Source organism: Geotrypetes seraphini, chromosome 5 (assembly GCF_902459505.1).
Source record: "Geotrypetes seraphini chromosome 5, aGeoSer1.1, whole genome shotgun sequence".
Lineage (NCBI taxonomy): Eukaryota > Metazoa > Chordata > Amphibia > Gymnophiona > Dermophiidae > Geotrypetes > Geotrypetes seraphini.
The window spans coordinates 182250841-182395019 of NC_047088.1; the positions used below are offsets into that span (position 1 = coordinate 182250841).

Here is a 144179-nt window from a genome sequence, read left to right on the forward strand (position 1 = left end):
TGGATTCCTAAGAGTGTAAGAGAAAATGAATATGAATTGTCGTTCTTCTGTGGATTTGCTAGAACTGCTGCCTGATTCAATTGGAAACCTTGTGTGGAAAAGGAAAAGACTGGTAGTTGCTAATATGGACACTATGATGAGTGTTTTTGTGTTTACTTTTGATTTTTGCCAGACTGTGCTGGTAGTCAGCACAGAAAGATATTCCAGGTCAAGTTTGACAGGAAATTAGTTTAAACTAAGCCAGAAGAATGATAATTGAGATTTCTTTTAAAGTTTTTGTTTTACTTAAAGGAAGCTTTGTTTTTAACCTGCCTGACGAGAGCTTGCTACCTGTGGGAAGTTTGGAAACTGCCACAGCTTGAAGAAGCTGCTAGAGCTCAGTTTCACCTGCAGTGCAGGTAGCTGATATGATAAGCACTTAAAGAGTGGGGCTTGTTTTTCTTTTTTGCTGTTTCTTTCTTTTTCCTAGGTGGAAAGTTTGTGGACTTTTGAATGAAAAATTGCCTATGATAAACCCTATATGTCATGTCTGTCTGTCCAAGATAGATTGTAAGCTCTTCCAAGCAGGAACCATCTATAAATGTCAAAATGTACAGCGCTGTGTATGCTTTCAGCACTATATAAATGAAAAGTAGTAGTACTCTCCGCCAACCTCATTTGCATGCACGTTTTTTGGACGACTCACTTGTTTGAAATCGCTAAAATAATGACTGCAACAGCAGCCCATCGGTTTTACTGCAAAGTTTTGAGAATCTAGCCCTTAGCCACACAAAGTACCATAGTAACCTAGGGAACGTAGTGCTTTGAAAATATACCTCTGTCTTCATAGGTCACCACTTGCAAGTCATTTTGAAATCTGCCAGGTTCATATTTTAACCCCCAAGCAAATTATCTAACCCTATTTTTTCATTTCAGCTCCTGCTCTTATGGATATTCTCTGCCTTCCTTCTTGCAGAACTGAATTTTCCATCTTAGTCTCATGATCAAGCTAAACATAGTCTCTGCCCCTTTCTCTTTTTTTTTTTTTTTTTTTAACCAAAGCGAGCGACATCCTTTTCACAAATCCCAAACATCCTTTCTGCAATGAACCTTGCATCTATCTAGTGAACAGACATCCTTCTTTCTATTAAAGTTTAACCTCTATCTCTGCACTAATTCAAATTCCATATTTCCAGTTAAAAACCACTCCATTCTGGCAGTCTTGTCTCAGCAACAAGCTTCAAGGACTCATGCTGCTAGGCTAAATTCTTGCTTTCAACTATCTGCATGTAGTAAAGTTATCTGTTTCACTTATTTGCAATAAACAGTTGGAAATGAAGAAAGTGAGTCTTCCTTTGGATATTAGTTTGGTTCAATTGGCTGTTTAAATAATCCATGGATACATGTTATGAGATCAGTATCACACTCTTCCCTGAGCTCATGATCATCTGGGGATTTCTGGCTTGCTTACAGATGTCAAAAGGATTATGATACTTTGCCTCTTAGAATCAGAAGATAGAGAACCTCTGTCTTTTGACATTTCACTTTTTTCTTTAATGCCATCTTAGTATACATCTGTTATTGTACATTAGAAATAGAGCAAAATTAAATGATAAGCACATCTGAATGAATTAGTGTGTGTAAAAAAAAAATGCATGCAACAGTACAGAAATCAAACCATGAAATTATTTTTACATTTAATAAATAAGTGCATTGGCCCAAATGTAAAACGCCCTCTTACCTCCTCCACTTCTGAGGGAATCAAATTAGAAAATTGTAAATACCACTGCTGAGTCAAGCCCAGTATGAGCTTCCAGAGCTAGTGTGGGAGTGCCAAGTTAGGAATTGGCAATTATTAGCTAAAAGACATTTAACATTATTTTTTATGCTAATTTTCTCCTCCATTATTCTATGTTCCTTTCCCACCTTCTTTTTTCATTCACCCTCCTTTTATCTGCATCCTTTTCTCCTCTTCCATTGTTTTAAGACTCTCCCTTCACCTTGTTATTGTCTCTCTCACACACACAAAGCTGCTGCTGCTGCTTTTTGTACTAGTCACATACTAGTCAGTGCTGCCTCCTCTTCCAGCTCTGCATAGGTTATTGCCATTAGCGCTCCCGGAAGAGGTGGTGGAGACAGAGTCTGTGTCTGAATTCAAGAGGACCTGGGATAGGCACGTGGGATCTCTCAGAGAAAGAGATAATGGTTACTGCGGATGGACAGACTAGATGGGCCATTTGGCCTTTATCTGCTGTCATATTTCTATCAATCTTATATGGGTTGTCACCACCACTAATTGCTTTATTACTGGGCCTAAACAGGCTGATACCACCAGTGCTGGCTCTTTCACTGGCCCTACATGGGCTATTTATGCCTTTACTGCTGGCAGGACCTGCTACCGGCTATCCCATTTAGGCCAATGATAGTTCTAATGCTAGCCCTACACGGATGACTACTACCATTACTGTTTGTCCTATGTGAATCAATGACAGCTGTCTTACTGGTCTCACAAGGGACTCTTTTCCATAAACCACCAGCAGAACCCCTAAGCTGTAATATTTAAGAGGCTCCCCTTGACTAAGTAGGAAATAAATTATAGGTTTAATAGTTTTCCAAGCTAGTAAAGCATAAGGCTTTGTAATGTAGAGTGCCACTGCCAAGTGCAGTCTTGTTTTTCTTAAGGAATTAAGTTTGGAAAGCAGGGGGGTAAAACTTGGATTAGATTAACCCTACCAGGTGAATCTGGAGCCAGTTGACAAACCTATTTTGAGTCCCTGTGTTGTAGCTTGTCTGGTTTATATGTAAATCTGGCCCTAGCCACGAGACTTCAACTTTCTTCTGCCTCATCTAGGCTAACGAATTATCAGGCCTTTGACTACAATTGAAAGACAAAACTTTTTTTACATAATTTCAAAATAGTCCTCATAATCAGTCCCCCATGTGTTTAGAAAGCAGTGTGCAAACTGCATTAGGGCAAAACGCTGGTGGCAGGAGGACTGTTTTTACAAATGGGGTTGTGCATAGCACTTTTTTCCCTCTCATCAATATTTAGATTAGGTCTTTCCTATTGATAAGGGCATTCTTTTCTTGTTTTAACTGATTTTATTGTGTTTTGTATGTTGCATTGATCTCTTGTAAATTGTGGGATACCAAATTTTAATAAACAAAGACATTTGTTTGGATCATCTTTGATTCAGTTAACTATTTGGCTCATGGAACCGTGTGAAACTAAAACAGGGGCAAAGGCAGGGAGACTCTGAGCTATTGTCAGAGTCAAATGGAACAAAGAATGGAATGAAGGCCCAAAGCACGGAAAGAGGAACAAAGCTAGGTTACCAGACTTCTGGATTTACCTGGACATGTCCTCGTTTCAGAGGACTGTCTGGGTGTCTGGACAGATTCTTGAAAAGAAGCAGTTCATCTAGGTTTTCAAGCTGAGGGCTGCTTCTGGAGGGCCTTTGAGCATGTGCAGATGTGATGCAATGATGTCACATGCATGTGTGTGACATCATTGCATCACATCTGCACATGCTCGAAGGCCCCTTCAGAAGCGGCCTTGAGCTGGAAGAAAGAGAAGAGGTTGAAGGGGGGGTGGGGAGAGGGGCTGGGGTATAACAGGGCAAGAGTTGGCCAGAATGGGGTGAGACTGGGGGCATGGCCACGTGTTTGGGTTTTATCAGAACAAAATCTGGTAACCATAGGCGTAGCAGCACCAGCATTAGTTTGAAGACCCAAAGCACTGGGAAAAGGATAAAGTAACATCATCATTGGTATGGAGACCCAAACACACAAGAATAGAGGTAAAGTAGAACTGACTTTAGCATGAAGATCCCAAATCCTCTGGGCTTGGGGCAAAGAAACACCAAGATCTTTAGGTCAGAGTCTTGTGAGAAAATGATTATTCCATTGTTTCCATAGACAGATGTGGCTAGAATAATTTAAAGCAAGAGCTTACTTACTGTCGCAGTGTTAGAAGGATGAAAGGACATAGGTTCCCTTCTATGAAATGAAGATTGGAATGCAACCTAAATGTTCACCTGCTGATCTCAAACCCAGCTAGTGGAATAACAGAATTGTAATATATGGAGAAATAGTAGCATGAAGAGCTTTAGGGCTTTGGAAGAAAGGTAAAGCAGCATCAGCAATGGTATGGAGGCCCTAAGGCACCAACAGAATAGTCAAATCAGCACCAACACTGGCTGGAAAACCCAAGGCAATGAGAAAGAAAAGTTTTGATGTTAGTCTTCAATAAGAAGGAAGAATTATTCGTAAAAGCTTTGTTCATTGAGGGTTTAATGAAGTGATATTGATATCAAAGGCCTCCTAAGATATTCGAGTGCATGAAAATTGTAGCCTAGAAGGAAATTATATCCTGGAAAATATTTGTTAATTAGGGACTAGGAAATACAACAATCATTTTCTCTTTGTACTGTGGAAAGTAGGCCCCAAGGACCTGCACAAAGAGAAAAGCAGCATCAGCAACAAAGGAATAGAAACTCAAGGCTCTATTAAAGGTATGAAGTAGACAAGAGGAGGAACACTGGCATCTATGTACAAAGATATCAATCATAGAGGATGTAAACTGACAGCATGGCTGGCAGGATTACAATAGTGGATCATAGGGACATAGCTAACAATTACCAATCCAGGCAAAATAATACCCAGGAATGCCCAATGGTAGGAGGTTGCCTGTTTCTAAGGCTAAGGCCTAATTAGTTACCCCCATTTTCTAATAGTCCTCTACCACCTTCCTCTTTCCCTGCTATCTGGCATCTCTTTCTCTCAACCTTCCTGCAGCCTGCCCCAGATTCTGTCCTTTGATGTGTTCCACCCACACATCAGAGGGGGCAGGACATGTTGAAAAAAGACTCCAATGAAAGTTCCAGGCAGCAGCTGTGAAGTCTTGTCACTGCCAGTGACCTTTAGCAAGTTTAAGTTAGATGTGGGGGGGAAGAGGGGTTGAGAGAAAGAGATGATGGATTACAGGCTGGAAAAGAGGGAAATGGAGAACTATTGGACTGATGGGGCAAGGTATGAGATAAATTGATGCTGTATCAAGGGCAGGGAAGGAGAGAAATGGAGAGAGAGATGCCAGCAATGGGGAGGGAAGGAAGAAATACTGGGCCTAGGGCAGAGGATAGAAAGAGATGCTACACAATCCGAGAGAAGGAAGCAAGATGGAGAGTGTTTGATCCAGGGATGGAAAGGAAGAAGAGAGAGATGCTGGACAAAGTGAAGTGAGAGAGAGAGAGAGAAATACGTGACAATAAAAAGGGGGATTGCAGGAGGAAAGAGAGAGGGAAAGATGGTGGACCACTATGCCAGGGAACTTCAAACTCTTGCCCTACAAATGATCCTGGGGCTAGAGGCTGAAAATGAGGCTAGGGGAGAAGAGGGATGTAGCCTGACATGAGGGCTGTGGCAAAAAGGTGCTGATTTTGGCAGATAGTAGGATGGACATGACGTGGGGGCTGGGGATGAGAAAAAAGGCAGAAGTTAAGGGTTATGTAGGAAAAGGGTTTTAGTGCTGAAGGGGGCTGAAAAGCAGATGAAAGGAGGTTGGGGCTTGGAGATGGGTCTGATGCTGGGAATGGACAATGGGAGAAGGCAGAAAGTGAGAAGGGGCTTAGAAGAGTGTAGGTAGGGTGGAAGAAGTGAGAGGAAAATGGATTGGAGAGAAGGGGTCAGAAGGAAAAGAAAAGAGGGTAAGAAGGAAAATGTGTGTTGGGATGGGATGCAAAAGGGGAAGATTGGAGGGAAAGGGAAAGAGATGGAGTAGGAGGGGAAAGAAGAGGTTAAGGAATTTAAAAAATTTAAATTGAATCAGTTTGGGCCATTCGGGTCTTTATCTGCCATCATCTACTATGTTAGGAGTGAAGGAGCTAAGGAGAAAGGGTTGCGATCTGAGAAGGGAATGAAGAAATTGGATAGCAAGTAAGAGAAAGAATGGGTTGATGCTAGGAGGGGTTGAATGAGCTGGGGTTGCTGAATTAATGATAAATGAAGGCTGGGGAGAGGCAGCAGTAGAAGATAGCTAATAGGTGAGATATGTAAAGAGGGACACTAAAAACTAGAGGGGGAGAGAAAACAAGAATGAAGGGTAAAATCTAGTTTCTGATGAAGACACACAAAATAGAGAAAAACAATTAAGGGAAATGATCAATGTCAAAAACAGAATTAAAGAAGAAAGGAGGGAATAAATATAAAAAAGAAGATGGCACAAGAAAAGTTGAAACAAAAGGATGGGGACCAAGATGATCAGTAAAATACAATGCTCACAACAAATCACTTGAGCACTGTGTATTGATGCATCTTTTTATCCAGCTTATCTGTTTTGACTAGACTGTAAGCTCTTTTGATCAGGGTCTGTCTCTTCTGTGTTTTGATGTACAGCACTGTGTATATCTAGTAGTGCTACAGAAATGATTAGTAGTAGTAGAAGAATTATATTCCAGTTAACTGAAAACAAAACATCTTGAAATGAGCAACCCTGATAACTTTATATTGTTACATAATACAGAAGTGAATTCATTTTTGTTTCTCTAGTGTTGATAGTAGTATAGCTACATTGCTTTCTCCAAAACTAATTTGCATATTTTTGACAGGAGGTCATGCCTACTTCTGGTCAAGCAAGCCAATCAGAAGTGAGGATCCAATTGGGAGAAATTTTGGAATATAACATTTTCATTGTTAAGGTCAACAGATATCACACAATGTTTTATTTAGCTCATAAATCATGCTGGACCCATTAAATCACACTACATTAATCCACTTTCTCATTCTTGTTGGTCTTGTAAAACTACTTTTGATACAATAAAACATATGTTATTTGAATGTATGTTCATATATACCGGGGGAAAGTATGAGATATTATCAGTTCAATATTTAATTTGACACACAAATTAATGTACAAACATATTATTTTACAATCTATTTGCTTTCAACATATTTTAAAACAACAAAAATGTTTATTGTTAGATTCATTATCATCTATTGTTTTAAAAATTATTCTTAATTCATGAAAAGACCTAAGATTCATTATATACAGTGGAGGAATCTTAATGTTTAACATATTGTTATGAAACTTATTTAGCCAAAAATCTCTACTACATTCCAAAAATATTTATAAATGGTCTGTTTTATCCAAATACATTAACTCAGATGATACATTTTCCACATTATCTTAGGTTTAAGCATGTTTGTATTAGAACTTTTTCACATTATTGTTATTGTAAGGATAACATTTATTATTTTTGTTACGATTAAATATACCCTCTGTAAAAAAATTCTTTCAATAACCCATCCCTTTTGGTGACATCACAAGATATGATATCATAACCACCCAGGCCACACCCCTTTTCAAGATGGTGACATGCACTGGACTTCCTTATGTCACGTCCTGTTTCACACTGATCACTCAAACAGAAAGAGAGAGCCTTGCCTTATAATAGCAACAGTACAGGATAAAAAGGCAAGGGAGATGACCTTCCTTTTTACGACACCATTGTTTTACTGGATTCCCCTACCCATGGGCCTTTTTTTATCCAGCACGTTTGACCACTTGTTTGCTTGTGTCACAACAGCCATACTGGCTGCACTTGCCTTCCTGCAATAAGATCTCTTATGCTAGAACTCTAGAATATTACGGCAAGCATAAGGTGGTGAAACAAATAGCCGTGCTGCGTACTCTCACAGACATGTCTTCCTCATCTGCCATGACTAAATATACAAAGTTCTTCCTCTAGCTCAGGCCCCGTGAAGCATTTTGTGCGGCCTCGGTCGAGGGTGATGCAGTGTTTTCCTCTGCTGCCCCTGGGTGTTTACCATCTTGCCGGCTCCCTCCTCTGTCTTGCTGCAGCGTTTGCGCATTTGTGCGGCCCCAGAAACATTTTTTTCGGCCAATGCAGCCCAGGGAAGCCAAAAGGTTGGACACCCCTGCTCTAGCTGTAACCCAATAATGAAGACTACAGCAGTCCAACTTCAGGTTCAATCAGCCCTCGTACATTTGTAACAGAAGTTTATATTCTGAAGCTGAGCAGATCTGGAGAAAGATTTCAAATCTTTTATTAATTTACTGATTCTTCCTAATATTCTCCCCATCCCATCTAAATCCCTAGTCTACTTTTCCAGCAAGAAATTCACTATTCTAGGCTGCGGTGGTACTTTAACCTACCTTTTGATAAAATAATGAAGCCCTCTTTTCAATGAACAGAAGACCCTCCTTTAGATTGTTTCACTTTTTTATTTATTTATATACTCCTCTATCAAATGTCTAAGCGGTTTACATTCAGGTACTTAGTCATTTGTCCCTATCTGTCCCTGTGGGCTCACAATCTATCTAACATACCTGGGGCAATGGAAGATTGAGGGACTTGCCTATGATTACAAGGAGCAGAATGCTGAGGCTGTAGCTCTAAGCATTAGGCCATTCCTTCCTCATTTAATTTCAAATTACGTAATTGCAGACTTGTAGGTAAGCTTGAACTTTCTCTTGTCCAATCTACTTTCCATGTGCACAGTTACAAATGATTTAAACTAAACTAAACTAAACCTTAGGTTTGTATACCGCGCCATCTCCGCAAGCCCAGAGCTCGGCACGGTTTACAGAGTTAAGAGGAAAGGAACTACAATGAAAGGATATAGGAGAGGGACTGAGAAGATAGAGAGGGACAGGATACTAGAGAATGGGAGGTGATTAGATTTTTGAAAAGAGCCAAGTTTTCAAGTGTTTGCGGAAGGATTGGAAGGAGCTTGAATTTCTGAGCGGGGATGAGAGGTTATATTTATATTTCCTCTCCTCATCCACCAGGTCTAACATCTTCCCCTCCTCCCAATCTTTTTAAACCTTTTCTTGACAACCCAGGCTGTAAGTCTAAGTTTACAATTAATAGAAGAGGGTTCACTTGGCATCCACTTTCAATAACCTTTACCCATGTCCACCCCGTTCTCAATAGTACTGTAGTAATCAATACATTCTCTGTGATGTTTGAATAGTTTCCCTACCTAAGCACGTAAAATATAAGTTCATTCATTATATCCATATATAGTGAATAATCATGAGGAAATTGCCTGCTTGGTACGTAAATCTCTCCTCTGCATATTTGTTGCGCTGAAAACATGACTGGGTTTTGTGCCCCAAGGACTGGGTTGAAAATCACTTTTCTGTTGGATTATGAGAGCCATTTTGAAGCTGTTAGAAAATTGTTTTGTTTATAAGTGCAGCCTAGCTAAAGGCAGTGCTGCTCATCACTGGTCTGGGTGAAGCAGACGAGATTGCTATGGCTTATGAAAAACAGTACCTCTGATTTGACAGCCCTTGTGCAGCCAGTAAGACAGCAGTAATATATGCAGGGCTAGCATGAGGGCTAGTGTTGGTCTATAAGGGACAGACAACAGCACTGGTAGAAGTATCCTGAGTGGCGCCAGCAACAAAGCCATAAAAAGCACATGTAGAGTTAATGAAAGAGCCAGCAATGGTGGCCTCAGCCAGCACAGGGCCAGACGTCACGCAATCAGTCGTGGTAACAACCACATAAGACTGATGGAAAAAGAACACGAATGGCAGTAACCTATGCAGAGCTAGAAGATGCATGTGACCAATATAAAAGGCACCAGCAGTTTGTGAGAGAATGAATCATGAGAGTTTTAGAAAGAAAGCAAGGTAACAGGAGAAAAGGGAGCAGAGAAAAGGAGGGTGAATGATAAAAGAATGTGGGAACGGAAGGGAGCAAAGGGAATATGGAAGGGGGAAATGAGCATGAAACCCCCCCCCCCAACATTAGATGTCTTTCAGTTAATAATTGCCAATTCCTATCTCAGCTCTCCCACACTAGCTCTGGAAGCTCATACTGAGCTTGACTCAGCATTGGTATTTACGGTTTTCTAATTTGATTCCCTCAGAAGTGGAGGAGGTGAGGGGGAGTTTTACATTTAGGCCAATGCATTTATTTATTAAATGAAAAAATGATTTCATGGTTTATTTCTGTAGTGTTGCATGCATTTTATTTTGCACACATGGGTTCCTTCCTTCAGATATGCTGATCATTTCATTTCAAATGTACAATATTTACTTAAATTCATTTGGTTTATTAGTTGCAATTTATAATGCATTTTACTTCCCCTCCCACTCAGCTTTCCTTCATTATTTTTTAAGCACCCCAAACATAGACAACTCAAGCACCTTTGATAGCCCAAAGATTAAAAAGATATCTCCTCAAAACTATTCATCAATGCCACTCAGTTGTCATAGCACCAGGTGTTTCCCTCCCTTCCCTGAGCACAAATGTGTTACACTCAAACTACCAGTCCTATGGGACATAGGAATTAAAACAAGTCTGTACCACAGCTATAGAACCCAACTTAAACCATATTTCTTTTAAAGGCAACATTTAAATTTTAGACAAAACTATGAACCAATAAAGTGCAAAACCCCAGGCCCTAATAAATCATACAGTAATAACCTTTTGCCTGTGACACTGGAACCAAACAGAGGCAAGCTTTCTACAAAATAAAGTGGTACAACAGCAAAGCGGGAGTTAGCGTGAGAAGAAAGGAAGTGTTGATGCCACTGTAAAAGTTGTTGGTGAGGCTCACTTGGAGGATTGTGTTCAGTTCTGAAGTTCATAAGAAAGGGGAAATTTGTGCAAAAACCAAGTCGATCCATATAAACAGCATAACAGGCCTCAAGAAGAACATAAAGCGCTTCTATTGGCCCGACAGCCCGTGTTACTGCTGAAATATGGGCTGTCGGGCCAATAGAAGCGCTTTATGTTCTTCTTGAGGCCTGTTATGCTGTTTATATGGATCGACTTGGTTTTTGCACAAATTTCCCCTTTCTTATGAACTTCAAAACTGAACACAATCCTCCAAGTGAGCCTCACCAACAACTTTTACAGTGGCATCAACACTTCCTTTCTTCTCACGCTAACTCCCGCTTTGCTGTTGTACCACTTTATTTTGTAGAAAGCTTGCCTCTGTTTGGTTCCAGTGTCACAGGCAAAAGGTTATTACTGTATGATTTATTCAACTGCCAGTTTTATCAGTTAGTCCTGTCAGATACAGATATTTTACTGATATTCTACTGGCTTTCATTGTACTTCATTACATCATGTTAATAAGAACCACTACCCCTAGAAATCAAGTTAAAAGTCCTCACAGCACAAAACTTCAAGCTATTCAGCACTATAATATTCATCAACAGAAACAAAGCCTTATACCGGCAATCAGATGAAGAATGATGATGACTGTTAGCTATGGTACTTTACAATTCAAGGCATATGGCTTAACTCTGGTTATACTGTCTTTTATTAATTTCTTTTGTATTTATATTTTTTCAAATTTTGAAGATATACATTCAGCAATTAACAGCATAAATGAAAGAAATACATCAGTGTTATTAGGGAATAAACTAAGCATCAAGAAATAATAAAAACAACATCTTTAACCCACAATATATAGGAGAAGTCATCTGAGAAATATGATAGAAAAAAGAAATTACTTCAAATCTTAGAAGGTGTCCAATTCTCTGCAACTAGCTGGTTAAAGTATCTCTGTGGGATGGTTAACTATTAAATGATTTTCCCTTGCCATTATAAAACTCTAGCATTTGTTTGGAATCTATAAACAAAACGTTTTTACCCTCTAGAGCAGTGGTCTCAAACTCGCAGCCCAGGGGCCACATGTGGCCCGCCAGGTACTATTTTGAGGCCCTCGGTATGTTTATCATAATCACAAAAGTAAAATAAAACAGTTTCTTGATCTTATGTCTCTCCAGCTATAAATTATAATATTATTATTAAAACTTAGCCAAAAGGAAAGATTTATAAACTATAAAGAGTTTTATCTCATGCAAAATTGTCATTTCTTTAATAAGACATTAACTATTTTTTCTGAGGCCTTCCAAGTACCTACAAATCCTAAATGTGGCCCTGCAAAGGGTTTGAGTTTGAGACCACTGCTCTAGAGTATTACAACATCTACAAGGCCAGGCCAAGAACTCTAGATTTATACTCCAAAAATTATCTTCTTCTAGCCTGGGCTGTTCTAGATAAATCAGGAAATATACACACCGATGAGCCCAAAAATTGCAAAGAACAGAGGCACATACCGGATGACATGATTTAGATTCTTAACTACTGTGATAGAACTCTAGGCTCAAATTACATTTAGCCCAGCAATGATTCAGCAGACAGTGAACACTCAAATAGCTGATCTCGCAATCTGCAATGCTGATATATTCTGTGATGGGTCTATTAAGCTATTTATACAGGAATCTTCCATTATTGGCATTATTTTTGAAAAAAATCCTCAAATTATTGTCCCATGGCATTTTACTGAGAGCACTGTAGTCAATCTGATATTGTAGATGGTTGGAAGTTTTGAAAAATATAATTAAAAACTTTTTTTAAAAGTCTATCCAATTGATTAAATTTTTAGCAACCACTGATACATTAATAAGATTCTTATACACATATCCCTTTTGATTTGTAAAAATTAGTTAGGGTTCAAGATCGCCTCCACATAACAATTGTTACTGTCCTACCTGGGGGATCGGCACTTTAAAAAAAATTATCAGATACTTATTTAAACAGAAAGATATATATATGGTTTTGAATGTTCAAGAACTTGATTGGCTGTTGAGGTAAAAAATCATAGCATTTGTTACAAATGAAAGCTTTGTAAATTAGAATTGTTCCTTCTTATCTTTAACCCTGGAATGTAAATTAGTTTTCTTCTTACAATGGCTTGCAAGCAAGAACACAAAAGTGTTTTGCCCAGATTTCCACTATAGTTTCATTAGAAGTAACTCCCATGACTTCTAGAAATCTGCAAGTAAAAGGAGGAAGAAACATAAGATAAAATTCTTGTCTCAAAAGATCAAAAACTCGTGCCACAACTGAAGCATAAACATTGTCAAGAGATGTTTCAGACAGCATGTCCCCTGGTAATGTGTGAAACTGTGCTGTTAAGATCTTCCTGTTAGAAAACTATCCTCAGCTCTGACAGCCTTCAGACTTTCAGAAAGATTTTAAAGATATGCTTCTGGGGAAGCATATTGCATTTACATTTTAAAATCTATGCATGCTGTTTACCTCTGATTTCAGTAAAGTATAGAAAGATTGGGTTCTGACCTCGATAATCTTCTTTTTTGTAGATGTATCTAGTGGTCCTGAATGCTAGGGTTTTGCATGTGTACCCACAAGTTACTTGCAGAATGCTGTCAATCATTTTTTGAACTCTGTCTCCTTCCCAGGGAGCTATTCCTGCCCCCTCACAGTTTGTACAAAAGCAATCAAGTAGCACTGTAATGACAGACATAACCTGAAGTAGGGAAACGGGGAAAAATCCCTGACAATACAATTCAGTCTGCTCTGTAACAAACATATCCATTAACATTATAACATTCAAATAACTGATCAAAAACAGGTATAAAACTGTGTGCAAACAGCACTAATCTTTGAGCTTGTAGCTACTCGCATGTCCTGCTATCAAGCCATGTGTTAATCATATATAGGCGCTATTAAGAGAATTGCAACTTATGCCTAACATAGGCACCAGTAATGTATGCCAGGGTTTTGCAAGCCTACATTACTGGTGCTTCTGATGAGAATCGCACCTATAGAGGCGCCTAAGATCATCTCCAGCATAAATCACGCCTACTTTGACCTTAGGAGCCATTAGGTGCCTCTGTAGACGCGATTACTGCATCCTTTTTTGAGGGCGCCTACAGGCACCTACATTTTTCTTTTCAATTGGTTTCAATTATTGCACCAATTAAAACAATTACCGTATTTTTCGCTCTATAAGATGCACCTGACCATAAGATGCACCTACCCGTAGAGGAGGGAAAACCAAGAAAAAAAATTCTGAACCAAATGGTGTACCCTGTCCCACCACCCTGCCCTGTACCCTGTCCCCCCTCTGGTGGTCTAGTGGTAGCCGGGACAGGGCACAGGACAGGTCTAGTGTCAGGCCAGGCAGGGACCCCCTCCCCACGGTACCTTTTTTAAATTCCAGCGCTGTATCGGCAGGTAGAACCTCCCCCCTGGTACTTTTTGTTTAATTCCAGTGCTGTATTGGCAGGAGATTTCTGCACTCCTGCCCTTCCCTCTGCTGGATGGCTGCCTCCTGATCTCTTGCAGCAGAGCGGCGCACAAGGCAGGCTTGAGCTTTTCGCACACCTACCTGGTCCTGTACCGCTCCCTGAATTGCTGCCGGGGGAGAAGAGGGGGGTATTCACTCCATAAGATGCACCCTTATTTCCACCCACTTTTTTGGGGAAAAAAGTGAATCTTATGCAGCAAAAAATACGGTAAGTTAGGTGGCGTTAGAGAACATATCGCTGTCTATCTTATGACGCTGTTACTATAATCTGGCCCTAAGTTCAGTTCCCCATCCAGCATACCCAATCCAGATTGCTTCAGCTATCAGTGTCTCATCCCTCCCCCCCCCCCCCATTTGAATCACATGCTCTCCATCTGTCTGTCTTTCTCTTTCCCCATCCAGATTGCACTCTTACTGCCTTCCTGGGTCCTAGTAACAGTCCCTTACAGGCAGTGATAGAAACTGCTGTTTTGCCATGAAGTTGTCTCTACTATCTGCTGGCAGGGAGGCATTAACCCATTCATCTGGACTGGTCTGGCAGAATAAAAAATGCATACGTAGAAAACAGAGCTGAGTACTTTGATCTCATGGTATGGTGTACAACCTTTCATTTTTCCCATCAGAGAAACCTGGTCACTGCAGGTACTTCAAAATGAACTAGTGAACTTGAACCACCCATAAGCACAGTATGAATATTAATTAGTAAGATTCCCCCAGTATCTCCAATGCAGTTCCATTTTAAAGAACAAAGTAGGGGTTATCAGACATTATGGTCTCACAGTAATGGCTGTGCTACCATAATCAGGAATGCTGTAGCAATCTAACCACTCTAGGATTATAGCAACCTTGACTTTATGTTATTAATTACCTTTGTTCAGTCTTTTGTAGGAGTTTCTTTGCTGCCTCGGGGTCAATTTGAAGAAAGGTTTGAAACATGGAGAAAGACTTGACGAGCCCTATCAGGTCTGCAACAGGCATCTGAAACTTATGAACCATCTGGGTAATTCTACAAAGAGAAAAAAGACATAAGCTGTGCTAAGTGTGCAAAAAGCACATTATACTATTTCTTTATTGCTCACAGAGCTAGAAAGCTATTTTAACATTACTAATTTGTTCATTTCAGCAGAGCTAGTTTCTCCTACTTTCAAAAATTCTGATACAAAGTTTCTAGAATAGTTTGTTTTTATATTCCTCAGAAATACACATTAAATCCCCTAACTCTTAAAAAGACTGAAGAGGCATCTCTTTAAGTAGCCAACATATGTCATATTGAACATGTAAAATCTAGCTCAGATTCTACTTAAGAGTTTGTTTTTCCCAGCCCTTAACAATTTAAAATGCATACAACCTGAGCTACTGAATCTTTAGAGACTCCATGTAGGAGTTTATAATATAGACTAAATTAAATAATTTAATAACTCCCTGGAGATGAGAGGTTCCACAGAATTGGAGAAGAGTGGATGTGGTCCCTCAACACAAAAGTTGTGACAAAGAAACTAGAAACTACAGGCTCATTTCGGTTATCGAAAAGTAATGGAAGCATTGCTGAAGGAAAGGATAGTGAATTTCCTAGAATCCAATAGGTTACAAGATCAAAGGCAACATGGTTTTACCAAAGATAAACGGGACCAAGCAAATCCAATTGAATTGACTGGGTGACCAGAGAATTGGATCAAGGACATGCACTAGATGTAATCTACTTAGATTACAGCAAAACCTTTTAACATGATTCCACATAGGAGGCTCTTGAATAAACCTGACAGGCTGGAGTTAGGACCCAAAGTGGTGAAATGGATTAGAAACTGGTTGACAGACAGATGACAGAGGGTGGAGGTTAATGGAATTCACTCAGAGGAAGGAAAGGTGAGTAGTGGAGTGCTACTGATTATCTGGGTAGACTGCTGCAGTCATGGAGTGGTCTAAGGGTGGAATTAGGGTGAGTTCTTAAACTATCCAATTCTAGCAATAATCAGAGCCAGATTCTTTCAAGGTTAGCTTCAAGTCTTTTTACGATATTTTTCATTTAGTGAATGAATTTTGAATCATGTACGTAAATTTGAATTATGTATGAGCTGTTAGGTTTAATATTATTACTCACGATGAACACCGGTTGGGAGAATTTGGCGGGATTAAAAAACCCAGCATAACATGTGTTTAAAGCAGGGGTGCCCATACTTTTTTGGCTTGCGAACTACTTTTAAAATGACCAAGTCAAAATGATCTACCAACAATAACATTTTAAAAAACCCCACAAAGCACACTGTACAAAGAGAAAATGTTAATTATAATTTATATTCAGGGGGTTTTTTCAAAGAGGTCAAGGCAGATGACTTTAAAATATGCAATGTCATCTCAGTAACAACTATACAAAAATAGACAAATATACTCCCTCCCCTTTTACTAAACCACAATAGCGTTTTTTAGTGCAGGGAGCTGTGCTGAATGTCCCATGCTGCTCTCGACGGTCATAGGTTCCCTAAAAAACAGTATTGCGGTTTAGTAAAAGGGGCCATAGTGCAAAATATAGACTCAGATATAAATTCTCATAAGGAACACATTTTGATCACTAAATTGAAAATATAATCATTTTTTCCACCTTTGTTGTCTGATGATTTCATGAGTCTCTGGTTGCATTTTCTTCTTCTGACTGCATCCAATCTTTCTTTCTTCCTCCTGCATGCTTCCTCTCCTCTAGACCTCATTCCAACCAACATCTCTCTCTGTCCCTCCACGAGTCCAACTTTTTCTTCCTCTCTCCCTGCCTGCCCCCTGCCATCCGACACACTCCATTCTCTCCCCTGACTTTTTCTTCCTCTCTTTCTACTGAGAAGGCAGCACTGTTAGTTGGCCAATGGAGGAACAGCAGCTTGTTTAATTCCAGGAAGCATGAAGCTCTGTGTCTTTCACTCTCCCTGCCCCCCCCTCCCCAAGCTACCACCACCACCGAATTCTCCCTGCTTCCCTGACGCATAAAAGCCAGGTCCAGGCAGTCATTACACAAGCCATTACACAAGCAATTCTGGTGTTGGAGAGGAAGTTCTGAGCCAGCCAGGCAGCAACTGGCTGGCCCGGAACTTCCTCTCCGTCAGAATTGACGTCGGGGAGGGGGGGAACGCTTGTGTAATGGCTGCACGGGCCTGGCTTTTGAGCGTTGGGGAAGCAGGGAGAATGCAAAGGCAACATGAGTCTATCGCGGAGCCCGGGATGGGCTCCACAATCGACTCACGTTGCCCTTGCACTCTACTGGTCGATCGTGATCGACCTTTTGGGCACCCCTGGTTTAAAACATGCAATTTCATACAAACCTATTTCTGCAGGTGAAGCACTCCTTAAAAATGATCCTATGACCACTTTTTATAATATCATTTAACTAGAACAAAATGCATTTTTACCGTTTTCTCACCTCTTCTTGTCTGTGTAAGGGATGGCATTAAATATTGCTTCATACTCAGAATAAACTATCTCAGTATTTTTACTTGTATATATAGCCAGGGAATTGTAGCACTGTAAAGACAAAATGCAAAAAACCCCCAATGTATTCAGATTGCTCTGTCACAGAATTCAACTTTATGCATTACTCTTCCATGCCTGCTGATAAAAGTTTAGTAGCATGGTAGCTATTTCACTGCTTTGGTTATATAATGGCTTTTGTAAGCTAATGAAATGGTTTCTCAGCACAACCTTATACCAAAAAAATTTCTTTTCCACATATTAGCATGCACCAAAACATCTTTGAAAAAGAAATTCGCTTCAGTGCATGTGCAACACTGAACGAAGCTTCCTTCCAAACCTCTGCATCCTTGAAACACAAACTGGGTACAAAAAGAAGCTGTAGTCTGGAGAGCCATCTGGGACTCCTCTTGGCAAAACTGCTGTTCCAGTGAATGCAAGAAAGGAAGCCGTCATTTATATGCCACCAGCCTTCCTCTGCAACCCAAGAGGAGTGTTATAGTAGGCATGGGACTGAGAGAAGTTCCTTTCTTGCATGTGAAACCATAGCAGTTTTACTGGGTACAGTTAGATCTTGAATATGGTCTTGCCCAGTTGAGAGGAGGCAATATTTTCTCCACATGTTAAGCTTTTAGGGATGGAGATCTGATAAGTTCTGATCCAGGGCATCAGAACACGGGCAGGGTCAGCACAGAGGCGGTTCTGAACACAGGCAGTTCTGAACACAGGCCAGGTCAGCACACTGTGCGAATCTAGGCCTGTGTGCGGATCTGAGGCCCTGTTTCTCATTCCCTCTCCCTCCTGCCACTATAAATTCTAAGCAAGGACAAGGTTTGCACCTTGTGACAGAATGCTGAGGCATTCCTCCTCCCTTCCTGTCACATATTAACCTGACACACATTTACCCTTATTCCTTATCTTGTTTATGCATCCCTTATATGGGCAACAATCAGACGTTGCCTGAGCAGGCACTGACTTAAGGCTAATCAAGAAAGCTTAAGGAGTATGCATTATAACCTTTGGACTGTCACATGCTATAGTAAGATTTGAGACATATCAGAAATGTATATATTGGGAATCACTTTATTATTAACCATTATATGTATTCAGATGTCATTTGAGATAGTAACTTTGAGAATCACATGAAATATGTAAACAATGTATTGCCTTGGTCTAATCCTCACTGTAAATGCATTATGACATTATAACCTTGTAGAGCATTAGCTAAGTAATTAATGGAACTATGATTCTCAATAAAAGGGGGAGAGACCATCCATTTAGGTCACCTCATCCCATTCTGAGCCTTGTGTGTGCAGCATCATTCCTACATAAGCTTGTTTTCCATGCAGCATAGTCCTTTTCTGCAATTAATGGCAATATACATGCATTTAAAAGTATGTCAGCCACATGCATAGGAGGCAGCTTTATGGGTATAGTGAGTGTTGAGCACCCCCAATATTGAGCAAACTCCATCACTGTGTTCAGATAGGGGTAGCCTAGTGGTTAGAGCTGCTGCCTCAGTACCCTGAGATTGTGGGATTGATCCCAGCACCACTCCTTGTGATCCTGCGAATCCTGCGTAAGTCACTTAACCCTCCACTGCCCCAGGTACATAGTTAGATTGTGAGCCACTAGGACAGATAGGGAAAATGCCTAGCGTACCTGATTACTATTCAATGTAAACTGGTTAGGATATAAGTGGTACATAAGTAAATAATTTGTGTTTGGCACCACTTATCATTTTGAAATTTTAGAGCTTATGGCTACATGCAGGTACTCTTGGGATCATATTTTAGGCAGAGTCAGGAAAGGAAGATGAGAGGGGTGGGAGAAAAAAGAAGGAATCAGATACAAAGGGATAAGGTTCAAGATTCAGCTTTATTTAATATATCTAATCTAATCTAATCTAAACCTTAAGTTTATATACCGCATCATCTCCATGAGAATGGAGCTCGACATGGTTTACAAGAACTTAAAATAGTGGGTAGAGAAGAAGAAAAAGGATTACATGAACTTATGTGTAGAAGGGGGGAGAGAAAGGGGGGAAGGATAGAGCTACAATTTGCTGAAAAGCCAGGTTTTCAGTTGTTTGCGGAATATATCACAAATAAAGCTATTAAAAATACAGAAGGAAAGTTAATAGAATCAGGGACTAAAGAGATACAAAAGGAGAGCTAGGTTACAATTTCAGCTTAACCTTAAAGACACAAAAGGAAGGAGGAAGAGACATTCAAATACAACACAAGTGTAGTGCATATCAGGGCTTTATGAAAGAGGGCAATCTAACAGTAACACGAACCTGTCAGGAATCCTTCAAGTGTTGTTAAATGCCTAATTGAAAAAGGACATTTTTAGGGCCACCAAAAAATTCTTAAATGAAAGTTCTAACTGAAAGTTGAGGGCCACGGAATTCCAAAGCCTAGGAGCAATAACGGAAAAGTGGATCTAGCTTGGTGGGAGTGAATTGGTTACCTCTCATACCCAACCCCCCTCCCCCATACCTTGTCATTCATCCTCTCCGTCTCATACATCATACCCCTGGGGGGGCTGGGAGCGGGAGGGGGGTATATTTTTTGTTTTGGTATTATTCCTGATGGTAATGATGGATGGGGGAGGGAATTTTTATCTTTTGTATAGATACTGATTGATTATAAGTGCTTGGTTGATTATCATTATTTGTATATAAATTGTATTGTACTTTTTGTTGGCATTAAAAACTAAATAAAGTTCAAACAGCATTGTGCACTCCAGGAGCTGGATCTGGAAGCCTATTTTTTAAAAAGACACATATATGTCTATGTTGCCTTTGTAAAATACTAAATAAACAACCTCTTGTATATATCACACTAGATAATAAAAGAGAAGAGACACTGAGCAAGAAATTACTAAATAAATATTTTTAAGTGAAAGATAGAACTTCAGTAATTTCAACAGTAGCCACTGCTTAAACAACCACATGTGGGAAAAATACTGTAATCAAGTGCTGCAATTACATCATAAATGTTCTCTCCCTATTTTATGCACTTATTTCTTGTGAAAATTATGTGTCATGTGTCAATAAAACAAAAATAGTGTCTCAATTTCTCTTTACTCCGTGTTCATTCTCTGTAAGAATAGCCCTGAAAGACCAATGTCCAACAAAAACTGGCTGTTCAAACAAGAACGTTAGTGCTCAGCATCTACTGGCATCCGTTATTTAAACCAAAGAACTTATCTGAATGCTGACTTGTAGTGAAAACACTATACATAAATATTCTTCAACAGTCAGCTTTATTATTTAGACAAGAGACAACTTCCTTCACAGGTTCTGATAGATTTTCTTATGGAGTTAGCTCAATTGACATTGGCAAACAATTATTTTGTATTTCAAGGTAAATGTTATCTCCAGACACACGATGTGGCCATGGGTACGGCTATGGTCCCAAGTGTAGCCAATCTGTACATCTCTGAATTTGAAGAACTATTTTTGTATCCTTCACGATAGATCTCCCATGTTAAAGCATGGCATTGATCCATAGATAGATACTCTCAAGCAAGAAAGGATGCCCAAAAATATATGCACACTTCAATTACATCCAAATGCTAACCCAGTACTCCAGATAATTATTCATTAAAACATGGAGAAAAGACCTCAGTGTCCAGAGGTGCTATACAATTGCTACCCAAATAGACAAACTGATCTCAAAATATCCACTTTGAGACGAGCAGACATATCACTGGTCAAAAACTCCAAGATAAGTGGAAAAAATTCAAAGAATATCATACACTGTTTTATAGTTTCACCAAAAAAAAAAATCACACTATCTTTAAAATGTAGAATTCTCAATGATCTTCAAAGTAGTACTGGGATGTAGAAGAGGGACCAAAACCGCACAGTGGAGCGTGATCCAACCACACAGCGGCTACAAACTCTTCACCGCTGGTAATAAACCCTACAGTTTCCAACAGGGTTCCCTGTTTCACAACAGAGCTTCATCAGGGAATTGAGCGTAAGTAAACGCACTTCACCTCTTATCTGTTCATCTCAAAGTGGATATTTTGAGATCAGTTTGTCTATTTGGGTAGCAATTGTATAGCACCCTTATTAGACACTGAGGTCTTTTCTCCATGTTTTAATGAATAATTATCTGAAGTACTGGGAAAGTATTTGGATGCAACTGAAGTATGCATATATTGATCCATAGATGACATCTTGTGGTATGGTCTGATTCTTTAGACAATTTCCAACATTTTTTGACTTGGCTAAACTCTTTGGATGTTAATCTTCAATTTACATTTCTTGTTGAGATCTCATTTTTAGATGTATTAGTTGTCAAACGGGACAACTCTTTACATATTACAGTAGGCACAAAAACTGTAGACAAGAATAATTATTTGCAGTGTGGGAGTTGTCATCCTCAACGCTTACAATAGGACAATCCTTGAGAATTAGAAAGATTTGTTCCGCAATGAGTTTAAAATTCAGGCTAACAAATAAACAAAAAATTTTAAGCTAAAAGGTATCCTTTACATGCTACCTACCAACAATGCTTATAATCGAGCCCTATATGCTAACAGAGATTTGCTACTTCAGTATAAAAATACTCATACAATGGATAAACAAGTTTGTGTATTAAATCACTCGATTTTATCCCATAAGGTGGCACAAATTATTAAATGACACTGGCACATTTTACAATTACATTCAGTGTTCCATAGAGGTCCTTGCATAGCTTTTACTCATTGAAGAAATAAACGAGATCATTACAACAGAAATGAATCACCCCAGAATTCAGGGCAGACATTCCTCATGTGGTCATTGCCAATTTTGTGCTACAATGAGTACTATGATAAAATGATCTCATCCTGGAAGTGGTCGCAGATACAAATTAAAGAATATCACATGCGACCCTAAATATGTTATTGTGTGTCCTTGTAATAAGTGTTATGTGGGGCGTACGTCTAGAACTATCAGAACATGACTTATTGAACATAGGAGCAAACTCAGTACTCAATCTTTGTCTGCCACTATGGTGCCTCATTTTTTGGAACATGGTCATACATTTTTAGATATCAAGTGGCATATTATTGAACGGGTTTCCCCTCCCATTAGAGGTGGGGATTACAACCGAAGTCTGGCATACAGAGAACAATTTTGGATACACACAATTCACACAGTCAGACCAGTTGGCTTGAATGAGTGGTATTTGATATTGTAAAGTAGTGGCGGGTTGGAGGGTTTTAATTAATTTATTACCCATTTAAAATGTTATTTTATTTATTACCCATTTAAAATGTTATTTGAATTAGGGCATATGTATCTGAAGTAATCATATAATTGTATATTTTCTAGTGCCCTTATCAACACAGATTCAAAAGAACAATTTATTTTTTTGTTCTTCATACATAAAGTTTTTGAGGGGAATGATGTCATCACATCCCTGACATTAGATCTCTGGCATTTTTTGCAGAGTTTCATTCGCATAAAGGAAGGGGATCAACTCTCACTGGGTAAGCCCTGTTTCATATTTGAGGATTTTGATCCCGATGCTTTACATGAGCTTTCAATCAGTTCCCAAAGCAGATTTTCAAAATGAGTTGCTTGTCAGACTTATTAACTACAAGTCAGCATTCAGATAGGTTCTTTGGTTTAAATGATGGATACCAGTAGACACTGAGCACAAACATTTTGTTTGAACAGCCAGTTTTGTTGGACATTGGTCTTTCAGGGCTACTCTTACAGAGAACGGACATGGAACAAAGAGAAATAGAGACACTATTTTTGTTTTATGGACACATAAGAGTGCACAAAATAGAGAGCGAGAACATTTATGATGTAATTGCAGCACTTGCTTATTGGGAATTTTTCCCACATGCAGTTGTTTGAACAGTGGGTACTGCTGAAATTACTGAAGTTCTCTCCACTTAAAAATATTTTTTTAGTGATTCCTTGCTCAGTGTCTCTTCTCTTTTAGTATCTACTACTACTCCTCTTACTAGTAATTACAGTCAAACCTCGTTTTGCGAATGTTTTGCGAGCACCCCCCCTCGAGAACCAGCATCGCTCCCCCCCTCAAACCAGAACCCCCCGCCCGCCCGAACAGAAGCTTTACCCCATCTGTCACCAGCACTCAGCCCACAGGACATGACGGAGAATGAAGATCCTGCCCCTTGCCTGGGCCTTGAGCATCTGCGCATGCTCAAGGCCTTCTGGCTCTCGCTGTCTCCGAGATTCTCGGAGATCTCCTAGAATCTCGGAGAGAGCGAGAGACAGAAGGCCTTGAGCATGCGCAGATGCTCAAGGCCCAGGCAAGAGGCAGGATCTTCGTTCACTGGCACATCCTGTGGGCTGCATGCCAGTGCCAGATGGGGTAAGGCTTCTGCTCGGTTCTCTTAATTCCCCTTACCCAGTTCAGCATCTCTCCTTCCTCCCTCCTCCACGTGCCTCTAGATTCTAGATTCTGAAAAAGTAGGCTCACCTCTTACAAATAACTATTTCATATATCATTTTTAATTAATTAAATTCTGTTGTGGTGATCTGCTTCTCTGTCAGGCCTGCCACTCTTTAATGCCCATGTCCTGCATCCTACCAATCATTGTAGCTCAACCTTGAGATGTAAAAACTCCAAACAAACAATAAGACCCAAACTCAAACAGCAGCCCCCCCCCCCAACCTAGATTTAAAAGGATGATTCTTTGTTTCCTGCCTCTTCCCTTGCTTTTTAGAGGGGGAACAAAAATTCTGTGATTCTCTTGTACTTTGGTGTGATGGGACATATACACCATTATGTGTGTTGTCTTAAAATTAATAATTACAGGGATTTGAGACAAAAACCCTCATAAGGGCATTATCCTATTTGCAAAAGACCAAGTGAAAAATGAATGGCAGAATGAAGACTGCAGCTAGCAGTGTTAATTCTGTGTCTCAAGATGATGTGTTTGCTTGCTCTCACCTCAGTAAAGATGGCCGTCAGCTTGCTAGCACAGTCCTTGTAATGCACTTCCATACATGCTTGATAGCAGTAGAGAGCCATACAGCCACTAGGCTTAAGAATTCGATCTACCTCCTTCAAAAACTTTTCAATGTTGAACCAATGGGCAGCTGCAGCAGCAGTAACAAGATCGACTGAGCTGTCTTCAAATGGAAGCTCCTCGGCAGGAGAGACACTAAAATAATGTAAGAGGATGGGCAAGAAGAACTTGATTATCGCTATGTTCCATACCGCAAGTTAAGATTTGTTTTCTTTTCATCAATTCTTCAAGACATAACATCCAGATTTCATATAAAAAAAAAAAAAAATGAACCTATTCCACAGCTTCTTTTAAATTCAATTTTAACTTGTTAAAGAACAAAAAAAGATAAATAAATTGGATTTGACACATAGTTTAAAAAAAATAAATACCCGTACAAACCATAAGGAAACATATTTCTTTAGTCACATCACAGGAAAAGATCAGGTTAGCTATAGCAGAAATAATACAAAACACTCAAAATTGCATTTAGGGGGTACAATTATCCTTTATACTCCATCTCGTCCTCTATGTTTGATTCTCCCCTAGACTTGCTCATTATGAGTCCACACATAATAGGCCCTATTTTTTCCTGTCTCCTTCATTGTGAAACAATCTTCACCCATAGCTTCGTGCTGGCTGCTGAGCTTGTGTTTCCAAAATTCAAATCATTACTGAAGGCTTACTTTTTTCAACTTGCTTTTAATACCCCACTCTCACTGTTGACCTGTTGATTATGGAGTGTGGGGCTGGGAATGAGAACGGCATATATGGCTCAGTTTCTGTGGATCCTTGTATAACTGGTTTTTACTTGAGTGTTTGATTTAACCTCTGTCTGGTTTTCACTTGAGTGTTTGATTTAACCTATGTCCTTTTATAAATGGTGTTCCTTTTCATATGATGATTTTATATTTTTTGTAAGCTGCTTTGACCATTTTGCATTTGTGGGATATCAAATATTCAATAAACAAATATAAATATACTATTCAGCTCATGGAGGTCAGTGGTTTTTAAGCTGCTGAAAACTGCGGGCTGAATTAAGTCCAGATAGTCAATGCCGGGCCATGTCCAGGCTCTGGCACTAAATATCCAGGCACATGTGGTTACATATAAGAATATAAGAATAGCCTTACTGGGTCAGACCAATGGTCCATCTAGCCCAATAGCCCATCCAGGTCCCTCATACCTGGCCAAAACCCAAAAAGAGTAGCAACATTCCTTGCTATCAATCCAGGGCAAATAGTGACTTCTCCCATATGTGTCTCAATAACAGACTATGGAATTTTCCTCCAGGAAATTGTCCAAACCGTTCTTAAAGCCAGCTACACTATCTGGCATTGCGTTCCAGAGCTTAACTATTCTCTGAGGGAAAAAATATTTCTTCCTATTGGTTTTAAAAGTATTTCCCTGTAACTTCATCGAGTGTCCCCCTAGTCTTTGTAATTTTTGATGGAGTGAAAAATCGATCCACTTGAACCCGCTCTACTCCACTCAGGATTTTGTAGACTTCAGTCATATCTCCCCTCAGCTATCTCTTTTCCAAGCAGAAGAGCCCTAAGTTTTTTAGTCTTTCCTCATATGAGGAGTTCCATCCCCTTTATCATCTTAGTCGCTCTTCTTCACCCAGAAGGTTAAATGGGCACCAGCTGACATTCAGACCAGTGTCCAGTTCGCTTAGTGGATAAGGTCAGGACAACCTTTTTGCTTTCCTAGCTTTACCCGCTTACTTAGTTAGTTAGCGGACTAATTATCACTGCTAAGTGGGTATGTGCCAGGTCCACCCCTTGAACTAAGTGGACAGTGCCATGGTAGTCAGAGGCTTAAAAGTGCTGCTGAATACTGGAGAATAGCCAACTCAATGGGGTTTAACCTGGCAGGAGCCTCTCCTAATAAGTTTTAAGTCTACATTAGTGTCTTAACAATGCCTGCCCATTAATTCCATCCCTACTTTTGCCCTACAAAAAAAAAAAAAATTCCCCAAATGACTTGGATCCACAAAATTGTTAAGAATTATTCTGACAATGAAATAAGCACTTACAAGGAAATTTAAGAAAGTAAATAGTAGACCTTATAGCCAGAACCCTAGCTTTAAGGGAATGGAAGGACTTGCACTGCATCTGGGTAACTCAGTAGATGCCAAGAAGACAGAAACTTTTTGATCACAAAAAAATACATAATTTTTCTGAATTGCTCCTTAGCTTTTTATTGTAAACTAGTATTTAAGCCCGTTACACTAACGGGTGCTGGATGTCTTTATGTCTGATTTTTTTTTTTTTTTTGTCTCTCTCTCTCCCTGGACGCTGTCTGTCTGTCATTCTTTGTGTCTGTGTCTCTCCCTGGTCCCCTGTCTGTGCGTCTTTCTTTCTGTCTGTCTCCCTGGCCCTCCTGCTTGCCAAAGCAGCCCCCTTTCCCTCTTCCCCTGTTGTGCAATGCCTGCCCTTCTATTCCTCCCCCTCATGATTGCTGTCTGCCCCCAGCACACCCCTCCCCCCAAAGCAGCCCCCTTTCCCTCTCCCTCTGGCCCCCTGTTGTGCCATGCCTGTCTGCTCCGTGGCCACCTTCTGTTTCCCCCACCCCCCATGATTGCTGTCTGCACTCAGCACAACCCTCCCACCAAAACAGCCCCCTTTCCTGCCTGCTCCATAGCTCTTCTTTTTTTGCTTCCCCTCCCGTTCTTCCCCTCCCTCCATCCATCCATGGTTCCTGCCGCCGCCGCCGCTCCTGTTCAAAGCGGCCTGCTTAGGTTCGTGGCCAGCTGTAGCAAACCTCGCAGGCCACTCTCCATATGGTAGCATGTTCCCTCTGATGCGATCGCGTCAGACGGAACGTGCTCCATGTGGAGAGTGGCGTGCGAGGTTCGCTACAGCCGGCTGCGAACCTCAGCAGGCCGTTTCAAACAGGAGCGGCAGCGGTTGGAGCGGGAGGGGGGAGTCGTCGACGTGTTCCCTACCGGACACTGCCGCCGCCAGCGCTGCTCCACACCGCCTTCATCCTGCTGTGGCAGCCGCCCCCTCCCCCGGAGCGACTCCGACCTCTACCGGGCCCTCCAGTAGCTCACACTGCAGAGGCTGTGGTGACGTAAAACGTGCGCATGCGCACTCGTATTTCCGCGACGGATCAGGGAACACGACTTTTGAGTGCGCATGTGCGGCCTAGCATTTTATTATATTAGATGTGAACACATTTATTTAAAAATTCACAAGACATTTTGCAAACTAAGTACTAAAGATACTGAACTGATATTAGAAAGAGAGATGGCATCAGCTATGTCCCATTTCTATACTGGGACAGGTGATAATGAAATTTAATTTTTCTTGTACATTTATATGGAAAAACAGAAGCAAAATAATTCTCTTTTACATTCCTCTGTATTTTTCGATGATTTTCTATAACCTCATAGCTGACTCAGATTCAGGTGCTTTCACTAGCGTCAAAGCTCCATTCCTTACAGAAAAATCTGCCCTTTGGAGGTGACATCTACTGAGTCATAGACTGCTCAACAGAAGGTAGTATTGCTTTTAGATCCATTATGTCTGCTTATTTCAAACTGCAAAATTTCTCATCAGTCGTATTTCCTGCAGTCAGCTATAGTGGCTGGAGAGAGATAGTATAACCCTCTCTAGCTGTACTGCTATAAAGGTAGATAAAGACAAAAATGGGGTACTTGCTAAATTACTGCTACAGAAACACTGTTTTAATTCAAAAGTTTTACAGCCTGCTTTACAAAGTCACACAGCAATAGCCCCGAAACCCTTTAAATCTCTATGGGCTTTGGGGCTGTTGCTGCGCGGCAGCTGCTAGCGCAACTTTGTAAAACAGACTCTTAATTTCCAAATTTTTTACTGATTACATTAAGTAATATGTAATTAATAATTCTAAACTGCAAGACAAATGTGAAAAGACACTTCAGGGCAGTGGTCTCAAACTCACGACCCGGGGGGCCACATGAAGCCCGCCAGGTACTATTTTGAGGCCCTCGGTATGTTTACCATAATCACAAAAGTAAAATAAAACAGTTTCTTGATCATATGTCTCTTTAGCTATAAATTACAATATTATTATTAAGACTTAGCCAAAAGGAAAGATTTATAAACTATAGAGTTTTTTTTACCTCATGCAAAATTGTCATTTCTTTAATAAGATATTAACTATTTTTTTCTGAGGCCCTCCAAGTACCTACAAATCCAAAATGTGGTCCTGCAAAGGGTTTGAGTTTTGAGACCACTGCTTCAGGGCCACAGCATCACTCCATGGTGTGGCCTCACCTTGAGTATTACGTTCAATTTTGGTCACTGTAGCTCAAAAAAGATATAGTGGAGTTAGGAAAGGTTCAAAGAAGAGTTACCAAGACAATAAAGGGGATGGAACTCCTCTCATATGAGGAAAGGCTAAAGAGATGAGGGCTCTTCAGCATGGGAAAAAAGACAGCTGAAGAGAGATATGAACAAGGTCTACAAAATCCTGAATGGAGTAGAAAGGGTACACATTTTTTTCACTCTATCAAAAAATTACAAAAACTTGGGGACACTCAAAAGTTACATTGAAATAATTTTAAAACCAATAGGAGGAAATATTTTTTCACTCAAAGAATAGTTAAGCTCTGGAACTTGTTGCCAGAGGATGTGACAACAGCAGTTAACGTAACTGGGTTTAAAACAGGTTGACAAGTTCCTGGAGGAAAAGTCCATGGTCTGCTGTTGAGGCAAGACATGGGGGAAGCTACTGCTTGCTCTGGGATTGGTAGCATCAAATATTTCTACTGTTTGGGTTGCTGCCAGTTACTTGTGACCTGGATTGGCTACTGTAGAAGCATGATAACATAAACATAAAATCTATTTCTTAACCGCATTACCTTTGAGTTCTATGCGGTTTACAAAAGATTAACTAAAAATACTACAGATAATGAATAAAGTACCCAAAATTAAGAGCCCCAAAATTTTGAGAACAAGTCAGTTTTCAGTAGTTGTCTAAACTGAAGATAAGAAACTGAGGAAAGTTACAAAAATTGCAGCCTGATAGGAAAGCATCCGATCATGATATCTTTTAAGTTTACAACCCTTCACCGTAGGGAAAGTCAACAAGGCTTTAGAGCTTCAAGAGTGTTTTTGAATGGAAAAACAGAATAAAATCAATCATATAGGAAGGGGCTTCACCCACTACTACTCTATAATAGATGCTAGATGGACCACTGGGCTAGATGACCCAGTATGGCTATTCTTATGTTCTTTTGAGGGAAAGCCTCATTCAAGGGAACATGTGATCTGAATGTGTTAAACCTCTATGCCAATTACTAAATACACATGGGATAAACACAGTGTTATAAGATAACTCACAGTTATCAGGGTCAGGATGAGACCATACTGTTTTATCTGTTGCATGTACAGGCATATAATGCCGGTTTCACTGGGAAATGCAGGATTCAGTAAAATCAGGACTGGTTCAACTTCTCCCTATCAACCCAGAATCATCTCATATTGGCCTTATCTAATGATCTATCTTCTATCTGTTCAGTAATTCCAGGTGAGCTTCATTCAAGTATAATACTTTATGATGCTATACCACATTAAATAAGCCTGATGTGAGTTACAATTAAAATAATTAATTAAAATACATAAATTTATTCCCTCTTTTACTAAGGTGCGCTAACTGATTAGCATGCGCTAAACGCTAACGCGTCCATAGACTAACATGCACGCGTTAGCATTTAGCGCGTGCTAATCGGTTAGCACACTTTAGTAAAAGAGGACCTTAGTCCCACCATGAATCCTTTCCAACCCAGCACACATTTGTTTAATGAAACCATGCTTCAATGAACCATAGTTCCATTCCACACCTTATGATCCAATGACCCAAATGATCATTTCTAAGTTGACTGTAACTGAAATCCACCAGGTAAAACCACATAATTCTGTCAGGAAGAATACAATTGTCTTGATCGTCTAAAAAAGGAAAAAAAAAAGGCCCTTTAAGTAAGTAAATGGGATGGAATGTATTAAAAACTAAGCATAACAGTTTGAAACAAATTTGGTGAATGTTATCTCCACTGCCCCTGGGGTTCTTAAAATGTATGTTTGTACCTGAAGAAATGAAGGGTTTGGTGACTAATCCAAGGTCACAGAGAAAACCCCCAAAAACAAAGCCAACGCACCAGTATGAAATGTTGGAGGCAGACGAAGATTGTTTGGCCTCTTCAATTTGGGCTTTACTTATGTCAGTTCCTACCATTTTCTCAAAATGTGGTGCCAGGGCACGAGTGCTCTGTCCTGTCCCACAGCCGACATCCACTGCCAGGCTAAAGGGTCTCTGCTTCTGTACCAAGAAAAGAGCTGTAGTTGAAGAATCAGGTCACAATGTACAGTGCAGCAAAAATTCAATTTTTGACATAATTACAGATAAGCTCTCCTGACTGATATAGACATAGTTCAGAACAATGAGATACATCTTGAATTTAGTCCTGCATTATAATCTCCCATTTCTATAAATGATGCTTAAAATTGCACATGCAAATTTGGGTATGTGTCCAATTTTCTCACACAATTTAATTGAATAATTAACCAATCAGTGCCATTAATTGGCTGCTAACAATTATTGATGCTAATTGGCAACAATTTGCCTTCATGCACACATCTTCCTAATCAGTATTCTATAAGGTAAAATTATGTTCTTACCTGTTCATTTTCTTTCCTTTAGAAGCAGCAGATGAATCCAGAGACAAGTGGGATAGCTCACTTCGACCAGCAGGTGGAGATAGAGAAACTGATTAACAGTTGGTCTTATAGCCTGGTGTTCCTCTTGTTTATTCAGTTATGCACCTTGCCCAAGCATCCCGAGATAGGATAATGAGCATCCAAAATAAAAAAACTTCATTCCAGTAGTGAATGTTTAAATCAGAAATGTAAGAATGCAATTACCAACAATACCTCAACTGAAATAATTCAGCCTAACACACAGACAGATAGTCCACAGGGGTGGGGCTCTGGATTCATCTGCTGCTTCTAAAGGAAAGAAAATTAACAGGTAAGAACATAATTTTACCTTCCTTAGCAAAGCAGCAGATTAATCCAGAGACAAGTGGGATGTAGCAAAGCAAACTCAAACTGGGTGGGAAGCCAATGCCGCCTCTGCAATCACCGAAGCGCCAAAACTAGCCTATGCACGGGCAGCCACGTCCAAACGATAATGCTTCGAAAAGGTATTCCCAGACGACCATGTAGCCGCCCGGCAAATATCCTCCAAAGACAGACCACCTGACTCCGCCCACGACGTAGCCAATGCTCGAGTCGAATGAGCACGAAGTTGCTCCGGTACTTGCTTCCCCGTCAACAAATAAGCCGAAGCAATAGTTTCTTTGACCCAACGAGCAATGGAAGCTTTAGAAGCAGCCATACCCTTGTTTTTGCCCGCGAATAAGACGAATAGGTGATCCGACTTTCGAAAGTCGTTAGTCACCCCCAAATAATGTAGAACCATCCGGCGCACATCCAGTAGACGCAACGACGAGAATCTCACTTGTCTCTGGATTCATCTGCTGCTTTGCTAAGGAAAGACACATGTAAATTTTTAAGCATAGTACTGAAAAAGAGGCATGGCCATGAGAGGCATATAGGTGGGTCTCTAGCACCACAGTTTTAAACATCAGGCCCTTAGAGATGTTATTGAAAGGTCAAGGGAGAGAGCTATTTTAGTTTTAAATGGATGGTTATCCAAGGGGCCATAAGAGCCAAGGTCCATTGAAATTTGAGTTTATATAATGCTGTTATTCTTGACTTGTGTGGAATTGGGAGAGCAGAGGGTTCAATAGTTTACTTTATTAAATTTCGGATGTGGGATGGGAGAAATATGAAAAAAATTTATTGATCTATGTGTAGCATGAAATGATTTTATAATTCTGCTTGGAGTTAAAATATATAGCAGGATGTATTTAGTTTTGTTGGAGGTAAATTATTTGTTTGCTGGAATTATTGCCTGACCCAAGACAGGATGTGATTTAAATTATGGATTTATACTAAAGTGAATTTCTATTTGAATTTAAGTTAAATGAGTAATTTTGAAAGTGATTTCTAACTTGGAGTTATTCTGAAAGACTGAGCCATCTGCCTTCAGCAAGTGTGAAGTACACCTATGTATTGAGCATAGTCTCCCATGCTGTTTTCTGGCTGCAGTGTTTTATGATTAATCTGCTCCTGGTTGTATGTTCCTTTGCAGTTGTTAATAAAGATAATTTGAAAAAAAAAAAAAAAAGATAAGACAAAGACATGGCTAGGGTGGATACCAGAGCTAAACAGAACTCTACTACCCCATAATAGAAGGTGTATCAATGGAACAGGATGTAGGCCAGCATCTCTTCACACCAAATTCATCTCTGGACTACTCCAGTCTGCAAGAACAATAGAAGCTCATCACACCATTTTAAGCCACTCAAAGAAGATTCAATCAGATGACCTCATCTGCCTAAAAAAAGAGGGATCTTCCATTTTAAACCACTCAGATATAGATTCACACCACATTCAGCAAAGATGGTAACAATACTCTGTATTGGGACACCATTTTAAGTCATTGTAATTCAATCATAACATCACCTAGAAACAGAGGGAATTGAAAGACTGCTCTATGACTGGATGCGATGCCCTGCTCTGTGATTGGATGCGATGCCAGCCTCAGGTATGGGACAATTGCTATGCATCATGGGTCCAGTTTTCAAGCCAGCCATAGCTATAAAGACACACGTTCTGCCTTCTCTCTTCCTCCGGACCAAGCTACAACCTTTTTCCAGGCCATGTGCTTCCTGCAACCATGTGCTTAGCTCTCCAACCAGGCCATGCAGCCTTCTAAAGACTTTTTCTACCAGCATTTGTGATTAAATTTAATCATTTAACCTTAGATAAATTTTGTCCAACTGCTCTACCTGCTTGATTTTATGCTTAATCTTCCTCTAAAAGAAATAAATTTTCAGTTTGCTTATAAATGTTCTGAGTCTTAGTTCTTAAATAAATATTCACATATATTATATTTAATTATTATTACAGAGCTAAGTTTTAATCAAGCGAGCTAATTTTCCCCATATTATAGTTTATTGGTGGAGTTCCATCCATTTAATAATAATTTTATAACATATGGAGTATTTGTGACTGTTTTCTTGTTTTTCATAAATGGATGACAATGCTGATCTTAAGAAGTTTTTTAACTTCTTGCAGCAAAATGGGTCTAGGGCTCCTTTTACGAAGCCACATTAGCGGTTTAATGCGCATAATAGTGTGTGCTAATTTGCTGGCAGTACTAGCCGCTACTGCCTCCTCTTGAGCAGGCAGTAGTTTTTGGCTAGCGCGCACTAAAAAGGTGTGTGCGATAAAGCTGCTAACGCAGCTTCATAAAAGGAGCCTTATGGATGTTTAACATTATTATTATTATATATTAATAGTTGTATCTTTAAGGTATTGTTTTAACCCTTTAATTGGCTGATAGTGAAATGGCTGTTTTACGTAACTTGATGTTCAACGAGAGCAACAGTGCCAAGTAACAGACATTTGGAGACGCAGAGCTCCCATGAGCCATAAAAGACACATGTTGCTTCTCAGCAACAATGTCAAATAAATGGTTAAGTTCATGTTACTGTTTGCTAACAGTCTTTTTGAATTTGTATTTGTTAATTTTAAAATAACACAAAGTGTTAAAATATACAGTCTTTCTGGTAATCAGCATTTCAGATAATAAGATTTGCTCTTTCTCCGAAGACAAGTAAGGGAGATTTAGTCACACTTGTTGGTGAAGTCCTTAGACTGATCCTGTGTGTTGGTGCTCTCCCATAGCAAAAGTAAGCCTTTGGCTTACTGAGCATGTGCAGGAATTCCTGCCTTCAGTAGCCCCTCCCCTCGATACTCAGTTTTTTTTCTTAGCCGCTCCTCTCAGGTCACAACTCTCCCTCTCTCTCTCACACACACAAATTTAAAAATAATAATAATATCTATATACTTTTGTTATTCCCTCCTTTAGATATAAAGATAAAACCATCATTTCTTGTTTAAAAAAAAAAAAATTATAATATTTTTTCTCCTCAGATAGCTCCTCAGGAGCCCTTACCAGAAAAAGATAACTAGCTAACTACGAGCCGTTCCCAAGTAAAGAACGAGTTCTGTTTTTATACCATTCTTAAGTTGAATTTGTATGCAACTCGGATCCTGTACAGTACACAGTCTATAAAAACATTAAAGAAACAGTCCTCAAAACAAAGTACTGTAGTTTAAACAGAAAAAAAAGATATGAGGTTTACACTTACTTTTGTTCATCTGTCCCACTGTTCCCTCTCCACCACCACATCCAACATCTCTCCCTCTCATCTCTCTCTTCCCCATGCATCTGTACCTCACACCTCTCCCATCACCATGTCCAATATTTCTTTCTCCCTCCCTATGCCCAACAATTCACCTTTTTCTTTAGGGGAGGGGGGAGGACTACATGGATGCTAGATCAATGGATGAATTGGCGGTCTAGAATTCCATAAGTCTTTAATAAAATGGACTAGAGTAAGAAGACTTCTTGTTTTCAAAGCTGTGGAAGGCAGAGATTACTACTACTGTTACAGTCCAGAGCTATTAATTGTTATGGTTTGGACTGGATTACCATTATCTTCCCTAAAGCACTTACAGTTAGATCTACTGCAGCTTAATTGCTTCTCAGTATTCATTGTTTTGACCACGTCTCACTGCTACTAGTTACTGAACACTGGCTCCTTATCTCCACCTGCATGCAAACTTCTCACCATAATTCACAAGGGGGGTTCTCCATTTGCCCCAGACTATAGTCCAGAGTTATTAATTGTTATGGTTTGGACTGGATTACCATTATCTTCCCTAAAGCACTTACAGTTAGAACTATCTACTGCAGCTTAATTGCTTCTCAGTATTCATTGTTTTGACCACGTATCACTGCTACTAGTTACTGAACACTGGCTCCTTATCTCCACCTGCATGCAAACTTCTCACCATAATTCACAAGGGGGGTTCTCCATTTGCCCCAGACTACATTGCAAACCTAATGATCCCACATACAATGGCATAGACTCTGTCACAAAATGCCCTTCTCCACCTTCTCATCTAGGTCTAGACATCACACAAGAAGCTGCTTTCAGGTACATCGGCCCCAAATTTTGGAATTCCCTACAACTGCCAATGGAATTGGAACCTTCTTATCAAGTATTCAAGAAACAGGTTAAAAGATAGCTTTCTTACCAGATTTTCTTGACCCATATACTTTCTTGACAGCATGACTTCCTCTTTCCCCCTTTTACAGTCCCTAAGGCTAGAAAATGACACGGTGACAGAATTTGTCACCATCCTCATGGTTAAGAGTGGGAAACAATCCCCATGTCATTCTTTAAGGAGAGAAGGAAGAATAAAAGTATGAATGGATACAACCTCTGACCCTCAAACCTTGCATTAAGAATGCTAGTATAGAAGGAGTGAGGTTGAGATAGACACTATAGAATAGAAACTTGATGGCAGATAAAGGCCAAATGGCCCATCCAGTCTGCCCATCCACAATAACCATTCTCTCTTCCTCTCTCTAAGAGCTTCCACATGCCTATTCCACGCTTTCTTGAATTCAGACACAGTCTCTGTCTGCACCACCTCTTCCGGGAAACTGTTCCATGCATCTACCACCCTTTCTGTAAAAAAGTATTTCCTTAGATTACTCCTGAATCCATCACTTCTTAACTTATCCTATGCCCTCTCATTCCATAGCTTCCTTTCAAATGAGACTCAACGGTATTTATCCATCTCTCTATCATATCTCCTTTCTCCCGTCTTTCCTCCAAAGTATACAGATTGAGATCTTTAAGTCTGTACCCATACGTCTTATGACAAAGACCACGCAACATTTTAGTAGCCTTCCTCTGGAAAGACTCCATCCTTTTTATATCTTTTAGAAGGTACGGCCTCCAGAATTGTACACAATATTCTAAATGAGGTCTCACTAAAGTATTATACAGGGGCAACAATACCTCCTTTTTCCTACTGGCCATGCATTTTTTAGCATTTTTCAAGCTTCGCCAGGTCTTTCTTCATGTTATTCACACCATTCTGGGTGTCTATTCTATTGCAGATTTTGGTATCATCCGCAAAGAGGCAAATCTTAACCGACAGTCCTTAAGCAATATCGTTTATAAAAATGTTAAAAAGAACAGGCCCAAGAACAGAACCTTGAGGCACACCACTGGTAACATCCCTTTCCTCAGAGTGATCTCCATTGATCACTACCCTGTCGCCTTCCACTCAACCAGTTCTTGACCCAGCCCTTCACTTTGGGACCCATCCCGAGAGCACTTAGTTTATTTATTAGACATCTGTGTGGAACACTGTCAAAGGCTTTGCTAAAATCTAAATATACCATATCTATCGCACGCCCTCTGTCCAATTCTCTGATCACCTAGTCAAAGAAATTGATCAGATTTGTCTGACAAGACCTACCTCTAGTGAATTCATGTTGCCTCCGGTCCCATAATCCACAAGATTCCAGAAACTTGACCAATCTTTGTTTTAAAAGCGTTTCCATTAATTTGCTTACCACAGAATGACACAGGATGGTTTCTCGTGGTTATCCATGAGGACAGTAACAAATTCTGTCACCATGTCATTCTCTAGATTTCTAACCCATTAGAATAGCTTCTTAACCTCAGATGACTGCAATTATATTGCAAACGGCCTTGCTGCATTCACCAATGCGACTGGCAGTATATCAAGCTGATGCAAATAAATGAATAAATTATGAATTCCTTAGTAAAAGCACAGTTGATCCAGGTGTAACTCTGGTTGTCCCCTCCGGATTTACAGTGCCTCTTCCTTACCTTTGCTTCCAGGTAAGATAAGATAAGTTTTTGGACCTCATCAGGTGGAGGGAGTCTGTATTTCTGATACAAGGATGCATGCTCTTTCCCTTCAAACAACTGCGTCGTCATCTGGAAAAATAAAAATGCTGGTTAAAAAACAGGCAACATTAAAATGCACTTATTTACAATGTGGATGCAACTAGAAAAAAACATCATTACTGCATTGTGTTTCAGTTTGCCCCAAGCAATTCAATTGCTTGAGTAACAAACTAGGCACATCTTACCAGCTACAACATGTATTCTGTGTGAATATAAAAAAAATTATTAAACATACTACTAACAGGATTTAAACCTGGAGGTGAAAAAAAAGAAAATAATGTTCAAAAGCAAAATGGTAGATACTATTATAAAGAACAAAATGACAGAACATATAGTACATGAGCATGGATTAACGAAACAAAGCCAACAAAGATTTAGTCATGGGAAATCTTGCCTCACCAATCTACTGCATTTCTTTGAAGGGGTGAATGAACCCGTGGATAAAAGTGAGCCAGCTGAAATCATGTATTTGGATTTTCAAAAGGCATTTGACACAATGCTCCTCATGAAAGACTTCTGAAGAAATTAGTAAGTTATGGGATAGGAGGTAATGTCCTTTTATGGATTCAGATCTGATTGAAAACAAAGAGTAAATTTAAATTGTCTATATTCTCATAGAAACATGACGGCAGCGAAAGGCCAAATGGCCCATCTAGTCTGCTCATCCGCAGTAACCATTTTCTCTTTCTCTCTCTGAGAGATCCCACGTGCCTATCCCAGGCCCGCTTGAATTCAGACACAGTCTCTGTTTCCACCACCTCTTCCGGGAGACTGTTCCATGTAATCTACCTCCCTTTCTGTAAAAAAGTATTTCCTCAATTACTCCGGAGCCTATCACCTCTTAATTTCATCCTATGCCCTCTCATTGCAGTTTCCTTTCAAATGAAAGAGACTTGACTCATGCACATTTATATTACGTAGGTATTTAAACGTCTTTCTCACATCTCTCCTCTCCCGCCTTGAGATCTTTAAGTCTGTCCCCATATTCCTTATCACGAAGACCACACATCATTTTAGTAGCCTTCCTCTGGACCGACTCCATCCTTTTTATATATTTTTGAAGGTGCAGCCTTCAGAATTGTACACAATATTCTAAATGAGGTCTTACCAGAGTCTTATACAGAGGCATCAATACCTCCTTTTTCCTACTGGCCATACCTATCCCTATGCAACCTACCATCCTTCTAGCTTTCGCCGTCACCTTTTCAACCTGTTTAGCCACCTTAAGATCATCACATACAATAACACCCAAGTCCTGCTCTTCCGTCATGCACATAAATTCTTCACCCTAAACTGTACCGTTTCTTTGGGTTTTTGCAGCCCAAATGCATGACCTTGCATTTCTTAACATTAAATTTTAGCTGCCACATTTCAGACCATTCTTCAAGCTTCATTAGGTCTTTCTTCATGTTATTTACACCACAGTTCTTCAACCGCCGGTCCGCAAAAAAATCTTACCGGTCCGCAAAGGATTCAGGACCCCGCCGCAGCAAAAGGTGCCGGCGTCAGCTGACGTGCAACTTCCTGTTGCTGTCGCTATGCCGGCACTCCTGCCTGTCACCACGGACTCCTGCCGCGTTTGTCTCCGCACCCCCAGAAAAGCAGTGGCAGGTCTGTGTGCTTTTAACTTCGCACACAGCTGCCCCTAGGCAGTATTTTAGCGCGGTTTCATGAGGCAACCTCGGGGCCTTTGGTAGGCCGGCCCACATCGCATCATCAAAGTGGGCCGACCTACCAAAGGCCCCGAGGCTGCCTCATGAAACCGCGCTAAAATACTGCTTAGGGGCAGCTGTGTGCTGAAGTTAAAAGCACACAGAGCTGCCGCTAGCCTACATACAGGAAACATTTACTGGAAAGGGAAGGAGGGAAGGGAGAAGGGGTACTCCTGGACAAGGGAGGGGAAGGGGCTACTGCTGACAGGGGAGAAGGGGAAGGGAAGGGATGAGAATTACTGTTGGATAAGGGGAGGAGGAAAGGGAGAAGGGGTACTCCAGGACAAGGGAAGGGAAGGGGCTACTTCTGACAGGGGAGAAGGGAAAGGGAAGGGATGAGAATTACTGTTGGATAAGGGGAGGAGGAAAGGAGAAGGGGTACTCCTGGACAAGGGAGGAGAAGGGGCTACTGCTGACAGGGGAGAAAGGGAAGGGATGAGAGCTACTGTTGGATAATAGGAGGAGGAAAGGGAGAAGGGGTACTCCTGGACAAGGGAGGGGAAGGGGCTACTTCTGACAGGGGAGAAGGAAAAGGGAAGGGACAAGAATTACTGTTGGATAAGGGGAGGAAGAAAGGGAGAAGGTACTGCTGGACAGGGGAGGAGGAACATTGGAAGGAAACAGCTGGCAGGGAGATTAGAGGAGGGGAATGAGTCAGGATGTAATGGAGAGATCAGATGAGGGAAAGGGGAGAGACAGAGGAATGACAAGGTAGAGAGAGATTGATGCTGGGAAGGGGGGTCAGATGAAAAATAAGGAAAGAGGGACAAAGATGCTAGATCTGGTGTAGGAGAGAGGGGCATAGAAAGAACGCAGATACCATATGGGAGGGGGAGGGGTGAGGGCAGACAGTGGATGGAAGAGGCAGATGCTGGATTGAAGAGACAGAGGGCAGACGCTGAATGGAAGAGAGTGAAAAGACGATGAAAGCAGAAACCAGAGACAACAAAAGGTAGAAAAAAATAATTTTATTTCTATCTTGTGATTAGAATATATCAGATTTAAAATATGTATCCTGCTAGAGCTGATGTTAGACATAACTGGGGAGTGCAAAGCCCAGGCAGTGCGTCTTTAGCTTCCAGCTGGCTTAGGGCTCTCTCTGACCAGGAGGCAGTTGCCCTAGATGCACTCCCCCTAACACCATTCCTGCCATGTGTGACTACGGTATTCTGTTAGCATGATATTTGTGTAGCATTCTGTAATAATTTGGCTTATTCAGTTTTCTTGATAGTAGAGGGGATATATGTGAAGGGGAGGGGAGACGGGGTTTTTGTTGATTTTTGCCCTGTATTATTTATATTTATAAAATGACAATTGTACAGAATATTGTTTCTCTTTATACTTTAATAAAATATGTTCAATATAAAATCCTAACTATTTGAGGTTTATGTGGATGGGATCAGATAGTTAATGGGACCGAGCTCGCAGGGACAGGGCGGCAATGGGGTTTTTAAAAATTTCAGTCTTATTAGTTTGCCGGTCCACGAAATAATTATTTTATTTCCGCCGGTCCATAGGTGTAAAAAGGTTGAAGAACACTGATTTACACCATCCTGTGTGTCTTCTCTATTGCAAAGAGACAAATCTTACCTGACAGGTCTTCAGCAATATTTCTTATAAAAATGTTAAAAAAACATACCCAAGAACATAAGAATTGCTGCTGCTGGGTCAAACCAGTGGTCCATCATGCCCAGCAGTCTGCTCACACGGTGGCCCTTAGGTCAAAGACCAGTGTCCTAATTGACTCTAGTCTTAACTGCGTACGTTCCCCTATAACAGCCCTTTCCTCAGAGCACTCTCCATTAACCACTACCCTCTGTCATCTTCCACTTAACCAGTTCTTGACCCAGCCTGTCATTTTGGGGTCCATCCCAAAAGGACACAGGAAGCTCTTCTATATAGTCATGCTGGAACATGTCACAGGCCATAAAAACACTGCGAGCAGAACAGAAGGGAAAGTCCCGATAAACCCTTGGGAAAGAGACAGATTCTGCTGAGAAAATGGCAAAACTGCTGAGCAAGACTGCAGTCTTGGCAAATACCCATAATAGGAGAAAGTGTGAATGTTACTGCAGAGGCAGACACTGTCTTATCTTAGCTAAAGGAGATGCCGTTAGGAAGAAGCCGAAGGCGACTCTGGCTCCATACAAGAGAAAAGCAGAGGAAACTGCATGTAAAAGGAGAAATGGTCCTGCACAGACCAATGGTAGCTGAATTGAGGGAACAAAGTGTCCTTAGTTTGCCTCCCTTGGGAGACCACTGTTTCTCTTCCTAAACTACTAGTGTGCCGCCCCTGCAGAAGTAGCATCACATCAAGCCTGAGATTGGAAACCATATAGTTCATGAGGAATCTAATATGGCGCAGGAAAAGAGAAGACCGACAGACCCCTATAATGCCTACTGTTATAGAGCAGAAGAAGTTGGAACTGGCATAGTATAACATGATAGAGAAGACTGCCGCCACTGTAGAGTCTAAGAGGTCACTGAGAATAGACAGTGCATTGGCAATGCATAGTGCAGGAGAGAGATAGCACCACACTACACAATGTAGGAGACTGTGCTGCCCAAACATTGCCAGTTGCAAAGAATGCAGGACCGCATACTACCAAATACTGGGCATCATGCTGCACAAAGAATGCTGGTCCCTATCCTACAGAACACGGGCCACCATGCTGCACAAAAAATGCTGAAATGCCTTGCCAGTTAGTAACCCCATTGGATGATGCAAACAAACTGGCATTGACAGGAGAAGACAAGGTACCTCAGAAATACAGACCACTGCTTGAATTTGCATTGCAGGAAGCAAAACTCAGAGAAAATGAAAGCTAAAGACATACATCAGAAAGTTCTAATCTAGCTAATTCCCTCCTTGAGAACTCAATCTCCCTAAAAATCCCCAAAAGAAAACCTAAACAGGGCTACAACAGAAGAGTCAAGTACCTGGGAATAGCAGGCCAAATGTTCTCTAAGAGAGAGAGCGAAACACTCCCTGAGGACCTCAACACTCAGCTATAATCAGGTATTAAGATGGGCTTGGGGACATGAACTGTTTATTCCTACAGAAAAATAAGCTGTGTAAAATCTGTTTTATTCCTCGGTATTTTGCCAAGTACTTGTGACCTGGGTTGTCCACTGTTGAAAACAGAATACTGGACTTGAAGGACCTTTGGAGTGAACTAGCATGAAAACTCTTATTTTTAATTAACAGGAGAAAAGCAGCAAAATAAATGTGTTCTGACAAAGAGTGCCCTAGAACAGGGGTAGGCAATTCCAGTCCTCGAGAGCCGGAGCCAGGTCAGGTTTTCAGGATATCCACAATAAATATGCATGAGATAGATTTGCATCTCAATGAGGCAGTGCATGCAAATCCATCTCATACATATTGATTGTGGATATCCTGAAAACCTGACGTGGCTCTGGCTCTCGAGGATCGGAATTGCCTACCCCTGCCCTAGAATAAAGACAGCTCTTAAAAAAATCAAAGGAGAAAATGCACACTTGCTCCCCTAAGAAGACATGTCTAGAAGCTGAAGTCTAGACTTAAAGAACCTCTTTCCCAGCATCACCAACACCATGGAGGAGGAATTGTGACTGGAAATAAAATGGCCACCATATTCATTGGAGAACTTGGCCACACTTCCTAAGCGCGGGAAACTGAAAGCAGACCTGCCAGATTCCTCAATATTAAAAAATGATTTTTTTGTCTCCCGTGCAAAAGAGACAAATGAAACCACTGCTCAGAGACAAATCAACCAATATTGGACAATCCACTGTTATCAAATAATTCATGACATCTCAGCATCATCATTATGGTGGTAATCATTTGCAAAGAGATGCAAACAGCTCTACTGACAGTGTCTTACTCCTAGACTATCTTATGATTTGCTTTATCTGAGCACCATCTAAGCAGATGAAAAGTTTTAATTTAAACAGTCCACTAGGTAGTTACCCTTTTCTACCAGTTGGATTGCTTACTTCCACATTTTGACGATGTCATGACTCTTTTCCTTCTTACAACTACTACTTATTATTTCTATAGCGCTACTAAATTTATGCAACGCTGTACACATTATGTGCAGGTACTTTCCCTGTCCTTAAAGGAATCACAATCTTCTTGCTCATTCACTGGGATAATTTTGTTGGAGAACTGATGTCTGAAAACCTTTGGAGTGCCTTTAGAGGGCAAGTTATTTTTGACAGTTATTTTCTGAGCAAACCACGAGTTCCACACATGACACCACTCTACAAGGGCCCCCTGACCCAGGTTGGACATATTCATGGTCAGGACAGTTTGGGTTGATAGAATTTGGGAAGGAGACTGATCCAAGATGGTGTCAAGGTCAGACATTTGACTCGGAGCTCTCCACCAATGCTGGTCTTTCAACCCTCTTTCCCTTACTTGAGCTGCCGGCCCACAAGCCTTCCCCCCTCCTCTCCCATGTCAATTCTGACATCAGAGAGGAAGTTCCGAGCCTGCCTGGCAGCGATTGGTTGGCCCGAAACTTCCTCTCAGACGTCAGAATTCACATTGGGGGAATGCTTGTGGGCTGGCCATTGTGCAGTCACTGTACGCACCTGGCCTGTCCCTGTTGTTGCTGCTGCTGCGGCGGGGAAGCAGGGAGAAAGGGAGGGAGGGAGGAAGGAAGGAAGAAAGAAAAAGTTGGGAGAGGGAATGAAGTGTGTCGGGTGACAGGGGGCAAGCAGGGAGAGAGGAAGAAAAAGTTGGACTCATGGAGGGACAGAGAGAGATGTTGGTTAGGGAATGGAATGAGGTCTGGAGGAGATGAAGCATACAGAAGGCAGAAAGAAAGAAGTGCAACCAGAGACTCATGAAATCACCAAACAGCAAAAGTAGGAAAAATGATTTTATTTTCAATTTAATGATCAAAATGTGTACGTTTTGAGAATTTATATATGCTGTCTATATTTTGCGCTATGGCCCCCTTTTACTAAACCACAATAGCGTTTTTTAGCTTAGGGAGCCGGGCTGAATGCCCCATGTAGCTCCCGACGCTCATAGAGTTCCTATGAGCATCAGGAGCAGCACAGGGCATTCAGAGCAGCTCCCTGCACTAAAAACCACTATTGCGGTTTAGTAAAAGGAGGGGGGGGGGGGGTATATTTGTCTATTTTTGTATAGTTGTTACTGAGGTGACATTCATATTTTAAAGTCATCCGCCTTGACCTCTTTGAAACCCCCACAAATATAAATGATAATGAACATTTTCTCTGGGCAGTGTGCTTTGTGGCTTGTTTTTTTTTTTTTTATTGTTGGTAGATCATTTTGACTTGATCATTTTAAAAGTAGCTCGCAAGCCAAAAAAGTGTGTTCATCCCTGGCTTAAGCAAAAGCACTTGCTTACAAAAGATGTTAATATAACTCATTACAGAAAAAGGAATCATAACTTAACAACATTCTTCACTGTAAATGGCTCATTGTGCTTTTGTCATGACATCAACGAGCTCTTCAGCAGTTTGTCACAAGTGTATTGTCCAGATGAAATGGCGTCTCTTCATTGATTCTTCTCAGAGAAGCTTGAAGGCAGTGTTACTGCACAACGGAAATTCCAAACCAAATATACCAATTGCCCATTCTGCTCATCTAAAGGAGTCTTATAAGAATATGAAGAATTTACTAGAAGCAATCAATTATCAAACACACCAGTGGAACATCTGTGGTGATCTGAAGGTCATGGGCATGCTAATAGGAATGCAAGGAGGATTTACTAAATACTGCTATTGCCTGTGCTTGTGGGATAGTAGATCTATAGCTGAACATTATGTCAAGCGTGTCTGGAAGCTGAGGGATACCTATAACCCAGGGACAAGCAGTATGAAATTTATGCCATTGATGGATCCTCATAAAATATTTCTTCCACCTCTTCATATCAAGCTGGGGTTGATGAAGAACCTGGTAAAGGCCATGGGTAAAGCAAATTCGCCAGGTTTTCAATATCTTGTTAAGAAATTTCCAAAAATCAGCACTGCAAAACTGAAGGAAGGGATATTTATAGGCCCAGAGATCAAGTCCGTTATGCAGGATGAAGATTTTAAGCAATCACTCTCAGCAGCTGAGCTTGAAGCTTGGGAAGCATTCAAGTGGTTAGTGGACAACATTTTGGCCAACCATAAATCTCCTTCATACAAGGAAGGAGTTCAGAATCTCCTTGACTCATATCAGAAACTTGGCCATCACATGTCATTAAAAAAACACTTTTTGCACTCACATCTTGACTTTTTGACAGAAAATCTTGGTATGGTGAGTGACGAGCAAGGAGAACATTTTCACCAGGACATTCAGTTAATGGTGTGGCCGGGCACGTCCCTGAGTAAGTGGGAAACTGCGGCCCGGACCACAAGTAAGATTTTTAATACGCCTTTTATAGGGCAGTGGAAGGAAGACCCGGATACCGGATTCTTTGGAATATAGTATCAGGTTTATTACTAACCCAAAGTTCAAAGAAAATAAACAGCAGAAGAAAAAAACATAAAACATTCACCTCAGTTGGTTACAGTGCTTAGAGGGCCTCTCCCCCATTATACTCTTACAGTCCAGGTTCTATTAAGGAGCAAGATGGTACTTCCTTATCACCAGTAAAATCCCAGCAAAATAAGTCAGTTAATGCTTTCCTTGGCTCGTAGCCCCAGCCGGGCTTGATTGCTCTCCCTCTGGACTTCACCTTTTACGAGCCTAGCTAGCTGAGCACGGCTTGCGTCCAGCCTTCTCCTTCTTAGCTCTCTGCATTTGTTTAACACATTATTAGCACCTTGTTAACTCTGCCCGCACTGCTCGTGCTGTCGGGTATACAAACAATAGGAGACCGTTCTTCAGGAGTTTAACTTAGGACATGCAAACATCATATTCTCCCAGGTCCATGCCCTCTTCACTTATCTCATTACTTAGCACGCTGTCCATTTCCCATTCACACTCCCGGGAACTCTGGCTTGAAGTTTCTTCACTTCTTTCTGTTTGTGCTTCCCCTCCCCCTCTCTGTACGTCTGCAAAACTATCTGCAGCTTTTCTCTGGGGAGACTTTCCCAGCCCTGCTCTTTGGGGCTTGAGTTGCCAGTCACAATACCTCTCCAGGGCAGTAACACCCTTCCCCAGGTGTGGGCTTCTTGCCCTCCGTTCCTGCTGGGCTTGAGGCACCCTCTGTGACCTGGAACCCACGTGAGTAGTTTGGCTTCTCAACCACTCCTTCTGGTTCTCCTCTCTCTTCACTCTCGTTCCTTCTCTAGTTTCCTCCCTTCTTCCTTCTGTAGTAACTTGATCTTTCCTATAAGGCCAACCCCGGGGTCTGACTCCACCCCCTTCTAAATTAGCCTCAGGTTTCTCCCTGACTTCAGGAAAGGAGTGATAGGGGCAATCAGTGGTCTGCAGAGCCTTTCTTAATTGGCTCTTCAGCTGTGCTGGAACCTGCCTGGGCTTGCTTTCTTTTGCCTGAGCCAGCTGTCCTGACTCCATGCCTGGTTTTATCCAGCCTTGTGCTGCATTCTGGGGAGTTCTAGTAGTAGTTTTCAACGTGACAGGAGCTTCCCTGTCACAATGGAGCATCGCTACCAAGATTTCTGGAATGAGAGAATGATGGCCGACTACTACTGGATGTTGTGCTGTGACAATCCAGACACAACTCACAAAAAGAAATCATACTCTTAAGAAATTTTGAAGAAATATTGGTTGCTAAATGACCCAGTCCAGTGTAATTATGCTGTGTGCTTATTTGACTTTGGACCAAAGATACTGCAACATTTCTTTAAGTTGATGCTGCAATTCTTAAAACCCTATTTGCTAAAACACTATAAACTAACATTAGTCATAACTTTAACATTAGTCATAACTTTAAAGTTTACGTGACTGAACAAAACTAATAACAGACCTGAAATCAGGGTGAAAAACTGATGTAGAAAAATGTGCTGTGTTGGTGCCTTGTGGAATTATTATATAGGGTCCACTGAGCCTATCATGTAAAACAGGCTTTGTGAAAAATTCTACACAAAAATTACTCCCATTATGCAAAGCAGAAAAAAACTCCAGTTTTGATAACATCTTCCTTTCTTTTCTATGATATGCTTCTATACAAAGCTTTTAGTACTTCTTGCATCTGGTTTGGATATTTTTTGGTTTGTTTTTTTTCTAGCTGAGCAGATCTACTGCATCATCTTGTGGTTTCTGGAAGTACTACACACTAAAATATAGTTGTAAAGTATTATTAAAACATAGACACATGAGACTCCGTCCACGAAGCAGCAACACTTCTAGTCGAGTGGGCCTTAAGTGAAACAAGTGGCTGTTTGCCACAGGCGATATAAGTCACGAAAATGGCCATACTAATCCAATGGGCGATCAAGGCCTTAAAGTCAACCTCATATGCCGAGGCAGGGCAGTCAAAACAAGACTCTCTCAACATCCAATTTGCGTAAAATCTGATCCTTTCTCTCCGAGCCTGTGGAATGAAATGCAGGCAAATGAACTTCCTGATTGACATGGAAAGCGGAAACCACCTTTGGTAGAAAGGAAGTTACAGTAGTACTACTCCTGTGTCCATAAGTCAGAGAAAGGGTTCCCTGCACAAAAAAGCCTGAAGCTCCAAAATATGCCGTGCCGAGACAGTAGTGACCAGGAAGACAGTCATGATCGTCAGATCCAGAAGAGTAGCATCCTTTAGTGGCTCGAATGGGGCTTCTGCAAGGCCCTGAAAAACGATGTTAAGATTCCACAAAGGGAAAGGATGATGCAAGGGAGGTCGCAAATGAAGTGTTCTCCTCAGAAACCGGGTAACATCTGGATTAGCAAGCAATAAGCGAAATAGAACCCCTACGTGTCTGGAAGCATGAAAGGCCTGATACCTAAACTTTAAGGGAAGCCACCACCAAACCCTTATCTAAGCCTGCTAGAAGGCGCTCAAACCCCGCCCACAGGTGGGGCCTGAGGCACCTGGGCCAACCAGAATAGGCCCAGGAGCCTTAGGCTCCTCCTGTGGGTGGGGCCTTAGGCACATGGGCCGGGTTGGGTCCATGTGCCTAAGGCCCCACCCACAGGAGGGTCCTAAGGCTCCTGGGCCTATTCTGGTTGGCCCAGGCGCCTCAGGCCCCACCTGTGGGCAGGGTTTAAGCCGCCTGGGCAAATCCGGCCCCATTCCTGGGATGGCTGGCCTGCTGGACGGGCGGGCTTGGCACCCGTCCATCCGGCCAACGATTTCAAGGTATGGGGATGGGATTGGGGGGGGTCGTGGGGTCAGCAGGGGGTTGCGGGTCGGCCGATCGGGGGGGCGGTCATGGGAGGGTTGCATCGAGGGCCTGGGATCCCTCCTGCCCGTATTTTAGTGTGTGTGTGTGGGGGGGTTAGAGGGTGTCGCCATTGTAGGGGGGGATTCTGTAACCGGTGTTGTTTTTGACAGACACCGGTTATAGAATCCAGCTTTTAGGTGAAGGACTGGCTCTTCCTTCACACATTTACCCACCAAAAAGTATAATTAATCCTGCCATGGTTCTTCCAATTACGTGTGATCAGTTGAACACCTATATTTGTGACTTTTAAGGAAACGGTGAGTTCATGAGAAACCTTTGTGCGTATACAAGAGGACATATGGAATCAGAGAAAATAAGTTTCCCAGAGAAGAACAGGAAATCTATTCTTGTACTGGGAACCAAAAAGGATGTCTGCATTTCTATAGATCAGGATGTAGGCTGGTATAGACATGATTGATTTCTGAAAAGGTCAAATAGGCCAGAAGTTATTTAGCAGTCATATGGAGAAAAAGTGAAACACTGACATCTACTGGACTTGAAGCGCAAGTGAATTGTCTGTCTTTACAGTACATCGTATTTTACTTTTGTTCCAGGACATAGAGAGTTAACTGAATAATTACATTGAAAATATATGTTTTTGTAAATGTACTAGGCTCCACAGGATGTACGTGTTTGGAAAGCCTGTACATCAGGCCATTGTATGTTAATGCTGTAGAGTGATGTCAGGGAAGAGGATAAATGTGTAGCATTTCAGACCTTATGCTTTTGAAGGAAAAAGTTATCAGGAGGATTTTAACAGGTCTTCTTTTTCTTTCCTTGGATACAAAAGACTGCTGTTATTATTACTTTACATCTCTTAAATAAACTCAAATATTTTGCTTTATTGAAGTATTCAGTGTTTTGTGTCCAATTTAACAAGCCACTAGGACAGAAAGTCTCCTCTTCTGCATAAGAGAGGAATTCTCATCCTGTGGAACTTCTACTGAACCTGTATGAAGGTAAATAGCAGCTGTCCTGGATAGGTTCTAATGCCTGATGAGTTATGCTTTTGCTCATAAAGAAGAATCCATTTTGTAAAGGAAAATACTAATTTCACCTCAGCTACTGACATTTCTAAAACATGTCCATTGCTGGATTCTTTTGTGACCATCAAAAGGAAGAGCTATCTCATGCAGAATGGCCAGGAGGAGGGGCATTATCATAAGAGAAGTAGATCCACAAAAAGTGATTCTACAGTACTTCTTTCTAGAGAGTTGTGCGGGGACAGAAATCCCACCAATCCCTGCCAGAATCCTACCCATACCCATCCATCCCTGCCTGAATTCCACCCATCCCCACCCACTTCTTGCCCTGGATTGGTAGCATGGAATGTTGCTACTCCTTGGGTTTGGCCAGGTACTAGGGACCTGGATTAGCCACAGTGAGAATGGGCTACTGTGCTTGATGACCCAGTAAGGCTATTCTTATGTCCCCGCCAGAATCTCCTCCGTCCCCACCCATCCCCACAAGGAATCCCCTCCGTCCCCCCCTAAAAATTACCTGTCCCCATAAAAAGCAGCAATTACTTGATAGTTTTAATTGAGTTTTACAGAAAATTCAAAACAAAGTCAGACATCTGCCAGAACAGGCATAAAACAAATACCCATTCTCCCTCCATCTCCCCAGTCAGGTGGGGTTGGCACATCAACAAAATGGTATCCTAAAGAATTAGATTTAAGGCAGAATTTGATGAACAGAAAGAAGATGCCAAGTGCACCAATCTCTCCCCTTCCGCTCTTTTTTTTTTTAAGTTACATATTTAATGTTGGTACCTGCTAGGCTGAAGCAGTTTAATACAGGGTAGTCTGGCTCCAAAGCTGCATAGTTATGCTGCTCATTCTCTCCTGTGCTCCTCTGCACAGCACAGTGAGTGGTGGCAGGCTTGATCCAATGAGATTCTTAAGGAGAGGTCTCACGCCAAGGCTCACAACTGGGATAGCTCTGCAGATCCACCAATCTGGGAGACGGAGCTGGAGCTTGATGTCCAATCAGGAGCACATCTACAAGGAAGTGCTCATGATTGGCCATCAAGCTCCAGCTCTGTCTCCCTAATTGGTGGATATACAGAGCTCTCCTATGTGAGTGGCAATCTGCAACTGGTGTGCTGAGGGATCGAAGAAGCTTATTGGGAACAAAGGTAGGCCGGGATTTCTGCAGGAACCCCGGAGAACCAGCATCCATCCCAATGGGAGTCCTGTTGACCCGGGGGGATCCCCATGGGACCCACAGGATTTCTATGATCCCTGTTCCTGTGTAGACCTCTACTTCTTTCTTCCCATGCATGCTCTCTTCACAATGCCCCCTCCTGCTGGATTAAGGTCAGCAGAAGTACTACTGGAAAAAAATGGCTGCCACTGCTATTTACTATTTACAGAGCAAAGGAGCAGCAGGAGAGTAAGAAAAAAAAAAAAGGGTGAGTGAGGATTTTTTTTTTTAAATCCAGCAATTTTCTTTTGCTCATTTAGACTTCCAGCTTAACTGGAACCAGTGCCATAAAACTTTGTTTCCAACTCCTGTGTTTGTTTGTTTTCACTCTCACAAATTACTTTAGTCTACTGTAGGTGATCCATGGCCTACAGTTGAGATCTCTCTTCTGGAATTCTAATCATGAGTCCTAGATACCGGTAGATCCGGCTGTTGAGAGTCACCACTTAACACCTTTTGTATCTGTCCCCAGCCCTCCAATTTATCTAGGCAACAAGGCCCTGAACAATAAATGAAAATATAGCCATCCCTCTGGGCTACCCAAGAAATATTATTTTTTTTTTAAAATTCTTTATTCATTTTTTCATCTTACATCAAGTGTATAAATAATAAAACATTTGAAATTGAATACATCACTTGAATTTCTTTCTATTATAACATTCAATACATAAAGTTTACTCCCTTCCCTCCCACCCATCCCTTAACTATCTCAATCAAAAATATCATATAAATATAAATATTCTTTTCTATTGATCTAGACATTTAATAAAATATATAACCACCCCCCTTCCCTACATTTGCAATTGTACTTATAATGGAAAAATGGTATCTATTCATTGCAATAATTTATCAATAAATCCCTTTTTGTATAGCAATTGTTCTTTCCATTTTATAAATGTGACATCAAATTCCACCAGAAATTATAATTGAGTCTACTGCAATTCTTCCAATTACTTGTGATATGTTGTATGGCGACTCCTGTTTATTATTGATCCAAGTTTATTATTGTTTGATGAAATTTGGCTCTTTGTTCTCATTGACATACCAAATAGAATTGTATCATATGATAATGCCACATGATTCTCCAATAAACAATTTATTTGGTCCCAAATTGATTTCCAAAAGGCCATGATAAAGGGACAATAGAATAACAAATGATCTAGAGTCCCTGCTTCAAGATTACAATGCCAACATCTATTAGACTTAGAGCTATTTAACTTTTGCAATCTAACTGGGGTCCAAAAAGCACAGTTACTTACCGTAACAGGTGTTATCCAGGGACAGCAGGCAGATATTCTTAACGCATGGGTGACATCACCGACGGAGCCCCGGTACGGACCTTTTTAACTAGAAAGTTCTAGTTGGCCGCACCGCACATGCGCGAGTGCCTTCCCGCCCGACGGAGGAGAGCGTGGTCCCCAGTTAAGATAAGCCAGCTAAGAAGCCAACCCGGGGAGGAGGGTGGGACGTAAGAATATCTTCCTGCTGTCCCTGGATAACACCTGTTACGGTAAGTAACTGTGCTTTATCCCAGGACAAGCAGGCAGCATATTCTTAACGCATGGGTGACCTCCAAGCTAACAGAGAGGGAGGAGGAATGGTTGGCCATTAGGAAAATAAATTTTGTAACACAGATTGACCGAAGTGTCCATCCCGTCTGGAGAAGGCATCCAGACAGTAGTGAGTAGTGAACGTGTGAACTGAGGACCAAGTGGCAGCCTTGCAGATTTCCTCGATGGGCGTGGAACGGAGGAAAGCCACAGAAGCAGCCATAGCTCTGACCCTGTGGGCCGTGACAGCACCTTCCAGTGAGAGACCGGCCCGAGCATAACAGAACACGATACAGGCAGCAAGCCAGTTGGAAAGCGTCCGTTTAGAGACAGGACGACCTAGACGGTTAGGATCGAAGGTCAGAAAGAGCTGAGGGGACGAGCGGTGAGCCCTGGTACGGTCAAGGTAGTATGCAAGGGCACGCTTACAATCCAGCGTGTGCAACGCCTGTTCCCCAGGATGAGAATGGGGTTTAGGGAAAAAGATAGGCAACACAATGGACTGGTTGAGGTGAAAAGCCGAGACCACCTTGGGAAGGAATTTAGGATGGGTACGCAGAACCACCTTGTTATGGTGAAAAACAGTGAACGGTGGATCGGCGACCAGTGCATGCATCTCACTAATCCTCCTGGCAGAGGTGATGGCAATGAGGAAAAGCACCTTCCAGGTTAGAAGTTTGAGCGAAGTTGTGGCAAGAGGCTCAAAAGGGGGTTTCATGAGGGCTGATAAAACCACATTCAGGTCCCAGACGACAGGAGGAGACTTCAGAGGCGGTTTGACATTGAAGAGGCCTCTCATGAACCAGGAAACCAGTGGATGAGCCGTGAGAGGTTTTCCGAGGATAGGCTCATGAAACGCAGTGATGGCACTGAGGTGGACTCTGATTGAGGTAGACTTGAGGCCAGCATCGGACAGAGAGAGCAAATAGTCCAGTACAGTTTCCACCGCTAATGAGGTGGGATCGTGATGATGCAGTAGACACCAAGAGGAGAACCTGGTCCACTTCTGATGGTAAAATTGGAGGGTGGCCGGTTTCCTGGAGGCATCCAAAATGCGACGGACAGGCTGAGACAGATTCTCTGAAGAGGTCAGCCCGAGAGAAACCAAGCTGTCAGGTGGAGCGAAGACAGATTGGGATGCAGTAGAGACTGACGTTGCTGCGTAAGTAGAGTAGGAAACACAGTAAGAGGAATGGGCTCCCTGGAGCTGAGCTGAAGCAGGAGGGAGAACCAGTGTTGGCGAAGCCACCGAGGAGCGATGAGAATCATGGTGGCCCTGTCCCTGCGGAGTTTGGATAACGTCCGCAACATCAGAGGTAGTGGAGGAAAGGCATAGAGGAACCGATCCGTCCAGTCGAGCAGGAATGCATCTGGGGTCAGACGATGAGGAGAGAAGAGTCTGGAACAGAACTGGGGCATCTGATGGTTGTGAGGTGCTGCAAAGAGATCCACCTGCGGAGTGCCCCAGCGAGCAAAGATGGAGTGGAGTGTTGAAGGGTCCAGAGTCCACTCGTGAGGTTGAAGGATGCGGCTGAGATTGTCGGCCAGGGAGTTCTGTTCGCCCTGGATATAGACAGCCTTGAGGAAGAGATTGCGGGCCGTGGCCCAGGTCCAGATGCGGAGAGCCTCCTGACAAAGGAGGCGAGATCCGGTGCCGCCTTGCTTGTTTATGTAGTACATGGCGACTTGATTGTCTGTGCACAGGCGGAGAACCTGAGGGCAGAGAAGGTGCTGGAAGGCCGTGAGAGCATAGAACATGGCTCTGAGTTCCAGGAAATTGATGTGATGTTGACGCTCCTGAGGGGTCCAGAGTCCCTGGGTGCGTAGATCTCCCAGGTGAGCTCCCCACGCATAGGGGGAGGCATCCGTGGTTACGATCATGGAGTGAGGGGGTAGATGAAAGAGTAGACCCCTGGAAAGATTTGAGGAGTTCAACCACCATTGAAGAGATTGCTGAAGAAACGATGTCACAGAGATGGGATGAGAAAGAAGATCCGTGGTCTGTGACCATTGGTTGGCAAGAGTCCATTGAGGTGTCCTGAGGTGGAGTCGCGCCAGAGGAAGCACATGGACCGTCGAGGCCATGTGGCCCAGGAGGACCATCATCTGTCGGGCAGGAATGGAGTGATGAAGGAGCACCTGACGACAGAGGTGGAGCAGGGTCCGTTGACGGTCGGAGGGGAGAAACGCCCTCATTAGTGTGATGTCGAGAACTGCTCCAATGAACTGAAGTCGCTGTGTGGAAAGTAGATGCGACTTGGGGTAGTTGATCTCGAACCCCAGGAGATGGAGGAGAGAGGTGGTGTGATGAGTGGCTTGTAGCACAAGTGGAGACGTAGGTGCTTTCACCAACCAATCATCCAAGTAGGGGAACACCTAGAGGTTGTGAGACCTGAGGAAGGCCGCCACCACAATAAGGCACTTGGTGAACACCCTGGGCGATGAAGCGAGGCCAAAAGGTAGCACTTTGTACTGATAGTGACGGTGCTGTATCTGAAACCGTAGGTAGCGACGTGAAGTCGGATTGATTGGGATGTGAGTGTAGGCCTCTTTGAGGTCCAGGGAACATAGCCAGCCAGTCGTGTTGAGAGAGAAGAGGGTAAAGCGTGGCAAGGGAGAGCATTCTGAACTTCTCCTTGACCAGACACTTGTTGAGGTCCCTGAGATCGAGGATGGGACGAAGGTCTCCTGTCTTCTTGGGAACCAGGAAGTAGCGGGAGTAGAATCCCTGACCCCTTTGGGCCGGAGGCACCTCTTCGATGGCATTGAGAAGAAGGAGGGATTGGACCTCCCTCAGGAGGAGGGGGGTTTGGGAGGAGTGAGAAGCAGACTCTACGGGAGGATTGTCTGGTGGAAGAGTCTGGAAGTTGAGAGAGTAGCCATGGCGAATGATGTTGAGGACCCATTGGTCTGATGTGATGACCTCCCAACGGCTGAGGAAGATTTGGAGGCGACCTCCGATAGGCTGAGGAAGAGGCAATGATGATGGGAGACTGGCTATGCCCTGGAGGAAAAAGTCAAAAGGGCTGAGATGGTTTTGATGGAGGGAGAGGCTTGGCAGGTTGGTGAGACTGTGAGCGAGCCTGAGATTGATGCTGTTGACGAGGTCTGCGAGGCTGCTGTTGAGGCGGGTTGAAAGGTCTGGCCGAGAACCTGCGCTGGTAGGAAGACTGCTGTCTGTAGGTGCGAGCAGGTGGAGTCTTCTTTTTAGGTTTAATCAGAGTGTCCCACCTGGTCTCATGTGCTGAGAGTTTCTGGGTTGTTGAGTCCAGGGACTCTCCGAAGAGTTCATCACCCAGACAAGGTGCGTTAGCCAGGCGGTCCTGGTGGTTAATGTCCAGGTCAGAGACTCTCAGTCATGCCAAACGTCGCATGGCCACCGCCATGGCAGATGCACGAGAGGTCAGCTCAAATGTGGAAAAGAGGGACCTTACGTTCAGGAAGGTATTTCTGTAAGGAGGAGAGCTGTTGCACCAGATGCTTCATGTAGAAGGAGAAGTGGAAGGTGTAGTTGTTGGCTCTATTGGCTAACATGGCATTTTGGAAAAGGCGCTTACCAAATTTATCCATGGTTTTTCCCTCTCTGCCAGGAGGGGTGGAGGCATATACACTGGAACCCTGAGATTTTTTCAAAGTAGATTCCACCAGGAGGGACTCGTGGGGCAATTGAGGCTTATCAAATCCTGGGATTGGAATAACCCGGTACAAGCTATCCAATTTACAAGGGGCTCCAGGAACCGTGAGGGGAGCTTCCCAGTTTTTATAGAAAGTTTCCCGTAAGATGTCGTGGACGGGCAACTTCAGAAATTCTTTGAGAGGTTGCTCAAAGTCTAGGCGGGCATCGAGGAAAGCCTCAGACTTTTTAGAGTCGGACTCTAAGAGAATGGAAAGAGCTGCTGACATCTCCCTAAGGAATTTGGAGAAAGAGGATTGCTCTGGTTTGGAGACGGTGTCGGTCATGGAGGGTTCTTCGTCGGTTGATGATGCGTCCTCCTCGGTACCGTGAGGGGAGTCTTCCCACAAATCTGGGTCCCTGTCGGGGTGCGTACGTTTGGACATCGGTGTGGAGGGCTCGGCATGGCGGGTCTTTGAAAGAGATTTGCCTGAGCGCACCGAGGCTGTACTGGGTGAGGAAGACCGATGTCGTTCCTGGGACCGGACAGGGTCGGCAGCATCACGGGTATGTACTGCAGGTGTTTCTGCCAAGAGCACCGGCATGGAAGTATTAATCGGTACCGAGGGGGTCGACACTGATGGGACAGTGTGAGGCTCGGACCGGTCCCGTACCGGAAGGTGCGGTGCCAGCAATGCTGGCAACAGTTGTTGGAGCTGTTGTTGCAGCTGCTCCTGTAACTGTGTTTGGAGTATGGCCGCGATGCGGTCGTCCAGGGGAGGCACCGGTACCGCTTTTTTCTTCTTCGGTACCATAGGTGCCGCTCTACGCTCCGGCGATGAGGAGGTCGATGATGAGGCACTCACCGAGATCGGAGCGGAGCGTTTGCAGGGCCGGTGTCGCAACCGTGGCAGGAGGGCGCTCAAGGGAAGTGGGAGGCTTCTTAGCCGGCTTACCTGGGCCCAACGACCCCGAGGAAGGGTCCGGTGGTGTCGATGTCGTCGGTGCCGACTTTTGTGGTGCTGTCGACGTCGCAGCCGGTTCCATGGCAGATCCGGTACCAAACAAAATATTTTGTTGGATCTGCCGATTTTTCAAAGTACGCTTTTTAAGTGTAGCACAGCGGGTGCAGGTGTCAGCCCGATGCTCTGGACCCAAGCACTGGAGGCACCAATTGTGTGGGTCGGGGAGATCGGGCGTGCACACCGCTGGCACTTCTTAAAACCCGGTTGAGGGGGCATGAATGGAAACACGGCCTCCGCAAAATCGAACCCGGAGGCCTGTATGGTGGCAGCAGGCCCCGCCGGGGCCGGCCTGAAAAAATAAAGAAAACTCGACAAGTTTTTTTTTTTTTTTTTTTAAACAAAAATAAAGGGAATCCAATAAGAAAAAAGGAAAAAAAGTGAAGAAATACGCGAGCGGGAAGGCAAAAATTAGTTTTTCAACGGCCGTTGAAAACACATGCGTCTTTTTCGCTCCGCGGAAACGAAGAAACTGGGGACCACGCTCTCCTCCGTCGGGCGGGAAGGCACTCGCGCATGCGCGGTGCGGCCAACTAGAACTTTCTAGTTAAAAAGGTCCGTACCGGGGCTCCGTCGGTGACGTCACCCATGCGTTAAGAATATGCTGCCTGCTTGTCCTGGGATAATGCTCTAAGCAAAAGAAAAAAACAAGTTTGTCTCATAGATGCGGACACTGTACATCTCATTCTCCAAGACCAAATTTGTGGCCATTGAGATGTGGAAATTTGATGCTTAATCTCAATGCTCCAAATATCCCTAAGACCAGTTTTAGGCTTTTTGTTCACAGATTCGTTTATCAATTTATACCACTGCGCGGCCTGATGTCCCAGAAAGTCCGCCTGAAAGCATAAAAATTCCAAGCTATATCGCGTATTATGATTTTTCCATTCAGGGAACCCTACCTGATTGGCTTGCTTCAATTGCAACCATCTAAAACTTTGTGATTTATTAAGACCATATTTATGTTGCAACTGTGAAAAATCAAGCAATTTACCATTTGAAATAACATCATCTAAAATCCGTATACCTGCTATCATCCAATGCTTCCAGATGACCTAAAATCCGCCAATTTGAATCTTGGAGTTTAGCCATATAGTTTGATTCGTTGATTTATAGATTGGAATAGCTGTTAAATTACTGACATATCGTAAGGTTTTCCATGTTTCCACTAATATTCTGTTATCTTTATACAATCTAGGCATTTTGATGCTGAGAACATGACATAAACAGAGGAAACATGAGACGCCATTCCAACCACAGCCAATCTGGGGTATTATCAATGAGCTCTGGGAGGACTCAATACATCCCCTGGCGCAGAATATAGGCTTGATGATACCTATAAAATTGGGAAAATTTACCCCTCCCTCTGTAATTGGCTTTTGTAGAGATACTAAAGCAATTCTAGGAATTTTACCCAGCCAAATAAATTTTGTAAGAAAACTATTTAATTTTTTATAAAAGGACCCCTGAAAAAAAACTGGTATCATACCCATTTGATAACAAACCACAGGCAATATCATCATTTTGATTGTTTGAACTCTCCCCCACCAAGAAAGATGTAAAGGATTCCATTGCTCGCACATTTCTGTTACCTTCTATAATAAAAATTTTTCATTCTATTTCATTGTGTCTTCCAGCGTGTTTTTTATCCAAATACCTAAATATTTTAGTCCATCTTCCTTCCATACAATGGAGAATGAATCAAACAAGTCTTTTGTACAATGCTCCAATTTATTTTATATCCTGAAAATTTTCCAAATTTTTCTATCAAATCAAGTAAACATGGAATGGATGTTTCTAGATTTCTCAAAAGAAGCAGTATATCATCTGCATATGCAGAGACCTTGTATTCCCGATCTGAATAAGGAATACCCTGTATCTCCTTTGTTTGCTGAATCACTAACAACAATGGTTCTAATACAATATCAAAAAGCAAAGGACATAAGGGACAGCCTTGTCTAACCCCCCCCTGCAAGTTAAAACGCTCTGATAAATTATTATTAATGTACAATCTCGCAGCAGGGGAGCTATACAATGTTTGAATCATTTGTATAAATCCTGAACCTATGCCAAACCAATCTAATGTTTGATACATGAAGGTCCATTCCACCTGATCGAAAAACACAGAAAAAGCCGGATCATTCATGGCTTTTGTTAAATTTAACATGTGAAAAGCCAATCTGGTGTTATTAGATGAATGTCTCTTAGCAACAAACCCAGTTTGGTACATATCAATAACAAAAGGGAGAGCCTTAGCTAAAAGTAAAGCCAATGCCTTAGCTAAAAGTTTTCCATCTACATTGATTAGTGAGATAGGCATGTAATTTGAAACCAAAGTGTGATCTTTATTTGGCTTTGGCAAACTATAGTTAATGAATCTGCCATAGTACCTGTAATGCAACCCTTAGTTAGTTGAGACTGATATAAATTTAATACCGTATTTTCACGTAGATAACGCGCACCAGTGTAAAACGCGCACACGGGTAAAGCGCACGGAAAACACAAATTTATGTACAGAAATTTTTATATACCGCGCACACCCGTATACCGCGCATGCTGCCCGAGTCTCCTTTCGCTCGCCCCGACTCTCCTTTCGCCCGCCCCGACTCTCCTCTCCCTCTTGAAGTCCTGTCCCCACCCTGAAAGCCTGATGCCCCCCCGACGTCCGATTCACCCCCCCCCCCCGCAGGACCGCTCGCACCCCCACCCCGAAGGACCGCTCGCATGCACTCCCACCTGCACCCGCACCCCCACCCTGAAGGACCGCATGCACCCCCACAGCCTCCCGACCCCCCCCCCCATCATGTAGAAGCTCCTACCGGTGTCCTGCTGCTTTCTCTTGGCGGTCCCGGCCCTTCCGTGAGCCCTGCGCCTGCGCTGCTTCCTCTTCCAGCGGTTCGCCCTTTCTCTAACATCAATCCCTCTTGCCCCGCCGACTCCCCGACTCCCCGACACGATCGGGGCAAGAGGGAGCTCAAGCCCTCTTGCCCCAGCCAACCGCGGCACCCCCGACACGATCGGGGCAAAAGGGAGATCAAGCCCTCTTGCCCCCCCAACACGATCGGGGCAAAAGGGAGCCCAAGCCCTCTTGCCCCGCCGACTCCCCAACTCCCCGACAATATCGGGCCAGGAGGGAGCCCAAACCCTCCTGGCCACGGCGACCCCCTACCCCCAACCCACATTACATTACGGCAGGAGGGATCCCAGGCCCTCCTGCCCTCGACGCAAACCCCCCTCCCCCCAATGACCGCCCTCCCCAAGAACCTCCGACCGCCCCCCCAGCCGACCCTTGACCCCCCTGGCCGACCCCACGATACCCCCACCCCCTTCCCCGTACCTTTGTGTAGTTGGCCGGACAGACGGGAGCCAAACCCGCCTGTCCGGCAGGCAGCCAATGACAGAATGAGGCCGGATTGGCCCATCCGTCCCAAAGCTCCGCCTACTGGTGGGGCCTAAGGCGCCTGGGCCAATCAGAATAGGCCCGGGAGCCTTAGGTCCCTCCTAGGGGCGGGGCCTGAGGCACATGGGCCCAACCCGACCATGTGCCCAAGGCCCCGCCCCCAGGAGGGACCTAAGGCTCCCGGGCCTATTCTGATTGGCCCAGGCGCCTTAGGCCCCACCAGTAGGCGGAGCTTTGGGACGGATGGGCCAATCTGCCTATGTACCTTCTCCATCGGATGCCAACACAAACCCCTGAAAAGCGGCAAAACAAGATCCATCAAAACCCACACTACCAGAGGAAAGATTGACCCAACGGAATTCTGGTCCCACTTCGAAATTAACACCAATCCAACCGAAGAAACGGAACAACTCATGACCTCCTGGATCCAGACCAGTACCAACATACTAAATGAGATTGCCCCCCCCAAAAACCCGCAGAATTAGAACCCCCAACCAAGAAGGCTGGTTCGACCATGAATTGCTGCTATGCAAGAAAGACCTCAGAAAAGCTGAAAGATTATGGCAAAAAACCGGATCCCCAGAACACAGACTGGCCTGGAGACAAAAAGTAAAAAATTACAAAACCCTCACTAATGAAAAAAGAAAAAACTTCTACTCCCTCAAAATCGGAAACATAAAAACCAACAGCAGTAATCTCTTCAAACTGGTCAATGACCTATATAACTTAGAGACCTTTACAAACATACACGAAGAATCCACCTTAACTGCCGACTCCCTTGCTGACTTCTTCAACACCAAGATTCAAAAATTAAGATTAACACTACCCTCCAGGCCCAATCCCCTCGAGCTGTTCCCCATTTTCCCAGACATCTACTTATCAAATCCAGACCTAGGAGCCAGAGTTGACCTTTGTTGGAAACAATTCACAGTAATCGACTGGCAAACCTTCAATTCATACTACAACAAATATACACACTCCCATTGCAAATTGGACACATGCCCACCAAATATCATGAAAACTGCACCCCCCCCCCACTTCAAAGCAAAAATGATGACATGGGTTAATTTCCTATTATCCTCAGGAAACTTCCCGTCTGAGCAAGGCCATATTATGATCACCCCTATTATAAAAAAAGCGAAAGAACCACCCAATTCCCCATCTAACTATAGACCGATCGCCAGTATCCCCTTATTCACCAAAATAGCGGAGGGGCTGGTAAAGGAGGAACTCTCTGCATACCTAGATAAATTTAACATACTAAGCGACTATCAATCAGGCTTTCGCACGGACCACAGCACGGAAACCATCTTAGCCTCCCTTCTCGACCACCTCCACACGCTCTTTAGTCAGGGCTCAAGTGCCTTAATCATACAACTTGACCTGAGCAGCACTTTTGACATGGTAGACCACACCATTCTCCTTGAATGCCTGGCTCACATTGGCATCTCAGACCAGGTCCTTAACTGGTTTCAGGGGTTCCTAAGAAATAGATCCTACAAAATATGCAAGAACAACTCTTTCTCTTATAGCTGGGACAACACCTGTGGGGTCCCGCAGGGCTCCCCCCTATCCCCCACCCTATTCAATATCTACCTGGCCTCCCTAGGCAACCTTCTTCATAACCTCAAGCTCAAATTCTTCATTTATGCAGACGACATCACAATATCCATCCCACTAACCAATTTCTCACAAGAAATACTCGACCACATTACAAACATTCTCAACCAGATTGAACTCTGGATGCTATCATTCAGACTGAAACTAAACCCCGACAAATCTAAATTCTTCCTAGCCACCCCCAATGACAAAATCAAAGAAGCTACAATTCAACTGAAAGGAATGACCTTCCCCCTCGAACCAACCTTAAAAATCCTGGGAGTCACGCTGGACAAAAATCTTTCCTTAGAAAATCACACCGACCTCATCGTCAGGAAAAGCTTCTCTGAACTTTGGAAACTTCGCACTATAAAAAAATACTTCAATGACACTTCCTTCCGCCTTCTTGTACAATCCTCCATCCTCAGCATTCTAGATTATTGCAACATCATATACCTTAACGCCACGAAGAAAACAACCAGGAGACTAAAAATAATCCAAAATACCGCCGTGCGCCTCATCTTTGGCCTAAAGAAATGGGAACACGTCACCCCATTCTACCACCAACTTCACTGGCTGCCATTCGAGTCTAGAGTCCTTTTCAAATTCGCATGCTTCTGCTACAAGGCTGTAAATGGTTCCTCACCAAGTTACATCAACCCCCACTTCAACCTCTATCGCACCAACAAGAAATCCCGTCGTATTCAGTTGTTCGCCTTCCCCTCGCTCAAACTTTGTCACTTCAAAAGATTCCTTGACAAAACTTTCGCCTTCCAAGCAGCTAAGCTGAACCCATGGCTAGCACAAATGACACTAGAGGCCCCCACTTACCTCGGCTTTAGAAAATTACTTAAAACCTACCTATTCAGCAAACAAGACCCAAATTGTCCCCCCCCTGACAATAACTCCCCCCTCCCCACAATAACTCCCCCCCTCCCCACTCCGCCTCCCTCATGAGGCCTTCCCCTTTCTCCCTACTTCCCTCTTCCTCTGTCTAGTTCGATTAAAGCTGATAAATAATTGTAATTCTGTTATTCTATAATTCTGTAATTCTGACAAATTATTGTAAATCTGCCTGTCCATGCAGACCCTAATCTAATTCGATGTAAACCGCCTTGAACTCGCTGGGTATGGCGGTATATAAGAATAAACTATTATTATTATTATTATTAGAGAAAGGGCGAACCGCCGGAAGAGGAAGCAGCAGGCGCAGGGCTCACAGAAGGGCTGGGACCGCCAAGAGGAAGCAGCAGGACACCGGTAGGAGCTTCTACATGATGGGGGGGGGGGGTGCGAGCGGTCCTTCAGGGTGTGGGTGCGGGTGGGAGTGCGTGCGAGCGGTCCTTCGGGGTGGAGGTGCGGGTGCGTGCGAGCGGTCCTTCGGGGTGGGGGTGCGAGCGGTCCTGCGGAGGGGGGGGAGTTAGACAGGGTTGTCCATTATCTCCTTTGTTATTTGATATTGTTTTGGAACCTCTACTTTTAGCTATTCAACAATCAAAGGAGATAGAAGGTATTCCTTATGCAGGTCGGGAATATAAAATTTCTGCTTATGCAGATGATATTTTGATTCATTTGAGAAATCCGGAGTCAACCATTCCACATTTATTGGATTTGATTGATAAATTTGGAAAATTTTCAGGTTATAAAATAAATTGGAATAAATCAGAAATTCTTCCACTAAATGTACATTGTATAAAAGGCTTATTTGATTCGTTTCAGTTTAGTTGGAAGAAAGATGGAATAAAATATTTAGGAATTTGGATAAAAAGTACATTGGAAGAAACAATGAAGGTAAATGAAAAATCCTTATTACTAAAAGTTACAGAATTGTGTGAGCAATGGAATCCTTTGCATATTTCTTGGTGGGGGAGAGTGCAAACAGTAAAGATGATGATTTTGCCTATAGTTTGTTACCAAATGAGTATGTTACCAGTTTATTTTCAAGAGTCCTTTTACAAAAAATGAAATAATATTTTGACAAAATTTGTTTGGCTTGGGAAAAAACCAAGAATTGCTTTAGTATCGTTGCAAAAATCAATTGTGGAGGGTGGGGTAAATTTTCCAAACTTTTATAGGTACCATCAAGCCTATATATTGCGTCAAGGTATGTATTGGATCCTCCCTGAGCTTATTGATCATCAACCAGATTGGTTATATTTGGAACGGAATTTGGTGTCCCCTATGAGACATCCACATGTATTAAGTATCAGATTTCATAAAATGCTAAGGACAATATAATTTTATTGGATACTTGGAAAACTATTAAATTTATTGATAAATTAACAGAGGTACCAATAATGAAATCTACTTTACAGTCCTTATGGTTAAACTCCAAGATTCAAATAGGCGGTGCTGGAATCGCTTGGAAGAATTGGATGCAGGCAAATATTAGGACATTAGATGATCTTATTTCTAATGGTAATCTGCTTGAGTTTTCATAACTGCAGCATTCATTTGGTATTTCAAACACTCAACAATATAGGTGCTTGAAGTTGAAGCAGGCTATTCAGATGGGGTTCCCTGAATGGAAAAATTTGAAAACTTATTTTAGCTTGCAAATCCTTTGCTACCAAACAGATTTAATAGGACATCAGGCTGCCCAGTGGTATAAATTGATTTCTGGATTTTTAAATAAAAAACCAAAAAATAGTCTTAGAGATATTTGGAGTATCGAGTTAAAACAGCATATTTCTGTTTCTCGTTGGCCACGAATCTGGACTTGGAGATTAAGATGTACAATGTCAGCATCTATGAGACAAACATGGTTGTTTTTATTACATAGAATTTTTTGGACTCCAGTTAGGTTGAATAAAGTAGATAGTTCTAAATCTAATAGATGTTGGCATTGTCATATTGATATTGGAACTTTGGATCATCTTTTATTTTTTTGTCCATTGATACTTGGCTTTTGGAAGTCGATTGGGGGCAAATTAATAATATTCTTCAATCCTCTATTCCTTTGACATATGAAGCAATAATTTTTGGAACGATTCTGCATGATAAACCCACTTTGGATAGAAATAATAGTCGCCTTTTCATGATCTTATCAGGAATAGGGGTTCAAATTATCACATCTAATTGGAAAAATCATGATAGGATTAATTTTAGTTTTTGGTGGGCAACTGTATGTGCAACATATAAATATGAAAAGATTATGGCAGAGCGTTTAGGGTTTGTTAAATCCTTTAAGGGGATTTGGGGTCCATTAACTAATTTTGTCACATTATAATTAAAGTGATTCCTTTTTCTTTATGTTAGATTCCTTTGCACATCCAGGGTGGGTGGGGGGGTGTATTATTTATTTAGAGGTATAAATTTCATAATATTCTATAATATTGATGAGTATAATATAATATCATTACTGTTATAGGTTAAGAAGGGATTTAAAATTTTTATTGTAATATTTCTGATGTTAATAGTGTATTTTCATATAGTTGGTTTTTTTTTTCTTCGATTTTTCAAATGTATACATTGTCAAGTTCAAAATATCAATAAAGAAATTTAAAAAAAAAAAAAGAAAATTGTTTTTTAAGTTGTTTTCTAATATATGCAGAATATGAAATAATATTGCCTCTCATGGTAGCCTTAAATGCATCCCATAACACTTCTATGGTAATTTCTTCTAAGGTGTTAATATGAAAAAAATCAATCATTTTTAATCTAAATTCTTCAAGGAAATCTGAATCCGCAATCAATGTATTATCAAATCTCCATACAGATCTATTATCCTGTTCAGCAAATTTAAATTCAATCCACACACCACCATGATCAGACAAAATGATTTGATCTATGGAGGATTGTGTCACCTGTTGGACTATTTGATTTCAGACAAAAATATAATCTATTCTTGAAAAAGATTTATGAACATGTGAACAAAATGAAAATTCCCGATCATTAAAATGAAGTATCCACCATATATCTTTCAAATCACAAGATTGCACCAAATTATCTAATCCTAATGATTTCAAACATTTGCTAGGTTTTTTATCCATCAAAGGATCCATAACAGCATTAAAATATCCAGCCACTACCATATTAGAAGCAGCCAGTGGGAGTATCAGTTGTTGTAACATTCTAAAAAAATTCAGTTTGGTTCGAATTAGGGGCATACACATTAAACAGTGCCAGGGTATTATTTCCCTTGCTCATTTTCACATGTAACCATCTACCCAAGGGATCAGAATCAATCAATTGAAAATTAGCTGTGCATTTTTTATTTATTAGTATAGCAACCCCTGCTTTTTTCCCTACCGCAGGGGCAAAAAAACAGTTTCACCCAACCCCCTTCTAATTTTTTAGACTCTACAGCTATTAAATGAGTCTCCTGTATATAATATATATCAGCATTTTGCTGTTTCAAAAAGGAAAGCATTTTTTTCTTTTAATTTGGTGATTGAGGCCATTAACGTTTAATGAAAAATTTTAATCTCCATTATACATTTTATAATCCCAGCATATAATACCACTCAAATATTTAATCTTATTTTGAACTTTTTGAATATATACCATTATTCCCATTTTTAAACTTTGAACATAAAATTTATCCCCCCCTAACCCTTTCATTCCTACCCTCACTCCCACCCTACCTCCCCAAATCATTATTAAAAGTGAAAACTTGGAAGCACACAGATTAGGAAATGAAACCCCCCCCCAAACAGACTATTTTTAAAACCTCTTATTAAAGTAAGTCACTAAAAGCCATCTTAATAATTCATCTAATAATCCATCCATATTCAAAAATTACATAATATTTGTATAATCATTGAATTGATATTTATCCTTAAATCCTTCATAGTATTATCTTAAAATAGAATAAACAGTATATATTAGAATACTAAACCATATTCTCTACCCTCTTATCAAATAAAAGACAAATAATTAATCATGTTTCCCTCAACCTTACACAAATTTATTCAATATTAATGAACACTTTCATAATCCTTTTACTATGGAATATTAATTTTATTCTTATCCTTTTTTTTCCGCTCCCTCCTTTCTTTCCTTTCTCCCCCTTTTAGATCTTATCATATATTTAATTACCACTCTCAATACAATATAATATTCTGTTGTTATAATATATTATACCAAACACTATCATTTTATTACTTATTACATCCTCTTCAGTGTTCTCCCCAGAAATTTTTTCCAGCTGGGTGGCATGAAAAAGTAGCCGGGTGGGGTGGAGAAATTTGATAGTGGAGAAAATTAAGGGCTCCTTTTACAAAGGTGTGTTAGGGCCTTAACACACGGAATAGCGTGCGCTAAAATGCCCCATGTGCTACTGCCTCCTCTTGAGCAAGTGGTAGTTTTTCAGGTATCGCACGCTAATCTGGTGCGTGCGCTAAAAACGCTAGCGTACCTGTGTAAAATGAGCCCTAAATGTGTACTATTTTTATTAGTTAATTATTATTGTTTTCCAATGCTCAATATGACTTCCTTTTTTAAGGTTTGACACTTGTGCCAGAATATTTTTACTAAATTTAAGAAGTATCCAATTCTAGAAGTGAATAATTAGATATGCGCCCTCTTTCAAATGGTATAGAGATTTAAAAAAAGGGAAATGCATTAATGAAGTCATTGGGTTCAATCTAGCCATTTATTTCTGCATGAATTTAAACAACTAAGAAAAAAAAGATAAATAGTATAGCTCATCCAGTCATACAAGAAACAGCTCTACAGCACCTCTAATAATGTTTTGATCACTAGGTTCCTTCCTGAGGTCTCACTGAGGATATGAAATAGATGCAATCCCCACTTCCAGACCTCTTCCACATAATTTATGGAGAGGTGTTACTGAGTCTTGAAGGAGACCTGTGTGATTGCACTACAGCAAAATAATAAAGTAGCAGATTAAGATCAAAGTGAGAGCTAGGGCAAAACAGTTTAGGTAAAGATGCAGTTAATAATTAGCAATGTAGTACAAATATTTTATTTTTATTTGCTTATAATGTCATTTGAAAGCTGCTTGTTAATACAACTTTAATGTGTGTGGTGGTAGTGGGGGGACAACGCCCACGTCAACAGTAAAGTAAGAATAGGGTCATTAAATCCTATGGCGTACCTAGTATATATGACAGCCAGTGCTGATCATTTTTTTTAAACCCTTCTCTATATAAAAAAGATATTTTTAGTAATAATCCATGAGTCACACAACAAGGGTGCACCTAGGAAAAGGCAGCATCTTAAACACTGCAGTGAGCACTAGAACACCAACATACACATTGTAAAACTAAAGCCAGATCCTGCACAGTCAATTGATCCTGTACAGTCATTGCTAACAGAAAGCCATGTCCTTTTTATACACACAGAACACAGATACACCCTCGCCCAATATGGAATAATCACAAACTAAAAATAGAAATATGTAGACAAAAGTTAAACTGAACTGCCAAGAAACCAGACTCTGCATACAATGCAACACCATAGAAACAGTGACACATGTCCCCTATTACTGTGCAAAATATAAAGACAGTAGATGTAAATTTGAAAAAACTGATATATAACAATCACCACTTTACAAATTAACAAATAGAAATAAAACAAATAATGAGAAATAAGAAAATACCATTTTATTGGACTAATCCATTTTTCAATTAGCTTTCAGAGACCAAATCTTTCTTCAAGACAGTACAGTATAAAGCTGTTATGGTATCCTGTCCTGACCTGAGGAAAGGGGTTTAGTCTCAAAAAACTGCCTTATTTCCATTTCCTATGTATAAACTTTAATCAATAGTTACAAAACTACTTGATTCTATGTAGAGCAACAAATTTTTTTTTCTACCTTTTGTCATTTCTGCTTTAATCATCTTCTCTTCACTCTCTTCTTTCTATTCAACGTTTGTCCTCACTCCCTTCCATGCAACATCTGTCATCTCTCTTTGCCCCTTCCACCCAGCCTCTGCCCTCTCGCTCTCTACCCCTTCTGTCTACTGTCCACCCTCTCTCTGACCCTTGCATCCACTGTCCACCCTCTCTGACCTTCCTTTCCTATGACAGTCCATCCCTGGTGTTTCCATCTAGGGCAAGAACTGTACAGGAAAAAGATCCTTAAGGAACAACTTTGTTTGATACCAAAAAGAAACCCAAGAAAAGTATAATTAGTCACTCGTCCCCCAAAACACCACAAAAAATATGTATTTTGTGCATGACATGCATAGTGACAACACACAAACCTAGTAGACTGGGTAAAACAAGGATCTTGCAGCCCAATGAACCTCGCGGATCTCTACCTCACATCCTTAAAAATTTGCTTACCTCATGGGTGAGCGGGAACTGTGAGGTCTGCGGGTATTAAAATGCCCTGCAGACCCCATGCCACAGAGATGTGCGAGGTCTGTGGGATCCGGGCAATCCTTATTTTACCTAATCCCAGAGCAATTTTTTAAGCTGTTTACCCAGATGCGATCATTAACTCATACCAACATATGTGCACAATGCACAGCATGAAAATCCCTGCACTTCAAAATCATATCATTGTAGGAGCTTCAAGTAGTAGCTCTCATCTGATGATTTGCCAAGATTTTTTCCCTGTATTGTAAGGGATAGGATTTTTTTTTTCTAAACCCACAAAAAAACACCTCTCTTCTGAGCTGCACACGTTAAGCACTGCTGTTCAAATAGCAAACAGCACTGGAACCCAGTGAGAAAACTCTCTTTGCTACCCATAGATGCATACAACTGATTAATAATGACTTGCTGCCCTGCCTCTTTTGGGGGTCAATGGGAATTTGCTGTGATTTAGGAAAGATCAGAGCAACTGACCCCCTTCCTTCGCCAGGAAATTCAAGTGGCAGAGGCACAACTGGGATTCTGCTCCCTCTCAAGAAAAAAATATGACATTACAGACCAAATAACAATCCAAGAGTCCAAAAACTAAACTTTCCCGAGGCAGAAACACCCCACGTGGTCTTGATCACCCTGCTTGCCGGAACTGAAGAGAACTTGACACCTTTTTTTTCCTCCCAGAGTCGTCCCAGACTCACTGCAGCGGCACGATCTGAGCAGAGGCATTATCAGCAGCTTTGTGGGAGGTGTTGTTTACACTTAACGCAGCAGGATTATTCTGCTTTCTGGAGACAGGGAAACATACCCAATCAGAGGACAGAGCCTGGTTAAAAAAAACAGCAAAATAGCTCAGTAACCCTCCGGAGCAAAACTGGAGGCAACCTGAGGACTGCCCTTCAGATCGGCTTCTGATGTGCCGTCCTGTGCTTATCGGCAGTGATTTGTATTTATTTCACAGGCAGCTGCCTTAGCCCGTAGCGAACTCATGCTTTCGGGGCTCTAAGGTGTGTGTGACGGCTTCCCTTCTCTTCCCCCCCCTCCCCCGGACTTAACTTCCGGTTTCGGAGGGAAGAGAAGGGAAGCCGGTATGCACACCTTAGAGCCCCGAAAGCATGAATTCGCTACGGGCTAAGGCAGCTGCCTATGAAATAAATACAAATCACTGAGTTCGAGTCTTCAAGCCGGTGAGAGGTGGGTTTTTTTTTGTTTTGTTTTTTTATGTTGAGCAGCGGCGGCAGCAGCAGCAGCAGGATTTGCATAGATGACAGCCGGGCGGTTATCTAAATTAGCCGGGCGTAGCGCCCTGCTGAAAGGCCCTGGGCAGAACACTGCTCTTATTATAATTTATGAGATCTCTCTTAAAATATAAAAATAAAACATAAAAATAAAATTCTATATGTTTCATACATTCCAATATCATTTCAGTGCATCTATTATGTCTATCCTCAATTTAATTTCCCAACCAGTGAATTTATAATCCAAAACCTGTAGTATGAATCTAAATCAGTATTACACATTAATCCTTCGATATTAAATAAAAAAAATATCACCATAACCAATCAAACATCTTATAAGGTTGACCTCTGTAAAAGTTCCATCCTTCAACAAATTTCCATACAAATGTTTCATTTTTGGAAATCTTTCTGGGTGTTACCATTGCTGAAGTGTATGTTTAAATTGAACAAGCCATATATATCCATCAGCATTACATTACATTAGGGACTTCTATTCCGCCTATACCTTGCAGTTCAAGGCGGATTACAAAAGAGCTAACTGGACATTTCCAGTAAAGTTACATTTTTTTTTTGGTTACAAGAGAGGAGAGGTAGCTGGATTAATTCCAGAAGAACTTTCAAATTGGCTATTAAATTGACTGTACATTACTGTGTGATATAACAAATAGATTACAGTTAGAGTACAAATAAGATTACATTACATTTCAGGGATCTGAATACTTGGTTGGTGTTTTGGGGAGGAAGAGCATCCGGTATAAAGATCTCAGGATCTACTGTACAATCTGTAGATGAATGTACAAACATCTCAACCTTAAGTAACATCCTAGCTGGTGTTGAAAAGTCTATCGGACAGAAGGCACATTCTCTACTGATATAAATCCTGATGCATTGAGAAATATAAGTAACTTGGGAGACGGGCACGGTGGGGAATTGAGTATGAATAGAGAAATTAATGTTGCAGAGATGAACGCAGAACTAATTCAGGAAAAAAAAATATCCATAGTATTATACCATGTTCCTCCCCGATACCGCATTGATAATTGTTTTTGTTCCATTCCCCATGCATTCATTTTCAATTGTCAGCTGAATGCCCATTCATATTCCTCGATGAACTGCCACATCAATACAGCATTTTCCTAATTGCAGGCCATGTTAAGCTTACAAACAAATTGGTTATTCTGTTTAACTCTGTCAAAACTCTCTTCACCCATTACGTCCTTTTTAAACTGGTAACCATCATTACATCCTATTCACAATAACCCATTTGTGCTCTAGTTACCACCTATATTGTAAAATCTCCTTCGTGCCCATCTCAGAACCAATCCCAGACTCCTCTTAACACACAATGAAAGCTGACGTTTCTGAATTAATGAAGGATCTAACATTCTGCTCCTCGTGTCTTGAACCGTTGAACATTCATTTTTTTAAAATTGAACTTATCAAATTTTCTTATTTTAAGCAAACCTAACCAGACCATACTAACTTATAATAATTTCAAATAAATAAACTCTTATATCATCATATGATCAGTGAAGAGTCATGAAGACATTGGCTGCTCAATTTGATGTAAAAAATCTTGCAATTTTCTTGGCTCTTCGAAATTTATTGTTCTATTTTCATATGTAACCTTCATGATTGCTGGGTATATTAACCCATATTTGGCCTCAATGCTTCTCAATTGTGGTCTTAGCTCTAAAAACCTCTTCCTTTTATTGGCGGTTGCTCTCGCGAAGTCAGGCACTATGGGGGTAATAATAAAAAAAACAACAACATCTAAAAAGTGTCCTAAGTGGCTACTTGGACGATCAAAATGCCTGATCGTCTAAGTACCCATAACCAAAGCTGGTTTTTAGACGTATCTAAAAACAGCTTAGGCCTTTCCCCTGCCACTAAACGCACAGAGAGAAAAGAGGTGTGTTTAGAGGAGGGGAAAGGGCGGGCAGTGGGCGGGAGGTGGGCCGACCTACACCTAGTCGTACAACAGGTATAACCAAAACAGTTAAAGGTTGCCTAGTCGGCACTTAGACCTTTTTGACTTAGACAAAATAAAACCAGGTGTAGGTGCTGAAAAAGGGGCCGCTGAGCTGATGGCCGCTGGCGCCATCAGTTCAGCGACCCGCGGCAGTTCCGGTAGAGGAGTGATGGCATCGCGGTAGGGGAGATGAGGCATCTCTCCTGCCACGATGGATCACTCCCCCCCCCAGATACAACATCGGGGCAAGAGGGAGCCCAAGCCCTCTTGCCCCTCGGCAGCCGCGACCCCCCCCCCCCGATACGATCGGGCCAGGAGGGAGCCCAAGCCCTCCTGGCCCAGGCGACCTCCCTACCCCCCGACTCGATTGGGCCAGGAGGGAGCCCAAGCCCTCCTGGCCCAGGCGACCTCCCTACCCCCTGACTCGATCGCCTAAACCCCAAACACCAACAGAAGAGCTTTTAGGCGAAGGAGGAGCCAGTCCTTCGCCTAAAAGCTGGATTCTGTAACCGGTGTCTGTCAAAAACAACACCTGTTACAGAATCCCCCCCCCACACACACACACACACAACGATCCAGGCAGGAGGGTGCCCAAGCCCTCCTGCTCTGTCAAACCACCAACATCCCCCCCCCCCCCCCGACAACATCGGGGCAAGAGGGATCCCAAGCCCTCTTGTCCTGCGGCAGCCACGACCCCCCGATACGATTGGGCCAGGAGGGAGCCCAAGCCCTCCTGGACCAGGCGACCCCCCTACCCCCATCCCCACTACATTACGGGCAAGAGGGATCCCAGGCCCTCCTGCCCTCGACGACTCCCCCTCCTGCCAATGTCCGCCCCCCTTGAACCCCCGATCGCCCCCCCCAGCCGACCCGCGACCCCCATGACCCCCCTTCCCTGTACCTTTGTTAGGTTGGCCGGACAGACGGGTGCCAAACCCGTCCGTCCAGCAGGCAGCCCAGAGAAGAATGGGGCCGGATTGGCCCAGCCTAACCAAAGCCCCACCTACTGGTGGGGCCTAAGGCGCCTGGGCCAATCAGAATAGGCCCGGGAGCCTTAGGCCCCCTCCTGTGGGCGGGGCCTAAGGCACATGGGCCCAACCCAGGCCAACCTAACAAAGGTACGGGGAAGGGGGGGTCGGCTGGGTCAGCTGGGGAGGCGATCGGGGATTCTGGGGGGGGCGGACGTTGGGGGGAGGGGGGTCATCGAGGGCAGGAGGGCCTGGGATCCCTCTTGCCCGTAATGTAGTGGGGGTGGGGGTAGGGGGCTTGGGCTCCCTCCTGGCCCAATCGTATCGGGGGGTTGTGGCTGCCACGGGACAAGAGGGCTTGGGATCCCTCTTGCCCCGATGTTGTCGGGGGGGGGATGTTGGTGGTTTGACAGAGGAGGGCTTGGGCACCCTCCTGCCTGGATCGTTGTGTGTGTGTGTGTGTGTGTGGGGGGGGATTCTGTAACAGGTGTTGTTTTTGACAGACACCGGTTACAGAATCCAGCTTTTAGGCGAAGGACTGGCTCCTCCTTCGCCTAAAAGCTCTTCTGTTGGTGTTTGGGGTTTAGGCGTTTTCTTTCATTAAGGCTAAAAAGTGTAGACATGTTGTGGGTGTACTTTTAGACATATTGGAGATTGGGCGTTTAGGCAAAGGAAGGCCATAATCAAAACATGGACGTTTGTTTTGGTTATGGACACTTTCCCTGCTTCTGGGTTGAACGTTTACGGACTTAGGCCAAAAGGGAACTTAGACGCTTTTTTTGATTATGCCCCTCCACATGTATACGTGCATCTTGATATTTTAAGTTTTTATTCTCCTTAGCCAACAGATATATATATTCAAAACCTGTTGATGTCTTAAAAGCTTGAAAATTAGTGGCCGTGGATCCACTTGTTTATCAGATCTTTTTGTGGGCACTCTATGTACTCATTCAATTTCCAGGGGGAACTTTGTTTTAAGCTACAGTAATTTAGGAAAGAGATTCTCAAAAAAGGAAATTGGATTGATTTTCTCCACCCTTTCCGGTAACCCTAAGACACCTATGTTACTTCTTCTTTCCCTGTTATAACAGTCCTCCAAGTCCCTGGTAAGTGACTCAGTCTTTTTACCATCGAGCTTACATTGAAGTACAGTACTTCTATTTCAGTGGCTTCAATTCTTTTCTCAAGATTATTAATTTTAATTTCCACCATTTCCTTTTTCTTATTTATAGAAATTTCTTCCTTGACTTCTTGTATTTTTCTGGAATTGTCTAAAACAATCTCTTTAATTTCCCGAAGCAATTGACCCTGGTCTATTAAAATTTCATTGTCAGATCTACTTTCCTTTGGCAACGGAGCTTTTGAAGGGGTTGCTGGCTCCGGTTTCGATCTTTTTACACTTCCTATGTTTGTAAAAGCTATCTCAGCTTGTTTACCGGAGGCCATGTTATATCTATATCAATATTAAAATCACACTTTAAAAATAGATAAAATATTTTTCCCCGTAACTTTTAAACTTTCAAGTCTGTCAGGTCGGAGCTCACCGTTTACCCAACCGCTCGCATGCGCTCCAAAGCCACGCCCCCAAGAAATATTTTTGAAATAATTTTTAAGTAAAGCCACTTGTAAGAGTTAATACTGTACTCATGTTCGCTAGACAGACCAGGCTTTAAAGTTTCCGTCTATATTAACTAGAATCGGCTCCATCCTGCACTTTGACATACATTCAAGCTTCAGCCGGTTTCAGCAGGGAAAATGGAAAATCCCTATCCTGGAACTAGACACTGGTTGGTTTTCTATTGCTGGGTAATCAGTTTTTAATTTATTCTAATCTAGAGTCAGACCATAAAACAGCCAAGACTGCCAACAACGTTAAAAAGACTAACACAACAAAGATTGCAACGTACATTAATAATTTATACCTGCAAGCTACAGAAGTTGTACTTACAGGAAGAGATCCTATAGGAGCCTGGGCTAGATTATGATTACAGAGGCTAGATACACAGTGTGCTAGTCAAATAGCATTTACACAATTCTTGGTGGCAATGAAGAATGCTCTTTTCAAATCTGCTTTAGAAAACAGAAAAGAAACAAACCTCTTACTGTAAATATCTGCTTTAGGATCTGGTACTACAACACTCCTACTCCCAAGAGCAGCATGAATTGTCTTGCGAAATACACATAAACCCGCCCCTATACAGGAGGCAGAGACGGTAGATTAAAAACATGTGACTCGTAAACGTAACGTTAGAGGCCGAGACGTTTCGTTTTGCCCTTTCCTAGACAGATATACTGAGCCACTACTCGAGGGACCAGTCCGCTGACTTTTGCAGTGGGTAATACTTTATATCCACAACCTCCACCTGCTTCTAAGTTGAATAGCATAGGCAGAGAGCGCAGGCGCAGCACAAGACCGGCTCTGGCAAGTGAGAGGAGCAGGCGCAGAGCGAGAACCGACCTGATAAAGGCTAGGGAGCAGCCGAAGCGCAGGCGCAGGATGGGGGCGGGATTCTAGTCTCGCTCCGGGAACGGGAGCTGTTGCCTTGGGGTGGAGTGTAAAACGCGTACGTGCCAGCCGGGGGCGTGAGCTGCGTGCACGCCAAAGTGATTGTCTGCTTTTGCTTTGTAGGCAGGAGGCGGAGCGCTGTTTGCAGCTGATGAAGCGACTGCCGTTGCGTGATTTTTTTGACAGCTGACAGACGCGTCCCTGGCTGCTTGAGTGGCTAGTGAGCTCTCTGGGCTCTGTGAGCGGTGAGTCCATGGGATTGACGGAGCGTATGTGTAGCGCCTTCTGCTGCTGGAGGGGACGGTGCTGCGCAGAGCCCTTACCAGAGAAAGCGCCCTTGGTGAGGTATGTGAACTCCTCAGTGACAGCTTTGCCCTGCTGGGACAAAGAAACGCAAACCTCTGTGCTTAATGTCTTTTTCTGCTCTGATGTTGCCCCTCAGCGCGAGCAGGTTCATAGAATCCGTTTCTAGACTTGGCATCCGTACTGAGCATCCATTGCCCATCCTGTCCCGCAGGGGGAACGTGCACTTGTGAGTATTTAGTACTGGCCGTGGGATCGGGCAGAGACATTTTCGTATGGAGAGTATATGATTTTGCCGCATCCCTTGTGCTGTTATTGGTTTATCTGTCAAATAAAAGCTGCAGCACAGCAAACATAAACCACTGTTGCTCTTTCGCAGACCCATAGGCAGTCCATAATTCAGAGAGCCTCTCCGACTTTAAAACCGATGCTGGGGCAATCCTGGAGGAAAAAAACAAACAGGTTTCATTGTACTGTGGATGACACTTTTTAGTAAGCCAAAGAAAGCTGCCAGTAATCCAAAAATGATTTTTGTAAGTGAGGTTTTTTGGTATCCATTATCCTGTTGTAAGAACATAAAGACTAGCCATAATATATTCTTAAGAAGTAAAGATGAAGACAAATGGCATCATTTTATTTGAATAATACATTAGTGTCTGGCATTTGAAAACTAAACTGGAAACTAAGCCTTTCTTTTATGCCGGCCTCTCTTATAGGAAAGACATCCTGAATCATGATCTCAAATCCTGTAGTAAGATCCCTTGAAGGGGAGAGGAAAGAAAAGAAGTGGGGCCATGCCCAGTGGTACAGTTGGAGCAGGATTAAGGCATAAGCCCAAAAGTTTAGGAGGATCTGTCAGATGTGCTCAGGATTCAGGAGGCTAGGATTGCCAACTTTTTGGATTTTTTTTTAGGATTCTAAAAAGTTGTAAATTACCTCTAAGTGTATGGATATTTTTCAGAGTTTTGCCCACTATAGCTCTCCATACTTCCTCCTTCCACTACAGAGGCTGTGGTAAAATCCAGTCATTGGGAACATAAGAATAGCCTTACTGGGTCAGACCAATGGTCCATCTAGCCCAGTATCCCATCTTCATGGAGGCCAATCCAAGTCACAAGTACCTGGCAAAAACCCAAATACTAGCAGCATTCCATGCCACAGATCCGGGGCAAGCAGAGGCTTCTCCCATGTCTGTCTCAACAGCACAGCATGGACTTCCTCCAGGAACTTGTCCAAACCTTTTTTAAAACCAGCTACATTAACCACTCTTACCACATCCTCTGGCAATGCATTCCAGAACTTAACTATTCTCTGAGTGAAAACACATTTCCTTCTATTGGTTTTAAAAGCATTACTCTGTAACTTCATTGAGTGTCCTCTAGTCTTTGTAAATACTGATGCAGTAAAAATCATTCCACTTGTACCCATTGTACACCACTCAGAATTTTGTAGACTTCAGTCATATCTCCCTCAGTCATCTCTTTTCCAAGTTGAAGAGCCCTAACCTCCTTAGTCTTTCCTCATACGAGAGGAGTTCTATCCCCTTTATCATTTTGGTCGCTCTTCTTTGAGCCTTTTCTAGTGCCACTATATCTTTTTTGAGATAAGGAGATCAGAACTGAACGCAATACTCAAGATGATGTTTGCACCATTGAGTAATACAGAGGCATGGAGGGGCATAATCAAAAGAAATGTCTAAGTCTGATTTGGACGTAGGGCGCTAGTTGCTAAAAGTTGGCAGAAGCAAAATGGCCATTCCCGAAAAGTACATCCAAAATATTGGGGTTTTTTTTTTAATTGTCTAGCTGTACGTCCAGGCGTTTAATCGACCAGACTGCCACTATGTCTGTCTTTATACCACATTCTCGACCGACTCTTTGTCCAAGACCTTTTAGATGTGGGATGCCAGTCCCTCCTACCGGAAGACCTGAAGCCTCCCCCGAATGTCCACAGCAGGAGGAGTGCCGACGCCACTCTTGGAGAATGCCTTGGCAATGTTTAAGAATCCACCGGAGTGCTAGTTTCATTATTCAAGCACCCATTTGCATGGCAGTGTCAGAGACTGCTAGATAGCTCGCTAAAGACTTCCATAAGCCATTTTGATAATCCGCTGCTAAAATGCATGCAGGCTAAAACCATCTGCAACCAGTTAGCAACCGTGTTAAAGTTTTGAGAATCTGGCCTTAAGAGGCTGATGCCCTTTTCAAACTTCAAACTTTCTAGCATTTGGGTCATTGGTGTGACTGACATATTTCCAAACAGTTGATGTGGAGGGGCATTTTTGAAAGAATATCCAAATTGGGATTGGGATGTCCATTTCATAAACATTCGCACACAAGAAAAATGTTAAGATTTCCCGGTCGAAAAATATTTGAGAAGGATGTTCTTGCACTGAAAATGGGAGTGTAAGGCTGAAGCTTCGCTGAATGTCCAATACTCTTGGATTGGCTTTGTTTGACCCCTAAATGTAATAGGCTTGTAGGTAAAACTTCTGCTTGACAGGTTATTTAAAAGATTGGGGTTAACATAAGTGAGCTTTCAGAAATAGGTTGCCACCACAAAGTGTTTTATGTACAATGCTGACATTTCAATAACATGTAAATGTGATTTGCAGCAATTTTCTTGTGATAGCACAAAATTGTGGACTTCATAGCAAAAAAAGGCCCCCTTTTATCAAGCTGTGTTAGAGTTTTTTATCGCAGACCGTTGCGGTAAAAGCTTTGACGCTCATAGAATTGCTGTGAGCATTGGGGCTTTTTCTATAGCGACCTGCAATAAAAAACCCATAACACAGCTTGATAAAAGGGGGCTTCTATGAGCGTCGGAGCTTTTACCACAATGGCATGCGATTAAAAATCTTAACACAGCTTGATAAAAGGGGGCCAAGCTTAGCTACATCTTCCAGATTTGTGGAAAAATACCAGTTTGGAAATATTTTTGTACAAAATTTAACAGCAAAAAATAATAATGAGCAGACTTGCATGATTTTTTTTTTTTTTGGCTCACTAGCAGATCTGTATATGTTTTGCAAAGGATTTTTTAACATACAAAAAACCCACAAAAACCCCTTCAGGTAATGTGCACTAAAATTTACAAATATCTATTTTGGCTTTTTTTTAATGTGCCTGTTGCAGCTTATATAAAGCTGTTTGCAGCTTGATGCATCAGTCTCTATGTGTGTTCTTAAATGCAACTAGTTAGTTTAATATTTCACCTTCATAGTGAGACCTGTCCACCTCAGAAAAAGAAGAACATCCTTGCTATTTGCAGTTTCTGGGATTACTTTTGGGTAGAGATGGAATTATGTCTCCCTTCTCCTTGGGGATCACAAAGCTTGGGAGAGGGGAGGGCAGAGGCCTTAAGCCTACTCCGTTTTTCATAATCCAGCTCTTCTGCCAGGTAACTCAGGCAGTGGCTAATCCCAACTAACCATAATGTTTCTGAGGAAGTAGGCAGGAGAGACTGGCATGCCAGCAAGATAAATAGATCAGATAAACATGCAATAACACACAAGTCAAACACAATTTTATTTAAATTTTCTTCAAGCAGATGACATTTAGCTGTATTTAAATAATTTAGGCAGGAACAGTAATATACTTTACGAGATGGTGCAGATAAGTCCTTAGCTTTGTAAAGAAAACAACAAGCTATAAGATTGAAAAATGTATTTACATATTCATCCATAATTACCAGACAGTTCAAAAATCCCACAGGATCATTCCAAATCAATCCAAAATGGATTGTGAAGCAACCACTTGATCACTTTTCTGGTCAACATTGAAACATTTTGGAACCCATTTGACTGAGAGCTTTCTCATCTCTAAAATCTTGTGAATAATATAGCCTTCTTGTTCTCGGAATATCTCCAGTGGCATCCGGATGTTTCATCCCCCACACATTTCGCCCCAGGTACATTTCACCCCTGGAATTTTTGCCCCCACCCATTTCGCTCCCGGGATCTTTCGCCCCCACACATTTTGCTCCCAGATGTTTCACACCCCCCCCAACATTCACTGCTATACTAAATTGCAATATCATAACCATTATTGATCCAGCATTGACCCATTCATTTTTATTTTTAATCAAAAAGTAAAAAAAATACATAGTAAACACAAAACAGTCAAGTAAAATATGCACAAATTTAAATCATGTCAAAAATATATACTCTCCCTTTTACAAAAGCGCGGAAGAGGTTTAGTACTGGCTGGTGTGCTGAGTGCTCTGCGCTGTTCCGACATTCATAGGAGCTCTATGACCGTCAGAGCAGGGAAGAGCATTCAGCGCGCCAAACGGCACTAAAAACCTCTTCCACGTTTTTGTAAAAACATAACTGTAAAATAAAAAGTCAAAGAAAACACCAGAAAACAAATCACAACAAACTAAAGTTCAAATTGCCGTGCCTCTCAGATAGTCAACCAAATTCCGATTTCAAAATCTTGCACAATACATTTGATCCTTGCTGAAATTGCATCATATTTTTTATTTCTTGTATTGACAGGATTGCCGACTATGATTTGAGTGATTTCAAAATTATGAAGAATGGCTGACATTCAGGCAGTTGATGAACCGGTATATATTTGGGGAATGGGTATCACATGTCTCTTGAAAGCTGTGGTGCCATCCTTCAATGTCATTGTTTGTTCGATGCTGGTCAATTAACATTCGATGATACACGTTCCAAAGTTGAACTGGAAACAGTGGTGCTTGACGTCCTCTGCAATTTATTCAGTCAAAATAGGTGTCTTCAAAGTAATTTTCTAGTGGTACCACTTTTTGAGGAAAGTTGGGATCTTCCTGCAATTCTTCAAATGATTGCACAACATTCTCAGGCGGGACAAAGGCAAGGGCTGGTATCATGCGGATCCAACGGGCAAATTTGTGATCATCTTCGTATTGCACTTTCAGTCCTTCATTCTGAACTCTACGCCAAACTGCTTGTGATAAGTGGAAGAAACAACCTGCGTTCTCAATACTGGGGAATTCAATATCAAACGCCTGGATTGCAACTTGTTCAAAATCTGTCATCGGTTTTTGTGGCTGGAATCCTGGCTGTATGATCTTCAGCTCTTGTATATTGCATGTTTCTTGTCTGGCAACAAGGCATACAATACTGGAACAACAAAGCTACTGTGAACTGCATGGATTGTATAAAGTTGCTCAAACAAGATTAGTGCAGTGGAAAACATTCCATCGGCGAACCACTCTTTGCTTTGTGCCAACAAATGGAAACTCTCTTTTTCCCAAAATCAGCATATGATTGCGTTCATGAACTGAATAAAATTTTAAAAAGTACAAGAATAAAGTGCTCTTGAATTCACAAAATTCTTTCAAGAGAAGTGGTGATTTTGTTATATCAACACTAACCCCCTCTTTTTTACAAAGGTGCGCTAAGCTTTTTAGCACGTGCTAAATATTAGCGTGTGCTAAACATGCGCTAAACGCTAACGTGTGCATGTTATCCTATGGACGCATTAGCGCACGTGTTGCTTTAGCACGTGCTAAATCCGCGCTAAAATGCTTAGCGTGCCTTTGTAAAAGAGGGCCTAAGGTAGGCAATGTGTTTTTATTATCCTGTATGTGATGTATTTTATGTTGCTGTCATGTAGTCTTTATGGAAAATTATTTATTGATATTTAATATTCTATTAATATTTCACATACAAGGTATATTTTGTTATATAGAAATTGTTTTCTTGTTTATGTATTCTATGAGTGTTTTTAATTTGTAAATTTTTTTTTTTGTATTTTAGTATGTATTTGACCCCTAAGGCAGGCGTATTACATGCCAAAACAACAATTTTGTGTCAGGTCAATACCTTTGTGGATGGACCAAATAAATGTGTTTTGCATGATCCTTTGTTGAAAGACTATTGTTCCATCCCACTTCTTGTTTGTTCGCCATGATAGGCCGGGTCATCCACAGAATAGCACTTCACCCGGGATTGATAATCTTGGTAGCTCTGAATTGGTCACATCGGCCCTGGTACATGGATCTGGTGTGCCTGCAAAGAGACATGGGTCTCAAATTGCTGGTTCATCTAGATTTACTGTCATAGGGTCCGGTGCCTGTGGAGAATCTGGAATGCTTTGGGCTTATGACATGGCTCTTGAGCGCACAGCTTTAGCGCAAAAAGGATATTCAGAGGTAGTTATCACTACTCTCCTTTGAGTTAAGAGGCCGTCAACTATCGCTGCTATGTTTCAGCTTTGGTGTGCTAAAGACAATGTGGTGCCTTTGAGGACTCATATTCAGCAATCCTGGTATTTCTGCAAGCTGGACTCAAGAAGGGTCTAGCAGGCCTTTCATGCTTTAGAGCAGGGGTAGGGAACTCCGGTCCGCGAGAGCCGTATTCCAGTTGGGTTTTCAGGATTTCCCCAATGAATATGCATTGAAAGCAGTGCATGCAATTAGATCTCATGCATATTCATTGGGGAAATCCTGAAAACCCGACTGGAATACGGCTCTCGAGGACCAGAGTTCCCTACCCCTGCTTTAGAGCCTGTGTGGAAAAGATTTCACTGGCTTCTCATCCAGATATAGCCAGATTTTTGAAGTGGGTATTCAGGTTGCATCCTCCTGTCAGACAACCTTTTCCATCAGAGGAAGGCTACTAAAATGGTATGTGGTCTTCGTGATAAGGCGTATGGGGACAGACTTAAAGATCTCAATCTGTATATGTTGGAGGAAAGGCGGGAGAGGGGAGATATGATAGAGACGTTTAAATACCTACGTAATGTAAATGTGCATGAATCGAGTCTCTTTCATTTGAAAGGAAACTCTGCAATGAGAGGGCATAGGATGAAGTTAACCCTTTCAGGACCATAAGGATCGTAGGCCAATTTTTGTGGTTTTGACGACATTTTTATGGTAAAAAGGGCTTGCAGATGCCAAAAAATTGATTTTTTTTTTGTGAAATATCATTATTTTTATTTAAAAAAATCACACTTCTGGCTTATGGACAGTGTGGCAAGTGAATCTTCTCGTCAATCTGGCAACGACGCTAATGAATGAATGTCGGAACCAGTTTGTTTACATAAAGGCAGTATCATATGGAATCCGTACATATCAAATTTAGAACTGTAGACTATCCCAATCAAAATTGATAGGATTTTAAAGTTATGGGACAAATATGTCCCTTGGTCCTGAAAGGGTTAAGAGGCTCCAGAGTAATCTGAGGAAATACTTTTTTGCGAAAAGGGTGGTAGATGCGTGGAACAATCTTCCGGAGGAGGTGGTGGAAACAGAGCCTGTGTCTGAATTCAAGCGGGCCTGAGATAGGCATGTGGGATCTCTCAGTGAGAGAACGAGATAATGGTTACTGTGGATGGGCAGACTAGATGGACCATTTGGCCTTTATCTGCCGTCATGTTTCTATGCCATGGAACCTTAACATTGTTTTCCAGGTTCTCAGCAAGACTCCATATGAGCCTTTGCAGAAGGTGTCATTGCTGGATCTTACTGTTAAGACTGTCTTTATGGTGGCTATCACCTCAGTGAGATGAGTCTTGGAATTGCAGGCACTTTCATGCAGAGAGACCTTCCTCAAGGTTACAGAAGCGAGGTCTCTGTGCGCATGGTTCCTTCCATTTTGCTGAAGGTAGTTTCAGCTTTTCACATCAGTTGAGAAGTCTTAATGTCCACATTCCAGTCCACAGGTTTGAAGAAAGAAGACAAAGCGTTGAAGTTGCTGGATGTGCAAAGAGTTCTCCTCCATTATCTAGAAGTGACTGACTTTCAGCTATCCGATTATCTTTTTATCCTAACTAGCATTGCCAGGTTGGGCAGGCCAGCATCTAAGGCATCCAGATGGATTCACATGGCGATTTTATCATTGTACATTAGTTGTGGTAAACAGCAGCCAATATTTTTGTTAATGAGTGGATGCCTGGGTGATCCCATCTGAGAAGATTTGTAGAGTGGCTATACGGTCCACATCTCATATCTTTACAAAGTTTTTCATAGAGTGGACATAGCAGTGCAAAAGGACTCCGCTTTTGGGTCCTCAGTGTTAAGGACAGGCTCATCTGTCCTGCCCTAGATTCCAGGGACTGCTTTGATATGTCCCATTTGTCAGAACTCATATGTCCTGTGCACCAGAAGGAAAGATTAAGTTCCTACCTTGATAATCTTTCTGGTAACAGGGTATATGAGTCCTGATGCCCCACCCTGTGTAATTATTTGCCTGTTTAGTGTCTCGGATAAGTATGTCCAGAATTTGAGATCTTCTCATACCGGTCAGATATTATGAGTACAAAGCCATATAATTGTTACAAATTAGAGAATGACATGAGGCCAAATTTGTCCCCATCCCCACAGGAACTCAATTTCCCTGTCCCATCCTTGTGAGTTTAGTTGCTGTCCATGTCTCTCTGCTCCATTCTTGTAAGTTCTGCCTTAACCGCACAAGCTTTGAACACTTATGATTTTAAAATATTTGAGTTTTGTGCAGATGAGGACAGAGTTTGCAGGAATGGGGCAGGGACAGGAAAAGAACTTGCCGGAATGGGAAAATGAGTTTCCACGGGGACAAATATGTCCCTGTGTCATTGTCTATTACAAATGCAATTGAGAGTATACAAACTTCTTAAATGTTAGTGCTGCTTGAACTCAGATAGGTGCTTGGTTGTTTCAACTTGTTTTATATGAAATGTTTTGATTAACATTGTTCATTATAATTTGTTACAGAGCAGAACAGAAGTGTCTTGTTGGGGAAAGTTCCCCGTACCCCTCCTTCTTATGTCTCCTATTGTAGTGGTGATCGACCGCTTTGGTACAAACTAAAGAGATGCAGTACAGCCCACTGAGGAAAGAGATGGAGCAGAAGAAATTGTAGATGAATCCTTCTACACTGCTCGTGGTTAGGGGAAGTTATCCCACTTGTCAGGACTCATATGCCCTGTTACCAGAAAGAAGATTATCAGGGTAAGATCATCATTAGGAAATAGCTGTAGGGAGTTCCCGTCGTAGTCTCGAGAGACTACGGGAACTCACAGCAGCCATTTCCTAATGGCGATCTGCACGGGGCAGGAGCGTAGGAAGATCTCTTCTGCCCCGAAAGCTCGCTAGACCACCAGGTAAGGACGGGAAGGCGGGAAGGAGGCGGGGGTGGGTCAGAGCCGGATATTTACGGTTTTTCGCCATTCGCGGTCTGGCTCTGTCCCTATCCCCCGCGAATCCGGAGGGAGAAGTGTAATTTAATGTGCAGACAGTTGATTTCCATGCATTAAAATATTCTAAAATGCATTATGAGGGGCATTTAAAAAAAAGACATCTAAGTCCAATTTGGATGTTTCCAGATGAATGTCCAAAGTTGGAGGTACAAAAATGGCCGTTTTCTTTCTTTCTTTCTTTTTAATAATTTATATTCCATATATCTTAAAATTCTATTTAGGTACTCAAGCATTATTCCCTAACTGTCCTAGTGGGCTCCCATTCTATCTAATGTACCTGGGGCAATGGGGATTAAGTGACTTGCCCAGGGTCACAAGGAGCAGTGCGGGATTCAAACCCACAACCTCAGGGTGCTAAAGCTGTAGCTCTAATCGCTGCACCACACACTCCCGCACTCCCTTCGAATAGCAAACTGCTGAACGTCCAAATATAATTTTTTTTAAAAAATCATCTACTTAGATGTCATGGCCACCAGGATGTCTAGGCTGCCAGAACGTCTAACTTTATACCCCATTTTCAATCAGAAAAACATCCAGGTTGAAAACATCCTAATCCTGACAATTTGGATGTGAGTGGGGCCAGCATAGTAATGGACTGGCCACAGATGGAGCAATGGGACACCTTAGAGGGCACTGCTGTGAACTTCACATAAAGGGTGCCAGCTGTATATCTCATCATAACCCCCTTAAAATTTAGGGTGAGATACATCCCCCCTCCAACAACCAAAACTAGTATACCTTCCTGTGTACCACCCCAATAGCACTTATGGCTGCAGGTGGCACCTTTTTTGCAGTATAGTAGGGTTTGGGTGGGCTCACATGTTCTAGCATAAATGTAATAGAGTGGCCTCTGGGCCTGGGTTCTCCTCTCTGGTTCATTAGCCCACCCACCAGGTGTGCAGCTCTACTAGGCTTCTTCATACCATATGCTGCTGTTTTAGAGACAGGTATGTACCTTTTTGTTCTCATTTTTGTATGGTGAATGGAGGTGTGTGTGTCAATGAGCACTGGAGGAGTGTGGGGTGTCTTACCTTGATTAATGTAGTGGTCATCTGGTCAGTTTGGGCACCTTTGTGGCACGTAGTCCTTTCTAAAACAGGTCTAGTTCCAAATGTCTTAGTTCCATCCAGGATGTCTTGCAAAATGTTTGATTATCGCTGCAAGACGTCCATGTCTAACCCGCCCTTGAGACTACGCAAAGCCTGCCTCCACCATGCCCATCTCGTGCTCTGGACATACAGAGGCTGGAACACCTCGCTAGATGTACAGAAAGACGGTTTCAATTATCGGCACTTGGATGTCCAAGTGCCTATTTAGAATGCTTTTTGGATGACTGTTTTTTGATTATAAGCCTGTATATGCTTAACATTGTGCAAAATGAACTGAAATCCACTACCACCCCTCCAAAATTGGACAAAATTCTGAAAAGTTTGAAAATCATTCTTTATGGGGTCAATATACCATTTTCTGCACAAAATTCTTGGACTGGAAAAATTCAGATGAGATATATTGTGTGGGAGAAATCAGGATACTGTCAGCTGGGTTTTACGATAAGTACACAAATTAGTACTCATAAGTTCTTTTAGTCAATGTAGTATTTTACAGCTTTTGGTGTGTCTGGCTTGATTTTCTGGTTCTGCATCTTTGTGTTATTTGCTGGGCTTGCCTCACTCCCTTATGTTCTCGTCCTGTTTTATTTTTTATGTTCTAATGCATATTATTTTGTTCCTTTTCCCTTCAGAAGGCTATTTCATTATTTTTTCCTCTCCTTTCCTTCTTGCTTTCCTCATGACTCTTATTTCCCATTATTCCTTCTCTTCCTCCTAGTATCAGTTTTCTCTCCTTTTCTGCCTTAGTTACGTTCCTTACCTTTATTAATCATCCTTCTTCCCAGTACTCTTCCTTTCTCACTTCTTTTCATGCTTCTTCCTCCTGGGTTCTGCTTTCACTCTCTTCCCTGTCTTCTTTGTGCTTGCTGTCTTCTTACTCTTCCAATGCTCTCTACCTTTTATCATCTTGTATACTCTCTTCTCCTTCCTTATGTGCTCCCCATGTCTTGTGCCCTCTTTCTATTCATTTTTATACTTTTTCCCCTCACCACCATCTATTCATGTAAAGTTATGTTTGTTTTTAAAGAAATAATTTTTATTGAAATTTTTACAAATGACAAACCAGACAGAAATAAGAGCACAATCCCAACTACCCACCCAGTCCTTCCCCAAAACTCTCGCTTCTTCCCTCTAATACAAAACTAACCATACAAAACACTCAAAGTAGAACGGCAATAAACAAATCGAAGCTGAACCCCCTCCCCAAAAGCTCCCCACCCCCATATAAAGTTATGTTGAGAGAGGAAGGGACAGGTTCTAAACTTCTGAGAAGAGCCTCCAATCTCATTGGGGGCAAAGAGAAGCTTCCATTTAGAGAAAGGTGTAAAATCCCAAGTACTCTTCCAGCACTAAAGCATCAGGTCTCCTTTGAGCAGAAAGAGACCCATTGCTGTTCCTCTTCCTTTCCCAATATGGCAAAATAGTAGCACTCAAAGTGAGAGAAGATAATTTGCTGCCATTGATTTCCTCCCCTTGTCCTGACTGACTGTGAGTTCAGGAGGACAGTTTGGATACCATATTTTTCAGGTCTTTTAGAATCTTCAAAAAGATCTGGTAGAGGTGGGTTAAGTGTACCCTTGTCATAGAGAGAAAAATTATTCAGTTTATAATTTATTTATAACCTAGGAATTCTTTTTGCTTATTTTTATAAAATATTCTCAGAAGCCAACTTTTATCAAGAGTAAGAGCTACAGTCAGTAGTAAAGTAGCTGGAACGGCCACTTCTCTATTGGATGCTTCCAATAAGGTTGATATATTCATAGGTTCCTGATTAGTGCCTTGTTGGTTATCCTGTGTCTTACTCGGTAGATATTAAACTTGTGTAAATGGAGGTAATGAAGTTCCAAAATTTCCAAAAGGTAACATTTCAACATTTCTCTAGGAATTACCGTAGTAACCCTAGGGAAATTAATCAGTCTAAGATTGTTGTTCCTGAAGAAGTTCTCAAGTGATTCAAATTTTCTTCTTAAGTTTGTATTATCCTTGTTTAGCATCTCTTGTAATTGCTTTGATATTTCTTTACCATCTTGCAATTTATCTGTTGAAGATTTAGAGGCACCAATTTCTTGTTTTCATTTATTAATGTCGTTATGCTTCTTTAATTTCCCTTCTATTTGTTGGGACTGAGTTAATATTCTTTCCCAGGTTAGTAATCAAGTCCCACAGGGCTTCTAAAGTAATTTCATGGGTTTTTTGAGGTAAAGAAAATTGTAAGTTCAAATCACTCTGCTCACCAACTGGTGTTTCTCCTCGTCTCTGCTATGGCTGGGAAGGTCCTGTTCTCGTTGTTGTCTGGTCCTCACTATCCATGTTCAGGTTTCCTTGAAAGGACTAGGAACCAGAATTCCTGCTCTCTGATTCGATCTCTCTAGCCTTCAAGAGAGAGTGCTCTCCACCTCCCGGAAGCACCCCCTCGCGCGGAGAACTGGTGGTGTGAGGCTGAGAGACCGCTTGCATCTCACTTCTCTGCAGCATCTCCAGCGGGGAAGTAGCCGACACTGCCGACATACCCTGTATACGTCTCAGTAGTTCATCAATGTTGCCGAGGACGACAGGCCCAGAGTGCCACGAGGCCTCTTCTCTTTGGCATTTTTCCCACAAAGGTGGTAATGTCTAGGTAATTTTTTGAAGACAGACTCGCAAGACGCTCCTCTCTGTTAGCCTATGCGGCTGCCATCTTGGATCGGCTATCGCAAACTTTCTAGTTTATAATTTACTGATGTGCAGTGTTCTTTCCAGAAATTTTTGTCGGCCAAGTGACATGAAGGAGTAGCTGGGTAAGGTAGGGTAGTACTGCACAGTATTATAAAATTCCCGGTTAAGATAGTCAGGCAATCAATAAAATCAGCCAGTTGGTGCATCCATTCAAAAGATCCTTGAGAGAATACTAACGTGTTTTTGTTTATTCATGGAATTTTTGTTAGGATAGACACTAAAGCAAAGAAGTAAATTTTTTATATTTATACTTCTTTCTTTAAATTTAGGATCAGGAAAGTCTGCTTTCTCCTCTCTAATTATATATAAGATCTTTGATACTGATTTGAAAATTACTTGTACTATATGTTAAATGTTAGCTATACTTATCCTCCAACTTCTAGCCCATCTGAAATCTGCTTCAGTTTCAAGTTCTGTTGGATACATTTTGGGTGTAATAACACACACACTGAAATTCAACTATTTGTTCATTTAATCAAATTTCTGTTCTAGTAATCATTGTAATTCTAATTGGATTACAATAATGAACCTATGAAATAAGAGCATAAAACATCAAAAATAAGATAACATAGCAATTAACATTTTAGAGGAAACACAAATAGACTCAGCTTATCAGAAAATAAATTCTTCACTTACAAAATGTTATCATATTGACCTTCAGTTGCAATTTGGTAGACAGTGTATTTCAATCTATAGGCCTAGCCTACAAACATTCCTGAATAGCTGAATATTGGCTGGGTTGATAAACATCAAAAATTGATTTGACTTCAAAATAATTGTGAATCATGCTTTTAAAAAGCTGCCTTATTATCTTTAATTTTGGAACTCTTAAGCTAGGTATCCAGTTAAGAGGGAATAAAGTGAGAGTGATTTGCTCTTGTAAATCACAACCAATAAGAAGAGGGTTGGCCATATTATGAACTGTGATGTGTGCAAAGAATAAAATTGTATCCCTATGAAAGGCCAGCTGCTTAGCCCTTCAAGAAATGACCATAATACGCCCTCACCTGGAATATTACGTCCAGCACTGGTCGCCATACATGAAGAAGGACACGGTACTATTCAAAAGGGTCCAGAGAAGAGCGACTAAACTGGTTAACGGGCTGGAGGAGTTACCGTACAGCAAGAGATTAGAGAAGCTGGGCCTCTTCTCCCTTGAAAAGAGGAGACTGAGAGGGGATATGATTGAAACGTTCAAGATAATGAAAGGAATAGACTTAGTAGATAAAGACAGGCTGTTCACCCTCTCCAAGGTAGGGAGAACAAGAGGGCACTCTCTAATGTTAAAAGGGGATAGATTCCGTACAAACATAAGGAAGTTTTTTTTTACCCAGAGAGTGGTGGAAAACTGGAATGATCTTCCGGAGGCTATCATAGGGTAAAACACCCTCCAGGAATTCAATACAAAGTTAGACAAGTTCCTGCTAGACCAGAACGTCCGCAGGTAAGGCTAGACTCAGTTAGGGCTCTGATCCTTTACTTAAGGGCCACCACGGAAGCGGACTGCTGGGCACGATGGACCATTGGTCTGACCCAGCAGCAGCAATTCTTATGTTTTTATGTCCCGCTTGTAAGATTAACCTATGCTGGTCTGGAGAGTTGCTAAAGAAGGAGAAATTAGGTTCTTACCTGCTAATTTACTTTCTTATAGCCTCTCCAGACCAGCATAATACCCCATCCTGCCTATTGTCGTGTTCTTGCGTGCAGATTTTCATTTTTCAGTTGGTTTCTAGTATTTTTCTAGGGCTGGGGAGATTAAGAACAGTAGCTGTGGCTTGGCTGGTGTTGCTGGCGAGCTGTGGGGACCTTTGCTATTTGCATTTGTTCCTTTGCATTTTCTAACAGCATTCCTGTTTTTATTTGTTGATACTCCTGTTTGGAGTCCTGATAGTTCTTAGTTCTGCTTGGTTATTCAGCAGACTGAGGTAATTAGGGAGGGGTCACATGATATGTACAGTTCCAAAGTTTTGTCTCAGTCTCCACCTGCTGGTCATGGTCTGGAGAGGCTAAAAGAAAGTAAATTACCAGGTAAGAGCCTAATTTCTCCTTCTTTCCATGCAACATCTTGCAAATTGCTCTGCTTTTTTGTGTGCCTGCTTATCTCAATAGCTAGCTCAGTCTGTAGGAAGTTGTCACATAATTGAGAATCAGCATCTGAAGTTTCACAGTACATGAGAGAAAGACTGTTAAGCAGAAGCTACACAAACTCAATTTCAGTGCTTGGCCTATGTTTCTCTTTCCTTTGACCCTGATGGTGTGGGGTTCTCACAGGGATCTTTCTCACCTAGATGAATTGTTAAAGTATTGTAAATCATTAACAAAATCATCAATTATGCAGAATCATCTGAAGCACATTCAGAATGAAGATTAATTTTTTCACAAAAGTTGATCTTATAGAATGAACGTTTTGCTACTTTCTTAATCTACGCCTGGTTCTGGGAGCTTATTATATAAAGGCACATAGGTGCCTTTTTGGGCTTTTCCCCTGGACACCCTATAAAACAAAGCCACAAGGGACTAGGCAGATGGATATTTGGACAACAAACTTGCAAGTTTCAATAGCTATTTATATTGTTACCATGGTAAGACCATGGTAGGTTAGAGAAGAGGGTGCTGAGTGTTGTATTAAATGTGGACCTTTGTGTACTTATCTAACCAGGATGATAGACTACCAGTACGGAAGATAGCAAAATGTGACCTGGGTGTGCAGCTATATTGTTCTATGTCTGGCAGCTGGGATAGATCCCAAGCGGTGTGGACTGAAATAACTGTGTAGTCATCTTGTGTATGAAACAAAAACTGAAAAGAGTGGAGGACTCAAAAATCAACTCAATTCACTACTCTCACCACTAAAAACAAACCTAAAGGCCAGATTCTGTAATGGGCACCTAAAAATGATAGGCGTAAAGTTAGGTACCTATTACATGTCAGTCACACTTGGTGCCCATTACAGAATCACGCCTAACTTAAAACTTAGGGGTCCTTTTATCAAGCTGCGGTAGGGGGTTTAACGTGCATAATATCGCGCGTTAAACCGCCTGCCACGCTAGCCGCTAACGCCTGCATTGAGCAGGCATTAGTTTTTTTGCCAGCCGCGGGGCTTAGCGCGTGATGAAATATCCAACGACTAACCCTGTTAGCGTGGCTTGATAAAAGGACCCCTAAGGCATCTGTTATGTAGGCCAATGTTTTAAAGGCACCTAAGTCCTTTAGAGAATCGCGCCTAGCAGTGCCTAAGTCTTTTGCCACCTCTAAACACACCTACTTTGGTGTTAGGTGCTGCTAGGTGCCATGCGATAGGCACCTATGTTTTGTAGAAATTGTGCCTAAGAAAATAGGCACCTATCTCCCAATTAAATTTTATTTCTTCAAATATGAGCTTGTTCATCAGGGCATAGGCACCTTCAAAAAACAAGTATTTTCACATGTACTCAATTCAGCTTCGATGCTGTAAATATGAAATGGTAATTACAGTCTCAAAGTAGCGTCTTTCTTCCATGCTCAGTGCTTCAACAATGGTGCCTTAGTGTCTTTAACCTACTCCCGCCAATCAGCAACAAGAAGTAAAGCATGAAAAGAGAATTTACTGTGTGAAGCCTATTCCTTTGTTGTTTTGGGGGTTTTTTGTGCATAGAGCACTTAGCGTGTTTATAGTGGAGAGAGTAATGTATTGAGGAAGCTTGTGGATTACATAAATTGGTATCGAAAGAAGGGATCTTTTGTGGTCATGGAAATTCCTGTACAATAATTAGGTTATTTTGGTTAAGTGTATCACTATCTGAGAATCTTATATCTTCACCTTGTGAGATTCATTCTGTAACTTCTTTCCCAAGTTGCATATGTCTACATGTATTTTAACAACTTGTTTTCATGTGACTTTTCGGCTGTATCCCAGTGAGTTATGTTCTGACCTTATTTATGTGCTGTTACTATGATGGCATCTTTTCTGGTTTTAGTTCAGTAAAACCTGATGTGCTCTGTTCTAGCCATGTATTTTTTGTCTTTTTGTTTCCTTATTTCAGCAATAATGACCCTTATCCATCATATGTGCTGGGAGGAGTTATGGCATGTGGTGATGACAGGAATCTCTGGAATTTTCCTGGTGATTTATCTCATACAGAGACAGATGATGACAGGGAATTGCACAATCTGTTAGTGGCACGGAACCAGCTGCACAAATATACTGAGGTAAACCTGCGTAGGTCTGAATTGCAAGGTGGATGTAATACTGGTATATGAAGTCATATTTGCAGCACTCAGTAGCAGTCTCCCATTAATTCATTTTTATTTGTTAAAATCACCTACCTTACCAATTATGGTAAGTCAAGGTGATGTACAATCAAAATTAAAAGTAGAAAGGAACTCCACCAAAAATAAAGGAAAGCTATTCATACACACAATTAAGTTACTCAATCAAGTATGCTATTTGGCTTCAGATTCTGTCAACTTGGTATCTAAAAACCTAACAGATAAAGCAATTAACTTTCAGAGCCTTCCTCATATGCTGTTATCGCTATGTCAACTCTATTGGAATACCTTTAGGGCAGGATTCTCAACCTAGTAGGACACACCAGGCCAGTCAGGTTTTCAAGATATCCACAATGAATATGTATGAGATATATATGTAGACTGCAGATTTTGTTGGATTTTTCTTTTGTTGACAATGGAGGCAGTGCATGAAAGTTTATTCCATGCATATTTGTTGTGGATATCCTGAAAGCCTGACTGGCTAGGTGTGTCCCAAGGACTGGGATGAGAATCCCAGCTTTAGGGTTATCTCTAGTCTCTGGAAATAATGTACTTGACACGGGCCGACTGAGTGTTGGGAATTCTCTTACAATGTTGAAGCCAACAGGGAGAGGGGATTTCAATTCCTGCCAACTATCTGTGTGTCTGTATAGCCTACCGTATTTTTAATTTCTTTACATTTAATATAATATTGAAACCAGTTGCATACTGAACTTCCATCATTACTCATATATATAATATCAAAAAGTGTACAACAGTTACATACAAATTTTTTAAACTGATATAGGAATCAGAAAACAGACCAACAACAGCTAGGTCCCCTCCTCCATCCCTTTAATATATTCTTATTATATAGAAATCTGCACAGTTTGATATCTCATCATTGGTAAATAGGAGCACAGATGCAAAGGGATTTATCCATAAAGAGAATGTTGTACTGAAGGCTATATGAGCAGTGCAGTGCACAGGGTACAAGGGAGAAGGGAATGCAAAAATCATAGTGGCCTTGGTGAGATGGATGAGGCAGGGTACATGGCACAGTAATTGTGCTGTCGGTGTATTGGCACTATTACCTAAACAGAAGCAGCACTGAATTTACAGTAATTTAAGTACGAGTGCTGGCGCTTGGATTGATATGGTCACTGTGCTCCAGTAATTTGTTATCAGATGAGCATGATTCCAATTTATTTTCAGGCATCTTTTTATAAATAAATAAATAAATAGAATTCTTATGACATTTCTATGGTCAGGTAAGCCACCCAGAATTGCAAAAGTCTCAGTCCATGGGTGGAATTAATTTTCCAGATTTCTATATATATCATCAAGCTTACATTTTACGCCAAGGAATGTAATGGATTCTTCCAGAACTTATTGAGAACCTTCCAGATTGGTTCATTCTTGAAAATCATCTTATGGCCCCACTTAGTTTAAGTAAACACCAAAAAGTCCAACAGGACAGAGAACCCACGGGTATAAAACAGTACAAAAAGAAGTGGGAACAGACAATGAGCACTGAAGAACACTGATGTAAAACCAACTTGTTTATTTCATAAAAGGACACAAGCAGAAGCTGTGGATCCGACACAGCACTGTGTTTCGGCATCTGAGGAACGCCTGCATTAGGGGTCATCAGAGTCCTCCAAGACGTCCTAGCACCGCCTCCTATTCCCTTCATAGAAATTCAGCGCAGCTGCCCTTGTTATAGCACGCGCTAGCTGAAAATCTACCACCTGCTCAAAAGGAGGCGATAGTGGCTAGCGCACGCGTTAAGGCCCTAGCGCGCCTTTGTAAAAGGCGCCCTAAGTGTTTAGCATTCTTTTTGAACAGTTTTGGGGAGTTTTTTGGATTAGTAGTATTGAGTTTTCACCCCCTCTCCTCCTTCTGTTTCCATTTGTATCTCAATCATTCCTTTTACTTGTCAGGATGCTTCTCCAAGATTAATGATGGATACCGATTGCGGCTTTTGTACTTCAGCACCGTTTTTGTATTTGGATCTTGTTGATGCTGTTATGTTTGCCTGGAGTCTATACTGCCTTCAGGTCTTCAATATGCCACCATATAGTTCTTATAGATTACTTGGTTGACATGGAGGCACTTTGTTCTTATATTCAATTTTTCAGGATTTTTATTTGGGCCAGTTTGATTTCAAAGCTGAAAGAGAATGTGAGGATTGATGGCTTTCATCAGTATCACTAGTGTAACCCATAGGCTAAAAAAATTAAACAGGTACTTGTCTGAGGTGTAGGGGAGGAAGACCACAGTTTTGGAGTTCCTAGTCTCTGGAGTGTGTAGGTCAGTGCTCAGCACCATTGTCATGGCGATTCTTGTTGCTGTCAGTTCAGTGTTCTGTTCATAATCAACCAGTAAAAGCCCAAACAGCCAAACAGAGAAAACCTTGCCTTGCTATGGAAACAGAACAACATAAAGAGCAAGAGAGATGTCCTTTCATCCGACAGTATCTTTATTCCTTATATGTTCGTCCCAACAAGGATCCAGATTTCATCATATGTATGTTCTTTCCTCGGGGGATACTAAAAAAAACCCAAAACACCCATACAAATTATGTACAAATGAATACAATAATAATGATAATAAATAACACATTTAGATATCACATTTAAAGCATATATAAACCAATAATAATATATCATGTAAAATGCATCAAAAATCTAAGCACTATTAGAATAAATATCTTAGAACGCATAATCAAATGAACAATAAAGTGAGAACTAATAATATAAAATAAAATGTATAACTAATATCTAGACCAGTAAGTCCTAAGACACAGTTCTAATAGCAATGATAAATGAAGATTATAGTACAAAATAAACTTGCCAGATTTGGGTTTATATTAGAATCTCTGTAAAGAGAACATAAAGATACCGGAAGGAAAGTTAATTACATCTCAAGATAACAGAATGGATCAATTGTGTACCTTGCAAATTGCTTCAATTATGTAGTAATTCCAATAATTCATCAGCATTCTTTATTTTTGCCTCAGATTGAAAACTGCTGTCCTGTCTGGTTATCCTACTGCTGAATTGTTAAAGCAAGCCCAGTCTTTTTATATGTAAAATGCAATACAAATGAAAGTGTGAGAAATCTCTGTAGCACAAGTCAGGGCTCAGGCTGGATAACATAGCCTGAAGCCTCAAAACTGAACTTTCCATTATCTTTGTTTTTTCAGGAATGGACAAAGATCAACTGTGAAATCTGTGCTTTAAGACAGATTCGGAAGGAGGTAAAAATGCGATGGAAACGGATTTTGGAAGACCTAGGTAATTTTAGCTCTTCAGATTTTGCATTCCTGGCGAGAAATGGGGCAGTTTATATGCATTCTAGCAGCAGAGCAAGGGTGAAAGATCATCAGAGTCCACTCCAAATTTTCTGTTGGTAAAAACAGGTTTTGGATTTTTTTTTTTTTTTTTTGTGAGTCTGTACTCTTGACTGTGCTGTTCTTTTCAGCAGCCATGTGTAATTAAAAACAAAACAAAACATAGGAGCATAACATAGCATAAAAATGTATTTATATACCCACAACTATGAGGTTTACAAAATAAAAGAGAACTCTACATACACAGTGAAATACAAAATCAGATTTAAAAAAATTTCTCAAACAGATTGGTTTTCAACAGTTTCCTAAAATGCTGATAAGAAATAGAATTTAATATCAAATTGCTAAGATCTTTTTCCTAGATAACAGCTTGAAAAGACAATCTATGAAAAGACTTGAGACTTTGTAGGGAATTCTCAGTGCATTTTCTGGGGTAAGAACCCTATGCGAAATTTTTCAGCACCCCAAAGTATGAAAATATCCATGTGGGTAACCATGTGAATATTTTTACCTGCTGTGAGAAACGGACAGAATTAGATCAAAGGTTAACTACCCTGGGGGGTTTTCCTATGCATATGTTAACCTGCATGAACTATCCTCATTCACTAGGATTTTCAAAGGAAATCTATGTACTGTATGTGCAGGATTTTGAATAAGTCCAAATCGGATGTTTGTCCTTAAGTTATCTGTCAAACTTGGAATCACATATAACTCATAAGCAACCTCCAATCCCAAGTAACAATAGTATTTAGATTCTTTGTATTCCTCTTCTTCAGTTTTAACCTTTCACTGGACCTCAGAAACACAGCTCACCGCTCAGTTTATTATCATAGCGGCTAGCATAACGTGTTGCCTCCTCACCGGTCCTCTTACAATTTTTATATTAATATTTGCCTTTTATATTTAAAGTGCATCACTTTGCATTTGTCAACATTAAATTTCATCTGCCACTTGGATGCCCAGTCTTCCAATTTCTTAAGGTCTGCTTGCAATTTTTCACAATCCGCATGCGTTTTAACAACTTTGAACAGTTTAGTGTCATCTACAAATGTAATCACCTCACTCGTCGTTCCAAGCTTGCATATCAATGGTTAGTTCAATAATTGCCACACTAATATGACAGTAACTCTTATTCCTTCATACTAGAAATCTATTGTGGAATGGAAAGTGCTTGCTGAACACTTTTGATCTATATTGCATCACACTATGATAATGGCATTTATTAACAGTAAGTGATGCAAAAAAGCCTAGAAGATAGGGCTAAATATTGCATCAGAAAGTGTTTGTTAGATCAGTGTTTTTCAACCTTTTTTGGGCAAAGGCACACTTGTTTCATGAAAAAAATCACGAGGCACACCACCATTAGAAAATGTTAAAAAATTTAACTCTGTGCCTATATTGACTATATATAAAGTAATTCTCTTGAATAGGAATCAAATAAACACAAAGAAAGTATTTTATAATGCTGCCACCGCCAACAACACCGTTGGCGGTGGTGGCACCCAAGTGGCTAAAGAGCCGCAGTTTGCCAGCCTAGGGACAACACTGGAGGGTGGCCAGCTGTGCACCCCCTTGGGACGTAAACCCGGGGTGGGGCAGACCGCCCCCCCCCACCCTGGTATGCCACTATCTGTACCTCACTCCCTCCCTATGACCAAAAATTCTCCTTTCTTCTATTCCCCGTGTACACAACCATCTCTTTCCCTCCCTTCCTCTCTCCAAAGTCCATGCCTTCTGTGTCCAAACACTCATTCCCTCCCCCACCTCAGCATCTCTTTCCCTCCCTTCCTCTCTCCCAAGTCCATTTCTTCTGTGTCCAAAAACGCATTCCCTCCCCCACCTCAGCATCTCTTTCCCTCCCTTCCTCTCTCCCAAGTCCATGCCTTCTGTGTCCAAAAACCCATTCCCTCCCCCACCTCAGCATCTCTTTCCCTCCCTTCCTCTCTCCCAAGTTCATGCCTTGTGTCCAAAACGCACTCCCTCCCCCCTTTTGTGTTCCGTGTTTGCCTACCAGCCCATCTTTGCAACTTTCTCAGCAAAACGAAGCTCAAGCCGCGAGGCTTGTCTTCTGTTCCTGCCTGCCCTGCCGCACACAAATAGCCGAACGGAAGTATTCTCCGACGTCAGCGCTGACGTCGGAGGGCAGGCTTTGCTTAAGCCCTCCCTCCGACGTCAGCGCTGACATCGGGGAACGCTTGCGATCGGCTATATGTTAGCTGCAGGGCAGGCAGGAACAGAAGACAAGCCTCGCGGCTCGAGAAGTATTGAACTCCGCGGGTCCCCCGTCCAGCTCTCTCCTGTCCACCTGGGCGGACCGCCCCTCTCCCTAGACTGGTGGTACTGCCCTGATGGCGGCCCTGACCGTACGGCACACCAGGCAACATCTCGCGGCACACTAGTGTGCCGCGGAACAGCGGTTGAAAAACACTGTGTTAGATGATCAAAGAACAAAAGGGTGCTCAGGGAGGATAAGGCCATAGAGGAGAGACTGAATGAATTCTTTGCTTCAGTCTTTATGAAAGAAGATGTAAGAGATCTACCTGAACCGTTAATGGCTTTCAAGGGTAATGATGTGGAGGAACTCTAAGAAATCTCGGTGAATCTGAAAGATATACTAAGCCAAATTGACAAGTTTAAAGAGTGATAAATCACCTGGACCAGATGGTATACATCCCAGGATACTAAAAGAACTCAAACATGAAAATGCTGACTTGCTGTTAGTAATGAGACAGAGTCAGCATGGGTTTAGCCAAGGGAGATCTTGCCTCACCAATTTGCTTGATTTCTTTGAAGGTATGAATAAACATGTGGATATAGGTGAGCTGGTTGATGTAATGTATCTAGATTTTCATAAAGCTTTTGACAAAGTTCCTCATGAGAGGCTCCTGAGAAAATTAATCATGGGATAGGAGGCAATGTTCAGTTGCAGGCTAGAAATTGGTTATCAGATAGAAAACAGAGGATAGGGTTAAATGGCCATTTTTCTCAATGAAGGAGGGTAAATTAGTGCTTTTTAATTTATCTATAAATGATCTGGAAATTGGAATGATGAGTGGGTTGATTAAATTTGCAGATGACACTAAATAGTTCAAAGTTGTTGTAAATCGCATGCAGATTGTGAAAAATTGCAGGCAGACCTTAGGAAACTGGAAGACTGGGCAACCAAATGGCAGATGAAATTTAATGTGGACAAATGCAAAGTGATGCACATTGGGAAGAATAACCTAAACCATAGTTACCAGATGCTACGGCCACCTTAGGGGTTAGCATCCAAGAAAAAGATCTGGGTGTCATTGTGGACAATACGATGAAACCTTCTGCCCAATGTGCAGTAGTAGCCAAAAAAGCAAATGATGCTAAGAATTATTTTTAAAAGAGGTGGTTTACAAGGGCCTCTTCTATCAAGTTGCGCTAGCAGTTTTTAGCGCAGTGAGCTATGCTGAATGGCCCACACTGCTCCCGACGCTCATAGGAACTCTATAAGTGTCGGGAGCAGTGTGGGCCATTCATCAGAGCTCACTGCACTAAAAACTGCTAGCGTAGTTTTATAGAAGAGGCCCTAAGAATGTTATAATGCCTCTGATCACTCCATAGTGCAAACTCACCTTGAGTATTGCATTCAATTCTTGTCACCTTATTTCAAAGATATAGTGGAACTAGAAAGATTCAAAGAAGAGTGACCAAGATGCTAAAGGGAATGGAACTCCTCTCGTATGAAGAAAGACTAAAAAGGTTAGGGCTCTTTAGCTTGGAAAAGAGATAGCTGAGGAGAGATATGATTGAAATCTACAAAATCCTGAGTGGTATAGAATGGGTACAAGTGGATCAATTTTTTTTACTCCGTCAAAAATTACAAAGACTAGGGGACTCTCGATGAAGTTACAGAGAAATACTTTTAAAACCAATAGGAGGAAATATTTTTTCACTCAGAGAATAGTTGAGCTCTGGAACACGTTGCCAGAGGATGTGGTAAGAGCAGTTAATGTAGCTGGTTTTAAGAAAGGTTTGGACATTGCCTGGAGGAAAAGGCCATAGTCTGTTAATACGACAGACATGGGGGATGCCACTGCTTGCCTTAGTTCAGTTGCATGGAATGTTGCTACTGTTTGGGTTTTTGCCAGGTATTAGTGACCTGGATTGGCTGAAGACTGACTACTGGACTAGATGGACCATTGGCCTGACCCAGTAAGGCTATTCTTATGTTCTTATGTCAATTTTGTTTATATAAAACAAACCACGTATAGGAACCACTATTTATACTTATAGGCATTCTAATTTCAGTCTTTCAACTAATAATAGTGCCACTTTCATTCATACAATTTTTTTTATATTAAATATTCAATTCATGACCAAATGACTGCTTTACAAATATAAATAAGTGTAAATAAATAATCATAATCATAAAGTGCTCAGTGCCACCACCAGGTCATTGCTAATGCAGTTCAGACCACGATAGTTTTGGAACCATCATTGCACTGTACAGTGTGCAATGGCTTGAATGTTACTAAAAAAATTGCTAATGTTACTATTAATTAACATTTTCAGAACACAGTTTAGTTTTGAATTAAATAAGTTGTAAAGTGCATTCTTTAAGTTTTGCACAAAGGCATGTTTCACACCACCACTCATTTCATGGTAGGATCCCAGGCATTGCAGATGGAACTCACTTCCTCACACTCTTCGTGCCAGGCTTCAAGGGCAAAGTTTGTAAGTGCTCTCAAAACTTATTTGTGTTGACCTTCTGTTCTGTAGTTTGTTTTTATCTCTTGGTCTGTTGTCTCCTTAATTGGTCCCTCTGCTCTGAGTTCTGTTTTTCAGCACATTGTGTTTTTCTTTTTTATACAATATACTCGTATATATATATATGTTAGTTTGGTCTAGACCAGGGTATATATTTGAGATTGTCAAGTCATTTGATTTCACTGCAGCAGAAGGGCTTCAAAGGTGTTCTCAGTGCAACAGGATCATATCCATTGTGGTTAAAGAATATTTTCTATACTGCCTTCCGCAAGTCACATTAAAGCAGTTTACAAAAAATAATATGTTGGGGTGCAAGTGCGGAGATCACTACAGACCATTGGGTGCTAGACATTATACAGGAGGGGGGTACAAGTTTGAGTTCTTTTGTCCCCTCCCAGATCTTTTTCTGGACTCTCCTGCTAGGAAGCTGGAAACAGCAGCCTAGGTCTGAGAAGTAGCGCAAAGCCGCTGGATTTGAAAGCCATAAATGTTCAATGTACTTCATAGTGCCCAAGAGAGGCTCAGAAGACTGGAGGCCAATTCTAAACCTCAAAGCAGTGCATGTGGCCCTCAAGATACCCCGTTTCCAAATGGAGACGGTGAGGTTGGTGATTGCATCAGTGATGCCAAGGAAACGTTTTGCATCCCTGGATTTGACGGAAGTCTATCATGCACATTCCCATTTTTCTAGAGCACAGGAAGATTTGTTTGTTTGTTTGTTTTATTTTGTGATTCCAGTTTGCGGTCTTGCCCTTCAGGCTGAGTATAGACCTTCACCAAAGTAATGGTGGTTGTTGCAGCATACCTGCACAGAGCAGGCATACAAGTACATCCGTATCTGGACAATTGGATAATAAGAGGCAAGTCCAATTCCAAAGGCATGCTAGTGGTTTAAAAAGTGATGATGATGTTGGGGATGATAGTGCCCAGGGTTCTGCGATGATGAGAATAATACCTTATTTTGAAGCAGGAGATTTGTGAAAAGTTTGGTATGTAAGTCAAATTGGGGATCAGGCAGCTGATTTAGAAGAGGATGTACAAAACTGGTACTCCTCTTTAAAACTAGCTTTAGATAGCATAGCCCCTGAAAAGGAAGTGAGACAGCAAATGAGAACTGGATTAACTAACTGGCGGTCTGTTCGAGTTGTTAAAGTGAGACAGGAAGTTAGATAAGCAGAAAGACGTTGGAGGAAAATTAAGGATATAGATGTTCAAGAAAGTTTGGAGATATGTTTAAGAGAACAAATGTGTAATTATAGTTCAATATCAATCTTACTATTTATTGCTAGAGTACTGGATAAAGCAGTATTACCCCCAACTGGAAAGTTTTGTGGAAGAAAATGGTTGTTTGGATAAGAACCAATTTGGGTTTAAAAAGGCTCATAGTGTAGAGGCAGTATTATTGGCTACTGTCAATGAGTTATGTTTAGGTATAGATCAGGAACCAACACGAGGGGATGCCACTCTCGACCTAATCCTCAACGGGATAGGGGGACCTGCAAAGGAAGTGGAAGTAGTAGGACCACTAGGAAACAGCGATCACAACATGATCCAGTACAAATTAGAAGTAGGAACATCAAAAGTGAAGAGAACCACAGCGACAATGTTCAACTTCAAGATGCTATGAGAGCAATGGTGAGAAAGAAACTCAGAAACAGCTCAAGAAAAATGGAGACTGTAGAGAAAGCCTGGTCCCTATTCAGGGACACAGTGCAAGAAGCACAAAATCTGTACATCCCCAGGTTTAGGAAAGGGTGCAAAAAAAAAAAATCGAAAAAAGACCCGGTATGGATAACTAATGAAGTGAAGAAAGCAATAGGAGACAAGAAAATATCGTTCTGAAAATGGAAAAAGGATCAAACCGAGGAAAACTGGAAGGAACACAGGAAACACCAAAAAGAATGTCACCTAGTGGTTAGGAGAGCAAAAAGAGAATACGAAAAGAGGCTGGCTGGGGAAGCAAAGAATTTCAAAACGTTCTTCAGATACGCTAAAGGGAAGCAACCGGCGAGGGAGGAAGTAGGACCGTTGGATGATGGAGACAGAAAGGGAGTAGTAAAGGAGGAAAAAGAGGTAGCTGACAGGTTAAACAAGTTCTTCTTGTCAGTCTTCACAAGCGAGGACACATCAAATGTACCTGAACCCGAAGAGATCATAAGTGGAGACCAAGAGGAAAAACTGTTGCAAATAGAGGTAAGCTGTTAGGATGCCCTCCAACAGATAGATAGATAGATTGAAAAGCGACAAATCACTAGGCCCGGATAGAATCCACCCAAGGGTATTAAAAGAACTAAGAAACGAAATAGCGGATACACTCCGACAAATTTGCAACCTATCCTTGAAAACTGGGGAGATCCCTGAGGACTGGAAAATAGCAAATGTTACACCTATCTTTAAAAAGGGATCAAGGGATGACCCGGGAAACTACAGGCCAATAAGCTTGACTTCAGTTCCGGGCAAGATGGTAGAGGCACTGATAAAAAAAAGCATCTGTGAGCACATAGGAAAAAATGGACAAATGAAAGCAAGCCAGCATGGCTTCTGCAAGGGAATATCGTGCCAAACGAACTTACTGCACTTCTTTGAAGGGATAAACAGCCAGATGGACAAAGGGGAAGCCATAGACATCATTTATCTCGACTTCCAAAAAGCCTTTGACAAGGTACCCCATGAGCGGCTACTTAGGAAGCTGTGGAACCACAGGGTTGAAGGGGACGTATACAGATGGGTTAAACACTGGTTGGCAGGCAGAAAGCAAAGGGTTGGAGTGAAGGGTCACTACTCGGACTGGAGGAAGGTCACGAGCGGTGTTCCGCAGGGGTCGGTGCTCGGACCACTGATGTTCAATGTATTTATAAATGACCTAGAAACAGGGACGAAGTGTGAAGTAATAAAATTTGCGGATGACACTAAACTCTGTAGCAGGGTTAAAACCGTGGAGGAATGTGAAGACCTACAAAGGGACCTAAACAAACTGGAGGAGTGGGCAAATAAATGGCAAATGAACTTCAATATAGAGAAATGTAAGGTCATGCATATAGGGAAAAAGAACCCGATGTTCAGCTACAAAATGGGGGGATTAGTATTAGGGGAAAGTAACCTTGAAAAAGACTTAGGTGTGCTGGTGGATACAACAATGAAGTCAACGGCACAATGCGCAGCAGCTTTGAAGAAAGCAAACAGAATGTTGGGTATTATTAAGAAGGGTATCACAACCAGAACGAAGTAAGTCATCATGCCGCTGTATCGTGCGATGGTGTACCCGCATCTGGAGTACTGTGTCCAATATTGGTCACCGTACCTTAAGAAGGACATGGCGATACTTGAGAGGGTTCAGAGAAGAGCGACAAAAATGATAAAAGGTATGGAAAACCTTTCATAAGCAGACAGGTTAGAAAGGCTCGGGCTCTTCTCCCTGGAGAAGCGGAGACTCATAGGAGACATGATAGAACATAAGAACATAAGCAATGCCTCTGCCGGGTCAGACCCGAGGTCCATCGTGCCCAGCAGTCCGCTCACGCGGCGGCCCAACAGGTCCAGGACCTGTGCAGTAATCCTCTATCTATACCCCTCTATCCCCTTTTCCAACAGGAAATTGTCCAATCCTTTCTTAAACCCCAGTACCGTACTCTGCCCTATTACGTCCTCTGGAAGCGCATTCCAGGTATCCACCACCCGCTGAGTAAAGAAAAACTTCCTAGCATTTGTTTTGAATCTATCCCCTTCCAATTTTTCCGAATGCCCTCTTGTTCTTTTATGTTTTGAAAATTTGAAGAATCTATCTCTCTCTACTTTCTCTATGCCCTTCATGATCTTGTAGGTTTCTATCATGTCTCCTCTGAGTCTCCGCTTTTCCAGGGAGAAGAGCTCCAGTCTCTCCAATCTTTCAGTGTATGAAAGGTTTTCCATGCCCTTAATCATTCGTGTCGCTCTCCTCTGGACCCTCTCAAGTATTACCATATCCTTCTTAAGGTACGGTGACCAATACTGAACACAGTACTAGAGAGCTGCACGGGAACAGGGATGACGGGAATCCCGCGGGACCCGCGGAGATCCCGCGGGTTCCCCCTTTGGGTCACGGGGATCCTGTGGGGACGCCCCCTAGGGTTGCGGGGATCCCGTGGGGACGCCTCCGAGAGTCGCGGGGTTCCTGCGGGGTTGGATCGCAGCGGGGTTGGTCGAGCCGCGAGGGTAGTCTCCTTCTCCTTACCTGCCCTGTCGCAGCACACAGCCGAACGGAAATCTTCCCGATGTCAGCGCTGACGTCGGAGGGAGGGCTTAAGCAAAGCCCTCCCTTCCTCCGACGTCAGCGCTGACATCAGAAAGACTTCCGGTCGGCTGTGTGCGGCAGGGCAGGTAGGGAGAAGGCAATGGCGAACGAAAGAGGGGGGAGGGGGCGGTCCGCCCCGAAGAATGTGCACAGCCGGTCAGGTCCCCCGATCGACCGACAACAGGCCCGGCCGACAAATCTCCCTGCCCTGTAGCCGCAAATCTAAATTACCTCTTACAGCAGCTTCACTACTCCAGCTGCTGTAAGAAGGTAATTTAGATTCGCGGCTACAGGACAGGGAGATTTGTCCGACCGGGCCTGTTCTGTTGTCGGTCGGGTGCAAAAGCGCCACAAAGGTGGAGGCAGGGAGGGAGGAAAGGTGGAGTGGAGAAGAAAAGACGCTTAAGGGGGGAGAAGGCCGCTGAAAGCACTGGGGAAGACAAAGGGGTGGAAAAGAACGCTGAAAGGACATGGGGTAAACGGGAGATGAGGGGGGGAAGGACCCTGAAAGCACTGGGGAAGACAAAGGGGTGGAAAAGAACGCTGAAAGGACATGGGGAAGACAGAGAGGGGAGAAGGCCGCTGAAAGGACATGGGGAAGGCAGAGAGGGGAGAAGGATGCTGCCTGACAGGACATGGGGAAGATGGTGGGGGAGAAGGACACTGAAAGGAAATGGGGAAGAGGGAATGGGAAGAAGACGCTGGCAGGGAAGAAGACAGAGGTGCCAGACTATGGGGGGAGCGGAGGGAAAAGGATGGGTGCCAGACCAATTTGGGAGGGGGGAGAAAGGGAGAGGCACAGTAACAGAGCAAATGGAAGACACAGAGAGAAGAGAGGCAGTGGATGGAAGGAATTGAATGAGAACATGAAGAAAGCAGAACCAGGCAATAAAGGTAGGAAAAAAATTATTATTATTTTTTTTTTTTTTGCTTAAGGATAAAGTAGTATATTAGTTGTGTTGATAAAAATTTATAAACATTAGAGGCTCTGGTAGAAACCCGTTTACAAAGTATGTATTCTTCCCAATTAATATTTCCAAATTAATAAAGTCTTTTTGCTTATTTTTAAATGGGTTTCTACCAGAGCCTTTAATTCAGTAGCATAATTAAATGAAATAACTATTTCTGTAGTTTATAGGGACAGGTGGGGATGTAGGGGATTCCTCGTGGGGACGGGCGGGGACGGAGGGGATTCCTCGCGGGGACGGGTGGGGATGGAGGGATTCCTCGCGGGGACGGGTGGGGACGGGTGGGAGTCCTCACGGGGACGGGTGGGGACGGGTGGGACTTTGGCGGGGACGGGTGGGGACGGGTGGGATTTCTGTCCCCGCGCAACTCTCTACACAGTACTCCAGGTGCGGGCGCACCATTGCCCGATACAACGGCATGATGACTTCTTTTGTTCTGGTCGTAATACCATTTTTAATAATACCCAACATTCTGTTTGCCTTCTTCGCGGCTGCTGCGCATTGCGCCGTTGACTTCATTGTTGTATCCACCAGTACACCCAAATCTCTTTCAAGGTTACTTTCCTCTAATACTAATCCCCCCATTTGGTAGCTGAACATCGGGTTTTTTCTCCCTATATGCATGACTTTGCATTTCCCTACATTGAATTTCATCTGCCATTTATTCGCCCACTGAAAGGCATAGAGAAGGTAGATAGGGACAGATTCTTCAGCCTATTGGGAACCGCAAGAACAAGGGGGCACTCGGAGAAATTGAAAGGGGACAGGTTTAGAACCAATGCTAGGAAATTATTTTTCACTCAGAGGGTGGTGGGCACCTGGAATGCGCTCCCGGAGGTTGTGATAGGACAGAGTACACTATGGGGTTTCAAAGAAGGACTGGATAAATTCCTGAAGGATACGGGGATTGAGGGATACAGATAGAGATAGGGATAGGATTATGAAAGGGTATAGATAGAAGGATAAAGGGGATTAAAGGGTTTTAGACAAGGATCACCTTACAGGTCATGGACCTGATTGGCCGCCGCGGGAGCGGACTGCTGGGCGAGATGGACCTCTGGTCTGACCCAGCAGAGGCAACTTCTTATGTAGGAAGATTGTTTGTTTATGTTTGATATTTCTTGATATCTCATCTGCCTTTGGTTCTCTTAACCCTGAATTGTTGTTATCAAGACTCAGGAAGTTGGGTGTCTCTGGGACAGTATGGGAGTGGTTTAAATCCTTTTTGACCGGGAGAAAAATGTTTGTAAGACGTTATGGTGAAATCTCATCTGAATTTTGATACACAGGGAGGTCTCGCAAGGATTGTCATTATCTACGATCCCATTTAATGTATATTTAGCACCATTAAGAGCTCTTTTAGATGAGTTAGGTGTCTCCTTCAGAATGTATGCTGACGACATTCAGGGTTTTTTTTCCAGGATTAAGGAGTGGGGTGAGAAATTGACTATAGAGTTAAATACATACATGATGAAGATCAATGAGTGGATGAGGTGCAGCGGATTCAACCTGAATGTAGATAAGACAGAAATAATGATTATTGTTGACCGTCATGAGAACCTGTGGCCCTGTGAAGTTTGTCTAGCTGATCATGTACAGTAATTGTGATTAAGGAAGAAATTAAAATGTTGGGTGTAATCCTCGATGCACATTTAACATTCAAATTGTGAAAGTGATACAATTATCTTACTTTGCTATGAGAAAGTTATTGCAGCTGAAAAACGTATCGACAACTTTGGATTTGAGACAAGTGCTTCAAACAATGGTATTGTCAAAGCTTAATTATTGCAAAGGGATTTACTTAGGACTTCCATTGTCTAGGATGAAGGCTTTATAGTCACGGGTCACGGGGATCCTGTGGGTACACCCCCTAGGGTTGCGGGGTTCCTGCGGGGTTGGATGTACTCGCGAGGCTCGTCTTCTCCCTACCTGCCCTGCCGCAGCACACAGCCGATCGTGTTTTGAGGTAATTTTTCCAATTTTGAAAAAACTTCATTGGTTGTCAGTTTATTTTCATGTGCAATTTAAAATTTTGAAAATCGTGCAACAAGGTCTCTATGGTGTGCTACCTGATTATCTGCAAAAGTGCTTGACATTGTACAGTTCATGGAGATCTTTAAGATATGAGAATTGTATGTTATTAAATATGTGTAAAAGTGGGATAGTGAAATATGTATTGACTAGAAAATCCTACTTTTCGGTAGCAGGTCTAATAGTATGGAATAGAATTTCTGATGTGATACATTTATGTAAAAAATGTTTTACATTTTTGGAAGTTGCTCAAAACATTTTTTTTTTGTTCATGCATTTGATTGATATTAGAATTACTGTTTCGATAGAAGACTGTTGAACCAGTTTTGGAGAAGAGTTTTATATGGGCAGATGGGGTTTTTTTTGTTTTATCTGATGTTCTTGTATGTCCATTCTTTTATGCATGTTTTATTATGAGCCACTTAGGCTTTAAGTAGATTATAAATATTTTAAATAAAATAAATAAAATTCAACTGCTGCAGAAGCTAGGCTGGGTGGTCAACTTTCAGAAAAGCCACCTGGAGCTGACACAGATCTTGGAGTATCGGGGAAACTGCTTCAAAAAAAGGGAAAACTGTGTTTCTCCTAGAAGCCCGTAGAGAGAAGCTTCTGCATCAGATATGGAAGTTTTGGAGTGAGACTGTTCTGAGGGCCTGACATTATTTGCAGGTGCTGGGATCAGTGGTTGCAACCATGGATGTAGTTCCTTGGGCAACACTGCATTTGCATCCACTCCATAGAAACATAGAAACATAGAAAGATGTCGGCAGAAAAGGGCTATAGCCCATCAAGTCTTCCCACTCTACTGACCCACCTCAATAAGTCTGAATGCTAATGACCCAGTTCCTTAACTCGACCTTCGTAGGGATCCCACGTAGATGTCCCATTTATTCTTGAAGTCAAGTATGCTGGTGGCCTCGACCACCTGCACCGGAAGCTTGTTCCAGTGATCCACCACTCTTTCCGTGAAGAAATACTTCCTGGTGTCACTACTAAATTTCCCCCCTCTAAGTTTAAGCGGATGTCCTCTTGTGGCCGAGGGTCCTTTGAGAAAAAGGATGTCATCTTCCACCTCGACACGTCCTGTGATGTATTTAAATGTCTCAATCATGTCCCCCCTCTCCCTGCGTTCTTCTAGAGTGTAGAGCTGCAATCTGTTCAGTCTCTCTTCGTACGAGAGACCCTTGAGCCCCGAGATCATCCTAGTGGCCATCCGCTGAACCGACTCGACTCTAAGCACGTCTTTACGGTAATGTGGCCTCCAGAATTGCACACAGTACTCCAGATGAGGTCTCACCATGGTCCTGTACAGTGGCATTATGACTTCTGGTTTCCGGCTGACAAAACTTCTATTGATACATCCCATCATTTGTCTTGCCTTGGATGAGGCCTTTTCTACTTGTTTGGCAGCCTTCATGTCTGCACTGATGATTACTCCCAAATCTCGTTCTGCTGCGGTCTTAGCCAATGTTTCTCCATTTAAGGTGTAAGTTCTGCATGGATTTCCGCTACCGAGGTGCATGACCTTACATTTTTTAGCATTGAAACCCAGCTGCCATGTTGAGGACCAGTTTTCCAACGCAAGAAGGTCCTGTGTCATATTATCCTGCAAACAGCCTTCACTTACTATGTTGCATAGTTTGGCGTCATCGGCGAATAATGTTACCTTACCCTGCAGCCTTCGTGTCAAGTTCCTTATGAATATGTTAAAAAGGAGTGGACCCAGGACTGAGCCCTGCGGCACTCCGCTGGTCACTTCCGATGTTTCAGAGAGGGTGCTGTTGACCACCACCCTCTGATGTCTATCACTAAGCCAATCATTGACCCATGCAGTTATTGTTTCGCCCAACCCCATTGATTTCATCTTGTTTAGAAGCCTGCGGTGTGGGACGCTATCAAAAGCCTTGCTGAAATCCAAGTACACTATGTCCAGAGACTCTCCCGAGTCTAGCTTTCCTGTTACTCAATCAAAGAAGCTGATGAGATTGGATTGGCATGACCTACCCTCAGTGAATCCATGCTGATTAGGATCCCTTCATCCAAGATCGTGTCAGCAGGTCATACAATTAGCTAGGAGCTCTATACATAAATGGTGTTAGTTGCACAGGTTTGGATATTATAATGTTATTTCCTGTGCTTGTTACAGAGCAGTACAAAATTGTATTCTTGGAAATTTTTCCCTGTTTTCCTTCTTCCTGCTACTTGATTGCTTTTGTATAAACTGAGGGGACGGGGGCAGCTCCCTGGGAAGGAGGTGGAGTTGGAAAACATGATTGACGGTTTTCTGCAAGCAACTTGCTAGTTCAAATATAAGACCCTAGTGTTCAGGACCACTAGACACATCTACAAGAAAGAAGATTACCAAGGTGAGAACCTAATCTTTCTTTTTTCTCCAGACAGTTCAGAGGAGAATACATTAGTTTACTCTCCTTTCCTCTGGGTGAATAAACAAGAACAGAATAAACACAAATTTAGCTTAGTGAATCAACCACCCGATAAGATTCTGTGAGAGAATATACCAGTTTATTTAATTCTTGTTTAAGACCATGCAATAAATGGCATACTACACACAGATCCAATTGCACATTAGTATTTAAATAAATGTCTTTTATTACAGGTTTCCAGAAAGAAGTAAACTCTCTGTTAACAGTTACAAAACTAAGCACCATCAGTGATTTCCAGAACAGGCAGAGAGCCCAAGAGATGCTCTTAAAACTGACCAAGGAGACAGATATTTTCCCAGATGAATGGGGTTTGCCAGAGAGATATCTGTTTGTACTGGTAGGTGTTTTATAACCTAGTAATAGAGAAAATCAAGATGTGGTCTGAAACATCCGTTTTTGTACTCAAATGTGACACATTTTGTGAACTGTTTCATTATATGCATATATTGCTTATAGAATTTAGATTGAGTTACTGCATGATAACTGTGAAAATTATTACCTTTGTGTTAATTGTTAGGCACATTTCCAACATTTTTGGGATGGTTACTATGCAGTTAACAGAGAAAATGTACATATCATACATTTAGGGCCCCTTTTACAAACTGCTTCTAATGACTAAAAAGTCTGCCCAACAGTGTCTCAAAAGTGGTGCCTATATCAATAGCACCTATATGAGTCCATTAAGTACAACATAACATCTTTTTAAAATGTGTTATTATTTTTATTTTGTATTTTTGTCGTGCATTGCTGAAAATCCCTCTGGTGTCTAAAGATCATAAAATTAAATAATTTTCCATTCAGTTGTTTTAAAGTGTTTATGCCTACCTACATTGTTTACATTGAAATTTGATGTTTGATATTACATTTTGATTGTGATTTTTTTTTTTTACGCATGAACTAGCGACACAGACTATTTATAAGCACTGTTCAGCTCTTTAAAACAACTGAATGGATCATTTTATAATTTAATGATTTTTAGACACCAGAGGGATTTTCAGCAACACATGACAAAAATAAAAATAAGAACACATATAAGAGATGTCATAATGTACTTAACAGGCTCATATAGGTGCAATTGATATAGGCGCCATTTTTGAGACACCGTTGGGACAGACTGCTTAGTCATTAGAAGCAGTTTCTCAGTACTGAAATCTCTCATTTCAAAATAATATTAAATATCATGTCTGGTGTCATTATATCATACAAACAGAACCAAAAACTCCTACCAGAAATATTTAGAACTACCAAACACACCAGCTGCCAGAGCAGTACTGCTTTCATAACAAAACGAAGGAAAAAGCCTCAGTTATATAGGTGAAAAAACTTTTGTTGCTATAAGCAGGCACCCTCTGCAAAATATACTTATGTCATGGTGTCATTATATCCACATATACAGTGGAACACTGATTATCTGGACTAACCTCAGCAGAGGGTAGTCCAGATAATCAAAAATCCAGATGATTGGACATAAATCTTTTTTCTTTGGTTTTAATAATTGTTAATAAAAAATACCTTCAGTGCAACCCCCCTCCCCAACAAGAAAAGGCAGCATTCCCCCCTCCTTTCCTGAACAGGCATCACCAACTTCCCCCCCCCACCCCCGGATCCAGAGGAAAGACCTCAGGCCTATCTTGTTTCCCTAGTGGTCTAGTGGCAGCGCTGGGGCAGGAGTGATCCTACTCGCTGCTGCCTATGCTCTGTCAGTGACAAAAATAGCTGCCCCTGGAAGTCTCAGTAGCTGTTTTTATCACTGACAGAGCATGGGCAGGAGCAAGCAGGATCACTCCTGTCTCAGCGCTGCCGCTAGATCACCAGGGGTCTTTCCTCTGGGTCTGGGAGGGGGTTGGTTGAGCCTGTTCAGGAAGGGAGGGAGAATGCTGCCTTTTCTTGTAGGGGGTGTGTGCTGAAGTTATTTTTTTATTAACAATTATTAAAACCAAGGAAAAAAATTTATGTCCACTCATTGATGGGAGAAAGTCTTCTGTTTGAGGGAGAGGGTGCTAGGCTGACGATCCCTGAAGCAGTCCGGATAATTGGAGTTCAGATAATCGGCGTTCCACTGTAGTAGAATGATATATTACATACCTTAAACTTATTTCAGTAGTTTTTTTTCTGTCAGTTTTTTTAGTTTAGTAGTGGGTATTATTAGGACAGGTTTAATTTCTATATGTGTATTCCCAATTTTAAAAGAGGAATACATCTTTAACCAAAACATTTCAATGTTGGCTTTTACACTTTCACTGTGCCAGTTTGAAGGGGCAGGTTCAGAGGCCGATGCCACCACCCTCTAATGATGCTTCCCTCCCCCCCCTCCATTCAATCCACAAGGATACCTGAAACCCTGGTACTCCTCCCTCTCACCCAACATGACATAAGGCATAATCCCCTCCTGATGAAGATCCTTACCCCCCAGGTCCTACTGGGGGCTCTCTGTGATGTTTTGTGAAGGCAGGACCAATCTCCACTCACGTCTGTCCCTTCTGGTGCCGAGTTCAAAATGACACAGACAGGCATTGCAACAGAGCAGCTATCTATATATATAAAATCGGAGGTATGTATGTGTGTATGTGTGTGTGTGTGTATGTGCCGCGATCACGCAAAAACGGCTTGACCGATTTGAACGAAACTTGGTATGCAGATCCCTCACTACCTGGAATGATATGTTCTGGGGGTCTTGCGGCCCACCTGCACACGTGGGCGGAGCTACAAACATAAAATCAGATTTCACCCATTCATGTCAATGGAAAAAAATGTAAAAAAGCTGCCACTCTCACAGTAATTCAAAAACGGCTTGACCGATTTGAACGAAACTTGGTATGCAGATCCCTCACTACCTGGGGTGATATGTTCTGGGGGTCTCGCGGCCCACCTGCACACGTGGGCGGAGCTACAAACATAAATTCAGATTTCACCCATTTATGTCAATGGAAAAAATGTAAAAAGCTGCCATTCTCACAGTTATTAAAAAACGGCTTGACCGATTTGAACGACACTTGGTATGCAGATCCCTCACTACCTGGGGTGATATGTTCTGGGGGTCTCGTGGCCCACCTGCACACATGGGCGGAGCTACAAACAGAAAATCAGATTTCACCCATTCATGTCAATGGAAAAAATGTAAAAAGCTGCCATTCTCACAGTAATTTAAAAACGGCTTGACCGATTTGAACGACACTTGGTATGCAGATCCCTCACTACCTGGGGTGATATGTTCTGGGGGTCTCGCGGCCCACCTGCACACGTGGGCGGAGCTACAAACATAAATTCAGATTTCACCCATTCATGTCAATGGAAAAAATGTAAAAAGCTGCCATTCTCACAGTAATTCAAAAACGGCTTGACCGATTTGAATGAAACTTGGTATGCAGATCCCTCACTACCTGGGGTGATATGTTCTGGGGGTCTCGCGGCCCACAACTCTATGTTGCTTGCTCAAGGGTGGGTTCACCCAAGAATTTATATGTTCTTGCTCCAGGAGGTGAAACTAAAAATGTTGTTTATAATCACGTTTTGCGTTAGTTGTATTGTATTCATTTTGTCAAATATTTCACATTATAATTTGAATATTGTACTTTTTATTAAGCTGTAAAAAAATAATTTCATTCACCACTATAAAGTATCTTTATTTGAATCCATTTACAGTGTTATTGCTATAATTAAATACCCGTGCATCGCCGAGGCATCAGCTAGTAATGAAATAATATTAATTGGTCTCCATTTTTTTTATGTTGATAGGATCGGCTGTTTGACCTTGATGCTGTGGAAGACTTTATAAAAACTGCCAGTAAAAAGTATCCAAAGAAACAAACAAAATGAACCCTGTTTCATTTAAGAAGCAACAGGTGCAGATGTCTAGCATTTCTTTGCCACAACATTAAACCGAAAACTGTGTAGAATATTTCCCTCCTGCTATTGCAGTGAAAAATGGATGCTAACCAAAGCACTGGATCTTCTACCAAAATCATCGGCACACCAGCTTCCACTGCAGATTGAAAATGTGAAAATCATTCTTCTGCTTACACCATGAAAATGTATTTATATTTGCACTACTGAGATGGAACAAAGTCTGCAATTTAGCTAAGACTTATTTTGAACTTTAGAGGTTAAAAAATAGAAATGGATGGAATGCAATTGGTCTTGGACAAGCAACATAGACTGAAAAGGAGGAACTGCTGGAATTATGTTGGGTGAAGGTTTCCAGAATTGTGGATTGTAAACAAGTCTTTCAGTGGCATGAAAAAAAGTGTGGCTTACTTCCTTGCTATAATATGAGAAGGATACAATTGTGGACATAACCACTGGCAGTCCTTTACTGCATATTGTGCTCATTAATTGGGCAATTTTATAACAGGGCGACTGGTTTAAAAGGGTTCGTAGCTGCCTAATTCAGTGGTATTTTATAAAGACATATAGGAGCCTACTGTATGTGCCTTTATAAAATAATAGCCAGTGAAAATTTAACAAGTAAAATATACTGTGATATCCTTCTATACTACATATATTGTAGTACATTATAATTAGTTTTTAGTGTTTTTTAGGAGACCTTCAGAAGCGGCACTCTCATAGGTAGATTTACTCCTATTGTGACTAAACTGCTAGCTTCTTTATCGGTCCTATTTTGTAGAAACTTATACAGTCTTAAATAAAGTTTATAAATTTTATTCCAATGCAATTAGTGAAATAATTTGGGTAAAAACAGCAGTGCTTATGTTTAGTTGCCGTTGTAAAGACCAAATAGCGACTAACATTGAAGATAAACTGTGATTGTTATTGTAAGATAATAATACCTTCTTTGTACAAGTAATACTCACTAATATCTTCCTATAAATAGGCTAACGTGCGGGCCATCATTGGTCCATTAGTCTCTTTTATGCTATTTAATGTATTTTATATAAAACTTTTTCTTTATGTGATTCTTTTTCTAATTCATTTTATGTGATTCTTTTTCTAATTCATTTTTATTAACTCATTTTTATCCTTATCTTAAATTTCTATTATTATCGTAATAGTACTTAGCTCAGGTGTAGTTTTCTAACCGGCCATCTAGAAACAGACGACGGAAGATCTCCGTTTCGCTCGCACTCTACATCAAGAGCTTCTTCAGGAACAGAGCATTTTGTGTTTTGAATCAAAAATAAGGAAAAAATATGGCTACATATATTTGCATATTTTATATTTTTTAAAAACCTAGACTTTCCCGTTCTTGCCATAAATGAAGGCTCCGTGGGACTACCTTCGGTTGCTATGCTTTATTTCCGTCTGAATTCATTATGTTTTTCTGATTTAAAATTAACACTTTAAGCAATTTACATATTTTAAATTTTGAATAATCCTTCATCTGATCGTGTTAGTAAACTGTTAAATACTTTTATTTTTAAATACTTTTAAATACTCAATGGTTGCTACAAACTGCATTCTATCACCTCATTTAGTTATTGCTATAGTACTGTGTTCTATCACCACATTCGTATCAACCATTGAGTATTTAAAAGTATTTAAAAATAAAAGTATTTAACAGTTTACTAACACGATCAGGTGAAGGATTATTCAAAATTTAAAATATGTAAATTGCTTAAAGTGTTAATTTTAAATCAGAAAAACATTATGGGGCTCATAATTGAAAGAGAAAAACGTCCAAAAACCGGCCTAAGTTGGCACTTGGACGAACATTTCCCAAATACGTCCAAGTGCTGATAATAAAACCGGGTTTTGGACGTATTTCTAGACGACCTAGGCCTACATAGTGCCACTGAACAACCAAAGCTAAACAGAGCTTTTAGGGAGGAGTGTCGAGGGCGGGAGTTGGGCAGGACATGGGCCGGCTTAGACTTAGTCGTACAGCATGTATAACCGAACGTTATACAGCCCACGATCGACGGAACTTGGACGTTGTGACTTAGACCATGTAAAACATGGTCTAAGTCACAAAAAACTACCTAAAGTCACCAGATAAGCACTGAAAACACATAAAATAGACCCCCACACACTACCCCAGTGATCACTGACCCCCCCCCCACCCTCATAAAAATATTAATCACAACTTTAAAATTCAGCCTCCAGATCATCATCATCTGGCCACCTGGCATAGGAAAGCCTAGTCGTCCAGCACAGAGACAGCTTAAGTCATCTTGGGGTTGGGTTAGGGACCCATAGAGAGGAGGACCCATACCCATAAGCCCCTGTAATCACTGCATTGATAATGAAACATGTGCACTCCCCTATATACCCCCAAAACCCTTTTGTACTGGCATATAAGTGGCTCCTGCAGCCATAAGGTCTATTGGGGTGGTAGATAAGTGGGTCTAGGGGATTCTGGAGGTGGTTTGGGGGGCTCACCGTGACCTATAAGGGAGCTGTAGTGAGGAGAAGCCATGGCACCCTTTTTGTGAAGTTCACAACAGTGCCCTGTAAGGTACCCCACTATTTAGGTGGCATGTTTGGGTGTTCATCCATCACTTTGCAGACCCCTCCCAAGTCCAACAGGGCTTGTTCTAGGCGTTTTTGACTTGGACGAAAAGTTAGACGGAAATGTGGTATAAAGATGGGCGATTTAGAAAATTAGATGATTTTCGAAACAAAAAAAATTTTTCGAAAATGTGTCCTAGGCTATTTTTTACTTTGGATGACTTGCGAGTTGGACGCAAACGGACTTAGACATCCCTTTCGATTATGCTCCTCCACTAATTCAGACAGAAATAATGCATAGCAATCGAAGGTAGTCCCACAGAGCTTTCATTTATGGCAAGAACGGGAAAGTCTAGGTTTAAAAAAATATATAAAATATGCAAATATATGTAACCATATTTTCACCTTATTTTTGATTCAAAACACAAATTGCTCTGTTCCCGAAGAAGCTCTTGATGTAGAGTGAGAACGAAACGGAGATCTTCCGTCGTCTGTTTCTAGATGGCCGGGTAGAAATACAGAAATTTACGATAATAAAAATTTATGATAAGGATAAAAATGAGTTAATAAAAATGAATTAGAAAAAGAATCACATAAAGAAAAAGTTTTTATATAAAGTACATTAAATAGCATAAAAGAGACTAATGGACCGATGATAGCCCGCAAGAAAGTTATGAGCTAAGATTCGCTCTATTGGCTAAATAACTGTGGGCACTTGAGATCCAAAGTCTCTAGTCTAATTTCATGTAATTAATTTTCTTGGTTCGGCATTGTTATTGTAAGACCATACCCTGACGCAGATATTTGCAAAACATGTACGTCACTGTTTGGTCTTTACAAAGACCTACCCAATCCCATACTCTCCTATCACACATCTAAAAAAAAACATTCTCTTCTCATCGTCAGTATAATAAAATTCCCCTCTTTTAAGCAATAATAAATTTATATTTAGCTGTAAGTATGAGGTATTGGTGCTTTAAGACACATGCTTGGGATATTTTAATATACTGTATTAAACAAAGCATATGGGAAAAAAAGGGGTAAATTCTCAAAAGGTTGCCAAAAATTAGGCACTAGGATGATTCTCAGTATGCATGAATTCTGTAATGGCAGTTTTGGCATTAGTATCAGGGGAGGAAGATGGCCAATTCAGCTTTAGTACCCATAATGCTTAGGGTGTGTGTGGGGGGAGGGGGGAATTTCTTTGTTTCAGATGCGCATTTTACTTTTAGGTTTGTAGTGAATATTGTGGTTTTTATGGTGGTGATTAAAGAGATCCCGATAACATTTGTCTTGAAGGGCGAATATAAACCGGGGCTGACAAGCCCACATTGTCACCAATTGGGATGAGCATGAGTTGGGCGTGGGCAGGTTGAAGTGATGAGGAAGGGGCCAATTGATCAGTGGGGTTTCCTGCCACTGAGCGGCTCTAGGATAGGCAGAAGGGCTAGTGGCAGGTCAGAGGCGATAAAGCCGGGACTTCAGAGGACCCAGCATCTTCCTGGGTCCTCTGAGGCGGCTTTTCCTGTGTAGCATTGTAGCAATGGCGGCTAGGCCCGAGGAGTGTGCAGGGTCGAAGGAATAGGCGGAAATATCCCTGCTCGCTGGTGATTCTCTCAGCGATGAAGATCAGGTGGGCTCGTAAGGCTGGGGTAGGAGCTCGGGTAGCCAACATGCTGATCTAAAAATGCCATGCTCTCAGCACTGGAGGTGACTGGGGTGGGCTTAGGGACAGCTGAGGGAGGTGGGCAGGTGGTGCGGGGCCTGCAGCGCCGATCGTGGTGCAGCGAGGAAGGGGTAGAGCAGGCGCACGGCGTGCTCGTGTGCCTGCAGGCCACAGCTTGGGGAGAGGAGCAGGGAGAGCAGAGCAGCTTGTTGGGCAGGACAGCGGAGTGCACATCAAGCATCTTGTGGCTGAACTTGTGCTGGGGCAAATAGAAGGGTGGTGGACCACTGTGGAGTGGAAGAGCGTGAGGGTTGTGGGTGCAGCTATACCAGGAACCTAGGCCCCTGTAAGGGGTCCTAAAGAGCAGGTGCTTGGGGTTCCATGTGGGGGATCCCCCCCGGTTGATGAGAGGCTCTTCGTATGGCCCACTATCACCATGAAGCGCTATGCAGGGAGGGGGCTGGCAGCCATGGATGAGCATGGAGTGCGGAGCTGGAGAGTGGTATTCAGGACCAGGAATGCCAGGGTGTGGGGGACTTCTGGTTGCTGCTTCTGTCTGTTTTTTCAATATAGGACCTGAGAGCTGGTTTGGAGACTGTGACAGTGGTAGTTGGCGGCAGGATTGGGATGGAGCGGCACACAACGAGACTTCTGGAGCAATAGCGCAGGAACGAGGTGGCTGTTGCTGATAGTGCCCGGGAGACTCCAGTCGAGCGAGTGGCTGCTGAGGACAGTGCCACAGTTCCTCATGCTGGTGTTTCTGGAGGATCAACGAGCAGTAATATGGCACCTAAGGCTGCTAGTAGGGGTAAGAGGGCGAAGCAGAAAAGGAAAGGCAAGGGTAGGCATGGGCGCGTTGCGTTGTCGTCATCTTCTTCGTCTAACTCTATTACTAGCTCCTCTACTGCTTCGTGTGCACCTTCGCAGGGGTGGGGGCTGTGAGTGGGAAGGTGGCGATGCAGGGGGCTCAGGCCACGGGTACGCCAGCGTTAGTTGCACTAACTGGGCTCTGGGAGCGGGTCCTCCGGGGATTGCGTCACAAAATTTGGAAAAGGTCTTGTATGGACATATTTCATTTGATAGAGGGAAGGATGCAAAGGAAGGGTAAGAAGAAGGACAGGAAGGAGGGTGGGGAATCCAAGACCCGCACCAGTGTCGTGTAATGTGGTTAACTGGATTCAATCCTTTTTGTGATTGGCCAGCATATGGGGCCAGACCCGCCCTCAGGATTATGGTTTGCTCTTGTCCTATGCAGAATCAGTGTTAGATGCTTATCAAAGATTTGGTGGGTGGTCGTGACTTAATTATGATGAGACCTTCCGCAACAAATGGAGGAAAACAGGTTCATGTCTTGGGGCACTCAGGATGTCAATTTGTGGCTGATCCACATGGCTTCCAAGCCCGGTCCTAGTGCTCATGGAGTGGGACGGCCTTTGATGGGATGGGGGAGTGGGCGGTCCTTTCGACCCACTACAGCGGGGGTCGCTGGAGGGGGGTCCGATGTATGTTGGAAATTTAACAAGGCAGGATGCCCATTCCCTGACTGTAGATTCCGGCATGCTTGTTCCCAGTGTGGCTAACCCCATACAGTCCTCAAATGCCCCAAGAAGGGAGCGGAGGCACAGCCCCAGGCTGGGAAACAATAAAGCTCAGACAGGGTTGCCCACACCAGTGTGTGTGGCCCACACCAGTGTGTGTGGCGGCCCTGTGCCCGTGGCTGTGGTGGTATGAGAAAATGGCGGCAACTGAACTGTTAGAGCGGAGATTTGGGGAGTTCTTCACAATCCCTTTTCAAGGGGAATTGCGGGAAAGTAGGGTACACAATGCGCCATCTGTGCGGCACCTGAGGACTGTAGTGTGTGCCAAATTGGAAGGGGAAATTGTGGGGCCATTTTGTGAGCGCCTCTTTGCTGTTATGATGGTGTCCCCCTTGGCTGTGATTCCCAAAAAGGAGCCAGAGAAGTTCCATCTCATTCACAAGCTCTCTCGGCTGACTGGTGCGTCTGTGAATGAGGGCATCCCTACAGATCTCTGTTCAGTTTGATATGCCTCATTTGATAGTGTATTGTGTCTTGTGTTGCGAGCAGTATGAGGTGCCTTATTGGCAAAGGTGGGCATCGAGGCAGCTTTTCGCCTCCTGCCGGTTCATCAAGATTCGTTTCCCCTGTTGGGCTTCCGATTTGAAGGGAGCTACTATTTTGATCAGTGTTTATCCATGGGGTGCTCCATCTTGTGCGCATACTTTGAGCTTTACAGTTCTTTTCTCCACTGGGTTACCGTTTTGCGGGCCCATCTGAATTCGGTGGTGCACTATTTAGATGATTTCCTTTTTGTGAGTGTCCCCGGTTCGGATGAGTATGCTCGCTTGATGAGTACGTTCGAACGTATGTCTGCTGAGTTTGGCGTTCCCCTTGCAGTGGAGAAATTGGAGGGGCGGTAAGGGTTCTTACTTCCTGAGCACTGAGATCAATACAGAGAGGATGGTGACTCGGCTTCCGGAGGGTAAAGTGCACCAGTTGTTGGGCTTGCTCGAGCAGGACATCAGATCCAAGAAGGTGACCCTGAAGACAGTGCAGTCTCTCTTGGGGTCACTGAATTTTGCTTGGGTTCTGCCCATGGGTCGGGCATTCTCGCATCACCTGGCGAGTGCAACTGCAGGGTTTCAAAACAAGAGGCATTTCGTGCAGTTGTCTGCAGGCATGCAAGCTGATTTGGCTATGTGGAGTACTTTTCTGCAGGATTTTAATGGCATGCTCCAGATTCAGGCGCTGGAACTGGCTAATTTTGAACTAGAACTGTTTTCTGATGCTGCGGGGGGGGGGGGGGGGGGAAATAGGCTTTGGATTCTGTTGTCGGGGAGATTGCTACGCTGCCCGTTGGCCCGAGGCATGGCAGGTGCGAGGACTCACACATAATATTACACTTCTTGATTTGTTTCCATTAGTGGTGGCTTGTGAGCTTTGGCCGTATCGGTTGTGTGATAAGAGGATAGTTTTTTGGCGTGATGTAGTTAATAGGCAGAGTGCGTGATGCTTAGCAGTGAAAGCTTTGGTACGCGAACTTGTGTTGCACTGCTTGCAGTTGAATCTGTATGTTCGCGCGTGGCACGTCCCTGGGTCGCAGAATGTGATAGCTGATGCTTTATCTCGCTTTCAATTCCTACAGTTTGAGCAACTTGCCCCAAAAGTACGACCAGACGGTTCATCGATATCCAACTATTTATGGGGCCTGATCGAGACAGAGTCTGGGAACTGCTCTGCTTGTTGGTAGCTTCTTCAACATGGACTCACTACAGTGTGGGCTACAGGCAGGTGGCTACTTTTCTAGCAGACAACAGCTGGGTTCCGGGTGCGGTCTCTGAGAACTTGTTGCTGATTATGTGGTAGCTGCCTCCTGGGCAGGGGATTCCTGGGGCGTTATTGCTGGTTGCCTTGCAGGGTTTGCCTTTATCTGCAAAGCATTGGGCTGGGACTGCCCCTCATCAGGTTTTTTGGTACGGCGCCTGTTGGCCACTCTGACTTGTTTTGTGGAGGCCTGATACATGCTTTCCCATTACTGATGACTTGTTAGTACACCTGCTGGCCGAGCTGCCTGGGATAGCCCGATCGCCATTCGATGGTAGGCTATTCCAGGCGGCGTTTTCCTTAGCATTTTTCAGTGTGTTGTGGGTAGGGGAGTTGTTGGTTCATCCTGCAGATGCTGGGTCAGGTCGAGGGCTTTTGCTTCAGCATATCTGCTTCTTGGATGATTCCTTGCAGGTCATGGTGGAAAGATCGAAAACAGACCAGAGCGGGAGAGGGCACTAGGTAGTTTTGCATCAGATCCTGGGCTGCCCTTCTTGTCCTATCATCCTGATGAGGAATTTTCTTGATGTGCGGCTGATTGAAGGGTCAGTCTTATTGATACATGAGAACAGTACCCTCCTAACGAGATATCAGTTTTTGGCAGTTTTGTGGCTAGCTCTTGGAAAATGCGGTGAAGTTCCGTCCCGTTTTGGTACTCATACCTTTCGGATAGGGGTGGCAACCAGTGCGAGATCTGCTAGTCTGTCTGACAAGGGGATCAGGCAATTGGGTCGCTGGTCCTCGGGAGCATATCGGGATACATACAGCCCAGGGGTGGGGGCCTGAGTAGTGGGAGGGGTTTGCAGTGGGTGATGGGCAGTGGTGACTTGGAGGTGGGCAGTGGGGTAATTGAGGTCTCATGAGGGTGGTAGGGGGGAGGGTTTTGCCATGGGCATGTGCACCTATACTCACTAACAGGGTCACGCACCTTGGGGGGTGGTTAAGCATGTGTTTTGTTTTTGCAGATTCAGTAACCCGCACTTGTTTAGTTTGGATAGTGGGCAAACTCGTTCATGCACTGGGCTGGAGAGCGTGCTGTTATTCGCCTGGGTGGCCTGCATTTAGGATTGGAGAGCAGAGGAGTGCGGGTTTCCTGGTGGGGACAGAGGGGGATGCAATAGCATCAGTTGCTTCCTCTGATGGTCATCCTGCATGCCAGAACACATTGGCCGGATAGCCTGATGTTACATCTTGGTGGCAACGATGTTGATGCTATGATGGTTAAACAACTGATAGACCAAATCAAGAATGATCTGCGGCTGGTCTTAGACTGGTTTCCTCATACATGGCTGGTATTGTCTGATATCATACTACGGCCGCATAGATTGGAATCTCCTAGATCAGGGGTAGGGAACTCCGGTCCTCGAGAGCCGTATTCCAGTCGGGTTTTCAGGATTTCCCCAATGAATATGCATGAGATCTTGAATTTCACCCTACATTCAATTGGGAGCCAGTGTAATTCTTTCAGAATCTGTGTGGCACTCGTATGTTTCGATTTTCCCAGCAAAAATCTTGCTGCTGTATTTAAGGTTCATTATTAAACTGAACAACTTAGAGTTGGGTCCTAAGGTGGTAAATTGGGGTAAGGTATGAGTAACCAAGTAATTTACTTAAAGGAAAGGGAAGTAAAGGTTTGTCTTTTTTATCAGATGATACTTATCTGTTAACAGCTGAACAATTCAATTGAAGAGAGTTGGACTGATCTTGGTAGCCTTAAGGAATGGTTAAGGGTATGTTTAGATGTAATCAAAAGTGGTAGAAAAGCATACATTTGAGTGTATAATTGGTGGAGTCCTTTACTGAAGTATAGTGTCCACTTCTGCAACAGGGTATATAGCAGATTCTAGCTATATCTACAACATTCTCAGGTACACAGGAGAGAATGACCTGAAAGTTGTTATAAAAAGAAAGGGACAAACCAGGAAAATGATGAAAGAGAGAAAGGAACCAAGCTCCATCCTCCATAGGCCTAGAAAAGACTTTATAAAAAGGCTGGACCTCAGATGACATTTCATGTGGAAGGACCCAGCAGCAGATAAAGCGTAATTGTTGATGTCCATAACCAGCAGAGCAAAATCAGAAGGCCTGGAGGTAGGAATCGGTAGAGGTAGAGACCCCTGCCCAGTTAAATTGCTCATTCCTGCCTAACTGCTGATATTCCAGTCCATTATGTTTGTTAACCACCCTTTTTACAAAACCGTAGTGCGTTTTTTTTTTGCTCTGGCTGCAGCGGTAACAGCTCCGACGCTTATAGAATTTCTATGAGCGTCGGAGCTGTTACCGCTGCGGCCAGTGCTAGAAACCACGGTAAAGTTTTGTAAAAGGGGGGGTAAAATAGTCTGTCAACTTTTAATATGTTTATTTTATATGTAATCTGTAAAATGTAATATGTAATCTGTAAAATGTTTTATATGTAATATGTAACATTTTTTAAAATAAATTAAATAAATAAATTCAGCAGCACTTAGTCAGCGGCACTGTCTGGTTATCAGCACTAACTGCCCCTGCACACTCTGGTTCTGGGGCAGTCCAAGGGTGGTAGAACCAGTACTTAACCAATCAGCGGTGATATTCGGACTGCTAATCAGTTAAGTAAGTGGCTAAGGTTAGAACAGCAAAAAAGGCTGTCCTAACATTAGCCAGAAAGCTAACCAGCCACTAGTCTGAATATTGGCTGATGCCCGGTAAACCTCTGGATTGCAGCATTGGAGTTTCTGGGCTCCCAGCTCCTGTCTTGATCCCACCACCAGGCCTACCTCAGACATTCCTGGTAGTCTACCATTTGCTTTGTGGAAATTAAAACAAACACACTTTTCTTAAGGGTAAAATTATTTGCATTTGCCAAATTATTTTGAAGTGTTCCTTAAGCGGAGGTGGGCAGGGGAAGGAACAATGTGTGTTTTTGATTACTTGAACTGCTTTGCTGAGCACATATAATTCATTTCCACTAGAGGGCAAACAGAATCTAGTTCAGGGGTGCCCACACTTTTTTGGATTGCGAGCTACTTTTAAAATGACCACATGAAAATGATCTACCAACAATAAAATTAAAAAAAACACAAAGCACACTGTATGCAGAGAAAATGTTAATTATCATTTGTATTCGGGGGGTTTTATTTCCAGAGGTCAAGGCAGATGACTTTAAAATATGCAATGTCACCTCAGTAACAACTATACAAAAATAGACAAATATACTCCCTCTCCTTTTACTAAACCGTGATAGTGGTTTTTAGCACAGGGAGCTGCGCTGAATGCCCCTCGTAGCTCCCGATGCTAAAAACCACTATCGCGGTTTAGTAAAAGGGGGCCATAGTGCAAAATATAGACAGCAGATATAAATTCTCAGAACGGACTCATTTTGATCACTAAATTGAAAATAAAATCATTTTTCCTACCTTTTTGTCTGGTGATTTCATGAGTCTCTAGTTGCACTTCCTTCTTCTGTAAATCCAATATTTATTTCTTTCTGCCCCCTCCCTTTTTCTTTCTCTCTTTCTTTCTCTCTCCCCCTGCCCCACTTTTTATTTCTGTCTTTCTTTCTCTCTCCCCCTGCCTTCCTTTCTTTCTTTGTCCCCTTGTATCCCCCCAAGCCATCACGCCGATTTCTCCACTTCCCCGATTCTTTCTTTCTCCCTGCCGCCAACCCTCCCCCTGTCTCCCCCTAAGCCACCACCCTGATTTCTCCTTGCTTCCCCGAGCCAGGCCTGGCGTGTACAAGCGCCGGGCCCACAAGCCTTTACCTCCGACATCCATTCAGATGTGAGAGAGGAAGTTCCAGGCCAGCCAGGCAGCGATTGGCTGGCCCAGAACTTCCTCTCCAACGTCAGATTGACGTTTGGGCACCCCTGATCTAGAGCATGTCTTTACTTTACCTTCATTTCTTATATGGAAGTAAATATTAAAATGTATCTCTTATTTAAGTAAACATTTTTAACTGTGTGAGTAGATGAGAATTTACAGTAGAGTCTCAGTTAACTGAGACTCTTATACAACTGGTAAGAAAAATCACCGGTGTGAAAAAAATTGTCCCCTGAAGCACCAGCAGCAGTGTCCTGAGCAACAGATCCTTCCTCCCTCAAGCCCCCCTCCCTCCCGGTCCAAAGCACCAGCATGGCAGTAGTCCTGAGCTGCAAAGCCCTCCTCCCTCCCTCAAGCCCCGAAGTGACAGAAGCAGGCCGCGGCCCTGAGCCACAAACTCCCTTGCTACCTTTGTCTCCCTTACCCAAAGTACAGCAGTCAGCAGGAGACAGACTGCTCGTGGTCAGCTCTGGCAGGGCCTTTCCTCTGATGTGTTGGTCAGCCCTGGCAGGGCCTTTCCTCTGATATGTTGGATGTGACGCATCGGAGGAAAGGCCCTGCCAGGGCTCGCCGTGAACAGCCTGTTCCATCTGACTACTGGGTAAGGAAGGGAGGGAGCAAGGGGATTCGTGGCTTAGGACTGCCATCTGCTTCTGCCACTTTGGGGCTGCTCGCACTGGTGAAGATTTAATGGAGTATGAGGGAAGGGAGGGTGCGAGTGTGGCATGGGGGGGGTAGAAAGGAGGGCACCAGGGGCATCACCACTCAAGGCACCTTCTACCCTTGCTATGCCACTGACTTAGTGCCCTGACATCTGAGATTAGAACATCCATGAGCACTGAACAAGTCCTTGTACTCATAGGCATTGGAATGGGGGTGGGCATAGGTGCAATGGCACCAACAATTGGTGGTAGGATATTATATGAGGTAAGACTTCCTACCACCTTCTATGCAGAGTGTATGCTCACCTCCACAAGATCACCATTGCCACCACCAGACTACCCCAGGTTCAGAATCCTTCTGCTCGGCTTTGCTCACTGCCACTTGCCATCAGCCACTGTTGTGCTTGGCCTCCACCTCTGCTACTGCAAGCCACCATTACCGCAAGCCACTGCTACCAGGGAATTTCTCTTCAGCTCCCTCCAGCCCAAGGTTAGTTGGGCTGGGGCCTAAGGTGCATTAATAGAGGAGGGCTTATATTATTGATTTTTCATACTTTCTCCTGAATTTGTGTGGTAGTTAAAATCACCCAGACTACATTAAATTTAATTAAAATACAACCCAAAGACAAATACAATCTGATCAGCAACCATTTGAGACTTAGATTCCCAAATCCTAGAGGAATCAAATACAAAACTATTCACTCTACAACCTTCCTGTACCTGGCAGCAAAATGGAGGAATCTTTTACCAACACAATTAAGGAACACCCCTTCCAAAACTTTCGTAAAGGCCTAAAAGCCATCTATTTGGAAAAATACCTTAATCCCACCCCTGCAAACAACAGGCTATGACCACCAGAAACCAAACAAGACACAAATTATATTTCCTATCTCGATAGATTACCAAGCTCTGTACAAACCGGGAAAGTGACAATCATACCAGAACTTGTAATATCACGACTACAACACCAGATATAGCCAATCTTCTCTCTAAACCATATACAATAATCATACACCTAAATGAACAAAACTAAGGGCTCCTTTTACGAAGCCACGGTAGCGGCTTTAACGCGCGTGACTTTTAATCACGCGCTAACCCCCGCGCTAGCCGAAAAACTACTGCCTGCTCATGAGGAGGCGGTAGCGGCCAGCGCATCCGGCGGTTAAGCGCGTGCTATTACGTGCGTTAAACCGCTACCGTGACTTCATAAAAAGAGCCCTAAGTTATGTGTGTCATGAACCTTAATGGAATCCCTAGGTTCGTCTAAATTGTAAATTGCATTTAACTCCTTCTGGGGCATATTAGCATCCATAAATATGAATGGAATATAATATTTCTTGTTGCCATCACTGCAGTGAGAGGAAAGAGTGAGCTTCAAGCTCTCATACATTATGAAGGGGTGCTGAAAAGTTCTCAGCCCAACTTCCTAAATCTGATGTTATTTTGCCACTGTAGCTGAAAAGAGTGTTAATTTTAGTCTTGCAAAATGCCAATTTGAAGACTCTAATAAACTAAACTAAAATAACACACTTTTCAGCTACAGTGGCAAAAAAGCATCAGATTTAGGAAGTTGGTTGGGCTGAGAACTTTTCAGCATCCTCTCGTACATTATGTAACTTTTTTTTTTGTTCCTGGGTAATAAGAGGGGTATAATAATAATTTAAAAAATGTCTAAGTCCCCTTTTGGCCTAAGGCCCTAGGTGCACAAAGTAGGTAGCAAGGAAATGTCCATTCTCGAAAAAAACATCCAAACTGTGTTGGTTTATTTAGAATGGCCTACCTGTACGTTCAGGAGTTTAATCGCCCAGACTGTCACTATGTCTACCTTTAAGCCTTATTCCCGAAAAAAAAAAATTGCCCAAGTCCCAAACGCCCAAAACAAGACCTTTTAGGCATAGGAGGGACCAGTCCTTTGCCTAGAAGCACAATTCTCTAACTGGCGTCTGTCAAAAGTGCCGGTTAGAGAATCATGGAACTGTTGTTCCCCTCCCCTCCCCCCCAACGATCGCAGCAGGATGGATGCCCAGTCCCTCCTGCCCAAAGCTGCTGCCACAAATGTTCCCCAGCAAGAGAGATGCCCAGGCTCTCCTGCCACGATTCCCCGAACCCTCCCCAATGATCGGCGGCAAGAGGGCTGCCCAATCCTTTCTGCTTACACCCCCCGAAAATGTTCCCCGGCAAGAGGGATGTCCAATCCCTCCTACCAACACCCCCCTGAAAGTTCACCCCACCCCCCAAAATTTTGCCACCCCCCCCTGGAGCCCCTCCCCCAAATTTCACCCCATCCAGACCCCGGACCTGGAGACTTTAAAATGGTGGTATGATCCAGTGTTCCCTCTAAGCGGGCGGGTGTTGTGAGCAAACTTTTTTCACTGTGAGCTAAAAATATCGGGCGCCAGCAAGTTATGAGCCAAATAAATATGTTGCTTTCTACCACAGAACTTCCTTACGTTTGTATGGAATCTATCCCCTTTCAACTTTAGAGAGTGCCCTCTCGTTCTCCCTGCCTTAGCTACTAAGTCTATTCCCTTCAGTACCTTGAATGTTTCTATCATGTCCCCTCTCAATCTCCTCTGCTCAAGGGAGAAGAGGCCCAGTTTCTCTAATCTTTCGCTGTACGGCAACTCCTCCAGCCCCTTAACCATTTTAGTTGCTCTTCTCTGGATCCTTTCGAGTAGTACCGTGTCCTTCTTAAAGTACCAGTGCTGGACGCAGTACTCCAGGTGAGGGCGTACCATGGCCCGGTACAGCAGCATGATAACCTTCTCTGTCTCTTCAGTCCAGCATCTGCCCCTTCCATTCACTGTCTGTCTTTCCCTGCCATCTCTCCTCCTGCCCCCCCCACCCCCCAATTTGGTCTAGCATCCATCATCTTCCTTCTGTTCCCCTCATGGTCTGGCATCTCTATCCTTCCCTCCCCCCTGTGGTTTTTAGCATATCTCTCTTCTCATTTCCTCCACTCAGATCTGATCATTCTCTGCTCTCTCTTCCCTTTTCTTCTCTGGTCTTCCTTCTCTATTTTCTGCCTCCATCTAAATTAAATTCTTTCTTACTATTTAGTCCCGTTTCCCTCTTTTCACTGTGTCTACACACAGCTTGTCACCCCTTTCCCTCACCCCTCCATTATCTTACTATTTTCTTCCCCCTTTATTTATCTCCTCCTTCCATCCAGTATGTGTTCTTTCCCCACTTCCATTCAGCATCTGCTCTCCCTTCTCAACTGACATCCATCTGCCTTCTGCTCTCTCTCCCTTCTTCTCACTTCCATCATCTGTCCCCTTCTCTCTCTCTCTCATCTCCTCCATTCCATCATCTGCCCCTTCTCTCTCTCTCTCTCTCTCCCCCCCCCAACTTCCATCATCTGCCCCCCTTCCCCTCACCTTTGTGGGTCACTTTCTTTCCCCTGAGGGTGGCTCATGTCACAGGGGAAGCTTTGGCCGAGCAGAACCGCTTGATTGACAGTGGAACTTACTTGATTGATGCCGCTGCTGGGGCCCGTTGCCGTTTGAAGGAAAAAAAAAAGGTGGAAAAAAGGAACCTGTAAAGGCGAGAGGAAGGGAAACCTCCAGGACAGCTGCTTTTTGCCCTCCTTCAGCGTTCCAAGAGTTCAGACCAGCAGCGGCAGCTCTGTATGCTTTTAACTTTGGCACAGAGCTGCCCCTAATCAATAGTTTAGCGCGGTTTCATGAGGCAGCCTCGGGGCCTTTGATAGCCGGCCCGCTTCGATGATGCGATGTGGGCCGGCCTAGCAAAGGCCCCGAGGCTGCCTTATGAAACCGCGCTAAACTATTGATTAGGGGCAGCTCTGTGCCGAAGTTAAAAGCATACACAGCTGCCGCTGCTGGTCTGGAGGTGCGGAGACAAGGCAGGAGGCAAACGCGGTGGAAGGCAGGAGTCCCGGCGAAGGCAGGAGTCCCGGCACAGCGACTGCAACAGGAAGTTGCAAGTCAGCTGACGCCGGCCTTTCGTTGCGGCGGGGACCGAATCCTTCGCGGACCGGCAAGATTTTGTTTGCGGACCGGCGGTTGAAGAACTGTGCTCTACACTGTGTGCGCTGTGACGAGAAACTTGTGCACTGCGAGGTAATATTTTGTGCGTGAGCGCACCCCAGCGCAGCTTAGCGGGAACACTTGGTATCCCTTATGGGTCTCCAAAGCAATTTTACCAAGTATCCCTGCTATCTGCAATTGCAAAATTTGACTATCCTGGTCACCAAAGCAAAGTTTTGTGGAAATAATATTCTATATTTTATAGGCATGAGCAATTAGGAAATTACACTAACTACCCAGGAACAAAATTCATGTTACAATAGTGTTTTCAACCTTTTCTGCAATTTTTTCCACCAAAGTAATTCTCTGAACTCATCCTATATTTTTGCCCACGGTGATCTTATCAGTTCACATAAATCAAGACTATATTCTTCCTTTTTTCCAAAACTGCATAGCAATACAAGAGAAGAAGCTTAACATCCTTGGATTACCATAAAACTCTTTTGTACTACGAGATAATACAAAAGATATTCACTGATCTTTGCATCTATCTATCTCATTTCATTCTCAATCCTTGGGTTCCAAAAGAGCTTTATCTGCATGAATGGTAGACTGTATATCATTCTGCTGTCATCAAGCCAAGTCAGAGTCTCCTGGTCACACTGGAGCTCATTGCCATCTAGGAGCATATTGATGATTTCACAATGATGTCAAGATTGTACATCAAACGTCCACTTACTCTGAACCATAGCCATTGTGAGTAGGGATTCTCTTCTTATTTTCTTAGCCTCTTGGGAATGAGGTTTTGTATGCTATATATTTCTCATGTGCTTTGCTTGAGTAATGCATTATTAAACTTTTTCTATTATTATCAAAGAGGAGTCCTCTTTACCCCCCAAAATAGAAGGTTTAGTATGCAAAATATATATATTTTCTTCATGTGCTTTGCTTATGTAATGCATTATTAAATATCTTTTGACCTTAATATCAAACTGGAGTCCTCTATACCCCAAAAACTAAAGCCCTGTTCACCTATATCCGGACACTTCTGGCACACCTAAGTGACGTCTAAGTCGCGTCTACATAACTTGTGTCTACCTAGCGCCCAGCTCACGTTCAAAAGTAGACCTGCTTTTGTAATGCCTACATTTTGGGTGTTAGGTAGATGTGTTAGAATGCTGAGTGGCATGCGATTCTGTAAATGGACTTCTATTTCAAAACCACACCCACTCCTATCCCATCAGGTGGAGCTTTTTCTGATGAGCATCCATGAAATTGTGGACGCCTATTTTGTGAATCGCGTCCAGCCTTTGGACATCTAACTTCCAATTATTGTTTGTTAAATTCATTAATTGGGCTAATAATCCACTTTATTTGGATGCCTAAGTCGATGGATGTCCACATTACGAACGCCTAAAGTTCGACATCCTTTACAAAATCTGCCCCTATGTGCCTAAATGGGTACCATTGAAAATAGACTGATGGCCAGTACCTACATTTAGGACCCTTAAGAAGTGGGAATCCAGGGATATAATAAGGTTGAAACAGGGGAGTTGGAGTTAAGTGACTTGTACCTTGTTGGCCAAATTCTCCCTCCCTCAGTGGGAGGATTGACAGGCCACACACAATCTTCCTTTCCTCTTACCATAAGTTCAGCAGTGGGGAAACAGTTCTCACAGAAATCCTCCCCCACCCCTTTCTCCACTTGCTATTAAAATTTGATTGGAGGATTAGAGCCTTTCCCCCTGATTCCTTCATCCTCCCACTGCACTCTAAAATTGAGATAGAGCTTCTGTACCCTTCCATCTTTTAAACAAAATTGCCACATCAGCACTTTTATATTCCAACAAAAGCCTCCTAATCATGTCAGATAGCGATCCAGGAGATGGCTCAATAGCTTGAAAAGCAGGAGGGTGCCTGTTTTCAAACAAGACTGAGGAGCATACTTATCAATGTGGGCTACCATTAAGACATGCTACTCATTCTATTTTAGGCCAAGTCCCATTTATGCAATGTAACCGAGTTACTAATAACTAGCAACTAATAACTCCCCCTCCCCCCAAGTGTCCTAAATCTAGGCAGCTAAATATTAGCTGTCTAAATGTAAAAGAATTTTCAGCTGAAAATCTAGGTGCCTATGTTCAGCTGATAATTTATCTGAATCCAGATTGACAACATTTTAAAACTATTTACGACTTGAGCCTGCCTAGGTATGTGCGACGCAGAAATAGAAGATTAGATTAGGTTAAAAATCTAGCCTTTGTAAAATATTGGCTTTTTCACAACAGGTTGGAGATGTTGGGCAACAGAGTGGATAAATCCTCATTTCCTACAAACTAGAACATTACTGGAAGCAGCAGATTTCAACATAAATGTCACTTTGGTAGTGTAAGTGTTTATGCTAAAATTTGTATTTCCATTATTTTTCTGACTTTACAAATATGGTAAGCTAATTCCAGTTCCAAAAATACCCCCCCCCCCCCAAGTACACAGCTTTATCATTCCAAGCAGTTAAAAACTTACGAGCATCCTACATCATCTAATAATGCTCCAAGACTACCTTTTTTTTCATTTTGATCCCTACCTCCCTCCCCTCTTTTCAACCATTCCAATTTGAGCCCTCTCTCTTGAAACTCTGTCTATAGCTGAGGACTTAAAGACCATAGAATATTCAGGCCTGTAAAATTTTCTTCTGGAACTAATCTCCTTTCATATATCAACTCCAGACATTCCATTTCCATCACTTGCATCGTGTACATGGACTATTGCCCAATGTCCGGGCATATGTATATTTAATTTGAGCAGTCATCACTGCTTTTCCAGCCTCTCTCTACAAGATGAAGACTTCCTCTCTCTGATTAAAATCTGAATACTTGTTCCACTTAAGCAGTGGCGTAGCGAAGGTGAAAGGCACCCGGGGCAGTGGTGCCCTTCCTCCGCCCTCTTCTCCGCCCCCCCACCTTCACATGCTCCTTCCCTGCCCCCCCTGCTGCGCTTCCCTTCCCTTGTACCTCTGTAACATTCCTGGTACGAGCAGCAACCCCCAAGCTGCTGTCGTGCCAGTGTCGACTCTTCCTCTGACATCACTTCCTAGGCATGGGTCCAGGAAATGCCATCAGAGGAAGAGCTGACGATGGTACAACAGCAGCTTGGGGGTTATTCCCCACACCAGGAACATTACAGAGGTACGGGGAAGGGAAGCAGCGTGCACACATGGCAGTGGGGGGGGGGACAGGGAAGAAGCAGGGGGTGAAGAGGAGGACGGGTGCCTGTGTCCTCACCACGATGGCGCCCAGGGTGGATTTTCCCCCCCTTTACCTTGCCATTGCATTTAAGGCCTAGATATTCCTTAAATTTTTCATCCTTGCCCAATTCTGAACTCATTCTCCAACTGAATGCTCAATTCCCACTATCTCCCCACTGTAACTTCACTTTTACTGAGATATGGTCACTGATGGTAGCAAAGTCTGTATCCAACAGGGTTCTGTTGTCTTTCATTGATCCTCAAAAACCTCTCTTTTGATGGCCTATTTGGTTGTCTAGGTGAATATTTAATATTTTTTCAATTATTTTTCTGAAAATTTTTTTTTCATACAACCAAGGCTCTATATAAATTAAATTTAAACGTCTTAAACTAATGTGAAAATTCAAGAATGCCACTAAGCTTAGAATGAAAATTTCCCCCATTGTTGGATGAACCATTTATTACTGCTCCGTCTCCCTAACGGGACTCGTTTCGCCTCACACTGTGGCTTTCTCAAGAGTCAATAACTACAGGGGAAATATGGCAATAATGCTGCACTATTAAAGTGTTCCAGCTTCCGAGCCCCACCGTGGCAAAAATGTTTCCAATTTTATTATCCTTTCTTTGTCAAAAAGGGTAGATGTAAAACTTCCAAAACAAGCAAAAATGCAATCTGATACAACAGTGTGAATATCTTTAAATTTTGGCAATTATCCCCATCTGGTCACATGCTATCTTGGAGTACTTCTCTTATAATTTGTAATGTGTGCATAGTGAGAATGTAACGAGACTTGCTTCATCTTGGAATGCTCATGGAGAACATAAGAACATAAGCAGTGCCTCCACTGGGTCAGACCTGAGATCCATCGTGCCCAGCAGTCCGCTCACACGGCGGCCCAACAGGTCCAGAACCTGTGCAGTAATCTTCTATCTATACCCCTCTATCCCCTTTTCCAACAGAAAATTGTCCAATCCTTTTTTGAACCCCAATACCGTACTCTGTCCTATCACACCCTCTGGAAGCTCATTCCAGGTGTCCACCACACATTGGGTGAAGAAAAACTTCTTAGCATTTGTTTTGAATCTGTACCCTTTCAACTTTTCCGAATGCCCTCTTTTTCTTTTATTTGTTGAAAGTTTCAAGAATCTGTCCCTCTCCACTTTCTCTATGCCCTTCATGATCTTGTAAGTCTCTATCATATTCCCTCTAAGTCTCCTCTTCCCCAGGGAAAAAAGCCCCAGTTTCTCCAATCTCTCAGCATATGAAAGGTTTTCCATAGCTTTTATCAGATGTGTCACTCTCCTCTGAACCCTCTCGAGTATCGCCATATCCTTCTTAAGGTACTGCGACCAATATTGGACGCAGTACTCCAGATGCAGACGCACCATCGCCTGATACAACGGTAGGATAACTTCTTTCGTTCTGGTTAAGAACATAAGCAGTGCTTCTGATGGGGTCCATCATGCCCAGCAGTCCACTCATGCGGCAGCCTATCAAGTTCAGGACCTGTTAGTAATCTTCTATCTATACCCTTCTATCCCCTTTTCCTTCAGGAAATTATCCAATCTCTTCTTGAACTCCAATACGGTACCCTGTCCTATCACGCCATCTGGAAGCGCATTCCAAGTGTCCACCACCCATTGGGTGAAGAAGAACTTCCTAGCATTAGTTCTGAATCTGTCCCCTTTTAATTTTTTCTTGTTTTTGTAGTTTTCGAAAGCTTGAAGAATCTGTCCCTCTCCACTTTCTCTATGCCCTTCATGATTTGGTAAGTCTATCATATCTCCTCTAAGTCTCCGCTTCTCCAGGGAAACGAGCCGCAGTTTCTCCAATCTTCCAGCGTATGAAAGGTTTTCCATACCTTTTATTAAACGTGTCTTCTGAACTCTCTCGAGTATCGCCATATCCTTCTTTAGGTACGGCGACCAATATTGGATGCAGTACTCCAGATGCGGGTGCACCATCGCCTGATACAACGGGAGGATAACTTATTTCGTTCTGGTTGTAATACCCTTCTTGATTATACCTAGCATTCTATTCGCTTTCTTAGCAGCCGCTGCACACTGTGCCGACGGCTTCATGGTCTTGTCCACTATTACCCCCAAGTCCCTTTCTTGGGTACTCTCACTCAGTAACAGCCCTCCCATCGTGTAGCTGTACCTCGGGTTTCTGTTCCCTACGTGCAAGACTTTACATTTCTCTACATTAAACTTCATCTGCCATCTTGTTGCCCACTCCCCTAGCTTGTTCAGGTCCCTTTGTAAATCTTCGCAGTCCTCTTTAGTCCTAGCCCCATTAAATATTTTGGTGTCGTCTGTGAATTTTATTACTTCGCACTTCATCCCTGTTTCCAGATCATTTATAAATGCATTGAACAGCAGCGGTCCAAGCACCGACCCCTGCGGAGCACCACTTGTAACCCTCCTCCAGTCCGAGTAGTGGCCTTTCACTCCTACCCTCTGCTTCCTACCCACCAACCAATTTCTGATCCATCTGTGTACGTCTCCTTCCACCACATGGTACTTCAATTTCCGAAGTAGGCATTCATGGGGTACCTTGTCAAAGGCTTTTTGGAAGTCTAAATATATGATGTCTATGGGGTCCCCTTTGTCCATCCATTTGTTAATTTCTTCAAAGAAGTGCAATAAGTTGGTCAGGCACGATAGTTGAAGTCTCCCATAATAACCGTGTTACCGTTTTTGCATCCTCGCTTCATCTCAGCTTCCATTTCTTCATTGATTTCTTCTTTGACACGCAGTTCCTGATTGGTAAGGCCCGACTTAGTGCAGGAAGAGGCAGTTAGAGCATACAGCGAGTGATTTCCTGCACTCTCCGGTGCTCCTGCTGCTCCCTCCTGCCCCTCCCGCTGCCCTCTCCAGTCTCCCCAATGAAAAACCGTATTCGCGGTTTTTCAAGATTCGCCACAAATATCAGGGGAGTACTGTATTACCTTTAGCCTTATGGACTTTTGAAATACTGCACAGTCTATGGTGGGTAAAGGTTTTCTTCAATGTTACTCTCCACTGCAGAGCTTATAAAGCAGTTAGAACATGCAATAAATGGTAATAGTAGAGTAACATAATAGATGATGGCAAATAAAAACCAAAAACGTCCATCTGGTCTTTCTAGCAAGGTGGTTAGTATTATACCTGTTGCTCCATGCAAGTTATTTCTATCATACATTTGTTAAGGGTTGTACCTACCTCTCAGTGAAGACTATCTCCCTCTTTCCCACACATTCTTCTTAAAAAGTGCAAAAATCATGTTACTGCTGATTGAGATGAAGCATGCAATGCTTAGTTTCTATCCTCTTTCTATCTAGGGATCGTCTGTGTATATTCCAATCCCATCTTAGGCCTGCTGTTGTCAAGGTGATACAGATATCTTCCCCGGTTTTTAGATTTTTGGAGAGAGTGGGGATGGCCTGGTAGCAAATCCTCTACACCAGTGGTCTCAAACTCAAACCATTTGCAGGGCCACATTTAGGATTTGTAGGTACTTGGAGGGCCTCAGAAAAAATAGTTAATGTCTTATTAAAGAAATGACAATTTTGTATGAGTTAAATTCTTTATGGTTTATAAATCTTTCCGTTTGGCTAAGTCTTAATAATAATACTATAATTTATAGCTAAAGAGACATATGATCAAGAAACTGTTTTATTTTACTTTTGTGATTATGATAAACATACTGAGGGCATCAAAATAGCCTAGGGGTCCGCATGTGGCCCCTGGGCTGTAAGTTTGAGGCCACTGCTCTACACCCTTTCCCCCACCATTATCCCAACCATGCAGGGTACCACTGAAGTTAATGTCAGTCCTACAAACATGAAAAGAGATTCCTAAAAAAACTACAAAATGTGAAGCCCTGGATGTCTACACAGCCAAACCTTGAACAACACTTTTCAAAATGGCAGAAAAGTTTGCAAAGAGGCCAGGAGAGAAGGAAAGGATATTTCTGCTTGCTGTGTGTAAGGGTGTCTGTTTAACCTTCAGTAAGTACAGTTTTCTCACTACATAATTTAATGGATTAACAAAGTTGCAAGTCACTCAGATGATGTCACTGGAATGAGAAAAGAAAATCCGCCATGATGCATTTATTTATATCCTATGGATTCTTCTTATGAATATTGTTGTTCTGAAAGCCATCTCGTAAAAATAGCAGTGTCATGTTGCTCAGGGTTCATTTGCTTGTAATACCTGGTAAATGCCTAAATTAAGCCAATATAGTTACAGCAGGCTTTAGTAGTCTTTAGATGTCAAATGTTAAGCACAGGAATCTAAGGTGGGCAATGGCAAAGCAGGTGGTAGATGTAGAAAAGGGGAAGAGAAAGAGAAAATTCTGTAAAAGGATGATCCATGGGGTATATTAGTTTTAAACAATTCAAGGGAAAATGTGTGATTAGGGACCAGAAACTTGGGAGAGCTCTTATGCAAGCAATGTACAGAGTCAGAAAAGTTTTGGTTCTTTTTTTTTCAGATTTTTCCAATTTGGGGGTATTTTTTTTCACAATTTAATTTTAATTAAATAAAAAATAAATGGGCATTGGAACTTTTACACAAGCAAACTAATTGTATGTGTCGGCATGTACAATTGTTTTGTGTTCACCAATTTCTTAGGTGCACAAATGGGCTGGATTTACACTATCAAATACACAATCATAATTTATGCTCTGTCTGTCTAATCTTGGGAAAATCATTTGATTTTTTTTTTTTTAATTTTCCATTTGTCATCCTATAGTTAGCTAATTCTAAAAATTTTTCCCTTCTGTCCTAGTCCCTTTGGGTACCTCCCTGCAGTTTAGAAATGTGCTGTTATCTGTTGTGGCTCTGCGGACATTCTTGAAGCTTTACATTTTGTAAAATCTTCTAGAATCTTCTCTTAGGGGTTCTATAACTAAAGCCATAGCAAAAGTGGCCTTAGCACGCCTCGTACATGGGGCTTTCCAGCGCACTAAGGTCACTTTTGCAGCAGCCAGACAGTGGCTGATTTTCCCATTTTCTGAATTAATGGTCATGTGCTATTTTTGCCATTAGCGTGCAGCCATCAAAAATAACTGCGTATGCTCCTACCACCAATTCAGTTAGTGCATGGCAATGCCTCACATGCTAATTGATTAGCAGTCATGCCCAGTCGCTACCCTCTAACACGCTCCCTTCAAAAAAAATACAAATTTTTTTTAGCTCTCAGTGTGAGTGTACAGGACCACCAGCACACTTCCCACAATAAGCTTTTTTAATGTGCAGTAAGTACACACTAGTGCTTACCACAGTTTTATTTATTTATTTTCTACATTTCTATTCTGCACTATCCAAAGTTCTAGGCGGATTACAACAGTCATACACAGCATTAATGAAACAATAGATAATGAACAGTTAGTGAAAATTAACAAAAACACCGAACCAAAACAATTAGTGGAAACAAGGAAGAAGTAGGGAATTACAGGCCAGAAAGTCTGACTTCTGTGGTAAGCAAATTAATGGAAACGCTTTTAAAACAGAGAATGGTGAAGTTTCTGGAATCCGGTGAATTACAGGACCAAAGGCAACATGGATACACTAGAGGTAGGTCTTGTCAGACAAATCTGATCAATTTCTTTGACTGAGTGTCCAGAGAATTGGATAGAGGGCGTGCGCTAGATGTGGTGTATTTAGATTTTAGTAAAGCTTTTGACAGTGTTTCACACATAAATAAAATGAGTGCCCTCGGGATGGGCCCCAAAGTGACGGGCTGAGTCAAAAACTGGTTGAGTGGAAGACGACAGAGGGTGGGTATCAATGGAGATCACTCTGAAGTATGCCTCAAGGTTCTGTTTTTGGGCCTGTTCTTTTTAACATTTCTATAAGCAATATTGCTGCAGGGCTGTCAGGTAAGATATGCCTCTTTGCGGATGATACCAAAATCTGCAACAGAGTAGACATCCAGGATGGTGTGAATAACACGAAGAAAGTCCTAGTGAAGCTTGAAGAATGGTCTGAAATTTGGCAGCTAAAATTTAATGCTAAGAAATGCAAGGTAATGCATTTGGGCTGCAAAATCCCGAAGGAATGATACAGTTTAGAGGATGAAGAACTTATGTGCGTGACAGAAGAGCAGGACTTGAGTGTAATTGCATGTGATGATCTTTAGGTGGCCAAACAGGTTGAAAGGTGATGGCAAAAGCTAGAAGGATGTTAGGGTGCATAGGAAGCGGTATGGCCAGTAGGAAAAAGAAGGTATTGATGCTCCTGTATAAGACTCTGGTGAGACCTTGTTTAGAATATTGTGTAAAATTCAGGAGAACGCACCTTCAAAGAGATATATAAAGGATGGAGTTGGTCCAGAGGAAGGCTACTAAAATGGTGCATGGTCTTCATCATAAAGTATATGGGGACAGACTTAAAGATTTCAATATGTATACTTTGGAGGAAAGGTGGGAAAGGGGAAATATGATAGAGATGTTTAAATACCTATGAGACATAAATGCACATGAGTTGAATCTCTTTCATTTGAAAGGAAACTCTGTAATGAGATGGCATAGGATGAAGTTAAGAGGTGATAGGTTCAGGAGTAATCTAAGGAAATACGTTTTTTACAGAAATGGTGGTGGATGCGTGGAATGTTCTTCCAGAGGAGGTGGTGGAGACTGAGACTGTCTGAATTCAAGAATGTAAGGGATAGGCACATGGGATCTCTTAGAGAGAAGAAGAGATAATGGTTACTGCAGATGGCAGACCCGATGGGCCATTTGGCCTTTATGTGCCATCATGTTTCTATATTACAAAAGGCAGTCGCCCTAGTATAAGTATATCTCTCATTTACTGTCATATTTGATATCTTCTGATGTTCTGATCTCAAAGATCTATTTGCCTAATTCTCTTTTCAGCTCTACCCTGTACATAACCTGTCCATTTCAGGTTATTTGAATATCAAGTGCCATTTCTAGGCACAGTGTAACCTGCGCTGCAGTGCATAGTACAATGGTTTCATCAGACTTTGCAGTATCAATGATTTATTAACACTCCAATGTTAGAGAATGATGGATAACCTCCAGTAATTCCAGCAGCTGTCCAAGTATGTTTTCCATGAATTTTATCTTCAGGTAAACAAAAGAATGCTCATGAATGAATATTTCATGAAAAAGAAGCCTTGTTGTAGTGATTAACTTGAAAATACAATGATAAGGATTATGGCCAATGTAGATACTAGCACTTAAATAATGATTTTTTTTTTCTAAATACCTTCACTTATCTGCGATTGTTGACTTTTTGTTACTTAGGTATTGAGCAGCTTTTCTTTCAAAGTAAAATGACATAACTAAATACAGTGAATACCCTATATCTGTCATGGAAGAATCAGGTTACTTCTCTTGTCCTCCAATTACCCTGTTGCCCTGAAAATAAGACCTATCCTGAAAATAAGCCCTAGTTAAGATTGACCCCCTGAATGTCCCCCAACACTTCTTGACTCCATCCCTGACACTAGTACTGCCTGATTTGCTGAAAAAATTGGACTCGTCGATTCAGCAACCCCCACCCCTGCTGCTTTAAGAGGTCTTGGAGCGAAGGTATGTCAGTCTCATAGTGGGAGGGTCAATGGGGTTCTTCTGCACAGGGGGATGGGAGGGATAGAAAGAAGTTGCACAAGGGGATGGGTGAGAGGGGAGGAATGGGGGGTAGAAAGGAAAAAGGAAGAAATGGGGCGGAGGAGAGGAAGGGAGAGATGATTGTTGTACATGGAAAAAAAAAAATAAGACATCCCCAAAAATAAGCCCTAGTGTGTTTTTTGGACCCAAAATTAATATAAGACACTGTCTTATTTTCAGGGAAACACAGTATGTTAGGATTACATGTACTACTACTTTTTACAAAAGCTTAGCGCAGTTTTTAGCACCAGTCGTGGCAGTAACAGAAGTGCACAAGTGATTGTTCAGACATTAGTACTCCCTTAGTTGAAAACCTGGAATTGCCTGGCAAGTCCTGAGCTCTCCACCCCGGGGGACACACATCTATTTCCATGTGGGTGCTGCCAGTCAGTGTTTGGCTTGGTAAACAATGTCACAAGATCCAGAGTGTCTAAAGCACAACCTTGCATGTAATGATTAATGCCCCATGCTCTGCTTTGTTTATAAGCAGGTTCAGTTTTCCTAAATTACCAACTAGTCACAGATTTATTAACAAAGAAAAAAAGCTTCCCCATGCACTATTAGATCCTATGTTATAACTGCATTATTATTATCACAATCAGTAAGAGTTTTGCCGTGGATGTGCACATTTTGGCCCAAATTCTATATCTGATGTCCTAAGTGGCACATGCAAATCAGTCCACGCAGCCAATTTGTGCATCCAACTTGCTTAACAAGCCAATTGACAAGTAACACCTAACAATTAACATCTAATAATTGCCAAAAACTGACAATTAACACCTAATAATTGATGCTAGTTGTAACTGATTAGAAGTTACACACACATCTTTGTAGGCACATTCTATAAAGTGGTGCACAAATCTCAAAAGGGGGCAAGGCCAAGGGAGGAGCATGGGTTAGAGAGTTGCGCGGGGACAGAAATCCCATCCGTCTCCGCCAGAATCCCACCCGTCCCTACCCATCCCCGTCAGCATCCCCTCCATCCCTACCCATCCCCGTAAGAATCTCCTCCATCCCCGCCCATTCCCACGAGGAATCCCCTCCGTCCCGTCCCGGCCCCCATAAAAGTTACCTGTCCCCTTAGTACTTATTTGTATTTGGGACATTGGAGAGTTAAGTGACTTTCCCAGAGTCACAAGGAGATGCAGTGGGAATCAAACCTAGTTCCCTTGGATCTCAGACCTCTGCACTATTAGGCTACTCTAACCTGCCTGACATTATTTGGCCATATTGTTTAAGCTCTTAAAGAAGTTGACTAAGAAGCCTGAATCTGTCTATCATACCATCACTCCCTCCACTCCATCGTTCACTCATCTCTCTTCATCAGTGTGCTGCTAATGTCTTATCAAGGGCTTCTGGCCAGCTTTTCTTCGCTATCGCTCTTTGCTGTCTTAAAAAAAAAAAAGTTAAACAGGGAATTCCTTTCCTGCAGTCTGTCTCCCTTTACACCATCACTATGCATCCCATTCTCAGCTGTCCATTGACCCTTCTTCCATCTAGTTCTCCTCTTTCCCTGCCTTAGCCCTCTGAAATAATTTCTACACCGTGAAGACATAGTTTTGTTTGCGCAATGTGCAAGAGTGCCTCACAACTGCACAAAGGATAACTCTGAGAAATGCAAGAAGCTCGAAGAGTGTTGGACATAGTATTTCCCCCTCCCTCCCCCCATTATATACATAATCAAGGTGAATAAAGATCTCTGCAATCTGACTGCACCAGCCTCGCAGGTGAACTCGATACTTGATTGCACGAAAGGGAAATCCGTAAACAGAGCAGCTAATTTGCTGAAAATGAAGGCATTCTGAGAATAACAGAATTTCCTCTCCCGGCTCATCCTGTGCACTGGAGAGCCCTGATTCCACATTCTCAGCCTTCATCCGAAAGGGGAGAAGGCGGAGGTGGATCCCTGTCACGTGTCTTTGCTTCCAATTGGCCACAGCTGGGTTGCTATGTAAATGCATGGGTGGGGAGGGTAGACTCCATAAAGGCTGACTTCCTGCTCTAGCCTTGCACGTGTTACTGCCCGACCAATCAGCAGCAATGCAGTGAGCTCAGCACGTAGGCACAATGAGCTCACTGCTCAGAATGGCTGTTCCCGCCGCGGCGCCGGACCGGTTTCATCTTGAAAATTAGGTAGGCCTCAGAATGGGAGTCCCGGTTCCATCCCCATGGGAGTCCCGTCGGCCTTGCAGGTGTTCCCATGGGAGTCCTGTGGGCCTGGGAGGGGTCCCCGTGGGAGTCCCGTTGACCTTGGGGGGATCCCTGCGGGATTCCCGCAATCCCTGCTCCCGTGCAGACTTCTAGCATGGGTGTGTTCTA

The 144179-nt window shown here is 42.4% G+C and overlaps 2 protein-coding genes across 8 annotated transcripts; one reads left to right on the top strand and one right to left on the bottom strand.

Moving 5' to 3' along the window:
- Positions 1-11827: 11827 nt before the first annotated feature.
- On the bottom strand, positions 11828-75670 carry LOC117360451 (putative methyltransferase DDB_G0268948). Of its 6 annotated transcripts, none has more exons than XM_033944208.1 (7): positions 75396-75670; positions 37364-37474; positions 30671-30831; positions 24465-24678; positions 17486-17586; positions 14951-15088; positions 11828-12804 (listed from the first exon to the last, which is right to left on the bottom strand). In XM_033944208.1, the coding sequence occupies exons 2-7, from the start codon at positions 37472-37474 to the stop codon at positions 12714-12716; spliced, it is 816 nt and encodes a 271-aa protein (XP_033800099.1). In that variant the 5' UTR covers positions 75396-75670; the 3' UTR covers positions 11828-12713. The 6 variants fall into 6 exon arrangements, with proteins under 6 accessions (XP_033800099.1, XP_033800098.1, XP_033800100.1 ...); XM_033944207.1 differs by having other exon boundaries at positions 75389-75670; XM_033944209.1 differs by lacking the exon at positions 75396-75670 and adding an exon at positions 69923-70048.
- Positions 75671-75797: 127 nt separating this feature from the next.
- On the top strand, positions 75798-115791 carry MREG (melanoregulin). Of its 2 annotated transcripts, none has more exons than XM_033944343.1 (5): positions 75798-76143; positions 93118-93283; positions 96531-96621; positions 111304-111467; positions 114866-115791. In XM_033944343.1, the coding sequence occupies exons 1-5, from the start codon at positions 76052-76054 to the stop codon at positions 114944-114946; spliced, it is 594 nt and encodes a 197-aa protein (XP_033800234.1). In that variant the 5' UTR covers positions 75798-76051; the 3' UTR covers positions 114947-115791. The 2 variants fall into 2 exon arrangements, with proteins under 2 accessions (XP_033800234.1, XP_033800235.1); XM_033944344.1 differs by having other exon boundaries at positions 75798-76043.
- The last annotated feature ends 28388 nt before the right edge of the window (positions 115792-144179 follow it).

Coding starts and splice junctions, on each gene's coding strand:
- LOC117360451 (XM_033944208.1), bottom strand. CDS start 37,474: ATGACGACGCAGTTGTTTGAAGGGAAAGAGCATGCATCCTTGTATCAG. Junction 24,679..30,670: donor GCCTCCAACATTTCATACTG/GTGCGTTGGCTT, acceptor ACATTATTTTAG/TGTCTCTCCTGCCGAGGAGC. Junction 17,587..24,464: donor TGACGGCCATCTTTACTGAG/GTGAGAGCAAGC, acceptor TTGTCTTTACAG/TGCTACAATTCCCTGGCTAT.
- MREG (XM_033944343.1), top strand. CDS start 76,052: ATGGGATTGACGGAGCGTATGTGTAGCGCCTTCTGCTGCTGGAGGGGA. Junction 76,144..93,117: donor GAGAAAGCGCCCTTGGTGAG/GTATGTGAACTC, acceptor TCCTTATTTCAG/CAATAATGACCCTTATCCAT. Junction 96,622..111,303: donor ACGGATTTTGGAAGACCTAG/GTAATTTTAGCT, acceptor CTTTTATTACAG/GTTTCCAGAAAGAAGTAAAC.